This window comes from Mesoplodon densirostris, chromosome 16, assembly GCF_025265405.1.
Source record: "Mesoplodon densirostris isolate mMesDen1 chromosome 16, mMesDen1 primary haplotype, whole genome shotgun sequence".
Classification (NCBI taxonomy): domain Eukaryota; kingdom Metazoa; phylum Chordata; class Mammalia; order Artiodactyla; family Ziphiidae; genus Mesoplodon; species Mesoplodon densirostris.
Genome location: NC_082676.1, coordinates 39,476,961 through 39,621,139, shown reverse-complemented (window position 1 = coordinate 39,621,139; position 144,179 = coordinate 39,476,961).

Here is a 144,179-nt window from a genome sequence, read left to right as displayed (position 1 = left end):
GCTTCAAATGCAGTGACTGATCCTAGATTTTTTTTTTTCCCTCTCTCTGGCAGAGCCAGCCAACTAGTTTAGACGTTTCTATTAGATTAGGAGCCGGGAAATGAGAAAAACTCTGCCTCATAAAGGAATTGTTCTCAGGTCACATGCCTGCCTGGTAGGAACGCAGAGAAATAAACAGGAATGTTTTGTTTCGGGGGGAAACCAAATGAACGATCACCTTTGTGATTTGGCTGTTCTTCCTACCACCTCACACTCCCTCTGGCCCTCCCCACCCTCCCCATTCTTCCCCAGCTGTCCTGTGGAGTCTTCAAACACGGCAACCTTAGAATCATTCTGTCACAGGATCAACGAAGCACAGAATCTCAGCATCTCAGAACGTTAAAGCCTTGATGTAGTAGAACAGCATGTACTCTGAGTTGGGCAGGACGAAGGTACAAATCCTAGTTTGCTGCTCACCAGCTGTGCGACCGCAGGAAAATCAACCAGCCTCTTGTAGCCCGGGTGTCCTTATCTGTAAAATAGGGACAAAGGCCATGATGATCAAGTCGGATAACGCCTCCATAGCATCCACCACAGCGCACATGACAGGAATTCAACAACCTTGAATCCCTTGAGATTAGATGTTCAGCACCTTGAAATCCTAGAATATTAGCAATTAAAAAAAATAGGCACTTTCTAACTCAATTTCCTATGGCATTTATTAATTTCCTCTAAACAATCTGTAGGCTGCTGTGTTCCTTTTAAAAGACAGCATTCAAATCTGGAGTGGTCTGACCAGTGCAGAATAAAGAGGGTCTAATACGACGGAAACATCAGAATAATAACCTTGGTGAGCTAGCCAAAACTCTCAAGTCGAAGCTGAGGTCCCTATTTGTTGATATTCATGCAACTGTTTCGGGAGCTTAAGTGGAGAAGTTTACCTTTATTCTGACTATATTCCATCTCATCAGATGTGACCTGTGATTCCAGTCAGTGTGGACATGCTATCGTGCCTCTCTTTCCCACCCGCTCCCCATCCAGGGGTGGAGAAGAGATTCTAGATGAATTACCTTCCAAGGCATTGATTAGCCACATTTGCTGATGATCATTAAAAATTCTTTCACATGGCTGTGACTTTTTCTCTCTGGCACTCTCCTTTGCCAAAGCTCTTCTATCTATGCTCCGGAAACTGGAAGCCTAGCAAGTAAGGCTTACCTCTCTTCTCCCCATTCCATGTAAGAGGGTTCAGCTGAGAGCAAGCCCGGGTGGTCCTCCATGCCCTGTTTTTCTTCTATGTGGCATCCAGGGGAGGGAAGGGGAGAAAAGCTACCAGCAAACTTAATGACCATCCTCTGATTGATTCTCCATTGGGACTGGCTGGTGTAGGGAGATGGACTCTGATCTAAGGACATATGTGTCTAAGAATTTAGGATAAGTCCTTTTTCCTGTGGTCCAACAGAGCTTAGCAGAGCTCTGTTTTGGGGGTCCAGGCTCCATGCTGGGCTAACGTTAGTCACTTTGCTTTGCCCTAGAGAGGACATCTCCTCCAGAAACTCATCATGATGAGTGCCTAGGGTGTTGTTCAGAATTAGAGCATTCTTAGGCTTCATACTACCCCATTAACACTGGCACAACCTCTTGATGTTTCAAGTCATTGCTGATGGTCAAAGTCTTTATCAACGGTTGAACAAGGTAGGGTGAGTTTAGGCCCTGTAGAACATAGCTAAAGAATCATACCTTGTGCCTTATAATCATGGAACTTCCAGAAACTGGCATTCATTTCCGTCCTGTATCCAGGTGGTTATCCACATCTACTTGGATATGCCTAATTACAGGAAGATCACTATTTGGTAGACATCCACTTAACATCTCACTAATCCTTAAAGTCAACTTTAAATAAAAAAGTATCTTCATTCTTATAATTAAGAGTGTTAGTCAATGCCTGAGCGCAAAGCAGTAAATTCATATTCAAACCACTCCCTCTGCTGTATTTGCCCTTGATAGATTTATTGCACTTGATAGATGCTCAATAAATATATGCTTAATAAATTTAATAGTGTTGTTTACTGCCCTGAAGGCACAGTGGGTCAGTTTCATATAAGTGGCCACTCATGTCGGGAGATTTGAAAGATGTATTATGTCAGTACAAGAAAATTTCCTTTCATTCAATTTTCTCAGCATTTAAATAAATAAATACTATCCTGCCAGGCAGTGTGGAAGATGCTGGGAAAAATATAACTAAGAAATGTCCTTTGACCTTGAGGATTCTAAATTCTCAAGTAAGGAGAAAGGATATACACTTAGATACTTATTTTTTCAATATGACAGAGTTATACAGAGAAAAGTACCAAGTGTCATGGGAGTGGAAAGCATAGAAAAAAATCTAACACATAGACATAGAGCCAACCGAGCACACTTAGGTTCTCCTGTGATGGGGGTTGAGGATGTTGATATCAACCCAACATAATCAGGTATGATCATTCTGCTATCACTCTGTTCCTGTCTCAATCACTGGTGTAAGCAATGGCTAAAACCCTGCAGTAGTCTGATCCCCAGCTCCTCAGTTTCCCAAAGGTGTGAGTAGTTCAAGAGCAAAGGGAAACCTGAAATTCGTCATATGCCAGTCATTAGCAAACACCAAACATCTCCGGTGTTCCAAGCCTGGTAGTGGGAGGACAAAGAGATGTGACCAACAAAACCCTTGCCTCAGAGAGCACAGAGTCTGGTCCCAGACACTGACAAGGAAATAAACATACCATGCACAGAGCAACAAAACCCAAAACACGGACAAACATAGTGCCTTACAATATATTTCTTCTTACATGTAACTTTACTTATGTGAAAACTCTATGGTAGACAGTCTGATTTAGAAGGAGGAAGAAAAGTAGAAAAGGAATCTGCTGAGGAAAATTCATTTTTTGTTTTGACACTTTCTTCTTACTTAAGATTCCTGTGTGTGGTCTTGATGCCTGGAGCTGCAGCAGTCACCTTGTGAACGTGAGGAAAAGCCAGGTGACTCCAGAGATACCAGCCCAGCACCCTCACATCACTGTGCCAATGAACACACCCTGGAAGCACCTTCCCAAATTTTGTGTTATATGAAAAATGTAATGATTTTCTTGCTTAGGCTGCTGTTAGTCTGATTTTATGTTACATGTAGTCAAAAGCATTCCTAAATGATACAAAGTCTTACAAAAGTAAAAACTTGAAATTTTACATAGATAGATAGCTATATATATACATATACACGTATGTGTGTATATATATAATTAATTAATTACCTTTCATTTAAAGATTACATGATAGAAAAACATTAAGCATGTAAATACATGCATGTAAGCAAAGAACAGGCATGGCCCCTTTCCTCATTCATATGTACTGAGGATGGAAGGTATCATTACACTTGTAACTGAAAAATCTCAGCTTGCTCAGTTATTAGCTTGGTAGACTAGATCTCCAGGGGAAAGACAGTATTTCCAAGGGAGTGAAAGTATATGAAGAAATATAATTGGACATGAGATTGTCCTGAAATATCTAGGCTAGATGGCAAATAGTACCTAGAATGTGTGTATTTTGCATTACCTGTGATTGTCTCTGTCTACTCACATACAAAGATGTTTGAGTTCCCATGTCAATGGCTGCTCATGGTTAGTTCACACACCGCCTGCCCACCCACTGCACCATGCAAGCAGCAGTCCTAGCACTAGGCTCCTGGCCAATAACAGACCTTCTTTAAAGAGCACTGGGGACGCTTAAAGAGGAGTTCTGTAGACATTTTAGTGCCTGCTTAAGGCCATCTCTTTAAATACCCCAAAGATGTATAAAGAGAGTGTAGGATCTAAAAATGTTTTTTGCCTCAAGAAAAGTACTAATAGACTTCTTATCACTTAGACTCTCTAGGATATCTTATTCCCTGAAAAAATTTTAAAAAGAGCATCTTATATTCATAGCATTGCCCTCTGTGTGCCTTTGTTTCACCATGACTTGAAAGTATTATTTTTCTCCCAAGAGCTGTTTTTAAATAGTAGAGTCCTTTTATTTACTGGAGTGCAGAAAAGGGATTTAATTTTTTTCTCAAATAGAAAATGTCTTTCCATGAATCAAGCACATTCTTGCTACCTAAAACAGTTTCAGGCACAACCCCTACACAAAACATTCACAAGTTAATAACTCTTGTTGCAGGTATAATCCACCCTGGCAGGGAAAGTCCAGAGTAATCCTTTGGAAGAAGTAGCTGCTGACTTGGGAAATGCTGCAATTCTGCAGGGTCAGGCAGATCAAGGCATTAGGCCACGTGCCACAGAGTGGCAGAAGTGGAAATTCTCAGTAAATGATGTTGTGATGTGCTGGAAAACAGGTTAGCAGGAAAGAACACATGGAAAAACAGTGGGATCCAGGAGGATATCAGAAGACAGGCTTCAGGTTGCAGAAGCGGGGGCGATGTCAAGAGGAAAAGATGAGAGACTGCCCGGGCTGGATCCCAGCCCCAAAGCTCAGCCAAGGCGCCAACTCCTTGATGTGAGATTTTCCTGGGCACCTGCTAGGAGCAGCATCAGAGGCTGAAGCCCAGGACCAGACCAGAGAGATAGTGAGCTAGTTTGGATGTAAGAGATAAACAGGCAACACAAAGGATGGAGGAGGAATGTGAGCATTTCATTATAAAGCCCAAGTCTGAGAATAATTGGTAAGGCAGGGATGGGTAGACAGCAAAGAGGCCAGTTAGTGGCAGGGCCAGAATCCAAAGGTGGGTCTTCCTGAGACCTGAATCAAAGTGAGAACACGGACATACGATGGGTCTGTCGTGCAAGGTCAAAGAGACAGAAGTGGGTCACAGAAAGACAGCTTAGCTCGAGAGCATTGGCTTAGCTCCCAGGCAGGATTCCTTGGCATAAGACAGCCTATCACAGCTACTCTTCATCACACCCAACTCCTGCTTGCCTCTGTTAACCCTTTTTTTTTTTTTTTTTTTTTTTTTTTTGCGGTATGCGGGCCTCTCACCGTTGCGGCCTCCCCCGTTGCGGAGCACAGGCTCCGGACGCGCAGGCTCCGGACGCGCAGGCTCAGCGGCCATGGCTCACGGGCCCAGCCGCCCCGCGGCATACGGGATCCTCCCAGACCGGGGCACGAACCCGTATCCCCTGCATCGGCAGGCGGACTCTCAACCACTTGCGCCACCAGGGAGGCCCAAGGTTAGCAATTTTTTTTTTTTTTTTTTTTTTTTTTTCTTTTTGCGGTATGTGGGCCTCTCACTGCTGTGGCCTCTCCCGTTGCGGAGCACAGGCTCCGGATGCGCAGGCCCAGCGGCCATGGCTCACGGGCCCAGCCGCTCCGCGGCATATGGGATCCTCCCAGACCGGGGCACGAACCCGCATCCCCTGCATCGGCAGCGGACTCTCAACCACTTGCGCCACCAGGGAGGCCCTGTTAACCCTTTTCTTCTTCCTGTTTCCTCTATGTCTTCCTCTGGCAGCGCACCACCATTAGCCTTTCTACCTAAAAAACCCACCCCAGGGCTTCCCTGATGGCGCAGTGGTTGAGAGTCTGCCTGCCGATGCAGGGGACACGGGTTCGTGCCCCGGTCCGGGAAGATCCCACATGCTGCGGAGCGGCTGGGCCCGTGAGCCATGGCCGCTGAGCCTGCGCGTCCGGAGCCCGTGCTCTGCAACGGGAGAGGCCGCAACAGAGAGGCCCGCATACCGCAAAAAAAAAAAAACCAAAAAACAAAAAACAAACAAACAAAAAAACCCACCCCAGCAGTTAGTGACTTAAAACAAATCCACTTCTGTGCATTGGATGGGAGTTTGCTGATTAGGACCCCTTAACTCGGCTGTGATGTATGGGAGGTGATTCTGGCTGCAGCCAGTAGTTTACAGAAGTGGCAATGCCTCAGCTTTGGGGACCAAGACAAGATCATCTCCTAGAGCGGGGCCTTGGACTTATAAACCAAGTAAGACCACTGTCTCATTGGACATGAAGTTCTCCTTAAGAGATAGAGTGTATGTCCAATAGGTCTCAACAATGACAAGAACAAACCAGAAGGTCCTGCCCTCATCTCCATGAGTCAAGGGTTTGTGATGGGCAGCCAGTTGAGCTGAGTTTCTTCAGCTTTCCAGAAAAAAAATGTATGGTCCTTCTAGTTGACCTGTCAAGACAAAGGCCCTTGGTCCTACAAGACTGAGACTGTGTCAGATGCACATGGCAAAGACTTGGGCACAGGGCTTTCTCTAGGAAGGACTGCTTGATGCCTTTCTATGTAGCATCTAATCCACTGTCTACTGGTACCATTTTGTCTTTTAACTTCAGCTTCAATATTAAGTGTCCTGTCTTATTTTACTGTGCCTGAGACCACTTCTTGCTCTCTTTTTCAATTCTCCAGACATCCTGAAATAGGCCTTATTCCCCCAGCTCTGCTAGATTCTATCTCCCCGGCTGAATTCTGCACAGAAGGGTTTTTTTTAGATTAGTGTCCAGCTTCCTACCTCTGCCTCCTGCTGACATCTTGGAATTCTTGTCCACCCCTCCATTCATCCATGAGGCATTTAATGAGCACCTACAATGTGCTAGGCGCTGGGGACACAGATATAACCCCTAACGCTATGTTGTAGTTATTGGCAGAGACCTTTAAATATTCCTGATGTCAATGACCTGCCTTCCTTGTCCTTCTTGACAACTGGCAAAACCCATCTGCCTGTGTGTTCTCCCAACCACAGACGTGTGGCCTGTGGTTCCCGTGATACTGAGTGTGGCTCAGATTAAGCCAGGCAGGAAGAAAGGGAGAGTCATGATTGGTGCAAAGATCTGTGCTCATCTTGTCCCTTCATTCCACCCACAGCAGGGCGGGCACAGCTCTTCTTTATGTAGAAATCGTCACTGTGTTTTGTCCTCTGCGCCTGCCAGGGACACTCTTTCTCCAATATCCACAGTGCCTTCCATCCCCTCTTAAGGTCTTTACTCAAACGCCGCCCTCTCCATGCAGCCTTCCTCGATGGCACTTTAAAAATGTCAAACACCGGGCTTCCCTGGTGGCGCAGTGGTTGAGAGTCCGCCTGCCGATACAGGGGACGCGGGTTCGTGCCCCGGTCCGGGAAGATCGCACATGCCGCGGAGCGGCTGGGCCCGTGAGCCATGGCTGCTGAGCCTGTGCGTCCGGAGCCTGTGCTCCGCAATGGGAGAGGCCACAACAGTGAGAGGCCCACGTACCGCAAAAAAAAAAAAAAAACAACAAAAAACAAACGTAAGGTAGATAGCTAGTGGGAAGCAGCCGCATAGCACAGGGAGATCAGCTCGGTGCTTTGTGACTGCCTGGAGGGGTGGGATAGGGAGGGTGGGAGGGAGACACAAAAGGGAGGGGATATGGGAACATATGTATATGTATAACTGATTAAATTTGTTATAAAGCAAAAAAAAAAAAAAAAAAAAAAAGTCAAACACCTTTTCCCCGGCCACATACCCCCTTCCCCTGCCCTGCGGTATTTCTCCCCGTGACCACTATCACCATGACATTCTATATATAATACTTATTTGTTTGTCATTGTCTCTTGCATTAGAACATAACATTAGTTCCAGGAAAGCAGGGTTTCACCTGTTTTATTTGGTGCTGTCTAGAAGTGGAGCTGGCAGAGTAGGTGCTCAAAGAATGTTTATGGAATAAAGAAAGAAGAACGTCTATAATGTATTTCGCACTGGCCCAGGGACTCTCGCTCTATTATCTTATTCAATCCTCTCCCCCCCCCCCCCCGTTGTTATCCTTCATCTACGAGAATCAGAGCCATCATGTAATGTGTGTGAGATCCCTTACTTGCAAGATATGGGCCTGGGATGTGAGCCCACGCCTGCCACCAAAGTTACTATATTTCTCGGTAACATATGTGGCCTCGTTGTGAAGAGAAACAGACAGATGAGGAGACAGAGAGAAAACAACAACACGCATCTGAGCCCCGGTAAATCCAAGTAGCCTATTAAGCATTCCACGGCTGGAAAAGCATCATGACCATTTTTGGTTTTCATTTGTCCATTGAACCGTCAAGCACAGCTTCACCAAAGTGTGTTCCACGATGTACCTACATAATGAAGGCCCAGAGAGAGCCTCTGTGGATTGGGGCCATTTCTCCATAGGAATCACATGTCACCAGCACCCCCATGCCGCTGGCTTTTCGGAGCTGTAAATAGATGAAAGATGTGTAAGACACACAGTACTTGCTAGTCTGCCCGAGGGGAGGAGGAGAATGCTACCCAGCAAATCAGGCCTGTTTAAACTCCTTCTTAAGGAAACGCATGATTTATGAGCCATTTAGAACACGGCACTGAATCCCCGTGTGTTCTAAATGAGTTCGACAGAGAAACAGTTGTTGGTAGGCAAGATGTGGGACCTCTGTGCATGGCTTCTTCTTCTTGTTTCTAAGAGAGGAGGGATGGCAAAGCAATCTTAGGGCTAAAGATGGGAAAGAGAGGTTGCTTTGAGAGAAGTATGATTTAATCTTCCAGCCATGGAATTTGAATACCTTCAATTGGACAGTTTGGTTTTTTTTAAAGTTTTTATTGAAGTATGGTTGATTTACAGCGTTGTGTTGGTTTCTGGTATATAGTGAAGTGCTTCAGTTATGTATGTATGTATATATATATATATATATATATATATATATATATATACACACACACACACACACACACACACACATTCTTTCTCATATTCTTTTCCATTACAGTTTGTTACGGGATATTGAATATAGTTCCCTGTGCTCTACAGTAGGACCTTGTTGTTTATCCATTCTCTATATAACAGTTTGCAGCTGTTAATGCCAAACTCCTAATTTATCCCTCCGCCCCCCACCACCCCCTTACCCCTTTGCTAACCATACATTTCTTTTCTATGCAATTAGACTGTTTTGATGTTTGATAGTGTCACTGAGGCTTAGCACTATATACACAGAGCTCAATATAAAAAGTGCCAAGATTGTGAAGGGCTTGTTTAGTTTACAGACAAAAGCAAGCATCCTATCAACATCACCCTGACAGCACCTGCAGGCCCCATGTGCTGCTTTGAAGTCCTCTTAGTCTCTGGACCATAAGTCCCTTCCAAAGAGACCCTGCAGGACTGTCCCTTAGGTCAGCACAGGGCTGTGGTTGATTGATAGTGACTCTGCATGTCTGCTAACCAGCCAAGTGACCTATAGGACATAAACTTCTCATCTCCTGATTTTCTCAACTGTAAAATAACAGGGCTGGGCAAGTAAAATTCTCTGGACTGTTCAACTAAAGCATTCCTCGTTCTCATGACACTTGTGGTTGACATATTACGTTATTTTGACGTATCAGTAACCCTGACTGTCCTCCATCCCCACTTATTCTGAATGAGAATTTTCTGCCTTCTCTAACTGACCCAAAATGATGGCTGATTATTTGATATGTTCAAGATATGATTATTTGATATGTCTCAGGTAGCAACTGAGACAAGGGCACTTGCTAAGTGTCCGCTGGTAACTTTTCTAATTCCTCTAGGTCTCAGTGCTGCTAAGGCTCGATTATTTACAGGAAAAAAAAAAAGACAAAGTTGCTCAAGAATGGGGGATGTAACAAATAACTAGGACACACTTCACAAATAGCGCTGGGTTTCTCCAGATTTAAGTATATCAAAAGACTGAACGCTGGGCTTCCCTGGTGGCGCAGTGGTTGAGAGTCCACCTGCCGATGCAGGGGACATGGGTTCGTGCCTCAGTCCGGGAAGATCCCACATGCCGCAGAGCGGCTGGGCCTGTGAGCCATGGCCGCTGAGCCTGCGTGTCCGGAGCCTGTGCTCCACAACGGGAGAGGCCACAACAGTGAGAGGCCCGTGTACCGCAAAAAAAAAAAAAAAGACTGAACTCTAAGGAACAGTTCAAAATTGTTGAAAGGGAGCCATCTTGGGTATTGAGCCACAACTTTGGGTGAGTTTGTGGGCGGCTCTGATAGCCAACCGCACTGTCATTTCCTCTCTGTGTCCTTCTTCAGAACAATAAACTCAGCTGCAAGAGCCCACTGCTGGTACAGCTATTGCCAACGAGCTAATTGAGTTTGTTGGCCTTGAAAAGGCATCAGTGTAGTAATGAGATGAGGTAATGCTGTGTTCCTGTCCTCTGGTTTCCCTCTCTGCCATACTGAGGCTTTATTTATGAGACTGGAAACAAAAGCAAAACACAAGTCACATCGTTAGATGTGACTTGGGTGAGGCTGGAGGAGAGCATGGCTTAGCTTTCCTTTGTTTTCAAATACATCTGAGATGCAGGGGTTCAAGTTGAGCAGGGCAGCCCCGGAAGGCAGGTGAGTGTGCCCCCTCTGGGGTTCCTGAGGGTCTGATGGGCATGGCTCCAAGAAGAACACATGCCCGGGGTTGACATCTGGAAGTAGGGAGCTGCAGACTGAGAAAAGGCTGGTTACACAACCACCAGTTATAAACAGAATCAGATGGCACAAGGCAAGGTCAAATTGACCCAGCAGACAGGGAGATCAGTTTGGAACGAGGGGAGGGCGGGAGTCCCTCTGAACCAAAGTCGAAGGAAGAGGAGCATGTCTGTCTGGCTGCACCATGGAGGTGGCATGTCTGTCACAGACCAAGCAGGTGCCATGCAGGGAAGTCCATCAGGGCTGCGGAAGGAAGAGCAGAAATAAACCGAGGCAACGAGTCATCGGAAATTCACTGAGCCTCTCTGTGCCAGAGGCTGGGCTACAGGAAGCCAGGCAGAGCACCTGCCCTCAAGGAATGTACCTTCTAGTGGTGAAAAAGGATGAATGGGGCACAAAGACAGACAGACCAATGGAATAAAAAAGAGAGCCCAGAAATAAACCCTCAACAGTGGTCAAATGATTTTCTTCCTGAGTGCCAAGACCATTGAATGGAGAAACAATATTTTTTAACACATGGTGCTGGGAAAACTGGATAGCCACGAGCAAAAGAATGAGGTTGGACCCTTACCTTACTTACATCATCTACAAAAATTAACTCAAGCTGGATCAAAGACCTCAATGTAAGCGCTAAAACTGTAGAACTCTTCAATGAAAACATAGGGGAAAATGAACTGATGGGTATAAATATAAATGAAAAAGATCACTTCAGCTACACCCAAGTGGGACAAAGAAGATCGAACAGAGAACTGGGCGGAGCTGGAGAGGCTGGTCAGGGAAATTGTCTCAGGGAGGGTACGACAAAGTTGAGCTCCGAAAGATGAAAATGTGCCAGCCCTCTCACGAGCAAGGGACGTGCTCCAGGCAGGAGGAAAATAAACCACAAAGGCCTTAAGAAAGGAACGGGCTTGATGTTCTCATGGTCAGTGTATCCAGATGTAGGTAATGAGGGAGATGAACTGGGAGACAAAAGCAGGGACCAGATGATGGGGGGCCTAAGGGACCATGGTGAAGAGTTTACATTTCACTCTCAGGAAAACGGGAAACCACTGGAGGGTTAACCAGGAGAAGGACAAGATGTCAGCCCTTTTCCCTGTTGTGTGGAGTGTGGCTGATGGGAGGAGAGCATGGGAGCTGGGGGGTCCAGCAGGCGCTTGCTCAGACCAAGACTGCAGCAGTGCCGATGGTGGGAGGTGGCTGGATTCTAGACATTTTGGGGGGACTTAGAGCTGATGGGGCTGACTAATGGGTTGGCTGGAAGGCATGAGGGAAATCAAAAAGAAGAAAACTCACATCCCAAGATTCTTGGCCTGAGCAACTGTGTAGATGACTGTGGTGCCATTTAAGGAAATACAAAAGTTTGCGGTGGGGCTTGATATGTTTGAGGAGAAGTGCAGTAGTTAACATGGCTGGAGCCATGTTAAGATTGAGACTTCTCTTAAGCCTCCTTACGGAGAATTTGAGTAGGCCATTGCATTTATGAGCCTGGAATTCAAGGAAGAGGTCCAAGGTGAAAATAAATGCAAGATGTATGTGTGTTTGAACATGAGTGTGTGTGTGTGATGTATATATATGTTCATACATATACATGACTTTGAATAATATATGCATGCATTGGAATGATATAGGTATGTGCATTTGTTTATACAAACACACATGGCTTTGAATAATATATGTGTGCGTGCAAGTATATCATATATTGTATTATGTTATAATACAATCTACTGTATATAATTCAAAGTCCTGGGAGTGATTGAGATCCCCAGGGCCAATGCCAGACCTGGGAGCACTCCGGGTAGGACCCGCTGGTAGAGGGAAAGACAGCAACAGTGATAGAGAAGGAATGGTGAGTACAGGAGTGGAATAGAAGGAAGATCAACTGAATCTTGGAAGCCCGAGGAGACAGGGAAGGATTGGTGGCTTCGAGGACACCATTGCTGGGACACATAGCTCACTCTACTCTCTACCAGGGGTTCGGAAGTGGTAAGCCCGAGAGGCTTGGGCAGAGAAAGCCAGACGAGCTACCCTGTCTCCTCTGATTGGGGGTGTGTCCCAACCCCTCCCCAGCACAGGGATTTGGACCCTCTCAGCGCTCCATCCTTCAGAATCATGCAGCAAACAGCCTCTCAATGCCACTCACCCCAGGGGCAGGAGCCCCATAGCTCACCAGGCTGGTTTAGCACAGCACCTAGGCCAGGCAGCCTTCAGATGTCCACATGTTCACTGCGGGAGTCTGGGAAGGGGCAAGGACTGGGAAGAAAGCCCCAGAAAGAGTTCAAGAACAGGAAGTGTTGATCACTGACTCCTGCAAGATCTGGACTGGCCTCGCAAGCCAGGCCCCCCTCTCTACACCCCAGCCAATCTCCCTTCTTGTCACGAGACCAGAGATTGAAACCAGGCTCTGCTTCTCTGGAGCTGTCCAGCTTTTTGAAAAGTCACCCAATTTGTGTGAAGCCCGGTTCCTCACACCTTATGGAGGCTACTTGAAGACAACAGGAGATAATGGGATAAAGTGAGTAGCGCCCAGCAGGTACAATGCCTCTGAGAATATAGGGTGTTACTTCAGTCTGTTTTTCACAGAAATTCTTCTGATAAAATTCATAATGAAGTAGAAATATCCATTATGAGTTGTATCCTTCTTTGTCCAAATGCAGGGAACAGAGCCTCTAAATCTACCCTTGGGACATCTCTTATCTTGCCATCTGTTGTTTAACTTCTGTGCCATAATTAACCCCTTTTTGTGTCGCCTCCTCTTCAGCTACACACTTCGTGCGGTGATTACCTCGTGTAGCAACTACTTCACGTCCCCAGGAGTGCAGATATTTCCTGAGCGAATACATGATGGTGATATTTGTGGCCTGACACACAAACATCACATACACACACACACACACTGAGTTGCAAAGAATGAGATCATTAAAATATTTTTTACAACACACTGCACAGCTGTATTGTCTGAATCACTACTTGACAAAATGGGGGGAAAACTCATGGAATTGGATTCTGTGAGCTGAGCCTAAACATGTGGAGAATGAAAGTCCTGTTTGTGAAGAGAGGGGAGAGGAAAAAGTGCTTGCTTCCTAATGGAAGAGAGAAATTTCTGCGAGAGGAAAAAAAAGACAACCGAAAACAAAAGCAAGATGAATCACTTTCATTCTGAAAGGAACACAGTGAAACAATGGTGCTAAATGAGATGGAATTCCTGACAAAGATCTTCTCTGTTCTCCAAGGGCTTTTATTGTGCCGTGTGTGCTGAGAGTTATGTTTTATCTTCCCAAAAGGAGTCAGCGTACTTTATTTTCTGCGCTGTACCTCTCTCTGCCTCTCCTCCCCGCTTGCTGAGATTTAAGTCAGCTATTGTAGTGCTCTATCTCTGATCAGCCTTAAAGATCTGAAAAGCCCTGAGTTTGCAAGAATAAAAAAAGGCCTCCGGTTTGACAGTGATAGATCCCACTTGTCCCCTCGGGATGACATTCCTGCACTAGGAAGACCACAGATCCTTCCGATAACAAGCTACAGCTCCTGCTCGCCTTCGTCTTTATGCAGAGGTCAGGGCACCTGCTGGAGGAAAGGAATTGCCTGGCGAGCTCTGGCTACTTTTACCGAGCCCAGCAGGGATGCTGCATATTAGATGGGACAGGTTTAAGGTGAAAGGGATAGTAGAGATACAGCCTTTGAACTCAAGGATGCTATCATGGAAAACAAGATTTAAAACACAAAAACGATCCTTTTAACTTAGACCTAAATCCCTACTCAACTACTTTCAAGAAGTGTGCTTTGCCTCCGTAAATCTCAGTCTCCTCATCTCTAAAATGGGACCTCTGTCACAAAGTGAAGGAGGTCATGCCTGTGAGGCCCTTATCACCGTAGTAAAGGGCTGGAAAGATACCATTTGTTGTTGTTGCTACTTTTAGAGACTGTGAGATTTTTATATCCCTAGCATTTCTTGGAACGGTTAGTGATTAATACCTTTTTATCTTTAATGAATGAACAATTAGAATAAATTAGGCAAAGAGAATTGCATTACTCTTCTGATTAAAAGCTTGGTACCCAAGGGATGAAGTCCAAACTCTTTAGTGTGGCTTTCCATCTGGCCCCAAACTCCCCTGCCAGCCCCTGCCATGCCAGGGAGAGCTCTGCAGAGCCACTCCCAATTGTACATGCCAGCTGAGCTACTCACGCACCTGAACTTGCCTTGCATCTGTAAGTCTGCACACAGCATGCGTTCAGTCTTTCCCTTCAGCACCTGTGAGTGAGCTGGAGACCTTCTATACAACCTTCCATGCCCAACCCAAATGCCACTTTCCCTATGAAGGCTTCCTTTCACTGCCCCAAATGCACTGGAAGTTTCTCTCCCCTCTGGGCTCACACCGTGTTTTACAACAGTGCTTTTTATAGTGTGGTCCCTGGACCAGCAGCATCAGTATCAGCAGGGAACTTACTAGAAATGCAGATTGTTAGGCTCTGCCCCAGGCCTACTGAATCAGACACTCTTGGGGTGGGGCCCATCAACCTGTGTTTTAACAAGCCCTCCAGGCGTTTCCAATGCAAACTCAAATTATAATAGAAAACCATCACTTCATGCAAACTTCTACTCTAACATGTCTCACAGTGTATTAAAGTCACTTGCCTGAAAACAGGACTGCCCTCCTTGCCCCTTAGCCAAGTTATTTTCCTTGTCTGTGTCCTAATATTTTATTGAGTTACAGCTGATATACAATATTATACAAGTTACAGGTGTACAATATAGTGATTCACAATTTTTAAATGTTAAACTCCATTTACAGTTCTTATCAAATATTGGCTATATTTCCTGTATTCTACAATATACCCTTGCAGCTTATTTTATACCTAATAGTTTGTGCCTCTTAATCCACTACCCCTCTATTGCCCCTCCCCACTTCCCTCTCCCCACTGGTAACCACTAGTTTGCTCTCTATATCTGTGAGTCTGTTTCTTTTTTGTTATATTTACTAGTTTGTTGTGTTTTTTGGATTCCACATGTAAGTGATATCATACAATGTTTATCTCTGTCTGACTTATTTCACTTAGCAGAATGTCCTCCAAATCCACCCATGTTGTTGCAAATGGCAGAATTTCATTCTTTTTCATGGTTGAGCAATATTCCATTGTGTGTGTGTGTGTGCATGCACCACATTTTCTTTATCCATTTATCTGTTGATGGACACTTAGGTTGCTTCCATGTCTTAGCAACTATAGATAATGCTGCTATGAACATTGGGGTTCATGTATCTTTTCAAATTAGTGTTTTTGTTTTTTTTTCAGATATATATCCAGGAGTGGAATTGCTGCATCATATGGTAGTTCTAGTTTTAGGTTTTTGAGAAATCTACATTGTGTCCTAATTTTCCTCATCTATAGAAATGGGCATAATCATATTACCTTGCAGGAATGCTTAAGAATTAGAAATAATACATATAAAATATGAGATACAGCGTCCCAAACATGAATCCCCTCCTGACCCCTTCACCCCTGACTCCCAACTGTTTATTCATGTTGCCTAGCCTATCGGTCATTATATAAAACTTCCCACTGCCTTGAAAAAGAGACGCAACTGACAGGTCAGTCCCCAGGTGGAGCGAGTCTGTTAGGCTTTTGGGAATTGAAGGAGATGTCCCAGCATCGGCAAGGAGAGCCCAAATCATTACGAGTGAGTTAAATATAAGTTAACAGGACATCACTTTTCAGCAAGAGGCTGAGACTGGGAGGAGAGAGAGATCTTTCATGACTCTACACAGGCAGGGATGAGTCAAGCTGAGGTCAGGTAAGGCCGAGTTAGGGGGATAGGTGGGGGGCTATGCAGTCATCTTGGCTGGGCTGCCTTGCATGGAGTTTTCTCTCTAATGGTTAGCTAGTGTGCAGAAGGTCCCAGAAATTGCACTGTTTGCCCATAAGCCTGGTTCTGAAACCGTGGAAGCACCTGGATGATGGAATCACTCTGCAGTCCTGCACCAGGGTAAAGGCACATTGCAGCTTTGCTGGCAGGAAGTGTCGCTTGTGCTGGTTTGGTTACACGTGTGATAAATGCCAGGGGGCCAGGCAGGGCCTGCAGTGATCTGGGAAGACTTCCCAGAAGTGAACCATGGGGATAAACGAGATGAAAGAGATGTGGGATCCAGGTGGGCAGAGAGGGCTCAGTCAATGTCCCAGGGAGGGGAGCAGCCTGGGCAACCTCTATTATGTTCCCTTATAGCGATGTTTGCATCTTTCATAGTGCTTTTCACAATTCGTAATTAGTATTTGCTTAATCTTGGCTTCCTTCTCATTCTATACATTCTAGTAGAGCAGGAACCGTGTCTAATTTTCTCATCATTTTATCTAGAGCTGGGTCTGGCATGCGGTAGGTTCTCAACATACATTTTCAGTATTCACCCTGATGAACTCCGTTGAAGTAAACAAATGAACTGCCGTATTTCAAGTGTGATGAAGGACCAGGCTGGTTGACACAGAGGGTCTGTGCTGGTGAAGCAGCAGAAGGTGATCAGGTAAGGTGGGGTCTGATTCTAGAAGGCTTTGACATTTTTTGCCAGAAACGTTGGACTCTACTCCATAGTCAATAGAGAATTGTGAGCTCCTGGAAAACAAGAACTATTTCTCACCAATTTAGCACATTTGTTGGGTACCCAGACCGTGCCAGACATCACACAAAACTAAATCAGAGAGTGTCTCGGTGTTAAAGGAGATAAGAGTCTGGGCGGCAACAGGCATTTGTGGTGTACGTAAGCAAAGATGGCATAAGGCAGGAATGATGAGTGCCACACGGGAGAAGCAGGCAGACGGTGCAAAAGGAGCTCAAAGGGGAGACTTTGACGTTCCACTGGGGAAAACAGAAAACCTTTCAAGGAGCACAACGTGTTTGAGCTGGACACGGAAGGAGCAGCATTCAAACTTGGAGAGCTGAGTGTTTAGGGAAGAGACAGTGGCTGTGGAGTTGGGGATGTAGGGAGAAAGCAGGTGGTTGGGCTTGTTGACTCATCTTTGCCTCCCCCCATGATGTCAAGCATGATGCATTGCACACTGCTGGCATTTCATGAGCATGATGTCTGTTGGTTTATCACTGTACATCCTTGAGCAGGGGAGTGACAGGGGAAACTGCAAATAGTTGATATGCAACTTCATCAGAACTGTAACTGATTTTTCACCAACCCCCAATACCACTCAACTTATAGTGGGTGCTATAGGTTGGTCCATCAAGTGGCAAAAGAGAGGATGGTTTATGTGTGTGGGATATGAGTCATTTCATACCGCCAGAGGATTCATACAGGAACTATAAAGGCAGGCCAAGACAGCCATGCATGAGTTTACACCATATCAAGGATATCATCCTAAAAGCAGCAGGGAGCTTTTGGAGAGTTTTAAGCCAGGGGCATAGGATCAGACCTGAATTTTAAGAAGATCACGTGCCTGGCTTATGAAGCATGGGCTGTAGTATCGGGTACTCTTCCTCCCTGCTGCCATAGTAACTACACTTTTTCTCTCTCTGCATATCTGTCTTTCCCTCTCACCAGAGAAGAGCAAGTTCCTTGAGGTCATGGAGTGGATCTTGTCCACCCTTGTGTCCAAGTGGTTGTCAAATAGAAAGCACTCCTTATTAAATTAGCAAGATTGTAGGGAAGGAGAACCATCGAGCAACAATTTGAGTAATTCAGGGCAGGAGTGACAATAGCTTAAGCTAGGATGGCATTTGGAGAGGATGGAACATGGGAGACAGATGTCAGATACACGAATGGTAAAATATAGGGGACTTTGTGACAGATGGGGAAAGGGGTGACAGAGAGGGGAAGTTAGGAATGATTTAGGCAAACTAGTGGATGGCAGGTGGCCCTTTGGGACAAGAAACAGGAGAAGAATCAGGTTTAGAGAAGCACAGTGCAAGTTCTGTCTTGGACATGTGGTCTTGGGTAAACCAATGGAACTTTGAAGGAGAGAGGTCTGAAAATGGGTTGGATTTGCAGATATGGGGCTCAGAGACAAACCTCAGCTAAGGAACGCAGTGACTCCCAAATCAATAGAGTGATGGATGAAAACATGGAAAGACCTGAAATCACTCACACCCTATCTAACAATTGGGGTTACCTACTCTTCTCATTTTTGCCATCTGGTCCATTACAAAGTGGTGTCTCAACGTTGTTCTAATTTCCTTCTCTTTGATTACCAGTGAGTTTGAGCCTTTATTCATCTACTCATTGCCTACCTGGGCTTCCCCTTCTGGGTATTGCCTTGGGATATCTCCAGCCCATTTTTCTATTGGTTTTCCTTGTCCTTCTGGGTTGGTTTGAAGGATTTCTTTGTATATTCTAGAAATTATTCCCTTGACTGTTGTAGGCATTGGAAATATCTTCCCCCCATCTGCCATCTATTAAATTTTTATTTGAGATTCCTAGCTCCTGCAAGGGGAAGGGATACTTTAAAAGAGCCCCAGAAATACAGAAAAAGAAGCATATTTTGAGTAAGATAATGAGTTGGATACTGGACAGGTTGATTGAAGAGGGGGGGATTTTGATAGGCAGAGCTGGAAGGAAGAGGGAGATGTGCCCCGAGGCATGCTCCAGGGGGCTCCCTGTCAGAAAAGCCCAGGTGTGGGGTTGGGTGGGGTGAGGATCAGTAGGGAGTGGGACTGAACACGAATAGGATGTTTATGTTGACAAAGAGATTGGGGTGTGGGTGAGAGGCGCTTGGGCTCTAACGGGCAGCTAATGCCAATCCAAGCACTTGGTCTTCATCAGTGGTGATGGATGTCCAGCAGAGACACCTGCCCAGAAACATCCTTTAGTGAGCTGAGTCTGCAAATGGCACGGAGGGGGCTTGGGACAGGGACAGACTGAAGCCAGATCATCAGTTAGGAACCTTGGCAGTAGGATAGTACGAAGGTGAGTTTTATGCGTCAGCTTGGCTGGGCTGTATAGTACCCGATTTTACAATCAAACACTAATCTAGGAGTTGTGACAGTATCTTGTTGATGTGATTAACAACTATAATTGTTTGACTTAAAGTAAAGGCGATTACCCTCGACATGGTGGGTGGGCCCCATCCAATCAGTTGAAGATCTTAAGAGTGAAACAGAGGTTTCCCGGAGAAGAAGAAGAAATTCTGTTTCAAGACTGTTAACACAGAGATACTGCCCTAGTTGTCAGCCTGCCCTACGGATTTTCAACTTGCCACCTCCCACAATTGCATGAACCAATTTCTTAAAATATAATAGAAAATAAATATCTGTGTGTGTGTGTGTATTTCCTATTGATTCTATTTCTCTGGAGAGCCCAGACTGATACTGGAAGTAGTTTATTGGCCTTTGAAACTTTATGTTCCTGTCTGTCATTAATTAAAAAACAAAAGAAAAAAAAGAGGGGGGAAGAAACATGCACTCCAATACATACGTATTTATTTGTGTATAAATTATTTACCTGTACCCAAGTACTAATATGTTGTATCTATTGCAAAACATAAAATGGAAGGGTTTAAAGAATGAACTATAAAAAGACCTGGCAATCCAAGATGTAGATTTTCTTCTTGCATCTGGGAAGGCATCAGTCTTGGGAATCAGCTCACCGAGGTAAGAGATGAGAAAGATTCAAGTACAACGTACTAAGGACTGAATTAAGAAACTCTAAGATGAGGAGCTAAGCCAGTTAATAACTTTGTACTCAGCATTCATGTATCTGTACTTAAGCGAAAAGATTTCCCCCCAATATACCCTTTCAATGAGTTTTTCCAGTTCTCCTAGAAATTGTTAGGGTACATACACAATCAGAATTCTGGACATCCCCAAAATAACCAGACTCTTAGACTTTTTAAGCCAACTGTCAGTTTACATCAAGATTATCCTCACCCACCTCAAGGAAGTTGGCTCTGGTTTGAAGTAATTCCTGGCCTTTGAAGAGTGACTTAGGGTCTCAACATAGCCCCACAACAAGGATGGGAGGCGGGAAAAATTAGAACGATGTTTCCCTTTCTTGTCGATGGGTATTGTTAATCATGAAAAAGAAATCGCCAAATTCTTAGAAACTGAAAGAAGCATGGTGGTGGCCAGGGGCAGTGGAGGAGGGGAATAGAGAGTTGTTCAGTGGGTATAGTTTCAGTTTTGTAAGATGGCGAAGTTCGAGAGAGCCGTTACACGACGAGGCACGTGTAATTAACACTTCTGTACTATACACTTAAAGAATGGTTACAAAAATTTTTTTTAATAGTTAAGATGGTAAGTTTTCTGTTATATGCTTTTTACCACAATAAAAAATATAAGCAAACTGGGGTTTGGTGAGGTTAAGTAACTTGATAGAGGTCACAGCATCCATCAGTGGATAGGTTCAGGTTAGGATCAATGTCTTTGGGGGGCCAGCCCAGCGTCCTTCCCGTTGTATAGACCACGCAATATATACATAGGAGCTTTCCACCCCTTTCTGCCTGTGGCCATATCAATTTGGAAGAGTCAAGACTGCCTTTGAGGTAACAGATACTTAAGTAGATTCCAAATATTTCTTTTTTTAATCCTTTGTGTACAACATTGACTTTTCTAATCAATCATTAAAATAAATCTCAAGGATTCGCTGGATTATTTGGGAAATGCAGCAGGGAGCACTTCAGTTTATCAGTAAGTAAACAGGTATAAATCGCAAGTTAGAAGCGGGGCAGGGTGCGGGGTGGGGGGCGGGGAGTCCCAACACCTGGCCGCCATCCAGGTCTGTGATTTAACTTTCAAATGACAAACCAATGACACGTGGGAATTAAACAACTGGGGAGGCTTCGACATCACTCCATCAGAGCAGAAGGCAAAAGGCAAACCCACCAGTGCAAAGAAGGCTTACTCTTGCTTGGTACGCCGGGCACACAGGTGAGAGCTACAGATTGAAAAGCTCCAGGTGGCCTCAACATGAGGCCAGGGTTCAGAGGACGCTGCTTCCGAGCTGTTCTGCTTGCCAGCCTCAGCTGGGTCAGCAAGCCCTGACCATCCTTTCAAATAGGTCTCTTATTTGGTCCCTTTAAAAATTGTTATTATTTCAGGGCTTCCCTGGTGGCGCAGTGGTTGGGAGTCCGCCTGCCGATGCAGGGGACACGGGTTCGTGCTCCGGTCCGGGAAGATCCCACGTGCCGTGGAGCGGCTGGGCCCGTGAGACATGTCTGCTGAGCCTCCGCGTCCGGAGCCTGTGCTCCGCAACGAGAGAGGCCACAGCACTGAGAGGCCTGTGTACCGCAAAAAAAAAAAAAAAAAAAAAGGTTATTATTTCAATGAACTTCTCCCAGGATCAGATAAGAAAAGATTTACTAAGCACATATGACCAACAGAGTAAGATAAAACCTTAAAATACTCATTGTGTTAGGCTGCTAGGGCTGCCATAACCAAATACCATAGACAGGGTGGTTTAAACAATAGACATTTATTTGCTCACAGTTCCGGAGGCTGGAAGGCCAAGATCAAGGTGCCAGCAGGTTTGGTTTCTCTGGGGGCCTCTCCCCTTGGCTTGCAGACGCCCATCTTCCCACTCTGTCCTCACCTGGCCTTTCCTCTGTGCCTGCACACAGGGAGTCAGCTCTGGTATCTCTTATTCTTTTTATCAGGACACCAGTCCTGGTGGATTAGGGCTCCACCCTTATGACTTCATTGAACCCTAATAACCCCTTGAAAGGCCTTATCTCCAAATAGTCACATTGCATTGGGGTTAGGGCTTCAATATCTGATTTTGGGGGGAGGACATAATTCAGTTCCCAGCCCTCATTTTTGTGCCTTTCTTTTCTACCCTTAGTTGCATATGCCTTACAGTAGTCAATCAAAGTCATCTACGTTGCCTTGAGGCAAATTAGATTGCTTTAACGAAAATGTAAATAGAATCCAAGATCAAAGCTATAATTTTATAAAACAAAACTTTTTTGTGATGGAAAGGAGAGAGTGAGGGTGTGTGTGTGTGTGTGTGTGTGTGTGTGTGTGTGTGTGTTCGTAAAGGGGATTGTTGAGAGCAGAAGACCCTCCTAAGAATAAAAAGTGGGAAATTACTTTCCAGGCTTCCAAGTACAGTTCTCTAGAATTGGCTATGTGACATGATTTGCCAAAATGAGGGAGTATATTATGAAAGAGGAAAGTCTGGGATCCAAAATCAGGGAATCTAACATGAAAGAGGTAAATGCTTTCTCTGGAGTTGTGGTTGGGGGAGACCTCAGAAGGTATCTGTGCCACAGGCCCAGAGCACAGCTGATCAAAGTGGGAGCAGTTCCGCAGGGCTGAGTCTAGGGTAAGACTCACACATAGATGCTTGCGCTGGGAAATATTTCATTAAAATACTTTGGCAGGGAAATTCCCTGGTGGCCCGGTGGTTAGGACTCCGCACTTCCACTGCAGGGGGCCCCAAGTTCAATCCCTAAGACCCTGCAAGTCTCGCAGAGTGGCCAAAAAAAAAAAGAAAGTGTGTTCATGTGCCAGGTTAGGTTGCCTGGGTTCAAACGCTGGCTAGCCAAACAAATCTTAAAGTATTTTAAAAAATACTTTGGCAGGAGACCAAAGAGGCCTGCAGCTATACCTGAAAAAGATACTTTGGTTCCAAAATGTGAGAAGAAAACTAGAAAGGCAAACATTAATGTGCCTAATTAAATGTTTACAAAACTTAAAATGACAAACTAATCAACTGCAACCCACTCAATCTTTAATGACATGCCTATGTACATGTGTGTGTTTATTGTGGGATATGGGTACATTTTTAGATATTGTAGGATGGAGCCTCCAAAAATAAGTTTGTGCACAGGCTACAAAGATCTGAAAACAGTGTGGCCTATTAAAGTAACAATCTCCATGTCCCCTGGGTTAATGACAAGTTGGAATTACATCCCGAGGTCTACATCTTCTGGATGTGGGGCTGGTAGCTGCCCCCATCATCTGTGCTTTGCACACTGAGAACAGCCTGGTGAGCCGGAAGATTCTGGACTCCATCTTCATCCTGTAGTCCATCTACTCAACATTGTCTGGCAAACATTCTTGATCAGAGTCCACCCAGGCCCAGATCAGTCCAGCCAGCAAGAGCAGTAGAGCTACAACCCCAAGAGAACTTGGAGGAGCTCTGAACCCCAAGAAAGGGGTGTTGTCTCCAACCACTCCTGGGGATGCTGGGCTGAGAAGGGGCCAGTCAATTCAGAACACTTGCCTACAGTTGTCACCTCCAAGGAAAAGTACAAAGAGGCTTTTTGTTCTATTTGGTGACCCATAGTCCTTAATGTTTCAATAACAAGAGGAGATAGGATGTAGGCATAAAAATCAATAGCGATAGCCCCCCAATATTTTGGAAGAATAAAATTATAGTTAGAGAGTCATGGGTAGGACACTCAAAACCTTCATGGTCACCAGAAGATTCAAACCATCTGATGTAGCGTTTCTTGTCTCCGTTCCGGCCAGCTTTGGGTTTGATTGACTGGAATATGCAATGGCTTGATGGAGGCACTAAACTCTTTGTATAGAAAACGGATCGTGGTATAAACACAGTGCTTCTTAAGAGCCCTGTAGGAAGCTTTGGTTGCTCGTCTACCAGCCGCTCCCCTGCAATACACACACACACAAGCATGCACGTTCTCCCCTGGGAGCAATGACACACTGGGACCCAAGGCAGTCAGATCACCGACCAGAATTTATCTAAAATGACACCTCTTTGTCCTTGAAAGCGTTTTGTTGCTGACGTTCAGAATCCTGCCTGAAATAAAACCTCAAGACTTTTGTCTGAAACTTCACAGTTTGGGGCTTTAAGAAGAGAAGACAAGGAATTTCAAAGTATTGTAATTCTGCTTTGGGAAGAAATAGTTCCTGGCCTTTCTCCTCAGATGTCCACATGCCACACAGATTCACCTATTGACTTGTTCGTCCGTTCCACCAGCATTTACTGGATGCCAGTGCTGGGGATGCAAAGATGAACAAGGCAGAGTCCCCACCTCTGGCTCAAAGTCAGGTAAACAGACACTAGAAAGTGCTGAGTGACCTGGAAGCTGAGGGCAAAGAGGGAGGAGCTGGCTCTTGTGTGAGGAATAGGATTCTTCTAGGTTTGGGGAGAGAACAGAGCATTAAGCCAGGGAAAGCAGGATGTGCACAGAGGCACTGAGCCTTGGGGAAGGAGGGTACAGTGCGAGGCCTGAGTGCCCAGGTCTGCAGAGGGGAAGTCGGGGAGCAGGGCTGGAGGTGTAAGGGGGGTTCAGATCAGAAAGGCTCCCCCGTGGCATCCAGGCCGTGTCTCATAGGTGGTGGCACAGCAATGGAAGTCATCGAACAGTAACTAAGGCAGTCGGGGATCTATCCAGATCTACACCTAGATTCTATACATTACCTCTGCTTATGATAGGAGGACCAGGTCATGGAAATAACTCAGGGGCTGTTATGAGAGCCCAGGCATAATAGGATGAGGTTCTGGACTGAGGCAATACCAGGAAGGTAGAGAAAACGAATTCAATTCTAGAGATTTCAGAGGTAGACACTACAAGACTTGAGGACTGATTAGGGATGCAGGGATGGTGGAAGAAGCTTGAGTCCACAGTAAGACCATGGAGACAAGCAGGAGAGCACCAGAGATGCTGAGTGACTCACCCAGCATCCCACAGCTATCACATTAAACCATACAAAATTGCTGATATCGACCTATACACAATGTCAATTTCACATGGTTCAACCTAATCATAAAAGTCAGACGAATCTAACTAGATGACATCCTGGAAATAGCAAAACTATGGAGACAGTAAGAAGATCAGTGGTTGCAGGGGTGGAGCACAGGATTTTTAGGGCAGTGAAACTATTCTGTATGATACTATAATGACTGATACATGTCACTGTACATTTGTCCAAACCCATAGAATGTACAACACCAAGAGTGAATCCTAATGTAAGCATGATAATACATCAACGTAGGTTCATCAGTTACAACAAATGTACCATTGTGGTGTGGGATGTCATTAGGGAAGCTGCACATGTGTGTGGACAGAGGGTACAGGGAAACTTCTGTACTTTCTGCCCAGTTTTGCTGTGAAACTAAAACCGCCCTAAAATTAGTCTATTCATTTAAAAAAAGTAGGACCAAGACTTGAATCCAGCTCTACTAAATCCAAATCTTTTCCTTTCTGCAATGTTGCCTGAGAATGAAGTTTCCAGAGCACTTCCAAACTCAGGAAGCCAATCGGCCAGCTTTTTAAAATAATCACCCAGGACTTTAGCCCTTAAGGGGTGCATCTTGGAAAGAACAATCTATTCAAGGTGGGGAAGTTTGCTGAGGGAAAGGAAAAAAAGTGAAAAGTCAAACTCAGCTTGTAGACTTTGCAAAGTCGTGAATGTAAATTACAGGTTTACTGGGCCTTCCTCATGCCTGCACCCGAACGTTCCCCGCTGCTTCCCTGAGACCCACGGAGCTACAATTCCCTCCCAGACTTTGGCTCCAATCTCACCTTCCCTTTCCTAGAGTCATTCCCGCTTCATGAACCCACCATCCCAATCCATCACCTCACACACAACATTCAGGGTGTAAACTTTACAGAAGACACAACCAAACCCATAATCATAAAAGGAGGAGAGAATGGTACGCACAAAGACAGAACGACAGGAGCCCAAAACAGGGATGGGAGAGAGAGCCCTGAGCCAGGGGCAGCACCTGCTTCCTTTCCTCCTCCTCTCCCGCCTCCTGGAAGTAATAACCATGGGCACACTCGGCCTCTGTCCGGCACGTGACTCCCTGTGGTCTCCCACCCATGCTGGGATTCTGTCTCCAAAGCTCCCTCCCCCTGAGCCTCCCACCAGGGGTAGGGTACACCCCCGCATACAGCAGTTCCACCTGTGGCCTTGTCTCCCATCCCCCATCCCACCCCTTGAACCTGCAGACCACACCCAACATGGCTGGCTGTGTCCCCAGCCTGAGCATCCCGCTCTGTGATGCAGATGGCCTATGAGGCTGGGTGGCTTTTGTGTCTCTTCTTTCCCTCTGGTAATTGCAGGCCAGGCAAGGCCTGAGCAGGAGTCCTTAAGTGGACTGACAGGCTTAGGACGACCAGCTGCAACCACAGTGTCTGCCGGTGAGCAGAAGGCAGAAGGAAGGGAGCCCACACATGTGGCCGAGTCTCTCGACCTCTGTGTGAGAGAGGAATGCTCAGCCTGGACCTGGACCCGGGCCACCGCCACCATCCTGCCTGCCCCGGAGGCCCCGAGTGCACAGGCCGGGGCTTTGCACTGCTCAGCAGGTGCACACAGGTGTGATGGTGGTGCCTAGACTTTGGCCTTGACCGAAGGATGTAATGACTCAGCTCAGTGAAGGCAGTGGTCCTGGCTGCACACAAGTTTCATGTACTGTTTGCTAGTTTTAGCCTACCATCCCAGAAGGAGGGGGAACATGTCACGTGTTCAGGAGAGGTGTGAGAGGAAACACGTGTGAGGGCAGGGGGCAGGTCAGGTGTAAAGGGGCCACGCTCTCAGTCTGAGGCCCGGATGTGTCAATGCCCTGTGGGATCTGTGCCAGCCCGTGCCCTCTCTGTTCCTTGGCTTCTTCCTCTGATAATTCCTGCCCTTTCTCTCTCCTGAGGGTGGTGAGGAAGAGCCAGTGAGATAACGGGCATGGAAGTGCTTTGAAAAGCGCAATGTGCTACCCAAGTGTGAGGCAGTGGTGTTTCCGCAGTAAATCACCCCACACAGGGGCGTTGGGAGGGCTGGATGAGGTGATGGATGTGGAAGCCCCTTGTAAGTGATAAACTATGAAGTAGATGGAGAATGATTAGCAGCGAGGCATGATTATCTATGTGGTTCTGATAACAACACCATTTTGCCACCTGCTGCCCAGACATTTCTGTAACTGCGTGACTTTGCAAAGACGTGAACTTTGCCTGCTGTGGTTTGCCCAGCTGTAAGATGAGATACCTCCAGGGATGGCAAACACAGCTGGCTCTCGCGGATCCACGGGGGCAGGGTCCCAGGCTCCAGAGAGGATGTGCTAAGTGGAAGAGGGTTGGCTCAGAGGACAGACCCAGCATCTGGATTCAGCACAAGTCCTAGGGAGGCCAATTCGGCTCAAGGCAACGCTTGCTAACACGGAATTACTTCCTCCGGCCCCTTTTGCCTTTGAACGCATTGCTTCCTTTCACCCTCGCAGGTGCCCTGCGAGATCGGTTTTCTTATTGTTTCCATTTTACAGATGAAGAAACCGAGGCTTACGTCTCGAGGTCACACAGCTTTGAATGTGAAGCAAACCGGATTTCTGGGGACATCGCCATGACAGTGAAACCCACGCTTTTACAATGTCAGGCCCATTCGTGACGACGGTTAAGCGCCTGGTTGCTGAAGTGTTGCTTTCCATATGGTGTCATAAATGGGGCAGTTTTCCATCGTGCAGAGAGTGTAAGGCTAAGCCAGACCACCCCTTAAGGGACTACTGCAGAAGTGGGAAGGGTAAGCCACATTATAACCCCCATTGAGAGGGCCAAGAATGCAGAGTCCCAGGTCCTAGATGGGAGCTTCAGATTTAGCAGATCCAGGGAGGAGCGGAGGATGTGCATTTCTGAAACTTCCTCACAGGAACTGACCAGCTTTTACTGAGAACCACGGCCGCAAGGCAATGTCTAGAGCCTGTCCAAGGTTAAATGTGCAGCTCTGGTGATCATTTTAATTGATGGGACAGGCTCACCATGATAAAGCTCCCAGTGTCCCTTGAGCTTTAAAGAGGATACTGGCTGGGGCAGTCTCATGGCTTCCTCATCCTTGTCAGACCAGCCTTTGATTCTCATCCTGAAAAAAGGAGGAATGAGGGACAGCAAGAGGTGAGGGAGAGGATGAGTGGGAGAGATTGATTGATTGATCGATTTTTTTTTTTTTTTTGCGGTACGCGGGCCTCTCACTGTTGTGGCCTCTCCCGTCGCGGAGCACAGGCTCCAGATGCGCAGGCTCAGCGGCCATGGCTCACGGGCCCAGCCACTCCGTGGCATGTGGGATCTTCCCGGACCGGGGCACGAACCCGTGTCCCCTGCATTGGCAGGCGGACTCAACCACTGCGCCACCAGGGAAGCCCTGATTGATTGATTTTTAACTTTTTATTTTATATTGGAGTATAGTTGATTAACAATGTGGTGTTCGTTTCTGGAGAGATTTTTTTTTTTTTTGAGAAGAAGGCTGAGGAGAGAGAGACAAGCAGTGTGGTACAGCCATAGGTCCGTCCAGCGTATCACCATCGTATAAGATAAATGAGTTCTTTTTCAAATTATCCTGGGTTGTGTGAGCTGTCTTGGTCTGAACGATGTGGATTATCACTTGAGCGTCTTCACACAGCTTTATAAACACCAGGCCATGGGCACACAGGTCGGGAGAGGTACTATTATTTAGCATGCTCATAGGAAAAACAACTAAAATAACCCCCAAAGGCAATAAACTCACCTTCAACTGGCATTCCACACCAGCCATGGTCCAGCTCTCAGCTGCTTGTTCCCACACCAGAGGATAACTCCTGAATCCTGTCTCCCATGGCAGGGGGCTTCTCCATCTTCAAATGCCTCTCTGCCTTCTCTTCTTCTTGTTTCTCAGAGCCAGCTGTGTCTTACAGCCCCCAAAATCTTTCCCTGATCTGCCTACCTATTAGAAATGTCTCCTTCAGGCGTGTTGTCTGCCCCTCTCTTAAGCTCATAGGCAAAGAAGAACACCTGCCAGGACTGGGTCTGGAAGCCTAACCTTTCCTTCTCAACTAAGTTTAAGACACTTAAAGGCCAGGACCAATAAGAAACTTTCTCTGCAGGCATCCTCCTCCCAACCTAACTGATCATCAGAATTACCTGGGAGTTTGAAAAGCGACTGCTAGGTCCCAGCCCAGACTTGCTGCATCAGAATTTCAGAGGTAGGAGCCCAGGAATCTATTTTTTTTTAAAGTTCCCTGAGTGATTCTGCTGACTCGTCATCACAGGGAAGCACTGCCCTCTAGCATCTACTTAGCACGACGTGGAACACTTGGATGGTTCTCAGACTATTTGTTTCTTAATGATTGATGGATCAATCCAGTAGCAACGCACGTTTCCCCAGGCCAGTCACACCTGCCTGGGAGTTGGGATTGTGGTGCCACCAGCCAAGGCTCTGGAATCCTAGGAGAGTCCTCCCAACCTGTAGCCCCAGGCAGAGTACTAGGTGCACCCGGGGCTGTCCCACACGAGCTCAAGGTTGCCCATCCTCTTGGTGGCGGCAGGATGGTTGTGCCCAGATCATTCTCAGCAGGGTCCAGGTAGCAGCCTGCTCACCGTGGGGCTTCCACTGCCTCCCCTGCCCCCCAAGCCAGCTGCGTGGCTCAGCACCCAGGGCTGCTGTTGGACCAGCACACCACTCATTCTCAGAAGCCATTACAGCAGGGTCTGCTCCAGCATTCCCTGCCTTGCACGCTAAGTCAAGGGTATCTGCTCCATATGGCAATGCATAACTTACAACACAATCTTCTTGCTTATATAGCCGATTTCATACAAAGCTTCCATTTGCATATTTATTAATTTACAGAATTAATGCCATTTTCTTGTCTATTACAGGATATGTTCCTGGTCCCTGTCTTTGAATTAATCTAAGGTGGAAACATTTGTTAAGGGAGTTGGTTCAGGCCAAAGTCATCAAATGCATGGCAATTAAATGCCAGGAGGGTGTGGGGAAGAGAGGGCTAACGTTTACTGAGTGTATAACTATGCTGGGTTCCAAGAAAATTAATGGTGCAGAATGTGAGTCTCCAAAATAGCTCTGTGATGACATATTATTGCTGTTTTCTAAATAAGGACATTAAGATTCAGCGTAAGTAGCTGGCCCATTGTCACATAGTACGAGGCAGAGACTTAGATGACCACAAAAGTCAAGAAGCAGGGTTTCCATCCGCCCTGACTTCCATTAAAGGCCATTATTCTGCATAACAAACATTTTTTTTTTCACAGAGAGTACCCAACACCCCAGGTAGTTCAATGCTCACAGATATTTTTGCCATATATCATAACACTTTAAACAGACAGGAGTACAAGATGCCTCTTGAGAACCTTGCTCCACCTGTTGTTACCAGCACTGGAGCATACCTACCCAGGAAAACAAATGTTTTGGTTAACATTCCCACCTGGTGACAGTGTAAAAGCTTCATCAGGAAGGCCAGTCACTTTCCATTTAAAAAATTCGACGTTTACTCCTTCCCGGCCCTCCAGCCACTGACCTAAACTTCCTTCCCTTCCATACCTGACTTCCTGAAGATACAGCTCTCCAGTGTCCCTGTTGCCCTCATTTCCCCATCGATTCCTCAGTCTGTGTCAATAGGGTCTTCACCCCATCAAGAACGCTGATGCCATCACCATCTCAACCATCCGTGTCCTTTCCACCTGTCTCTGGATCAGATCACTCCATGGAATCTGTTACCTTCAGCCATACCTTCCTTGAAGCTTCCTTACATCCATTTCCCCACCACAGACTCTCAGGCCTGCTCCCCCTTCTCTTGGTGCTACTTCTTACATCTCCCTTTTCAGCTCCTACTTCTTCACCCTGCAATTCCCTCACGACTCCCAAGTCTGAATCTCTACCCTCCTGCAGTCCGTTCTCCACACCACTAGCAGCAGCATTTCTGAACCACAGTTCTGATCACGTAACCATCTGGCTTGACATCTTCTCTAATCGCTCCCTTGGATGGATGCAGTCACCTCTAGATCATATGGTAGAATTCACACTCCTTGGAGGCAAAGAATGAACCTGCTTATTCAGTTACTCACGGCCCCTAGAACATAATACATGATTGATGCTCAAAAAATACTTGTAGAAAGGATGAATACCAGTCTCACCATGATGTGAAACCCATCCCATTCTAGCTTTATCTCCCACGACGCCTTTAGACCCCAAGAGTCAATCATCTTTAACATCAACACAGCATGTCCTAGATTTTATCACAACTCTCCACCTGTGTTCAGGCCATTCCCACGTGGTGGGATAATACTCTCATTTCTTCCACTTTGCATACTCCCTCCTTCACACTCCAAGCTCAGTTCTGACTTCACCTGTTTCCCTGATGCCCCTAGGACTGGTGACAATAAACTAATCCTCCATGGAACCATCCTTTTATTTTAATGAATTAATTTCTTTCTTTATTTTCAATTTTATTTAATTTATATTTTTATACAGCAGGTTCTTATTAGTCATCAATTTTATACACATCAGTGTATACATGTCAATCCCAATCACCCAGTTCATCACACCACCGTCCCCACCCCCCACCGCTTTCCCCCCTTGATGTCCATACGTTTTATCTCTGCTTCTGTGTCTCAATTTCTGCCCTGCAAGCCGGTTCATCTGTACGATTTTCTAGGATCCACATATATGCGTTAATATACGGTATTTGTTTTTCTCTTTCTGACTTACTTCACTCTGTATGACAGTCTCTAGATGCATCCATGTCTCTACAAATGACCCAATTTCATTCCTTTTTATGGCTGAGTAATATTCCATTGTATATACATACCACAACTTCTTTATCCATTCCTCTGTCGATGGGCATTTAGGTTGCTTCCATGACCTGGGTATTGTAAATAGTGCTGCAATGAACATTGGGGTGCATGTGTCTTTCTGAATTATGGTTTTCTCAGGGTATATGCCCAGTAGTGGGATTTCTGGGTCATATGGTAATTCTATTTTTAGTTTTTTAAGGAACGTCCATACTGTTCTCCACAGTGGCTGTATCAATTTACATTCCCACCAACAGTGCAAGAGGGTTCCCTTTTCTCCACACCCTCTCCAGCATTTGTTGTTTGTAGATTTTCTGATGATGCCCATTCTAACTGGTGTGAAGTGATACCTCATTGTAGGTTTGATTTGCATTTCTCTAATAATTAGTGATGTTGAACAGCTTTTCATGTGCTTCTTGGCCATCTGTATGTCTTCTTTGGAGAAATGTCTACTTAGGTCTTCTGCCATTTTTGGATTGGGTTGTTTGTTTTTTTAATATTGAGCTGCATGAGCTGTTTATATATTTTGGAGATTAATCCTTTGTCCGATTATTCATTTGCAAATATTTTCTCCCATTCTGAGGGTTGTCTTTTCATCTTGTTTATGGTTTCCTTTGCTGTGCAAAAGCTTTGAAGTTTCATTGGGTCCCATTTCTTTATTTTTGTTTTTATTTCCATTACTCTAGGAGGTGGATAAAAAAGATCTTGCTGTGATTTATGTCAAAGAGTGTTCTTCCTATGTTTTCCTCTAAGAGTTTTACAGTGTCTGGCCTTACATTTAGGTCTCGAATCCATTTTGAGTTTATTTTTGTGTATGGTGTTAGGAAGTGTTCTGATTTCATTCTTTTACATGTAGCTGTCCAGTTTTCCCAGCACCACTTATAGAAGAGACTGTCTTTTCTCCATTGTATATCCTTGGCTCCTTTGTCATAGATTAGTTGACCATATGTGCATGGGTTTATCTCTGGGCTTTCTATCTTGTTCCACTGATCTATATTTCTGTTTTTGTGCCGGTACCATACTGTCTTGATTACTGTAGCTTTGTAATATAGTCTGAAGTCAGGGAGTCTGATTCCTCCATCTCCGTTTTTTCCCTCAAGACTGCTTTGGCTATTCGGGGTCTTTTGTGTCTCCATACAAATTTTAAGATTTTTTGTTTTAGTTCTGTAAAAAATGCCGTTGGTAATTTGATAGGAATTGCATTGAATCTGTAGATTGCTTTGGGTAGTATAGTCATTTTCACAATATTGATTCTTCCAATCCAAGAACATCGTATATCTCTCCATCTGTTGGTATCATCTTTAATTTCTTTCATCAATGTCTTATAGTTTTCTGCATACAGGTCTTTTGTCTCCCTAGGTAGGTTTATTCCTTGGTATTTTATTCTTTTTGTTGCAATGGTAAATGGGAGTGTTTCCTTAATTTCTCTTTCAGATTTATCATCATTAGTGTATGGGAATGCAAGAGATTTCTGTGCATTAATTTTGTATCCTGCTACTTTACCAAATTCATTGATTAGCTCTAGTAGTTTTCTGGTAGCATCTTTAGGATTGTCTATGTATAGTATCATGTCATCTGTGAACAGTGACAGCTTCACTTCTTTTCCGATTTGGATTCCTTTTATTTCTTTTTCTTCTCTGATTTCCATGGCTAGGACTTCCAAAGCTATGTTGAATAATAGTGGTGAGAGTGGACATCCTTGTCTTGTTCCTGATCTTAGAGGAAATGCTTTCAGTTTTTCACCATTGAGAATGATGTTTGCTGTGGGTTTGTCATATATGGCCTTTATTATGTTGAAGTAGGTTCCCTTTATTCCCATTTTCTGGAGAGTTTTTATCATAAATGGGTGTTGAATTTTGTCAAAAGCATTTTCTGCATCTATTGAGATGATTATATGGTTTTTGTTCTTCAATTTGTTAATATGCTGTATCACATTGATTGATTTGTGTATATTGAAGAATCCTTGCATCCCTGGGATAAACTCCACTTGATCATGGTGTATGATCATTTTAATGTGTTGTTGGATTCTGTTTGCTAGTATTTTGTTGAGGATTTTTGCATGTATATTCATCAGTGCTATTGGTCTGTAATTTTCTTTTTTTGTAGTATCGTTGTCTGCCTTTGATATCAGGGTGATGGTGGCCTCATAGAATGAGTTTGGGAATTTTCCTTCCTCTGCAATTTTTTGGAAGAGTTTGAGAAGGATGGGTATTATTTCTTCTCTAAATGTTTGATAGAATTCGCCTGTGAAGCCATCTGGTCCTGGGCTTTTGTTTGTTGGAAGATATTTTATCACAGTTTCAATTTCAGTGCTTGTGATTGGTCTGTTCATATTTTCTATTTCTTCCTGGTTCAGTCTTGGCAGATTATACCTTTCTACGAATTTGTCCATTTCTTCCAGATTGTCCATTTTTTTGGCATAGGGTTGCTTATAGTAGTCTCTTAGGATGCTTTGTATTTCTGTGGTGTCTGTTATAACGTCTCCTTTTACATTTCTAATTTTATTGATTTGAGCCCTCTCCCTCTTTCTTGATGAGTCTGGCTAGTGGTTTATCAATTGTGTTTATCTTCTCAAAGAACCAGCTTTTAGTCTTATTGATCTTTGCTACTGTTTTCTTTGTTTGTATTTCATTTATTTCTTCTCTGATCTTTATGATCTCTTTCCTGCTGCTAACTTTGGGTTATGTTTGTTCATCTTTCTCTAGTTCCTTTAGGTATAATGTTAGATTGTTTATTTGAGATTTTTCTTTTTTCTTGAGGTAGGCTTGTATAGCTATAAACTTCTCTCTTAGAACTGCTTTTGCTGCATCCCACAGGTTTTGGATCGTCGTGTTTTCATTGTCATTTGTCTCTAGGTATTTTTTGATTTCCTCTTTGATTTCTTCTGTGATCTCTTGGTTATTTAGTAAAGTATTGTTTAGCTTCCATGTGTTTGTGTTTTTTACGTTTTTTCCCTGTAATTGATTTCTAATCTCATAGTGTTGTGTCAGAAAAGATGCTTGATATGATTTCAATTTTCTTGAATTTACTGAGGTTTGATTTGTGATCCAAGATGTGATCTATTCTGGAGAATGTTCCCTGCACACTTGAGAAGAAAGTGTAATCTGCTGTTTTTGGATGGAATGTCCTATAAATATCAATTAAATCTATCCGGTCTATTGTGTCATTTAATGCTTGTCTTCCCTTATTAATTTTCTGTTTGGATGATCTGTCCATTGGTGTAAGTGAGGAGTTAAAGTCCCCCACTCTTATTGTATTGCTGTCGATTTTCTCTTTTATAGCTGTTAGCAGTTGCCTTATGTATTGAGTGCTCCAATGTTGGGTGCATATATATTTATAATTGTTATATCTTCTTCTTGGATTGCTCCCTTGATCATTATGTAGTGTCCTTCCTTGTCTCTTGTAACATTCTTTATTTTAAAGTCTATTTTATGTGATATGAGTATTGCTACTCCAGCTTTCTTTTGATTTCCATTTGCATGGAATATCTTTTTCCATCCCCTCAGTTTCAGTCTGGATGTGTCCCTAGGTCTGAAGTGGGTCTTTTGTAGACAGCATAAATATGGGTCTTGTTTTTGTATCCATTCAGCAAGCCTGTGTCTTTTGGTTGGAGCATTTAATCCATTCACATTTAGGGTAATTATCGATATGTATGTTCCTATTACCATTTTCTTAATTGTTTTGGGTTTGCTTTTGTAGGTTCTTTTCTTCTCTTGTGTTTCCCACTTAGAGAAGTTCCTTTCGCATTTGTTGTAGAGCTGGTTTGGTGGTGCTGAATTCTCTTAGCTTTTGCTTGTCTGTAAAGCTTTTGATCTCTCCATCGAATCTGAATGAGATCCTTGCTGGGTAGAGTAATTTTGGTTGTAGGTTTTTTTCCCTTTCATCACTTTAAGTGTATCATGCCACTCACTTCTGGCTTGTAGAGTTTCTGCTGAGAAATCAGCTGTTAAACTTATGGGAGTTCCCTTGTATGTTATTCATCTTTTTTCCCTTGCTGCTTTCAATAATTTTTCTTTGTCTTTAATTTTTGCCAATTTGATTACTAAGTGTCTCAGCATGTTTCTCCTTGGGTTTATCCTGTATGGGACTCTCTGTGCTTCCTGGACTTGGGTGGCTATTTCCTTTCCCATGTTAGGGAAGTTTTTTACTATAATCTCTTCAAATATTTTCTCAGGTCCTTTCTCTCTCTCTTCACCTTCTGGGACCCCTATAATGTGAATGTTGTTGCATTTAATGTTGTCCCAGAGGTCTCTTAGGCTGTCTTCATTTCTTTTCATTCTTTTTTCTTTAGTCTGTTCAGCAGCAGTGAATTCTACCATTCTGTCTTCTAGGCCACTTATCCGTTCTTCTGCCTCAGTTATTCTGCTATTGTTTCCTTCTAGTGTATTTTTCATTTCAGTTATTGTATTGTTCATCTCTATTTATTTGTTCTTTAATTCTTCTAGATCTTTGTTAAACATCTCTTGCATCTTCTCGATCTTTGCCTCCATTCTTTTTCCGAGGTCCTGGATCATCTTCACTATCATTATTCTGAATTCTTTTTCTGGAAGGTTGACTATCTCCACTTCATTTAACTGTTTTTCTGGGGTTTTATCTTGTTCCTTCATCTGGTACATAGCCCTCTGCCTTTTCATCTTGTCTATCTTTCTGTGAATGTGGATTTTGTTCTGCAGGCTGCAGAATTGTAGTTCTTCTTGCTTATGCACCCATCCTTTTGTTTGCTTCCAAGATAGGGAGACAGAACAAAAAATATGACGGAGCTAAGAATCAGAACTCAAAGTCCTTGACCAACCCATGAACCATGACTTAAGTCATCCTCAGGAGACAGAGGCAATTTCAGGCTATAAACACTTTATTTCTACTTGGAACTTATGTTCTTAAACACCAGCATAGCCATCAGATAAATTGGATCTGACGGTTTCTGTGTTACATGGTGCTTTTGCCCAAATTGAACAAGGATCCAAGGCTCAGTGGCTAACTTGGTCTCTTTCCTGTAAGATTCCAATTCTGGGTCTCAAGACCTCTCATGCTGAGGATGATCTGAGGTGAAGAAAATGAAGGTAAATGTTTCTGGGCTGGGAATGCTTCTGCACTGGTTCTGGAATAGCTGGCCTGAGCACCCACGCCTACCAGGCTGTTTTTGCCTTTGATTCCCACTTTCGTTGGTGCCTATCTTTCTAATAAGGGATGGGGGGAAGGATAAAGGGTGGATTTGCTTCCATCCAAGTTGAGGAACACTTTCAAATTAGGGCCCTCAGAGCCAACTATGAAGCAAAGAAGAGAGAATCCCCAAAATGTAAAATTTTAACTGAGAAAAAGCCTTCAGAAGCCAAGCTTTACCCTCTTCTCTGATACCCATCCTCCCATGCATTTCTCCCTTCATTCAGCAAATAATTACCAAGTATCGGTTAGTTGACTCTGACTCTGTACTCTGCCATTGACCCAGGCCAGCAAGAATGATGAAGTCTTGAGCTCCCCCTAGAGGCCAATAGTAATTGGGAGGAAGGGAAAAGGGTGAGATTGCAGGTCAATATAAATGACAATTTCTAGATGATTCCCTGAGAGAAGGAACAGTGAGACACACAAGCACACGGAGAAGTGGAGGGAGCACTCCCAGCAGCATCAGCCCAAGAGCCTGTTCACAATTCATTCCATAGGCAGAAGAGTGTTGTAAAGATAATTGAACAAAGCAGGCGATTAGAAGGCAGACTGGAAGAAGAAACTGCGCTCTTCTGAGTATCTGCTTTCTGCTGCCGTGTGCAGTAGGCTTTTCATCCATAAATCACAATTCAAATCCTTGCTGCTTTGAATCCCCACGATAAACCTGAAGGCCGGGTATTATTTTCCTCATTTGGCAGATGAGAAAATCGGAGTTTCCAAGTTTACATTAAAAATAGGTGTGATCTAGAATTTGGACCCCAATTTTTTTTTCTTTTTTTCTTTTTTTTTTTTTTTTTTTGCAGTACGTGGGCCTCTCACTGTTGTGGCCTCTCCTGTTGCGGAGCACAGGCTCCGGACATGGAGGCTCAGCGGCCATGGCTCACGGGCCCAGCTGCTCCCTGGCATGTGGAATCTTCCCGGACCGGAACACGAACCCATGTCCCCTGCGTCGGCAGGCGGACTCTCAACCACTGCGCCACCAGGGAAGCCCTGGACCCTAAGTTTTTACATGCCTCGCTGCCTTCGAGGCAAGAGAAGTCTGGGCTGTAGCCACTGCTTGGGATCGTGCTGTGTCTGTTTTATAAGCTAAAATAGACGACCTTGTTGCCTTAATAGCCATCCTGGCAACTGTGTGTCAAGGGCTTTATAGGTATTAGCTCAGTCTTCACAATAAAGCTGGAAAGTGGTAACAATAATAATCAAAGCTATAAATTATTATCATCATTATCCACTTTCAGAAATGTTGACTTACCCAAAATCATAGCTAGGAAGTAGCAAAGATGGATTTGAATGTAAGAGATGGCCTGGAGCAGGGGTCAGCCAATGTTTTCTTTAAAGAGCTTTGAATTGTAGTGGCAAAGCAGCCACAGACAATACGTAAACAATAGGCATGGTTGTGTCCCAATAAAACTTTATAGAAACAGGCAGAGGGCCAGATTGGCCCACTGGCCGTGGTTGACCAACCCGTCCTAGACTCTTCTTTGTTTGATTAGGAGATGGCCTAGAGGATGGTGGATCCAGAAGGGCCTCACAAGTAGTGGACTCGGACATTCCAGGCACAGACCCTGGATGTGTGAAAGTGCAAATGTGGTTGAAAATGGTGAACGTTGGGTAGAGGTGGCCTAGCCTGGACAGGTGGACTGCATGGCTGAATGGGGGCCAGAACTGCAAGGCAAAGGGGCCAGATGGTGGGAGCAGCATAAGTCACACTAAGGAGTGACAACTGTCTAGGGATCAACAGATTTTAAACAGGGGAGTGGCCTGGTTATCCAAGAAAAGGCCCACTGTGGGCTGATGTGAGTCTAAGGAATCCTGAGACTGAGGCTGGGTGCAAACTGAGAGTCATAATAACCGTGCAGAGAAAACAGGGCTATCAAATGTCCATCAAAGGATGAATGGATAGCGACTTCCCTGGCGGTCCAGTGGTTAAGCCTCCACTCTTCCAATGCAGGGGGCACGGGTTGGATCTCTGTTCGGGGAACTAAGATCCCGCAGGCCTCTGTGGGGCGTGGCCAAAAAAAAATGGATGAATGGATAAAGAAAATGTGGCATATACATACAATGAATATTATTCAGCCTTAAAAGGGAAGGAAATCCTGTCACATGCTACAACATGGGTGAAGCTTGAGGACATGATGCTGAGTGAAATAAACCAGTCACACCAAAAAAAGACAAATACTGAATAATTTCACTTAGGTGAGTCACCTAGAGTGGTCAGTTCATAGACACAGAAAGTCACATGGTGGGTGCCAGGGCCTGGGGGGAGGGGTGAATGAGGGTTTGTTGTTTACTGGGTATAGGGTTTCAGTTTTGCAAGATGAAAAAAATTCAGATCTGTGGTGCGACAATGTGAATATACTTAACACTACCAACTGTAAATTTTAAAATGGTTGAGATGGTGGGTTCTATGTTATGTGGTTTTTTTTTTTAACCATATTTGAAAATAAAAGAGCTAATGGATTTGTAAACTCAGGCAGCAGCACAGGAGAAGATGAGGGAGGGCAGACGTGAGAGAGGCTGGAGAGGCAGCATCGTGAGGCTCCCATCGCCGTGAATGTCGTCCCGATGCTCTGACCTGGGCCTTCCGCCGTGGGCTGGACTCCTCTCACCCGACTTCACTCGGCGTGGTGTCTCCTGCCATATTCTGGGCCACCCTGTTCATTCATCATGCCTCCTGAAAAGTCTCTTAATTACATTATGTTCACAATCCATAAAACATAATTAAAATATGTAAATCCATTATATTCTTTAATGAGCACATTGAGACCTCAAATTTTTAAATTAGATATAAAATTGATGTGGACCTACTACGATTGATTACTCATGGTAATAAATCATCCTCAATTTGGATTGAGAAGGTTTCCCTCCTCCCCTTAGATGCTTTTGTTTTTTTTTTTCCTTTTAGCATCTCCTGTGACCATTTGAAGTGATGCACACGCAGTCTTTTAAGGATGGCAAGGCCTGGCTTGCTGTAACTTGACAACACGGGTAGCAAAAGCAATAACTAATGTTTGGACTGGTGCCCTGGAGCTTGCAGAGGATTTGCACAAAACACTTTCTCACTTATACTTCAGCAATATTTTTGTTTTCATTTCAATATAAGTACACTGATGTTTCATTCTTCGGGAAAACATCAGAGGCATCCCTAGGCCTTGTCTCTCTCTCTGCTTGTCTTCTGTTCATCCCCAAGCCACATCTCATACTCCCACTCAAGCAAGTCAATTACTATTTGCCAGACACACCGTGTTGCTATATGCCTCCACGGTTCTGCACAAGTTAGTCTCTCTCTGCAGCGACTGTCCTTTTCTCATCTGTCTGTGGAATTTGGACAAATTTTCAAGCCCAACTCAGGGATCTCCTTTCCCAATCCACCCTGACAATGTCCATGGCTTTGTGTTAAGGTCTATAACAAAGCTCTACTTTCTAAGAACGACTTCCATGGGTACCATTTTTATATGTGCTATGGTTTTTTTCACTGGACCCTCATAATTGCCATGCAAGACAGTCATTAAAGGTATCACCATCCTTTTATAGGCCACATGCTTGTAAAGCTCACGAAGGTTAATTGATCTGTCCAAAGGCTTGCAGTCTGTAGGCGGGACCTCTGCCAGGACCCAGGCATGTAAATGCCCAGGACTTGCTCTGTCTGATTATAGAAGCTCTTTCCTTCTTGCGAATCTTTCTCGCAAAGGGCCTCTCTCTCACTACCCCGCACATCTGCTATCAATGTGCTACAGAAGCTTTAAGTACTTTCTTCCCCCTCTAATCCAGTTCCTTCCCAGCCATAGCCTAAGGGTTTACTTCTATTGTCATAAGCTTAAAGTTGGTTTCACAGTTTAAGCTAGAAGTTAAGCACCCAGGCTTTAGAAACACACAAAGCCTGAGCTGGAATCCCCATCTTCCCACTTACTAAATGTGTGACTTTGGTCAATTTGTTGAACTTCTCAATCTTGGTATCTTTATCTCTACTATGGATAAACGACAGTAACTACCTCAAAGGTTGTGAGGATTCTGTAAAATAACGCATGTAAAATGCCTGCCTCTTAGGCAGGGACCACTAATTGTTAACTTTGGTTATTATTACCAGTACTGTTATCATTATTATCCTAACCTAAGAAATCCCCTCTCTATCTGTGGATTGGGGCTTTGCTCCAGAATATTCTTTTAAACATTTTCTGTGACCATAGGCAGCAGAAACAGCCAAGAAGGCTACCCACAGGGAGGTTTCCCTCTAAATATTAGAGATGTATTTTACTAAAATACATCAGGAAGGGGCCCAAAGGATTAATTTGAAGTCCAATTCCTTCTTTTCCAGGGTTCGAACTCAGGATCCCAAGAGGACAAAATGATTCACTCATCATTCATTTTCTTTTGATAAACATCTATTAATTGCCTGAACATCTATTAATTGGGTACCAGTCTAAGTACCCAGATAAGCCAATAAAAGCATATTTGATCCAACATATCTGAAGTAGAGGAGTAATAGATCACCATCTTGATCATCAGTGTATCTACAGTGCCTACCATGGGGTGTGGCACACAGAACTCAACAAAAATGTATTGAATAGTGGTACAATTACCATTCCTACTGTATCTAATTTCTCATAGCAACATTATCTCTTTGGAACAAATTCCAATTCAAGTTACCAAAATTACACCACCCTCTTTTAGTAATATGGTTCTAAATCGTTAATGTTTATAAAAATCACCTGGAGGACTTGTTAACACACAGATGGCTGGGCCCCATCCCCAGAGTTTCTGATTCAGGACCCAGAAATTAGCATTTCTTACATATTCCCCGTGATGTTGATGCTGCTAGATGGGGAACTATATGTAAACAACCACTGCTCTCAAGGACGGCAGAGTGTAGATAGAAAGAGCTTGGATCCCTGAATCACTGCATAGAAGACACCCACCAAACACCCACCCTGGACCAGGAGTGAGTGAAAATCCAACTTAATAGTGTTAAAACTCTGCAATTCAGGGCTTATCTGTTAGAGAAGCTAGAATTACTGAACACAGGATAAAAGATAGTTGTTTCTGTGAAGAACAGGTAGGTACAATAAACTTGGGCCTCTGATTATCATTCCTTGGCTTAAAATACAAGACTCTGTAGACCCTAGCCTTCTCCCCTGAAGTCTTCCATCAGCTCCCCCTGCCATATTCTCTAAATTCTAGGTCCACCAGGTTGTAGGAGGTACATGGAGGAAAGAGGCCAAGAGTGAGGTCACCCCCAACTAACTGAAAGATAGCATTCTGAAAGTTTAGGTATAAAATTGATATAAAGTGAACCCAATAACTTGTTCATTTGTTAAGCAATATTTGCTGAGTGCTAATGCAGACAGATGCTGTTCCAGGAAGTGTAGATACAGTGATGAACAAGCTAGCTGAAGGCTTAGAGCAAAGACACACAGGGTCATCTGCAGGGTACTGTCTTCCAGATGGAAGCAAGACACAACCATGATCTAAATGAATGGGTTGACAATCTCAAGAAACTTGGATTCTATTTTCAACCATAAGGGTCAGTCATTTGTCAGCATGACAAAGATTCAGGGAGGCATCTTTTGGCCTTGGTGACATCCCTATCCAGGAGAGAGAGAACACTAGTGCCCCATAGACTCTGCTTATTAGGGAGAAGTGTACCTCAGGCTGTCTTAGCTGAGAAGCCACCTTCTGTGCTCTGTGTGCTGATGTAAGCACCCAATCCTTACTATTAGTTAGATTTCTCAATGGAAAGATACACAGGCTTTCTGGTTATATATCAGTCTATCAGAAGTTGGACTAATGTGAGTCTCTCTGAAGATCTAAGCCTATCACAGTACACTGATAAAAAGCAAGTTCCTAGGCTTGCTCAGCCTAAAGGGCTATTTCATGGACCATGACTGTACGTGAAACCTCATGACAAATAATCTGCCACACTCCCCTGCTGACATCCCACCTTTACCACATTCCTTCTTTGGAATATTGACCCAAAATGGTTGTGATTTCATGCTTCTCAGATATTATGTGTGCTCACCTCTCTGTCTGCAACTGCCTCTCTGCCTTATCTACTTAGCAAACTCCTACATTTCCCTCAAAATCCAGTTCAAATATCTCTGGGATGACTTTTCTTGTTGAGCAGCTTTTCTGAATTATCATTTTACTTTGGACATACCTTTGTTTTTGATCACCTATTAAATGCCTCTTGAATATAGTCCCTGAAGTTGTTATTATGTGTTTAACTCTGATAGAAACGGCTTAGTGATAGATATTGTTATCCATATATTACAAATGATGGATTAAATCTTCAGAAAATTTAAGCCCAAGGTTACACAGTTAGTGAGTTTCCCAGGCTAGAATTCTAGTCAAGCTATGTCACTTGCAAAGGTCATCATTACAGTTATAGTGGACCATTATTTATTTACTTGTCTGGTCTCCTCCGTTAAACTGTGAGCTTTCATAGGAACCATGACTTGGATCCACTCCTGCACATACCTGTCACTGCCTGCACTGGACATGCTGTGTGTGCATGTTGAATGAATAAATGAATGAATGAGTGGGTGGCTTTTTCACCTGGCAAGGTTATGGCCATGTAAAACAGATTTTCTACATATATTTTATGTCACTGTCTTTACCTTTCTGACTTGTTTAATGGTATGATCTGTTCTTCCTCTCTGGAGATTCCATATAAAAGATTCCACTGAGATATTCATGGACAGATGCTCGTCCTGGTCCCTTGGGGGAATTCTTCAACCATGCAATGCTAATTGTATGTACATTAAATGGCCCAAACACTGAGCTTACCTCTCTTGTTCATACTGCAGTTCGAATCCAAGTTGTGCTTGTTTAAGAGACAGAAGGAGACAGCCTCTAATCTACACAGGATTTCTTTTCAGCTTCTGTCTCTCTAATGGCAGATGGTTCACAGGCCCATCCCGTGACTGTTATGATACTTACTGCGTAAGAAGAGTCTAGAGGGGGAGGAGAGAGAGATGAAAATGGGATCAAAGGCGATTACCATGTGTTTATACTCCAAATCCCACTTACAGGAGGAGTTGCAGCTCAAAGATGGAGGGTATGGATGGGGTGGGGAGAAAGCCAGAGACATACAAGATAAAATCTGGAAAATTAGGCAGATAGAGTAAACTGACAGAAGAGATGTTTATTTCAGGCAGGTACAGACCTTGTTTCTTCTAACCTGCTATTTCAATATCAAGGCTTCTCTAAGACAATCTCCATTTCTTACATGAAAGTTTTAGTTAAATAAATTTATTCTTAATATTTTTACAGCAAATATGACAATGTCCTTGCTATGTAATTATCTTCTACAGATCAGATAAAAAAAACTTTAAAAAAAACACTTAGATTCTCCCATCAAACAAAAAATACAAATAAATTCCTAATATGATTTTAAAACAATGTACAGCCATGCCAGAAATGAGGGGGAAAAATGTACCACAAAGTAGGAGGCCATTTTTTTGCAAACTGGCAAAATCAGCAGAGACAAAAATGATGATCCAAATTTTAGTAAACATTTAATGCCATCTGCATCCTCATATACACTGATGAGGATATTGATTGGTTCCAACTTTTCAGAAATATCTGTAAAGAATATTAAGGTTACACATAAACATTATTACTAAATTCTGGTTCTGAAAATTCTATCTTAAAGAAAACATTCGAGATGGGAGAGGGAGGGAAAGTTTATATAAATATATATTTATCACAGTATAATAACAGTATCAATGAGGTAAAATGAGGAGAAAAGTAAATGCCTAAATCCACAAGTCTGCTTTGGCTCTGGTACAGTCCTACAACCAAACAGTCTGTCTTTTACTCATTACCTTTGTTTACCTCTAGAGGTAAAATAAATAGCCATGTATATTTTCTTCTAGTTTTTTTATCTTCTCATTTTTTCCATCTAACCCTTTATTCTTTTACTTTTCTTTTCTTTTTTTTTTTTTTTTGGCGGTACGCGGGCCTCTCACTGTTGTGGCCTCTCCCATTGCGGAGCACAGGCTCCGGTCGCACACGCTCAGCGGCCATGGCTCACGGGCCCAGCCACTCCGCGGCACGTGGGATCCTCCCGGACCGGGACACGAACCCGTGTCCCCTGCATTGGCAGGCGGACTCTCAACCACTGCGCCACCAGGGAAGCCCTAACCCTTTATTCTTTATGGAATTTTTTTCAATATGGGTCATGAAAAGTCAAAGGATGTGGGTCTGAGTTCTGTCTTTACCACTGCTGTGTTACCTTGGGCAAGTAATTTAAGCCCTCTGGGTCTTAGTTAACTGACCATAAAAAGCACAATGATCACACTTGTCTTACAGACTGGTTGTGACTTGGAGGTGAGTTTGTGCATCTAGAAGTAAAGAAGATTATTTCAATTGGCAACTGGACTCAGGGGTGGGGATCTGAGAGGTAATCACCCAGAAGTCAGAGAATAAACATGAATCTCTGGGGAAATCTTTCTGGAAAGGCAACTCTGAATCAAGTTTTAAAAATAAGATAAGGGAGACTCCTACTTTCAGCCATGAGAGAAAAAGAGAGATCAGGGTTCTGATCCAGCTGAGGAAGGCAGATAAAATGCATGAGCCCAGAGTTTTCAGAAACTGAACAATATACAGCACAGGACAGTGATTCCCACAAGAAGAGAAACAAATGAAGTGAGCCCTAAGAATACCCCAACTCACTGCCTGGAGACGTCCACTGGTTATAAGTATATGGAGGGGAGCAAAGACAAGCCTGGTGGCCTCGTGGAATTGAGGAGGCCGAGTGTGGAGTCTGGGCTGGAGGGCTGGAGACTAGGATTTGCATGGAAGTTTCCTGGAGAGGAGAAAACAAAGAGAGAGAGCCAGAGATCAGCAGGGGGCTGTTCTTGTGTCTTTGGCTGAACACTGCTCTGTTCACGTGTGTAAGAAAACGAACCAGGCTGGGAAAGAACCTCTGGAAGCAGTCAGAATAACTCCCAGGACTCACAAGGGCTGGGTGTCATGCATATTCTCACCCCACCGCACGGAGTGAAAAGATCTAACATATGGAGCAGAGTGTAGTCCCCAGGATGGTTACCTCCCTCGTGGGGTGCTAGCCTGAAGGTACGTGACCCCCCAGAATTCATATGCTGAAATCTGATCCCCGATGTGATGGTATTTGGAGGTGGGGCCTTTGGGAGGTGATTAGGGATCAGTCTCTTATAAAAGAGAGACCCCAAAGAACTCCCTTGCCCCTTCCACCATGTGAGAAGACAGCCATCTGTGAACCAGGAAGCAGGTCCTCACCAGACACTGAATCTACAGGCACCTTGATCTTGGACTTCCCAGCCTTCGAACGGTGAGAAATAAATGTTTGTTGTTTAAGCCAACCAGTACATAGTATTTTTAAAAAAATTATTCCCAGGGCTTCCCTGGTGGCGCAGTGGTTGAGAGTCCGCCTGCCGATGCAGGGGACACAGGTTCGTGCCCCGGTCTGGGAGGATTCCACATGCCGTGGAGTGACTGGGCCCATGAGCCATGGCCACTGAGCCTGCGCGTCCGGAGCCTGTGCTCCGCAATGGGAGAGGCCACAACAGTGAGAGGCCCGCGTACCGCAAAAAAAAAAAAAAAAAAATTATTCCCAAAGTGTTCACTCAAAAGCTTTTTTTTTTTTTAAACATCGTTATTGGAGTATAATTGCTTTATAATGGTGTGTTAGTTTCTGCTTTACAACAAAGTGAATCAGCTATATATACACATATACCCCCATATCTCCTCCCTCTTGCGTCTCCCTCCCACACTCCTATCCCACCCCTTTAGGTAGACACAAAGCACCGAGCTGATTTCCCTGTGCTATGTGGCTGCTTCCCACTAGCTATTTTACATATGGTAGTGTATATATGTCTGTGCCACTCTCTCACTTCATCCCAGCTTACCCTTTCCCCTCCCTGTGTCCTCAAGTCCATTCTTTATGTCTGTGTTTTTATTCCTGTCCTGCCCCTAGGTTCTTCAGAACCTTTTCTTTTTAGATTCCATATATATGTGTTAGCATACAGTATTTGTTTTTCTCTTTCTGAATTACTTCACTCTGTATGACAGACTCTAGGTCAATCCACCTCACTACAAATTACTCAATTTTGTTTCTTTTTATGGCTGAGTAATATTCCATTGTATATATGTGCCACATCTTCTTTATCCATTCATCTGTGGATGGACACTTAGGTTGCTTCCATGTCCTGGCTATTGTAAATTATTGTGGTACATGACACTTTTTGAATTATGGTTTTCTCAGGGTATATTTCCAGTAGTGGGATTGCTGGGTTGTATGGTAGTTCTATTTTTAGTTTTTAAGGAACCTCCATACTGTTCTCCATAGTGGCTGTATCAATTTACATTCCCACCAACAGTGCAAGAGGGTTCCCTTTTCTCCACACCCTCTCCAGCATTTATTGTTTGTAGATTTTTTTTGATGATGGCTATTCTGACCTGTGTGAGGTGATACATCATTGTAGTTTTGATTTGTATTTCTCTAATTGTTGGTGATGTTGAGCATCCTTTCATGTGTTGGTTGGCAGTCTGTATATCTTCTTTGCAGAAATGTCTCTTTAGGTCTTCTGCCCATTTTTGCATTGGGTTGTTTGTTTTTTGATATTGAGCTGCATGAGCTGTTTGTAAATTTTGGAGATTAATCCTTTGTCAGTTGCTTCATTTGCAAATATTTTCTCCCATTCTGAGGGTTGTCTTTTCATCTTGTTTATGTTCTCCTTTGCTGTGCAAAAGCTTTTAAGTTCCATTAGGTCCCATTTCTTTATTTTTGTTTTTATTTCCATTTCTCTAGGAGGTGGGTCAAAAAGGATCTTGCTGTGATTGATGTCATAGAGTGTTCTGAGTGTGTTTTCCTCTAAGAGTTTGATAGTGTCTGGCCTTACATTTAGGTCTTTAATCCATTTTGAGTTTATTTTTGTGTATGGTGTTACGGAGTGCTCTAATTTCATTCTTTTACATGTAGCTGTCCAGTTTTCCCAGCACCACTTATTGAAGAGGCTGTCTTTTCTCCATTGTATGTTCTTGCTGACTTTATCAGAAATAAGGTGACCATATGTGCATGGGTTTATCTCTGGGCTTTCTATACTGTTCCATTGATCTGTATTTCTGTTTTTGTACCAGTACCATACTGCCTTGATTACTGTAGCTTTGTAGTATAGTCTGAAGTCAGGGAGCCTGATTCCTCCAGCTCGGTTTTTCTTTCTCAAGATTGCTTTGACTATTTGGGGTCTTTTGTGTTTCCATACAAAATGTGAAATGTTTTGTTCTAGTTCTGTGAAAAATGCCATTGGTAGTTTGATAGGGATTACATTGAATCTGTAGATTGCCTTGGGTAGTAGAGTCATTTTCACAATGTTGATTCTTCCAATCCAAGATCATGGTATATCTCTCTATCTGTTTGTAACATCTTTAGTTTCTTTCATCAGTGTCTTATAGTTTTCTGCATACAGGTCTTTTGTCTCCTTAGTTAGGTTTATTCCTAGGTATTTTATTCTTTTTGTTGCAATGGTAAATGGGAGTGTTTCCCTAATTTCTCTTTCAGATTTATCATCATTAGTGTATAAGAATGCAAGAGATTTCTGTGCATTAATTTTGTATCCTGCTACTTTACCAAATTCATTGATTAGCTCTAGCAGTTTTCTGGTAGCATCCTTAGGATTCTCTATGTATAGTATCATGTCATCTGCAAACAGTGACAGTTTTACTTCTTCTTTTCCAATGTGGATTCCTTTTATTTCTTTTTCTTCTCTGATTGCTGTGGCTAAAACTTCCAAAACTATGCTGAATAATAGTGGTGAGAGTGGGCAACCTTGTCTTGTTCCTGATCTTAGTGGAAATGGTTTCAGTTTTTCACCATTGAGGAAGACGTTGGCTGTGGGTATGTCATAAATAGCCTTTATTATATTGAGGTAAGTTCTCTCTATGCCTACTTTCTGCAGGGTTTTTATCATAAATTAGTGTTGAACTTTGTCAGAAGCTTTTTCTTCATCTATTGAGATGATCACATGGTTTTTCTCCTTCAATTTGTTAATATGGTGTATCACATTGACTGATTTGCATATGTTGAAGAATCCTTGCAATCCTGGGATAAACTCCACTTGATCATGGTGTATGATCTTTTTAATGTGTTGTTGGATTCTGTTCACTAGTATTTTGTTGAGGATTTTTGCATCTATGTTCAACAGTGATATTAGCCTATAATTTTCTTTTTTGGGGACATCTTTGTCTGGTTTTGGTATCAGGGTGAGGGTGGCCTCGTAGGATGAGTTTGGGAGTGTTCCTCCCTCTGCTATACTTTGGAAGAGTTTTAGAAGGATAGGTGTTAGTTCTTCTCTAAATGTTTGATAGAATTCGCCTGTGAAGCCATCTGGCCCTGGGCTTTTGTTTGTTGGAAGATTTTTAATCACATTTTCAATTTCAGTGCTTGTGGTTGATCTGTTTATATTTTCTCTTACTTCCTGGTTCAGTCTCAGAAGGTTGTGCTTTTCTAAGAATTTGTCCATTTCTTCCAGGTTGTCCATTTTATTGGCATAGAGTTACTTGTAGTAATCTCTCATGATCCTTTGTATTTCTGTAGTGTCAGCTGTTGCTTCTCCTTTTTCAGTTCTAATTCTATTGATCTGAGTCTTCTCCTTTTTCTTGATTAGTCTGGCTAATGGTTTATTAATTTTGTTTATCTTCTCAAAGAAACAGCTTTTAGCTTTATTGATCTTTGCTATCGTTTCCTTCATTTCTTTTTCATTTATTTCTGATCTGATTTTTATGATTTCTTTCCTTCTGCTAACTTTGGGGTGTTTTTGTTCTTCTTTCTCTAATTGCTTTAGGTGCAAGGTTAGGTTGTTTATTCGAGATGTTTCCTGTTTCTTAAGGTGGGATTGTATTGCTATAAACTTCCCCCTCAGAACTGCTTTTGCTGCGTCCCTTAGGTTTTGGGTCGTTGTGTCTCCATTGTCATTTGTTTCTAGGTATTTTTTAATTTCCTCTTTGATTTCTTCAGAGATCACTTCGTTATTAAGTAGTGTATTGTTTAGCCTCCATGTGTTTGTATTTTTTACAGACTTTTTCCTGTAATTGATAACTAGTCTCATAGCGTTGTGGTCGGAAAAGATACTTGATATGATTTCAAATTTCTTAAATTTACCAAGGCTTGATTTGTGACCCAAGATGTGATCTATCCTGGAGAATGTTCCATGAGCACTTGAGAAGAAGTGTATTCTGTTGTTTTTGGATGGAATGTCCTTTAAATATCAATTAAGTTGACCTTGTTTAATGTATCATTTAAAGCTTGTGTTTCCTTATTTATTTTTATTTTGGATGATCTGTCCATTGGTGAAAGTGGGGTGTTAACGTCCCCTGCTGTTATTGTGTTACTGTTGATTTACCCTTTTATGGCTGTTATTTGCCTTATGTACTGAGGTGCTCCTATGTTGGGTGCATAAATATTTACAATTGTTATATCTTCTTCTTGGATTGATCCCTTGATCATTATGTAGTGTCCTTCTTTGTCTCTTGTAACAGTCTTTATTTTAAAGTCTATTTTGTCTGATATGAGAATTGCTACTCCAACTTTCTTTTGATTTCCATTTGCATGGCATATCTTTTTCCACCCCCTCACTTTCAGTCTGTATGTGTCCCTAGGTCTGAAGTTGGTCTCTTGTAGACAGCATATATATGGGTCTTGTTTTTGTATTCATTCAGCAACCCTGTGTCTTTTGGTTGGAGCATTTAATCCATTCACATTTAAGGTAATTATCAATATGTATGTTCCTATTACCATTTTCTTAATTGTTTTGGGTTTGTTATTGTAGGTCTTTTCCTTCTCTTGTGTTTCCTGCCTAGAAAAGTTCTTTTAGCATTTACTGTAAAGCTGGTTTGGTGGTGCTGAACTCTCTCAGCTTTTGCTTGTGTGAAAATGTTTTAGTTTCTCAGTCAAATCTAAATGAGATCCTTGTTGGGTAGAGTAAACTTGGTTATAGATTTTTCCCTTTCATCACTTTAAATATGTCCTGCCACTCCCTTCTGGCTTGCAGAGTTTCTGCTGAAAGATCTGCTGTTAACCTTATGGGGATTCCCTTGTATGTTATTTGTTGCTTTTTCCTTGCAGCTTTTAATATTTTTTCTTTGTATTTAATTTTTGACAGTTTGATTAATATGTGTCTTGGCATGTTTCTCCTTGGATTTATCCTGTATGGGACTCTGCACTTCCTGGACTTGATTGACTATTTCCTTTCCCATATTTGGGAAGTTTTCAACTATAATCTCCTGAAATATTTTCTCAGTCCCTTTCTTTTTCTCTTCTTCTTCTGGGACACCTATAATTTGAATGTTGGTGCATTTAATGTTGTCCCAGAGGTCTCTGAGACTGTCCTCAATTCTCTTCATTCTTTCTTCTCTATTCTGCTCTGCAGTAGTTATTTCCACTATTTTATCTTCCGGTCACTTATCCATTCCTCTGCCTCAGTTATTCTGCTATTGATTCCTTCTAGAGAATTTTTAATTTCATTTATTGTGTTGTTCATCATTGTTTGTTTGCTCTTTAGTTCTTCTAGGTCCTTAAACGTTTCTTTGATTTTCTCCATTCTATTTCCAAGATTTTGGATCACCTTTGCTATCATTACTCTGAATTCTTTTTCAGGTAGACTGCCTACTTCCTCTTCATGGTTTGGTCTGGTGGGTTTTTGCCTTGCTCCTTCACTTGCTGTGTATTTCTCTGTCTTCTCATTTTGCTTAACTTACTGTGTTTGGGTTCCCCTTTATGCAGGCTGTAGGTTCGTAGCTCCCATTGTTTTTGGTGTCTGCACCCAGTGGGTAAGTTTGTTTCAGTGGGTTGTGTAGGCTTCCTGGTGAAGGGGAGTGGTGTGTGTGTTCTGGTGGAAGAGGCTGGGTCTTGTCTTTCTGGTGGGCAGGACTGTGCCCAGTGGTGTGTTTGGGGTGTCTGTGACCTTATGATTTTAGGCAGTCTCTCTGCTAATGGGTGGTGTTGTGTTCCTGTCTTGCTAGTTGTTTGGCATAGGGTGTCCAGCACTGTAGCTTGCTGGTCATTGAGTGGAGCTGGATCTTAGCATTGAGATGGTGATCTCTGGGAGAGCTTTTGCCATTTGATATTATGTGGAGCCAGGAAGTCTCTGGTGGACCAGTGTCCTGAACTTGGCTCTCCCACCTCCCCACCTCAGAGGCTCAGTTCTGACACCCGACTGGTGCACCAAGACCCTGTGAGCCACACCGTTGAGTTTAAAAAGGCTCTTTTCACTTATCCATAGTATTTTTGTTATAGCAGCTGAAAAAACTGAGACATGAAGACAAAGTCTCCTGGACTTTCTTCACCTGGAACACCAAGACTGTATCTTTGCATGTCTACGTTCCTTCTGAGACATGTTGTAGTTCAAATAGGCCATCCTTCCCATAAATGCAAGAACCTAAAACTAGGTTCAGCTCAAAAGCTTCATCCTGGGCACAGATACAAAAAGACCACTGCCAGCATGCATGCAGTGAGTGGACTGAAAACCGTTGACATGAATATATCTTCCCACCAAAGCCTGTGCTCCTGCTCCTTTATCTTAAGCAAGTTCACCCATCAGCATTCCTCCTGGTACTCATTATTGTTAGCTAAATACCTGAAAAATAAAAAACTCTATCCTTTCTGTGCTTGACACCAAACTATACAATGGGAACCTTGCTTAATGAGTTTGGATTTATTTAAAAATCTGCATTTATAACCGTCTGGATCTCTGGGGAATATAACTTTGCTTCTAGATTAAAATATGATCTGACAGCAAAGTCACATTCCAAACTACAGATAACCCAGCCAAATATTGAAAAACTCATTAAGAGCAAGGCTATTGGGGTAGATTTGCTACTCATTTATTCAGAGACTTTGAGAAAGTTATTAAATATCTTGAAGCCTTGATTTACTCCTCTGTAAAATGAAGCCAGTAATGTTCTCGTGAAGATTAAATGAGGTGTTTTAGACAAACGCATTTTCCTTGAATACGGTAAGGGGCTCAAAACACCATTAAATGCACCCTTATGCCAGTCAGGCTGTTCGTTACCTTTGGGCTCCAATATATCATTGACAATCTTTCTGTGACTTGTTAGCCTTCTGAGTCATCATTTCTTGGATGACATGACCCATTTATGTGACATAATTGAGCAGAAGGAATTAGTTCAAATATAAACCGTCTTCATCATGATTAGATCATACAGCTCAAAATATGTGAATTCAGTCAAGAAAAGTTGCCATGTCTTCCCCCCACTGGGAACTCAGAAGGGTTCCATGGAGCAATTCTAAAGAAATGTTAGCTCTGCCCTCCTACAGTGGACGGTCAATGCCTGCTCCTTCTCTACTTTTCCACATAGATATTTTCCCCTAATGGATCACCTCAAAAAAAAATACCTTTCAATTCTCTTAGTCATCCAAAGTCAAGGAAATCTTAATTGTGCACGTGGGCTCAACATAACAGTGAAAGTCATCTTATTCTAGGTGACCTAGACCCTATCTTCTCTATTTAATTCCCCAAATAAACTGAAACTAACAACCAAAAATATAGAAAAATCAAAAGTCATGACAAGTGTATTTTCTGCAAGAAATATGTATTATTTTTATAATAAGAAAATTATCATAATTGTCAGCCTGGATGAGGAATCTCATCTCTGCCATAGCAAAACACAGAACTAGCTTTCTTCTCACAGCTGCACATTTTGTTCTGAAACATGAACCAGTAGAAAAACATCACATTTTCCATCCCTGGCCTACTCAAATTTTAGTCCAGTCCAATGAATTCTGCAATCCAATCTGGTTATAAAAATCCGAGGGCTTCCCTGGTGGTGCAGTGGTTGAGAGTCTGCCTGCCAATGCAGGGGACACGGATTCGAGCCCTGGTCCAGGAAGATCCCACATGCCCGCAGAGCAACTAGGCCTGTGAGCCACAACTACTGAGCCTGCACGTCTGGAGCCTGTGCTCTGCAACAAGAGAGGCCGCGATAGTGAGAGGCCCGCGCACCGCGCTGAAGAGTGGCCCCCACTTGCCGCAACTAAAGAAAGCCCTCGCACAGAAACCAAGACCCTACACAGCCAAAAATAAATAAATAAATAAATAAATAAATTAATTAATTAAAAAAAAGAATCTGAGACTCTCTCAAAAGGACATTCGGTCAAACTCAAGTTCTTTTCATTATCTCAGCCACTTTTCCCCTTCAAATCCTCTCTGAATCTCCCTTACAGAGCCTGACTAACCCTAAAGACCCCTAGGGTCTCATTCTCCTCCACACTGCTGCTTAGAGTCTGGGGTGCTGGGTGGAGAAGAGAAACACAGCACACCTAGTTCCTAGGCAATCAGAACACTCTCCTCTGAACTTGGCTCTCTCCTAGTCACCTCTCATAGCTCCCAGAGAGGCAGACAACTGGATAATTTTGCCCCTAAATGGAGGCAGACTCACACCCCACACTAAGATCCAGGGCACTTTCGAATTTGGCATTTGGGTGTTTAGCAATACTTTTTCAAAATCTTACTGTCTCCACTACCATTCCTTCAATATTCCATGACTGAGAAAGACAGGAAAGAATCTTGTATCTTCATTAGATCCATATTTTCATTTTTTTATGCCCTTTAACCTTTTGGTTTCCAGGGAACTTCTCATTCGAAAAGCTCTGTGGGTCTAACTTCATATAGCCAAGTGTAACTGCCTGTTCATTCTCTATCTCTTAGATATTTTCACTGAAGATATCTCGCCAAGGTCTCCAAAGGCTAAGGAAACCATTTTCAAGGGATCTGTCATTGAAGGAGTTCATTAGAGGACTGTAGACACATCCATCCAGGTGCAAACAGGGAAGTAATTCTTTAGCTATCTTATCCTCCGATAACACGTTACGTGTACATCCCATCCACCCACCTAGAGGTCATCCTTTTTCATTGATATAGTAATGAAAAATCACTTCCTAAATCACTATGACACTTCCCTAAATTAAAATTGATCTAAGCATCCCAAACTTATTATCAATTGCTATTAATTTCATAGAAGTTGTGATAAAAAATCAACACAGACTACTACAGACTTCACACCTTCGCATAAACTGGAATCCCAGCAAGAGACAACAGAATAGGATTTCTCCTTCTCAAATTTAGTTTAAATCTTATATGTAGTAAGCACACAGAATATTCAGGCAAATGCATTCTCTACAAATTTACCCCATAGGCAAACAAAGCACACATGTAGGGCGCCAGCAAAGGAACCCCAGACACTAAGAACAGTTCATCCTTGAAGAATTTTATTCAAAGCACCTACTCAAATTATTTAGAATTAAAAAGTCTGGTAGCATCAAGTGTAAACATGGATATAGAACAAGAAGAACTGCTATACACTGCTCCTGGGCATATAAATTGGTGCAACCACTTTGGAGAACAATTTGGTAACAGTGAGAAAATGTGAGGATGCACATACTCTGTAATCCAGTGATTTCTCTCTTGGAATTTACCCTACAGAGTCTCTTGCTCAGGGACACATGTACACAAGAAGGAATGCTCATAGCAACACTGCTGATAATAGCAAGTTGAAAACAAACTCCATCAATCCAAAAGAGATGAATCAGTTATGATACAGTCACATAACCACACAGAAGTAGTCAAGTGGCTTTAGAGGTCATCCAGGTAAGTTGTTGTCAAACCTGCTTCTGTATAAAAAAAAAATCACCTGGAGAGCTTTAAAAATACAGATTCTGAACCAGATTTTGGGGGGGAAAGGGTAGAGCCTGGTACACCCATTCTACATGAAGTAATATTAAGGAAACAATGATCTAGGTTATTCACAGATCATTGAAACTGTGGTCTGGAGGGGTAGATTGACTTGTCTAAGTTGGTAAAAAGCATGAGTGAGGAACAGAATCAGGTTCTCAGACCTCTCAAGAGGTCTCCTGGTCCAGACCTCTCTCCAGTCCATCACATAACCTTCCTACAGGTCAAAAGAAGGTCATGTAGTTCAACTAAGCCATTACTCCATCAAGAATGTTAAATTGCATATGTTGACCTTGACCTAAGAGAACCTATCAGAGCCTTGTCAGTCCTTTCAGATCTGTTGATTCTGCTAAATACTCTGAGCTTGTGTTTCTTCTCTCTTAATTAGAAAGTTTGAATTTAATGGAATCTTGAGATAGACATAGAGAGAGAGAGAGATAGGAAATAGAGATAGTAATGTTTTCTCCCAGACCCACAGGAAAAGAACACACATGGGAGTCAGAACACTTATGTTAAAGACCCAGCTTGGGGCCTCCCTGGTGGCGCAAGTGGTTGAGAGTCCGCCTGCCGATGCAGGGGATGCGGGTTCGTGCCCCGGTCTGGGAGGATCCCATATGCCGCGGAGCGGCTGGGCCCGTGAGCCATGGCTGCTGAGCCTGCGCGTCCGGAGCCTGTGCTCCGCAACGGGAGAGGCCACAACAGTGAGAGGCCCGCATACCGCAAAAAAAAAAAAAAAAAAAAAAAAAAAAAAAAAAAAAAAAAAAGACCCAGCTTTTCCTTGGAAAGTCAATTAATCTTTAAGCCCCTTTTGCTCAGCCATCACATGGGTAAAATGATACTGTCCCAGTGTACCTCCTTTCATATGGCTTATGTTTTAGGTCTGGCCTCAGCCTTTAGCAGGATTATGGGTTTGTTGGCTTGGTCTGCTGCTCAGTTCAGTAGAGTATTGTTCCACTGTCAGTGCTGCAGTGGGTGCAGTGGGGTGTAGGAAGTACTGGGGGTGAACCCATCAGTGCAGTGAAATGGGTATTCCAGCAGGAAGAGCAGACAGAAATGTAGTGGTCCCAGTCATCAGTGGAAGTGAGAGAGCGCATTTCCCTAATAGTGAGATGTGGAGCTTTTCATCCATTCTTCTGTGGCTTTATTTGTTCATTCATTCCAGAAACATTTATTGTGTCCATCCTTGTTATTCTATTCCCCAGGATACAGCTGTGAATAAGAGAGACAAGACCTTCCAAAATTTATAGTGTAAAAGGGAGAATAGACAAGTGTATAAACAGTTACCATAAACTGAGGTGGAAAGAACAGGCAGCTGTGGGCAAAAAGAATAAGAGTGTCTCTACAGACTTCAGGAGAGAGGAAGAGCCGCCTAGGGGAACTGACATGTACACTGAGACCTGGGAAGTGAGTCCTGAATCAGGTAAAAACACAAAGCATGTCCAAAGCCTCAGAAGCAGGAGGGACCATCCAACAACTGAAACTGAGTATAGCTGAGCATGGAGTAGGGATAAAGGAGCAGTTGGCAAGCTGTGAGACCAGAAAGTGGCAGGGGTCAGATGTAGTGGTTTATATGATCATATGTCCTAGAAAGGAAATTGGCTGCTACATAGAGAACAGTGGAAGCTCTGTCTATACTCTTCCCAATGACATTCCTCTTCTATTAGAGGTAATGCCATACTGATGGGGCGTTTCTTGTGCCCATGCTTTCCTCATAGTGTGTGTGAGTGTGTGTGTGTGTGTGTGTGTGTGTGTGTGTGAGTACATGTATAATTTTGTATATATATATATAATTATATAGTAATTATATATTATAATATATAACATTAATAAAATACTATAAGTATTAATGATTATTTTATATATATGTAATATTACATATTATGATTATGTTTATTACATAATATTACATGATTGTATAATAATTTCATAGTATATGTATTATTATTTCACCTTTTCACTTCCTATAAATTGTGGCATACTTAAAAATTCTTCTGCAACTTGCTTTTTCACTTATTATGTGTTGAGTGTCATTCCTGTCAATAAATAATTCATGCTTTTTCCCCCATGTTTTCTGAAATTTTTTCAGCATTTATTACCCTTTGTTAGGAGGAAAAACAATAGACAACTGTTAGCAAAAGTCATCAGAAATGTTTAACTTGTAGGGTACTTGAAGTATGATTGTATTTACCTGCTCTTTTTCACAATGTCTCTTGTTAACTTTTCAGGCTCTTAGTTCCCCAACCAGGAATCGAACACATGCCCCCTGCAGTGGAAGTGAGGAGTTCTAACCACTGGACCACCAGGGAATTCCCCCTTTCATTAAGTTTTATCTATCTTTTCTCACTTAGTCATGAGCTGATGATGACAAGCTGAGAACCAGTACTACATTGTGCTTCTTGCACTTTTTGAATTTCCAACAGTTTTCGCTTCATTAAATTTTTGTTATGCTTTACTTCAGACATTCTGCTTAAATTTAAGATAACATAATCTGCTTTAAATTTAATATCTGATTTAATTTTAACATTGCTAGCCCTGATTGCTTTTCAGTCTCCTTTATGTAATTGACCAAACATTGTCATTTTAGCTTTCTCACCCCATTTTATTTGATCATTTCTCTTAAAAGTAGCAAATACATGAAGGAAAAAAATCCAATCTGAGACTTATCACCTTTTTAAAATGAGAGTGTAAGTTGTTTACACTTTTTGGATATAAGTTTTGTTCTTGCTATGAGGTCTATAATCATATTTTAAACTACAGATTTTGTATTCTTTAATTATGTTTATTTTTGTCTTTGGACAAGTTAACTATTTTATTCACTAATTCAAGAGATATTTATTGAGCATTTACTCTACACATGACTATTTGACTTAAAATGCCACTAAGATGTACAAAATAAACAAATCATTTAAATTCTACCAGCAATTGTGTCACAACTCTTCATATTTTTGCAATTTATATTTACATAATCATAATCACATCAAACAAATCAAAACCATTTTTTATTGTGGTAAAAAACATAAAATTTTCCACCTTAACCATTTTTGAAGTGCACAGTACAGTATTGTTAATTATATGCACATTGTAGTGTAACAGAGCTCTAGGATTTTTTTCCTCTTGCAAAACTGAAATTCTATGCCAATTAAACAATTCTTCTTTTCCCCTCCCTTTGGTCCCTGGCAGCAACCATTTTATTTTCTGTTTCTAAGAGTTGGGCTACTTTAGACCCCTCATATAAGTGGAAGATGCAGTCTTTGTCTTTTTGTGACTGGATTATTTCACTGAGTATATTGTCCTCAAGGTTCATCCATGTTGTCAGATATTGTAGAATTTCCTTCTTTTTTAAAGTTGAACAGTATTTCATTATATGCATACATCACATTTTCTTTATCCATTCAACCATTGATAAACAGGCTGATTCCACTTTTTGGCTACTTTGAATAATGCTGCAATGAACATGTGTGTGCAAATATCTTTTTGAGATCCTGTGTTCAATTATTTTGGATTTATATCCAAAAGTGGGATTGCCAGATCATACAGTAGTTCTGTTTTTAATCTTTTGAGGAACCTCTGTTCTATTTCCATAGCAGCTTTACCATTTTACCTCCCCACCAACCATGAATAAGCGTTCCATTTTTTTTCACCTCCTTGCCAACATTTATTATTTGGTTTTTTGATTGTTTCTTTGGTAAGTGGCCTTTGTGACACATGTGAGGTGATATCTCATTGTGGTTTTGATTTGTATTTCCCTGATGATTAGTGATGTTGAGCATCTTTTTGTGTGATTGTTGGTCATTTGTATATCTTCTTTAGAGAAATATTTATTCTGTCATCTGTCCATTTTTAAATCAGATTATTTGTTTTTTGTTGTTGAATTGTAAAAATTATTTATACACTGTGTATATTAACCCCTTGTCAAGTGTCTGGTTTGCAAATATTTTCTCCCATTCTGTGGGTTGCCTTTTCACTTGGTTGATGGTTTGCTTCACTCCACAGAAGTTTTAAAATCTGATGTAGTTCCATTTGTTTATTTTTGCTTTTGTCATGTGTGCCTTTGTCATATCCAAGGAATCATTACCAAATCCAACATCCTGAAGTTTTTCCCTTGTTTTCTTCTAAGGGTTTTGTAGTTTCAGGTTTTACATTTAGGTCTTTGATCTGTTTTGAGTTGATTTTTGTATATGGTGTAAGAGAAGGGTCCATTCACTCTTTTGCATGTGGGTATGGAGTTTTTCCAACATCATTTGTTAAAGATACTATCCTTTCCCCATTGTGTAGCCCTGTCACCCTTGTTGAAGATCACTTGACCGTACGTGCAAAGATTTGTTTCTGGGCTCTCTATTTTGTCTCATTGGTCTATATGTCTGTCATTATTCTGGTGTCATATTGTTTTGTTTGCTGTAGTTTTATAGTATGTTTGAAGACAGGAGGCCCTCAGCACTTTTTTTTGTTATCAAGATCATTTTGGTCATTTTTGTTGATTTTTCTATTGTCTTTTTATTCTCTATTTCATTCATTTCTGTTTTAATCTTTGTTACTTCCTTCCTTTTGTAACTTTATTTTATTCTAAAGTTCTGAAAAGGTGGCAGCATGAGGGGCAGCTGCGGAAACATTTTCCACTGTCCCATCCTTCTGGGTTAGTCAAGGTCCATTCTCTATTGACATCCATATTGTCCTATGATCCCAAGTCACCTAATGGCCATTGTGAGTTATACATTTTGCTGAAGATCAAGGATGCCCTGGGGTATAAGTTATCTTATCTCTACGTTACTTCAACTCTCTAGTATTTCTAGGGCTTATTATATTTTTGGTCTTCATATCTCAGTAGCCACTTAAAATATAAAACCGTTTTGACAATAAAATACTTTAAAATGAACCCACAGTCATTACTGCTATATTCACTGTTGCTTTGCCCTTTTGCCCACTTTTGAGATTCATCCTGTAAAAATCCTGGTTCTGAAAGCAACATCTAGAAAACTCGATTATACCCAAACAAAAGAAGTCATCATTTTTAAGGCTGCTAAAATATACTTGGCATTTCCAAACGAACATCCTTTATCTCAATAAGTGACAATTACTCCAAGTTCTTATTTTAATTCTAAAGCTACCATAGGGCTGAGCCTGGAAACAAGCTTGCAACATTGAGGTCTCTATGAAATATTTCCTCCTTAGTTTCAATAGCCTATTTTCTGAGACAGAGATTGAGTGACAGCTTAAAAGAGTACAGATTATAAGCCCATTTAAGAGTGCTGCATTTTTGGAATTTGTCACAAATGGAAGGAAAAGCCAGGGTGACGCAGGCAAGGCTCAAGTGCCAACATGTGTCTTTCTGTTTATTCATTATTCAAGGGTCAGACCCTCAACCAGGGCCAGAGAGAAATGACAAAAATAAATACATATCAGTGCAAAAATCTGCAATTTAAAATAATGAAAAGCAAGATTCCTATTCATTTTTATGGCACAAACCTGACATCATTTCACTCCAATTTTCTATAATGGAACCAGCTGGGCTCTGGGAGAGAACTAGTAATAGGTTTTAATGGATGAAATCTGCCATTGAAACTGGCCATTTTCTAACTCGATCTCAGTGCCTGGCACCCAGCCCATCATACAGCATCATGCTTTCCACAGTGCTGCACCAGCTTGTGAGATAAGAGGGATGAGTGCACAGGAGGACCGCTGAGCTTGGAGGAGCCTCACCCATCTCCATCCAGGAGAGTTCTGAGCCCCCGTTCAGGGTTCCATAGCCCCAACTGGACAGACCACTGGTGAAGATCCAGGGTCATGTCCTCTTCAATAAAAACTATTGCAGTGGAAATCAGACTACACAGAGAGCAGAGAGGGCCAGGATGGGTGAGGGTAGTGCCCTGTTCATTTCACTAGTGAGCCCCTGCATCGATTTCCAATTCTATTTGGTTACAATAGACACAACTGGATTTTACTGGGTCTGGATTAACAGTCAGAGAAGGTTTCTCTCTCTCTCCCTCTCTCTCTCTCTCTCTCTCTCTCTCTCTCTCTTCCCCTCTCATTCCATTAAACATTCCACCTCTCCTCCTATTCAGCTCTCAAACGGCTGTTAACATATGAAAATAGCATGCAAAGAATGGAATGGGCTGACTGCCATGGAGATAAAAATGGGATGTTCGTTCTAATTTATTTCATGGCATCACGCCTTCTCGCTGTCTCTGTTTTCTTTGCTAGGCAGCTTGATTGCCTCTTCCAGAATACGACTGGCCTGGCCCTCAGCCTTGTGTCTGAGCCACGGTGGTGCTTAAACAGGTAGCCAGCCTTTGGAGGTTAGACACAAATCTGAACGGTCACCCTGCTCTGGTTTATCTGGGCACAGGATATTAGATTTTTTTTTTTTTTTAACTTGTAGCGTATTTTCAGCTAAATGATCGCTAAATGTTCATTTTGGTGAAATGCTGCAGGATCTCAAAATGAATGATGTTTTCAAATAATGTATACTCACTTTGCCCAAAACATGTTTTACAACTTCTGTTCCAACTGCCTCATGCCAATGCTCCTGCAGGACGAGGACAAGATTTAAAAGCAAATTTAAAATGCTTTTTAGAGGACAAGGCATGACCCAAATAGAAAATGAAGATGCATTCAGGACAGCCACTACCTCAGCACCCACATCTCTTTACTTTCTTTACTTTCCTTGATTTCACGACCGTGTGACTTTCTCTGAGTGCCTCTCTCCAACAGCTGTGGCCACAGCTCTCATCACCAGGTTTTGTTACCACACAGAACAACAACAACAGAAATGCAAATGGAAATTTGGTTGCGTAAATGTTATCTTGACCAAGAGCTTGGAAACTCTAAATTCTAAGCCGCGGTGAACGGCCTCTGATTTGAGGCTGGCACAGAACACCGTTGCGATTCTTTCTTTCCACTCCTGCTTATGAAGCTACTGACTCTGCAGCTTCCTTGTCCAATTCAAAGTGCTATGTGATGTCACTGACCTCCCCGGAGCTTCTCTCCCCTCCACTGCCCATCATTCACGCTACAGTCTAACTGCATCCCACTGTGGACATTCTCTGATCTTTCAGGCCTCCCTGCAGTTAACAAACCCTGGTGATTTTCTGCCCCTTCTTGTTCCTACAAGGCATTTATCACTGCCCCAAGTAAAGCTGCTTTCTCTGTTCTCACGACAGGTTTATATTTCCAACTATCAGCTGCCCACATTCCTACCTAGTGAGCATCTCAAAGGCCAGTTCTCCACTGTGGAGAATATAGTCTGACATGTAGAAGGTGTTTAAAAAGCATGTTACATGAACTGACAAATCAAATGGAAAGTAAAAGAGCCTTAAAACCCCCTGAACAAATAGCGTTTTCTTTTTCCTCTAGATGTTCTGAAATACAGGAGTTGGAGCTTGGTTTCCCACTTTGCACTGATTGCTGTTCTTCATTTTATATCTTTCCAGTACCGTCAACCCTACTGTGTATACTAAAGGAAGCTAACAATGGTATGAATAATAATAAAAAAGATACTTCAAAGATAGTTTGTCTTGATATTCCTAATAATGTGTTTTTAAAGCAGTCTTTCTTTCCAACTAAACTTAGAGGGAAATGTAATAGAAAGCACTCTGAACTTTAAGAGATGAAATTTCTTTCTTGCTTTGCTAAAAACTTGCTTTATGATTGTGGTCAAGTCTTTTGTTCTCTTTCAGCCTTAGTTTCTTAATCTCTCAAGTGGGTTGATGGGTCCAAAATGAGTAGGATCAGATGGTCTCTGAAGTCCTTTTCAGGTCCATGGTATATTGTTCCCAAAGATAGCCACTAGCCACTTCCATCCACATGCATCACATACTCCTCCCAGTAAAAGAGTGAATGTGTTCTCCTCCCCTTGAATCAGAGGTGCAAAAACTCTTTTTAAGATCTCTGAAAGATGCATGGTAGTACCAGTAGACCTTCACAGATAGACAATAGGGAGTCTAAGAATCTTACTGTCCCACATCAGCCTGATAAAGAAGAGAGAAGCATGAATGTGGCTTTGGGAACCACAATAAGATTCATAGAAAACCCACGAAGCTTTAAAATAATTTTACTAGCAAAACACCCCCAGCTTGGACTAAAATAAAAAGTGTGAAATGACAAGAGTCCTCTGGGTGCCCAACTTGACACGGCAACAGGAAGTAGGATGAGAAGACAACTCAGCTCTAAGCATGAGCCCTTTCTTATGCAAAAAGAATGATCATGAGGGCAGAGCCTAGAGCAGAGGAGAGCTGTGAATTAGGGAATCATCTCAGAGTGCAGAACTGGCCCCTAATCAAGGAACATTTCACACCCTGTAGTTGGGGGAACTGACTACATGTGCCTAATTTTTTGAACAAGTTGTGTATTGTGGTTATTCTGTTCTTATCTCATCATTTATGTTGGGTGTATTTGTGTGGGGTGAGGGACTGATAACTTGGCATGTTTTTCGTGCTGTTATTGTTACTCTTTTTGGTTTTCAAAGTCTCCAGATCAAGAGGAACCTAATCTGAGGAGCTTCATCCACATCTAAGCACATTCAGACATGGTTTTAAATTCTGGCTTTTGGATTTGCACCTGAGGCACTCTTTGGATGAGACTGAAGGTCTTTGGGGGGTTGGGGTGATGACATTTGCACATAGGAGGGACATAAATTGTTATGGCTGTAGGGCAGACAGTGGTAGGTTATCTCCACAGATGACCTTAAATAACTCCTCTTATGTCCCAATCCTGTATGCATATGCAACTCTTCCCATTGAGAGGTAAACCCTGTCTTTCCTCCTCTTGAATCTTGGCTGGACTTTAACTTACTTTGACCAACAGAATACAGTAGAAGTAACACTGTGCCAGTTCTGAGTCTAAACTTTAAGAGTTTTAGTAGCTTTGCCTTTCACTCTCTTAAACCACCATGTAAGATCATGGCTATTTTGATGGAAAGAGAGGACCCACCAAACACCAGCCTTTCCAGCTATGCTACATGAGCTCCCAAGCATGTGAATAAAATCACTGTGGACATTCTAGCCCCAGTCAATTTCCTAACAGAATGCAACTCCATAAGTGACTTCAGCCAACAGTGCCTGGAGCAGATGAAATGTCCAGCTGACCCACTAAATTGTGAGACATAATAAAGCATTATTGTCTTAGGCCATTGAACTTTGGGCTTGCTTGTTACACGGCAATAAATAACCAATATATGTTCTAATAATGGATTATCTATAATTAAAGTCATGTTGTGTGCTCAGATTCACAACTCCTGGTTTAGGTAAGCTGTCTAGAAGAAGAAAGGAGAGAGGTTACCTGCTTGGTTGACTGTATTTTATTTTTTATACTTAGTTATCTCTGTCTTATTCTGTATTTACATTCTGCCAGGACATCTGAATTGAAGTGGGAACACTTAGCCAATTACCTGCTACTTATTCTGTGTGGAGCAAAATACTAATTTACAGAGTCTTACATCTGGGGTTAGTCAAGATGCAGTGAAAATTTCATGTTTGGAGAGCAAGCTACTGGTATTTGGGGACAGATGAAATAAATGATTGACCAGATGTTTCCTGTTTTCATTCCAGATACTTGGCAGGAAATAGAGAGTACCTTAATTTTCTTGCTTGTGAAGGGCATCTGGCAAATAAAGCACATTTCTTCATTGGGGTGTTTGGTAGATCCGCTGATCCATTAATGTGAAATAGCAGGAAACCTCATAATGAATTACTTTTGACACAATGCCATATTTATTATGAAGTAGGCCCCATTTGAATTTGAATTCCATAAAAAAAGGTTTGGTTACAGAATTTTTCTAAAATATTCATGATACCATGCTTTCACCTCTAAGCAAAATCCTGAATTCAAGTGACAATGAAGAAGAGGTAGTAATTGCACCGAATGAGATTCAAAGCATATAGAATATGATATATATCGATGACCAAAAGATGATTTTACATATATATATATATATATATATATATGGTTTTTTTATTATCTGGAGCCCTTTCCCCCATCCAGAAGTGTGACTAGCCTCACTCAACCTTTAGCACATCCAAACTCTTGACAAAGTTTGTAATTGAGCTCTTGCTGTTGAGACATATTTGAGAAATAGCTTGCTTCTGGGTTTCCATGGAGACTACTTCCCAACTTGTGGCTGAAGGTAACCTCTGTCGACCATGGCTGGGGGTAGTTATCAAACTGTCACTGGTAATTTTCCCCCTCATTTACTAGAAACAACATTCCAGAAAGAAAATAATGGGATGACATGGTGAGAACATACTCTCACTTTGAGACTGCAATTTTGGGAGGACTTCTACTGTTGGCTGCAAGCTCCTGGTCCCAGGGGAGTGTGACCAATCCATAATCTGAGCAGCAGAGAGAGTAGGGAAAATAGCTCTGGACTTGTGGTCAGACCGCATAAGAGTTCTGGGCCTGTCCTGCTAGCTCTAAGATCTTGGGCCTGTGAGGACAGCAATAGAGATGATCAGATTCTTATAGAGTTCTTTCCTTCCATTCTTATGAATGCAAATAATGGTTTTTGCCCTCCTTATTGCAAAAGACTCTTGTAACACCAAAGGGGAAGGGGGAGCAGGGATAAATTAGGAGTTTGGGATTAACATATATACATTACTATATATAAAATAGAAAACCAACAAAGATCTATTATACAGCTATATAGGAACTATACTCAATATTTTGTAATATCCTATAAGAGAAACAAACCTGAAAAAATATATATATATTTAATCATTTGGATGACAGTACCCAATATTATTTTAGTTCCTGCCAATAAAGTCTCACTCCACGCATCAGAACTTAGTTGACTACTATTGTGTGTTAGATTTAAGAGCAACTTCAAAAAAATGAGAGAGTAATTCATGGTGTTTTCCAGGTCAGAATTCACAGATGCCCACATGGATTCTATTCATTGTATGAACATCTATTAAAGGAATGAACTTGCTAAAAGTTGCTTCTTTCCACATAGAGAAATTGCTGTATTATTTTAAACTGTGCAAAGGACAGACCTAATTTATATCTGTTTTCTGAAAACACAGGCACAACATATATTTTAAATGCAGCTAAAATTTGGCAACTGATTGTAATAGAAACAATCTTACAACTGAATAAGGTATTTTTTGAAAAGAGGTTTTGTGCTTTTAATGGCTTTCGATTCTTAGACTGTCTAGGCTGAATGAACAGGTGAAACTGGATGTTAGACATTTGCAGCTGATTTTTTATTCAGTAATCTCACGCCATGCCCAACTCCTTATCTATTGCTAAGGAGATGAGACTTCTTAGCGTTTTACTTAAAATTGACATGCTCAATAGCTACATGTGGCTAGTGGCTACCATAGTGAACAGTTCACATACAGAATTTTCCGTCATTGCTGTCTATTGCATAATATTACCATAGATATTTTGGAGCCTTTGAAATGCTGTTGGGAAAACACTTTGTTATTATTTGTATTTTAGAAAAACTTCTTGCACAGGAAGCTATTAATAATTTGGGGAAGAGTAAAAAAAATTAGCATGCCAATCTACACAAGATTACACAAAATTACAAGATCAGTGAGGATGGGATAAAGGCAGCAGATTTGAGACATGTAGAGTTTGGACTAAACTAAGCTTTATCACTATGTTGATGAGTTATGACTAAACTGATCAGGGCTATCAATCAAGATGGTCATTGAATAAATAAATGTATGTGTGTAAAAGGCTTGGCTAGTTTTATTCATATATGGAAAGTGGAGTAGAGGTTTGTTGCATATAATAAGATGGCAAGAGTCAACTAAACAGGTTCCATGTTCCCGTGTAGACCATGAAGTTGACAGCCTGAAATTTTCATTTTCAAGCAACATCTTTGACCTTTCTGAAACCATAGGTATATTTAGCTTCACATCAAAGAACTGAATCGTCTTTATAAGTCTTTGAGAGATTGAGAGGCACATTTGGAAAATGAAGTTCTCTTGAAATTCTTGCAGGGAAGTATATGATCGAACATTTCCAATGTTCTGATCTTTCAGCAGTGTCTTTGCCAGTCATGGGAATGACTCTGACATCTTCCTACTGTGCCTTCTGATTGAACAGATCAACTGCAGCCCATTTGATGAGTGGCCCAATTAGCCGAGGGGACAGTGGAGGTTTCTGTCAGTTGCACCAATTATTGACAGATGGAAGCTAAGTCATTTGATTGAAAACTACAGTCAGAAGAAGGGAGGCATGGTTAAGAGCCTAAATAACTAAAATTGGAGAAAGAGTATATTTAGAATTTTGCTTTCTGGCAAAATTGAAAGGTGGGACATTAAGTTTTCTAAGGAATCACCCCTGACTCCTTTCTTCTCAGAGTTCTTCTCTTGAATCTTTCTTCCTGTTGGCTGAAAAAAAAAAAAGCACAACCTAAAAGCTGAGAATTGTGTTTTATTCGGCAGACTTCCTGAAGACTTAAGCCAGGGAGACAGCCTCTCAGACAGCTCTAAGAGATTGCCCGAAGAGGTCAGGGAGAGCCAGGATGTATGGGAGTTTTTGCAGAAGACCCAGGTAGTCAGAACATCAAAAGATTACTGTTGGGCTTCCCTGGTGGCGCAGTGGTTGGGAGTCTGCCTGCCGATGCAGGGGACACAGGTTCGTGCCCTGGTCTGGGAAGATCCCACATGCTGTGGAGCGGCTGGGCCCGTGAGCCATGGCCGCTGAGCCTGCACATCCGGAGCCTGTGCTCTGCAACGGGAGAGGCCAAAACAGTGAGAGGTCCACGTACCGCAAAAAAAAAAAAAAAAAAGATTACTGTTAGTTAAAGAAAAACAGACATCTCAAGTTAATGAATTGAGTGCTTTTCTATGTATGGGAAGATGCAAGAGTCTGGGCTTATTGAAATTAATCCTTTGATATGCACCTTAACTATCTAGGGCCAGTATCCTGTTTTTCTCCATCTTGTATCCCCTCCAGGTGCATCATTGGGGGTGGCTGCAGGGGCTGATGTCCTACTGGCCACAACCTCCTTTGTGTAGCAGGTGATGTTCTTGGTCCACATTCCCATATGCCCCCGGTATCAATCTACCCTACTACTACTACTACTAATGATCATGCTATCATTTATTGAGCACATATTATGTACCAGCCCCATGTTAAATTATTCTGCAGGCTATCTCTCTGCATTATGTCGACTGTAAGTGGTTGAGTGAGGTCTCAAACAGAGTTCTGTCTGATTCCAAAACTATGTTTTTAACAGTCCATGCTGGCGCTTCTCTGGAGAATGCTGAGGGGCTCCTTGTGTCCTTCATTAAGGAAATACCAGCACAGCCTGGCACTTGGCTGTCATTTCGATCGCCATAGGAATGGTTCTTTTTTTTCCCTTTAATGAGTCCTACAAGAAAGCAGAAAAATCGCCCTGCAGTGGTGCAGAGAAGAGATGGTAATTTGGCTGCTATGACTATGAGAGGCCTTTTTCTTTTCCTTCCTGCAGGATTAAGTGGATTCAGTGTGAAAAGACCAATCTGGGAAAGTGGTAAAAAAATCAGCTAAAATATGTGGATCCAGAATGAGGCATTGTGTCCAGTCAGGGGCACTTGAGGTCAGCAAGGAAGCTGAAAACATGCAAAGTCAATAGGACCAGGTCAGGAAGCATCTATATCTCTCAACCATCTCATCCTCAGGGGGTAAATGATCATTCAAAACAATTGCCAAAGGGGGGGAAGGTCCACTAGAGAGAGATTAAAAATAGCCTCTAAAAACATGAAAAACATGCAAAATCACATTAACAACATACCATGTTATGCCTTCCGAAGTGGCTAGAATTTTTTAGAAAAAATTTCAAGTTTGATGGAGGTATGCCAAAATGGGCATTCCTCCCATTGTCCGACATACATTTCAGATAAGTCGGTAAATATGAGCAATCTGTTAAGAAATCAATTTAGCAATGTTTGCAAAGGTTAAAGGTGATTCTCCTTCACCCTTAACTCTACCTCAAAAAACATCCTAAACACTAGATTCAGATACATAGAGAGAAAGCCACATGAACATCAGGAGAGAACTGGAGAAGTAAATTCTGGACTGTTCATAAAATTGATTTTTTTTTGCACTCAATAAAAACTGATTCCCCCAGTATAAAAATATGCATTCATAGAGACCACAAATGAATACAAGAAAATACCATTTGTGGATGGTTCTAGATGTTTGGGATTATATTTATTCTTCTTTTCTTTTCCATGATTCCCAAGTTTTGGCAAAAAGTTAGTATGTGCTAGAGAAGGAGTTTGATATAGTGAAAAGAGCACAGAGCTTTGGAGTGGGACTCCCTGGGTTCAAATACCAGATCCAGACTTATTAACCATGTGACTTTAGGCAATTTGCTTAACCTCTTTGTGCCTTAGTTTTCTCATCTGTAAAATGGGGTGACGATCATGCCTATCTCATGATGGCTAAATGAGTTAATGTATTTAAACAGTACTTTGACCACTGTCTGGCACACAGTAGGACTGTATAGCCTTAGCTAGTATTGTTATTGTTATTGATATTGTGACTGAGGAAGAGAGATCTGAGTTTCAATCAAAGCCGGGTTATATATTAACATTCAGCAAGCTATCAATCCTTACTGAACCTCAACTTTTTTCATTTATAAAATGAGTATAACAGTGTCAAACTTGTGGGTGTTTTATGAAGACTGATGATTATGTATAATATGTACATAGTCTTCATATATCATATCATGTAATATAATATGTAATTGTGTCATTTGCAAAGATTATTAGATATACAACCTATATGTAATATACATATACATATTATATATTATATATATATAACATACGTACAAAGTATAAGCAAAGTATATACATTATACACATACATAGTATGAGCTAAATAAATGATATCTGTTATTAAATTTAAAGACAAGTATGTTGTAAACCTGAGAAACACATATGTGAAGAGCATTTGGGCGGGTCCTTATTTTGTTGTAATATCTTATTTGTGTTCTGGAGTATTTGCTAATGAAAAGACCTCCGAAGGTAATTTTGTGCTAAGGGTATTTGTTTAGTACACTGTGTGAGATAGAGAAACACAACCGGTTCAATATCCTATTAAATATTCCCAAATGTCCAGCATACAGGTCACACGTGGAATAATCACAAAAGTCATAAGTTAGTCCTTTGAGGCAGCAGTGGTCAGCCCGGAAATGAGTCCTTTGAAGGTGTGGTGTGACAGTAGACACCGAAGGGACTCATTCCTCCCAGGACATTGACAGTTTAAAGAGGGGTGTTTCAGAGTTATAGACAGAGGTGCTGAGGAGGGTGTATCCATGGGGAATGGAAGGTGTGTGCGTGTGTGTGTACGTGTGTGTTTTGGGGGGAACCTTTCCTGATACCCTGTCCCTCCAAGCCATATAGGCTGTGCTCTGGTCTTCCAGACCCTTACTTGATGTCTCACACGAAGGTGGCTGCCCCTGGAGAAAACAGCTCACAGAAAAGACCCCAGGAGCCTCAGCTCACTTGTGACATCACAGGTGAACTGCCAGGAGCTTTCAGGGTGGTGGGCTCAGTGACCAGCCCTGTCCCTCTGTCTTGAATGGTGGTGAATGCATTAGCATCAGGTCTCGGTGTCCTGTATGTTCATTTCTAAGACACTGGCCCAGATTAGGTACAAATTGTCCCCCTAAATAAGAGAGCTCTGTACTTAGATGAAAATTATTGATTTCCAGTCTCATACCCCAATGACTTTATCATTAGGTTACATTAGGTAGTTTGCTTCAATTTTGACTTTTGGATTTGGGCCTGAGATTCCATTGTCAGGCCATACCATTAAGTGCTGTTTAATTAGTTAAAAAAAAAATAGGATTGCTATAAACCAGGGCATTTACTCAGGATTCAGGGATTGCCTTGCGTCTCCTGTCCTCTACCATGCTCCAGCTCTTATCAAGACTGTGTTAAGAAACTTACCATCTGATTCTGACTGGTGAATCAGGAAAATCATTATCACTCAATGATAACTGCTTGCCTCCAGTGTGGAAGAACTACCTATGCTCCTCTGGAGAATTAACACTGTATTACCCTCTGCAAAGACGTCCTATATCAACCTCTGCCTTAAAAATGCCATCACCCCCCAAAATCTGTCACATATCGTAGACAAAGCATGAATTTCCTTAAGATGCAGTGAGCCTTTACAAATCAATAAGAACAAAAATCAGTAAACAATCTCAGTTGGCAAGAGCAGAAACCTATCTGTTCTGATAACTGCCACACCCCCAGTGCACAGGGACCAGGCCCAGCACGTAACAGATGCTCAAATAAATCTCAAGAACAAATGAGTAGACAACATGAATAAAACAAAGTGCATATATATATGCTTAACCTCACTAATAAAGAAATGCAAATTAAAATAAAATACAACTTATATATATTGACAAAAATGAAAAAAGCTGATAACACCCTATGTTGGTGGAGGTTTGAATTAAACAGGCATTCTCAAACACGGCCTCTGAGGGGGTAAATGTGATACAATTCTTAAGGGGAAATTGTGTGATATCCACAGAAAGTTTCAACTACTTTGACTTTTCAACCCTTTGACTCTTGACACCTGTCTGATTTCAGTCTGCAAACAAACCATCCTCACACAATAATAGGTGTGTAAGTATGGTCATTTCATGAATATTTGTAAGAGTGAAATATAGGAGAATAGCCACGCTAGTAAATATTTTTATAATTAGAGACAATGTTTGCTGAGCACTCATCTGGTGCTTATCTCTTTAGTACATGTTTCACAGGCAATATTCCACTTAATCCATTCAATCAACTTAGGACATTGATTTTATTAATATCTTTAGTCTCAACTGAAGACACATCTACCTCTCCAGACCTCAGAGGGAGGCAGCATAATAGATTTCTGTAGTGAACTCAGTTTAGGAAGTGGACTCCAGGTTTGGGAGATTTGAAAGCAACAGGTGAATTGACAGATGTGGAAGTTCTTAGCATAAGTGCTAGTATAATACACATGCTCGGAAGTCCCTGGGTACTTGTTCCCGATATGCGTTCATGTTGATTAGTGCCATGAGTTCGTCACCATAAAGTGGGAGTGAAAACAACTAGTATCTAAAGACTGGAGTCAGTCTTTTTTAGAGAGGAGGGTAGATCTGTTTCAGAAAATACCTTTATGAGCCACTCATTATAGAATGCAAGACCCTGGCAGAGGTCTGAAGGAGGCTGTGCTCCAAGAGAAACAAACTGTTCTGCAACAGAATGAATAGAAATTAGGAGAAGAACAGAGAAGGAAGAGAGAAGAGAAAGAGGGTCTGGCTTAATGGAGGTCCCATGGATTTAGACAACAAGGATGTGGAATATCCTATTTAAATAGATTGCATTTGAATACCCAATAAAATTGGCCTTTTTTTGTAAGTGGGGAGGGTTTGAAGGAAGTCAAGGAGAGGGGATGATTTCCCCTGTCTGTCTGATGGGAAGCAACATCACAAAGTTTCACTGCAAGCGTAAGCGCCAAAGCTTAGAGCCAGGGTGACCAGGGAATGTACATCCACCCAGAATCTTCAGAATCTGTCTTGGAAGGGACAATGGGCTATCCACAATTTATGGAATGGGGTTGCAAACCCATCTTAAAATCTAGAGTCTAAGGGGAAGGATAATTCTGGCTGACATCTGAGTTACAACAACATCCCTTTGAGACTGAACTTCAGAGAAGGTAAGTGAATTGCTTATGCTCACATGGCTGGATAATGTTAAAAGTGGGTCTCGAATTTGTTCTTCTGATTCACCCCTTGTTGGAAGTAAGGAACTTCTCCTGGCCTTGCAATGAAACGGGCTCTGAAACCAACTAGTGTCAGCATCGGTCAAGCTCACTATCAGAGATGACCATTTGCAAACTTCAACTTGAAGTTTTCACATATTCCAAGAGAGAAAAACATCATTATCACAATTAATAGGCAATGGTCAGTGCTATTTTATGTGTAGTTGGGGTAATAGTTTCAGAACTCTAAAGGGAACAGAAAGGGCTATTTTGTGAGAGAAATATCCCCTTCACTTTTCAGTAAGTGAAGTGTCTGTGAAAGTGGTCACTTGGAAACCTCTAAAATGAGCTTTTGTCTTGACTAAAAATCCAATAAACTTGCTCCATCTTGTGCCCTTTTAATGAATCATTTCTAACTCTCAGGCACCGTATGTTCTTTTTAAGGCATCAAGAAATAAGAACTGACGTGGAGAGCCTCTGGAAAGCAGCCCAGAGCAAGGCAGATATTTTTAGTTGTTGTCTTAATGTCACTCCCACTTTCCTGCTTCCACTACTGTGCCTGGGTTTCTTTTTCCTGACCTGCAGTTCACACTCAGGATTATTCCTTCAAGAACCTATCCCTGCCTGGACATCTATATCTTGGTCCCATTCTCTCAGCTGTGTTTGCAGGTTCTTAGGATTTGGCTGCCTTGCCTGACCTTGCCTCCAGGGTCATCAGCTGAACTTCCCTCCCACTTACTGATTTTTGGAAGTAAATGTTTTAAATTTCTGGTTTTTCTCTGACTTTCAGCCCTATATCATACCAATCCCCCAAACAACTATAATATCGAGCATTAATTGACCATTAATATACCATCGAAAGCACAAAATTCAACTGCCTGAACCATCCCAAGCTGGTGAGTTTGGGTAGATGTAATTATTCCACAGAGCTGTGGCCTGGAGTGAGGAAGTTGTTCCCAAGGGATTAACAACAGTACAGATACACCCTGATTTCACAGAAAAGGTAGAAAAAAAGGAAGGGAGAGGAAGAAGAAGGAGAAATCTAGGGTGAATCTGATCCAATTTCTTATACAGCTGTTTGATTAACACTAGGGATATGAAACACTAAATATCAGTTAAAGTTAAAACTGGGAAAGTGGGAAACCAGGAGAAGTGTAAATAGAAGGAGAACGCAAGCAGCAGGAATAAGAATCGAACAGTTTGGAGGCAGAGTAAGAAGGTCTGTTAGGAACAAGCCCCTGCAAGGTGAGCTCACTTTTTAAATAACTGGCTGGTAAAATATCTCAAGACCATAGGATGGGGGCAGCTGGAACTCTATCTTTTTCTTCTGCAACCTCACAATTGATGCAATCTAACAACTTTGCAAGCTGTTTTCCTGTGGGCTGCCGACAAATTGAAATGGACTCTGAGATTGTACTGTGGCTCCAGTCAGTGAAATGATTTTTCACCTGTGGATGGAAAAGGTCATAGAACATCTCATTCTCTGGCTTTCAGACTGAAGATCACCTTTCCAGGTTGAGCATTATGGGATGGCCTCTCTTTCCACTTCTCTCCCAGCCCACTTAACTCAGAGCCCTTCCTTCATGGCTGCATCTCACTTCCTTCAGCTGTTGCTTTGAAATAAGTATGACCTCCTGCACTAGGGCTTGACTATTTCACTCTTCTGTGATGGTTAACTTTGTGTCAGCTTGGCTAGGCTAGGCTGCCCAGTTGTTTGTTCCAACACTGGTCTAGAAGTTGCTGCGAAGGGTTTTTGTAGATATGATTAACTTTTACAACCAGTTGACTTTGAGTAAAAGGAGATTACCCTCTATAATGTCGGTGGTCCACATTCAATCAGTTTAAGGCCCTAAGAGCAAAAACTGAGGTTTCCCAGAGAAGAAGGAACTCTACCTCAAGACTGCAATTTGATGTACTAATTGCAGTGGGTGGTTTCCTTTGAGGTCCACTTTAGGTTCAGTCCACCATGAGGGAAATTTCTGTTCTACCATAGACACTGTTAAAAGGCGGTTAGTTCTTTCTCCCTGGGGGATTGGGCAGAGCTCATGGATTTAGGGGAAAGGCCACAGGATAGAAGATTTATAAGATTTCTGAGATTCCTTTCCAGCTGCTCAGCATCCAACAGAGATTCTGTCTAACTATCTATCATCTATCTATCTATCTAGCATCTATCTAGCATCTATCTATCTACTTATGTTGAATTAAAATGAAAGTAAATTATGAGACATCACATTATCTGGCCCTCCAGAATGGAAAATGGTCACCACTTTTAGAAATGATTAAATACATCTTAAAGAATGAGCGTTTGGGTTCAGATTCATGTTAGAGAATACCTTTTTGGTTACCTGATAATCATGTGAGAAAACATATTTTTTACTTTGGATTTCAATTGATTCAATTATTTCATTTGCTTTTGTTTCCACTTATTTTAGAATTCCCAGATTTTGTTTGCTTTTGTTTTTTACATAATCTACTTTTTGTTCAATTTGGTGGTAAGCAAATTGACCTATTTAAATGCAGTTTTGTATATTTAATGATCAGTTCAGTTCAAATCCGTGCTTTAAAAAAAATTGAAATTTTGCAATTAAGTAGTGAGATAATTGTTTGTATGTTTTTTAAATTTATATTTTGTCAGGCCCTTTGATATATAATTTCCTTTGATTAAAGTTTAACAAATGTACCCTCATTTAAAGAATACTTAAATATTAATCACTTATTTATTCATTTATCTACTATTAAAAAGCATATTTTTGGGCTTCCCTGGTGGCGCAGTGGTTGAGAGTCCGCCTGCCGATGCAGGGGACACGGGTTCATGCCCCGTGTGGGAAGATCCCACATGCCGTAGAGTGGCTGGGCCCGTGAGCCATGGCTGCTGAGCCTGCGTGTCTGGAGCCTGTGCTCCACAACGGGAGAGGCCACAACAGTGAGAGGCCGGCGAACCGCAAAAAAAAAAAAGCATATTTTTATTCACGAGGTTCACTTCCTTCCTTCGTCCAGAGTTCCCAAGGTTTTATCATAACCCATGCCACACTGATCATGTAGAAACGCCCCAATCTGCTATTGCTGGAGGGATACTTTAATGCTGATGAGCAGAAATGTCAGGGCATTTATATTTTTGCCCAAGACTGATCCACTTATAGCTTGGACTACTAGGAGGGTATTATTCTTTCTGCAAAAAGGGGTTTGAAATGTATATTCCTTATTTTCATAGACAAGGAAAAAATGCAGACTCTGTCCAAGATATAGATCTGGTGATGAGGTTAAAGAGACACCTGAAAAATCACACAGCTATTTTTGCCAAGATATGAAATTCTGCCAGCATGTTCCAGAGCACATTGGAGAAGAGAAAGCTTCCACAGGATCTAAGAATGATGGGTTCATGGATGCTGATTGCACGATTAAGATACCCTCATGGACAAATAGATAATTAAATACTGTGCATGGACCAAAGATGAGTGTGATGTGAATCATGGATTAGGATTCATCCATTCTGGGCACCCAAGCTCTCTTTGATACAAAACAAAGCAAAGACTTCGGTGGTTCCAGACTTCAAGTGAAGACTAAAGAATTGCTAGGACCTTCTGAGATGCATCAGACAGGTTCTGGAGCTGATGTACAGTGTTGGGGAGTAGACCACTGGACACGTGAGATCCCCCAGAACCAGAGAGCTCTGAACAAGAATTAGACCTTTAGCCATGCCGGTTAAGTCTCACTGTTAGTTCTCACAGAGGATCAATTGAAGCTCTGTGGTTCTTTCTTTGTGGTTCATTCTTTGTGGTTCTTTGCATACACATATGGAGAGAAAAGCATATGCAGTTCATCCTACCAAGTAGGTGTTTAGTAATTCTGGAAACATTTTCTTGCCATCAATTTCTTACAGACCTGAATTAAGATCTGAAAGATCTTCACTTTTTGCTCCTTGTCTAAAAATGCACAGGGGAAGCCCTACCTGATAATTATAGCTTTGGTGTTTGGCACCCAGAAGTGGCAACATTTAGTCATTTTTATTATGAGGGAAGATATCCAAAATTTGATCAAATATAACATAAGTCAGAATTCCATTGAGAAAACAGAAGCCACTCTAGGTATTCCAAGTAGGAAGGCCTTTTACAGAGTGCGTGAAAAGCTTACATAATCATTGGAAGCACTGCAATAGTGATTGTTAGGGAAGCTCTGAGAAGGAGGTAATGAACAAAAGCTCATCTGAAATCCACAGCAGATCTCAGGAATCTCAGTGGGTTCCAACATCACCAGTGTCAGCTGCCGATGATATCAAGACAGGTGAATTCCCAGAGTTTGCCCAAAAGGTATTACAAATTTCATATTGGCCATCTGCCCATGTGGCTACGTGCAATGCTATCAATGATAATGATGATGATGGTGGTGGTGGTGGCTTCTCCTTCTTTTTTGTCTTTGAAATGTACTTGCTTGCCCTTTCTTTGGGAGGATCTAACCTGGAACCACATAAAGATAGAGATTCTGAGACATCTATCTCCAGGCCTCTCTCCTGCAATGCAGAGAAGGCTGTAAAAAGGCAGTTGTGGTGATGCTGAGTTAAAAGCAAATAATCCAGGACAATGAAGAAACAAAAGAAAACTACAGAGAAGGCAGGAAGCATTACAAGACTGGTTTGTAACATGGTGGCAGATGGAATTATCCGTCAGCAAAGATCCTTTTCCTCCAGCTCTGTGGAAGAAGTTCACTTTCCCACCCCATCCATATGGGCTTGGGCTTATGTCTTGCTTTGGTCAAAAGAATATGAGCAGAAATGACAGGGGACATTTCCAAGAAGAGGCTTTAAGAGGCACTGCCCATTTCTTCCAGGCTTCTTGAGATTCTACATTCATGAGAAGACCATGTTCCAGAAATGAGAAGATACATGGCACGCAGCCCAGCCCAACAGAGCTGCAGACAACCTGCAGACTTCCGGCAGATATTCACACTTTAAGCCATGAAATCTGGGAGTTGTTTGGTGTCTTGGCGAAACATAACGGGTCTCTGAGCCTGTCGTTTAATTACACATTTTCTATACTGATGGTTGCATGAAATAGTGGAGTGAGCACAGACTTTGGAGTCCTCCTTCATCATTAATGGTGATGATCGCAGTCTCCATCTATTCCATTCAGTCTCCATCACTCTTAATATCCACCACCAATATTCCTTATATAGACAGTATGAGAAGAGGAGAGGAAATTAAACATTCATAATTAGTAGAAAATATTTGAATAACAAAGCAAAGAAGAAACTATGCATGTTTTTTTTTCATTTATTTATTTGTTTTTATTTTCGGCTGTGTTGGGTCTTCGTTGCTGCGCGTGGGCTTTCTCTAGTTGCGGCAAGTGAGGGCTACTCTTCGTTGTGGTGCACAGGCTTCTCATTGTGGTGGCTTCTCTTGTTATAGAGCACGGGCTCTAGGCACATGGGCTTCAGTAGTTGTGGTGCACAGGCTTAGTTGCTCCACGGGATGTGGGATCTTCCCGGACCAGGGCTTGAACCCGTGTCCCCTGAATTGGCAGGCAGATTCTTAACCACTGCACCACCAGGGAAGCCCTATGCATGTATTTTAAAGTCCTCTTTTGTTTGTTTCCTTGTTTGCAACTGCAATGAGGACACAATTGGTTTTCAGAACTTCCTTCTTGCTCTATTCAATCTATGATCCCTTTGCCCTCAGCCTGCGTCTCAGTTATGGTTTTTCTCTGATGAAGTGACACACTTTCCCTCTTGAAATGTGGTCCTGCCTGTATTTACTCAGTCACTCCTTAAGGTATACCATTTGGAATGGAATTACTAGGAGCCTCCCCATAAAGATAAATATTCCCAGATTTCCAATAGATACTTCTCTGATCTATACTTCTTGGAATCCATTCCCACACATATTTCTTGAGTCTCTACCAATACTAATGAACACAATATTATTTTTGTATGTAAACTCTCCTCCCAGGTCAGACCTTATACATATCTCTCTGGGATATGCTAGGATTTTATCCAGTTGAGTCTGGAGACAGTGAAGGGTGGTGGGGGTACTTCATGAGGGTCTTATTGAGGATGGTTCTTTGCAAAGTAACTGCCTCAGATGAAGTCACTGCAGGATCCTTAAGGGACAGGAGACTAGCCTCCTCATGAATGGAAGGGATGCTTCTGCTTTTAAGAGGTCTTAGTAGAATTGGGTGGGGACGAGGGGCAGGGGAAGCTTCTCCTCTTCATTAGAATCTCCGATACTCAGAGTCTCAGTGTTCCCCAAGCATATTATCGAGGACTGAAGAAGCAGAGGGCATGAAAGACCATTTCTAGTTCTGCAATACACGATTACCTTTCAAGGAAAGAAGATACCGCCACTCCACTGTCCCTTGGGTCAGGAACCCACAGCTCCTGTCACAGCTGTCTGAAGCACCACCAACAGGTGTTGCTCTGCAAAATCACGTGTCTGCCCAAACCCTTGGTTCCACCTGTCATTGTGAAAATATCTTCCACTTATCTCCCTCTTTCTAAATCTTACATGTGAGCCTCTCAGAACAGAATGTAAACCAGAATCCTGTTGGCAAGGGATTGGAGGAAGCAGGTTCCCATGCTTTCAGCACCAAGGAGAGCATATAAGGAGTTGGAAATGGTACCCAACAGACAACTGTCCCGCCCATCAGGTTATGTATCCCTCCTACTTATTTATCCTTCTCAGTACTTTCCACGCAAGGGTGGAATTTTCCCTAAGCTCCTTTGTCACTACTCTAACCTCAATGCCTGGCCAGTGACTAACTCATAGAGGGACTTAGTAAGCACCAGGCATGAGAGGATTATTACCTGGTCCATGATTATGAAAGCCAAGTTCTTGCACTCTACCTCACTCTTTACTAGAGGAGAGGAATATTTCCATTTCTGTAACCCATCAGATCAGGGAAGACAGAAACTGCTTTTAATACTCCTTTCCTGCTGGAAGAATTAACTCAATCATGTGGCCCAGCCAATTCATATGAAATTCAACTCCTGGGTCTATCAAATGGCATTTACTTCACTGGGGGGAGGAGAAACCTTTACAAAGTAGGTATACAGGAAAGCCAATCTTATCTGCTGCTATAATTTTCCCCAGTTTTTAAAGGCCTCATTAAAGAAATGGAGGCCATGATTCCACCGGGATTTATACACTCATCAGGGAAATGCCAGGGAAGGAGATAACAGAGACCATGGACTATTAGCTGAGTTATCTCTGAAACCACACTGTGTTTAGCTACAAGCACTGCACATCATGGCCTAATTGGGAACACTGGTTAACCCAGAGTCAGACCGATGTTTTATCTCCTGGTCACACTTCTAAATTATTCCTCAAACGAATACGTGGTAGAAGCCAAGAAACCCAGCCCTGACATTACATGTGTGGGCCCAAAAGAAACCAGGCAATAGGTCTAAAAGATGATCAGACAGCAGCATTTGTAGACATTTACTCATTCATTTATTTAAGACATGTGTTTATTCATTTAACAGGCACTCTAAAGAAGGTGCTTGTAAGAGATGTGGTCCTGGAGGTCTAATAAGTTAAACTCAGAAGAAAAAAGGAACAAATTACTTAGTCTCTGAATCTCAGTGTCCTCTTCTGAAAGGTGAGAGTAATAATATTTCATACCTAACAGTGCTATTGGGAGCAGTAAGAGATAAATGACATGGGCTCGCCGTAAAGAATAAGTGATATAGACAGACAGATGCATAGATAGGTATGTGACATATATACGTATATATATATGTATGTATTTATATGCACATACAGCTATGTATAAGTGTGTGGGTGTAAGCTCTGCATGCATCCCAGGTAACAGAGTTGAGCAGGCTGCCAGAAAGTACAAGCTGAGGCAGACATGCAAACTGCCAGAATTTTTGATGTGTTCCCCAACTCTTACAAGATCCAAGGCACGTCATAACATTTGCCACCTTGGAAGCATTTTGAAGCATGCGCTGAATACAGGAAAATGCAGATCAGATCGGTGGGAAAGGCATTCCAGGTACGGCAGGGGGCAAATGCACACTGTGTTGACGGGCAGCAAGCCCTGTCTGTTTGGCTCAAGCAAAAAGCACTGCAGCAGAGGGGACTGGAGGCGGCCAGGCGGGGATCAGGAAGACAGTAAACGCAAGGCTGGTGGCAAGCAGGCAACCTCGGTTTCCAACCACCCGGAAGGTGAATAAAACCCAGAAAGTTTAGGGCACCAGTTTGAAGACACCAGCTGGTAGGTAGAGGCAGTGAGCCTGAAGGTCCTGATCTACACCACGGAGCCTCTGGGGACAGTGTTGAACAAATATTTAGAAACAGTGCTTTCTGATTACTGCTGTTAATTGAGTATCAAGGAGTCAATATAATGAAGATACTCAAGTTGCAGTATTTCTGTCACCAGCACCTCTTCTTGGGATGGTACTGGTGCTGCTGGGAGCTGACCTTGACACCGATAGGTAGACAGAGCAAGGCACAAGCCTGGCTAGTGACATGAACCCATGAAAATGGTGACGCTTCCTGTTGTGTTCCAGGAAATGTTTCTAGTGGAGAAGAGGTGGCATCCTAGCAGAAGGGAACAGAGAGCTGGGGGTGGAAAATGCCCGGGGCAATGGTTCCTTGGAGTTGTGCAGAGGAAACCCTCCTCTGTAAGAAAGGAACCAAAGCTGAAATCAGACTGAAGCAGGCCTACTGAAGCCCAAGGGGAGGAAGTGGACTAGCTCCTTCAAGCAGGAGGTCAAACACAGGAACCAGCCTGGAAAGGGTTTCTGAAGACCTTCGTGCCAGCTGTCAGAAAGGGCTGGGATTTCCAGAGACAACTGCTGAATGGAATACTGCAATGGCAATTGTATGTTTCAGCCTGAGCTCATCCTCTAGGCCCATCTAGACCCCACCTGCCTGGTCTCTTGCTCATTACTTGGCACAAAGCGGGTGGATCAGAAATACCCTTGGAATGAGCTGGGAGAGGACAAACAGAGCAATGTTTAGTTTCGATTTTCAGACGGTGGTTCCCAAGGAAAGTAGTCTTGCCTGGGAACCAGGAGAGCTGAGTGCCAGGGTGCAGAACTCAGCCCCAGGAACCAGCAAATGTGGAATCCAATCCAAAACCCTGTCTCAGAACCAGATTTCCAAGGATGTGCCAACCTGTCAGACTAAGACATAAACGTGGGCCTACTCTGGACTTCTGCTTTGGCCATCCGCCCTTGCCATGGTAGACGGCACCCTAATTCTAACCTCTAAATAAATGTTGAACAAATATTGAAAAGGGATGCAAAACTTATAAAATTATTTTATAAAATATAATAAAGATAAAAATAATAAGCTTGTCCTGAGTGTCGTGTCTCTCTGTCTGTCTCTGGCTCCCTGTTCTCTATGATCTCAGGCCAGCTGTGTGTCTCCAAGCCTTAGCCTCCCGGCCAGCAAAAAGGTCACAATAAGATCACTTTGCCAGGGTTGTTTGATGAGTGAACAGTAGGTGCTCACCTAACTCTGCCAGTAGGTGTTTTCTCTTGAGGAGCTCACTTCTGTCTGAAATTCAGTGTTCTTACATGCAAAATGAGGAGTTTGGATAGGAGAACCCCTAAGGAATAAAGTGGAGCTTTCTGTTTTCGGCTGCGGTGTGTTTCCAGACCAACACCAGGTGGGGAAGCAAGCGTTGCCCCTGGCAGTGCCGGGCAGCAGGGAGGACCAGTTTGCCTCCAGGTCCTCTAGAGTCCTTTGAGGTTAAAACCAGACTCCAGCCCCTTTGATGGCCAAGCTACCTGCAACTGCTTCTCGGAACTTTCAAAAGTAAACTAAATTAAAAGGCAGATGAGGCATTTTTTTCTAGGCACTTTGTTTCAAAAGGATTGCTGATAGGGCTTCTTTCTCCTTTGAGCATGTCAACAGCTAGCTTGGAATTACTCTTGTTACTTTAAGGAAGAAGTCTTCCCTTCCCATACTGACACTTTTTATATAATAATGGATTGAATACAATAAAGTGCTCTTTTATATCCATTCATTTATTGATTTATACATTCACTTTTTTGAGATGAATGTTATAAGCTATAGTAATAATATATTAATATGTTTCATTAATATTGATCACTTTTATACTTGGAGTAAGTCCTTCATGGTTTATATTTATTATTTTGATGTATTGTTAAATTGAGATGTTTTAAATCACATAGTTCTATATTCATAAGTGAGATTATTCTGTAATATTCTTGGTTATGTTAGTCAGGTATTGGGAACAGGAATATTTGTGTTAAGGGAGAAATTATATGGCCTACTGTCTTTTGGGAGCGGGGAGCATTTAAGGTCAGCTACCTGTTTTTTAAAGTTTTGGGAAAATGAGCAGTGATTTTACTAAAGTTTTCTACTAGTAGCTCTGGGGAAGCTGTTGTTGTTTTCCCTATTCATTGGGTATTAGTCACCATCAAAACTGGAATAAGATAGCACGTTCAATTGGGTAAGTAAAGAGTGTTTCAGAAAGGCTTTATCTACAGAGGTGTGAGTAGATTGCAGGGAGTGAGAGGAGGAAGTGATCAGTGGAGCCCAGCAGGACCAGTCCAGTGCGGAGAGGGCTGTGGGGCAGAAGCTGTGCCCTCTGGCAATGGGACCCCGACAATCCCAAGTGACCCTGCAGGGAGAGAGCTGGTTAATACACAGTTACCGACCACACTCCCCTCCTGCCTCCTGACCCATAGTTGGTGCCTCCTACTGGCCCAGCCCCACTGTAAAGAGGTCAGAGGCATCCCCCATAGGCCACATCCCATCAGGGTCGGTGTTACCCAGCCCTCTAATTTTCACCCGTGTAATTGGCAGGAAGGGGTAGCTCCTTGTGGTTTAAACTGGCATTTTTCTGATTTCTAACCACCGATAACCTTGAGCTCTCATCTTGTGCTCAAAACTTTGGTTAGTTCACTTCTGTCAAGGTCCTTTTCTCAGCCTCTCTACACTGTTCTTTTGGGGTTGCATTTTTATCACTGATAGGCAGAAATTCCCTGTATGAGAAGGTCAGTGTGTCCGTCAGGGGTGCGGTCTCCTAATGCTTTCCAAACCACACATCCCTGATGGGCCAGCCCTACGCAGAATTCTCCATCAAGGGGGGAGATTGATTCTCCTCCCGACTCTGTCTTCCACTCTTTCACCTGCACCTAAAGGAGCAGCACTTGTGCCCAAGAGCCTTAATGAAACACCTCTTACTGCTGCTGTCCTCACCCTGTGGCTGAACAACAGGATTGCAAACAAATACCGCTGGGAAAGGGGGAGGTATTCTATCACCTAAAGTGAACCATAGCTCAGCCAATCAAAATGCCCTTCAGTGATATCAACCTTTCAGATTTAGCACCTAAGACAATTCCTCATTAGTGGCTGTAGCATTTGCATGCCTCCATCAACATGAGTGATTTTCACTATTTTTTTAATCACAAATTTCCCACCCATGACGACTTTCTTGGACTCTGCATTCTGTGATTTCAAAATAAGCATCTAGTGAAGAAAGAGTTTGATGCTCAAATAAGATGGAGAAATCTGGGTTAAGTACATATTTTTGAATGAAGAATTTCTCATCATGTGCATTATGGATTTCAAAAAGGCGTAGGGAGGGCTTCCCTGGTGTTGCAGTGGTTGAGTCTGCCTGCCGATGCAGGGGACACGGGTTCGTGCCCCGGTCCGGGAGGATCCCACATGCCGTAGAGCGGCTGGGCCCGTGAGCCATGGCCACTGAGCCTGCACGTCTGGAGCCTGTGCTCCGCAACGGGAGAGGCCACAACAGTGAGAGGCCCGTGTACCGCAAAAAGAAAAAAAAAAAAATGGTGTAGGGAGTGTCAGTTAGGAACATAACCGAGGCAGCATTACTGTGGTAAATGAGCACTGTTCTAGGACGCAAAAGCTCGCCCATCTCTTTAGCATCTTAGATGTGACAGCTAATCATTCCTTATGGTGACCAAAGGGGAAAGGGTCAGGGGAGGGATAAACTGGGAGATTGGGATGGACATATACACACTACTATATATAAAATAGTTAATCAACAACTACCTACTATACAGCACAGGGAACTCTACTCAATACTCTTCAATAACCTAAATGGGAAAAGACTTTGAAAAAGGATATATGTATTTGTATAACTGAATCACTTTGCTGTACACCTGAAACTAACACAACATTGTGAATCAACTATACTCCAATATAAAATAAAAATTTAAAAAAATCATTCCAGAAGTCTCAGCTTCTGAATCTGTACTATGGAGACAACTATACAGTTTGCACATCAAGACAGGGAGATTAACAAGATGTTTGAATTTCTGTCTAAGCCTAGGATTTATTCATCTCTCAACCTTTTCTACCCTGATCCTCCAACCTCTCCACCCAGCCCTTGTGGGAAATACTTCATAGGAAGAGCCAAGATACCTCCACAGCTGGACCAGTGACACTGGCAACAAAATCTTTGTTGATTTAGTTGTGCTTCTGTGAACCTCAAATGGGATGCTGTTGGAAGCCCAGTAGTAATTGTGCATCTGGCCTCCCCACCTCCTGCTCCAACAGGCTGTCACTGGCAAAGAGACATGTTCCATTGGCAAAGACCGTGTTTTCAATCACAGCTTATCTGAGCAACGTCTGAAGTCCAAAACTATTATTTACAGCTCAGTGAGGAGAGAGCAGAGAATCAGGCGCTGTGGAGGAAACGCATGCTATAAAAACCACTCACAGTGAGTGACACGGTTTGAGATGTGGAAGGAGAGAAGGGGGGTTTCTTAGGATATTTTAATGCCTCAAATGTCTCCTCTGGAAGACTTCTCTAACGAATGCAGCTTGCCCTGATCTCCCCTTTCCCTGAACAACAGCCTTAGTCAGGTTCTCCAAAGAACTCCAGAGAAACAGAATCAATGGGAGATATATATACAGAACCCTGACTATCTCTAAATATAGACATACATAGAAAACCCTGACTATCTACATATAGATATGGATATATATTAGAATCCTGACTAATACAGTTGGTATAAATATATATACAATATATTTATAGTATATGGTGTGTATATATATATATATATATATTATATATATGGATATGGATTTATTTGGTTCATGTGATTATAGAGGCTGAAAAGTCTCACGATCTGCCATCTGCAAGCTGGAGACTCAGGAAAGCACATAATGTAATTCAGTCCAAGTCCAAAGGCCTGAGAACCAGGGAAACCAAGGGTGTAAATCCCAGTCCAAGGGCAGGAAAAGATGAGGAGAGGGTCCAGCTCAACAGTGAGACAGGGCAATAAAGGGGGTGAGGGCTTCCCTGGTGGCGCAGTGGTTGAGAGTCCGCCTGCGGATGCAGGGGACACGGGTTCGTGCCCCGGTCCGGGAAGATCCCACATGCCGCGGAGCGGCTGGGCCCGTGAGCCATGGCCACTGAGCCTGCACGTCCGGAGCCTGTGCTCCGCAGTGGGAGAGGCCACAGCAGAGAGAGGCCCGCGTACCGCAAAAAAAAAAAAAAAAAAAAAAAAAAAGGGGGTGAGTTTGTTGTTCCTCTGTCTTCTGTACCATTCTCACCCTCAACGGATTGCATGAGGCCCTCTGACATTGCGGAGGGCCGTCTACTTTTTCACGTCCACCAGTACAAATGCTGATTTCATCCAGAAACACCCTTACAGATACCCAGAAATGGTGTTTCCCCTGGGCACCCCGTGGCCAGTGAAGTTGACATAAATTAACCATCACACTAATTCACCACATTAAGGGGACCGACTCCTCCTGGTTTCCCTGGGACTTTTCCCATTTTCATACTGAAAATCCAGTGCTCTGGGAAACTCCTCAGTACCTGGCAAACCGAGACAGTTGGCACACTACCCACACTGCCTGAATTAAGCATTTTGCCACTTGATTATATTTGGTTTAAAAATTCAGCCGCATTAACAACAAACACTTATTGGGAGTCTCGTGATTCCACTGTGCTCCGCTTTGAGGACACACCGCCCTTATCTGATTTTCTTTTCTGTTTTGTTATCCGTCACATTTTACAAAGTGTTTTTCCATACCTCACATGCAGATCCTGTACATACACTTGTCCAAGATAAGGAATCAGAGCTCCTTGGAGAAATGGTTGATTCCCAGACTAAGGCAGGGAAAACAAAACAAGGTGAACCCAGAACAACTTGTGATGCCAGAAACACTTTCTAAGTATCTTAAAAAGTATTGCACAGGAGCAGGTCAAAAGAGCACAGAAGACAATGTGAAGGGCCCCTAATGACCAAACCTGGGACAATTCCAGACATAAAATGAATAAAAACAATCTATTCTAACCGTTGGAATAAAGCAAGTGTCCATGACTCCATGCTAACATAAATAAATGAATGAATGAATGAATCCAATCAAACAAATAAATAAATGGAAATAAATTCTTATAACAAAATTCCAATCAATGAATAATTCTGGCTGAGTCAAGCTCTTCTGCGGCAGTCCCATTTATCTTACTTTTCTTCCTTCCTCCTTCCCTTTCTTTCTTTCTTTTCTTTCTTTTTATTGTATATCCCTCTAAAGATACTGGAGTTCAATAGTCGCTTAATTCATGTTCTTGATTTGCTGATACAAAAAATGTAGAGTAGTGGATTTTTTTAGTATCAGAGAGAAAAATGGCCTTGCTCCTTTCTGGGAACAATTGTAGAAGAATATTCTAGAAAAGGACTATCCAGAAGTACTGCAGTAGAGTAAATATGTTCTTGGTGAATTCCAGAAAAAAAATAATAACCACAAATGTGCAAAGCACTGCTGTGTGCCAGAGGTTCTCCTGTGCTCTGCCAGATGCAGAACCCTCCTCGGCTTGGGCCCACAGTCCTCCATGGTTGGGGTCAGAGTAAGGGAGGCATGGCTGCCCATCAGCCACATTGTATCGTGAAACCTGGCACCCGCAGAACAATTGCTGTGGCTCAGGTCCCATAAGATCCCATATCTGATGGTCCTCTGGATTCTGACTACACCCGTCATCTCTCTAGCGGGTCCACTCCTATTTCTGGGTCCAGGCTAAGGGTCCAGCTCACGTAGGACCTCGTATTCCCCACTTCAACAGCATCCTCCCAGGAAGCCATGTGCAAAATGCTTCCTTTTGCCTTTAACCAAACAAGATAAGCAAATGACTAACAATTCACACTTGTGTATCAGCAATAATAAATATAGAGGTGAACATCAGAGGCCCCGTGAACTCAGTCTCCATATAGGTTCATCTGGGACTGACCCTCAACAAATTGAAACCCTTGGGATATTCTTAGCTTTGCTAAGGAAAAAAAAAATCTGTTTTCTCTTCTTTTCTTTCATTGGTCATCTTCTCTCTCTTTGTATTTCTCCTCTCTAAACTTACTCTTTGTTTTTGTTCTTTGTTTTTCCACCAAACACATTACCCCAGCATCCTTTTAAAACTACAATTTCTGCCCCATCAGCAACTACAGAGGCTGTGGCAGGTATCTGGGTCTTGTCTCTGGTGCCACAAGAGGAGATAAAAGCAGAGTGCTTGGCAGAGAACTTTGAGTGAGAGACTGAATGGATAAATATATTCAAAATCAAAATCCTTTCAGACGTGTGGCTCAATTTCCCATATGTAGTTGAAGTCACACCATTCAGTACCAAGGGTGGATGACAGCTGATATCCAGGCCACACACACCCCCCGCATCACAAGTGCTAAACACTGTTCTAAGGAATGGATCATCTCATTGTATAGCTCCTAGGTGCTAGGTACTCTTCGAACAACCGCTTCACAAAAAGGAAAAGTGAAGGATGCAGATGTAAAGTTCCCTGCCCAGTACCATGAGCAAGTGGTAGAGACAGATTCAAAATCACATTATCCATGTGAGCCAGAGCCCAAGCATGTAAGTACCACTCAACACGGGGAATTAAGTTGGAGGCTATTACCTTAAGGCTTTGCTCTTTTTCTGCATACAACACCCTCCTTAATTAAACCCATGGTAGGCCTCCTTCATCTTTCAAGGAAAAAGAAATCATCCTCCTCCACCCTGCAGAGGGAAAAGGGTAATGCCCTGTGTCCAATTTTCTTTTCATTGCAACTTTAATTATGGAAACACAAATGTTCAGTGATACCAAAATGAAAACAGAGAAAGTTAATTTTGTCATCCTTATCTAATAAAATTCTTAATGGGTTTCTCACCCATTATCATAAATACTTTTATTGTTTCTAAATTTTTTGTCTCAACTTCACAGTAGTATATCTTGCTTCAAAAAAAATGAAACATTTAAAAAGAGACATGTTCCTTCAGTGTTTAGATCTCTTAAGTGTCATTTGCTTTGGGGGATTTAGTTCTGTTTCCTCAGTTTAGGTCAGGGATAAGTGTTCTCAAAGTGGATTTTGCATTTTTAGTGCCATTTTTATGTGGTGAAGATTTGATGGACTATTTGCCATGAACTGTGTGATCTTGGACCAGCCTTTTGACTTATGTGGGCTCCATTTCCTCATCATTAAATTATATCCTAGATTCTTTCCTCTGCCTTACTCCCCCTTCATCTAATGAAAATACTTATGGCTAATTTAATTGAAGTGTTAGTAGTATTTTTGTTTTCAAATCTCAAAGAGTTGTTGTTCTAGATAAACTTACACTATATGTTGTGGTAGGACTGTGGGAGAGAGGGTGGAGACTTGTGTGTAGAAAACTGTACAGTGAGTCCCCTACATACAAACCAAGTTGTGAACTTTCAAAGATGCAAACGTGTGTGCACATGTCCAATCACATAAGTTAGTTCACGTGTCTGGCATACAGTGTCACATGCGTGCATCCTCTACAAGTGGTTGTGTTTTTGTGTACTTTACTGTATAGTACTATATAGAGTACAGTAGTACAGTATCTTTATTTCTTGCCTGTTCACTTGATGCCAGCCCCTGTATGCTAGCTGTTGTACTGTACTACTGTAATTTTCAAAGTACTGTACTGTAAGATTAAAAATGTTTTCTTTATTTTTTGTGTTTATTTGTTTTAATGTATTATTTGTGTTGAAAAACGTATCACAGTATTGTACTATATAGCCGATTGTGTTAGCTGGGTACCTAGGCTAACTTTGTTGGACTTATGAACAAATTGGAATTAAGAACACGCTCTCAGAATGGAACTCATTCGTATGTAGGGGACTTACTGTCTCTTTTATAGAACAGTGGCTCTCAAAGTGGAGCAGTAGTATCAGCATCACTGGGAACTTGAAAGAATGTAAATTCTTAGACCGCATTCATCCCCTACTGGATCAGAAATCCTGACAACTACTTCATACCATTATATATATATACACACCCACAGGCACACACACATGTGAGGGTCCCTACCTCACACCATTTAAAATGGATACACACACACACATATACTATTAAAAACATATGCAAAAAAGCAAGACTTCAAGACTTTTAGGAGAAAATACATGAGACTACATGGATCATCTCAGAGTGAAAAATAATTTTTCAAGACAAGACACAAAGGCACAAATAGTAAAATAAAAAATTGCCAAACTTGACAATAAATGTAAATTCAGGTCCCTCCTCATCTAAACACAATATAAATGGGAGGGAGATGCAAGAGGGAGGAGATATGGGGATATATGTATATGTATATGTATAGCTGATTCACTTTGTCATAAAGCAGAAACTAACACACCATTGTAAAGCAATTATACTCCAATAAAGATGTTAAAAAAATAATAAAATAAAGTAAAATTGGTGTACCACAAAAAATTAAAATAAATAAACATAATATAAATAGAATGTAAAGAAAAAACACAAACTATGAGATGTTATTTTCTATACATATAACTCTAAAAAAAGAATTAGTATTCAGAGTGAATACAGATTAAAAATTGAAAGAGGAAAAAAGAAATTCAATAGAAAAAAAGGTAAAAAAAATAGAAACAGGCATTTCACAGAAGACAAAACATGAATAGTCCATGAAGCCATGAAATGATTCTAAATGATAATCAGAGAAATGTTATACTGTGAAAACATTTGAAATCAGGCAATACCAACTATTGGCAAGGATGTGTGGTGTCAGGAATTTTAAAGCACTGCTTGTGGGCATTTAAATGGCCACAGTTATTCTGGAAAACACTTGGCTTGACCTTATTTGGCAGACTGCTAGGTGTCCTCCAAAATTCATTCTCCCTTTCCCAAGTATTGAATTACTTCTGAGAAGTGGCTAAGGAACCTGGGGTCATCCCTGCCCTTTTGCAGGCAGGTGTGGCACAGATATTGACAATGAATGTGAACAGAAGTACTTGGGTCATTTTCAGGCTTTTAAGAAATGGCTCACCTTTTTTCACATTCCCTTTCCCTCTGCATTGCCAAAGTCAAATGAAGAGGAACAGCACTCCCACAAGTTGGAAGAGACCCGGGTCCCTGCAAGAATGCACTTAAGCTGTTATGTGAGTAAGAAAATAAAGTTCTTTAGGATTTGAGCAAATATGTACTTTTGTTTCTATTTGTTATGCTAGCCTACACTAACATAACTAACATATATAGAGAAGAATAAGAACGTATGTATTCTAAGACACTGTACTTCCACACATAGGTATTTATCTGAGAAACTCTTTCCTGCATGCCCAGAAGTCATGTATAGTCACATTCATCATAGCAAAAAATAGACTATAAACTATTCAAATATTCATTAACAGTTGAATGGGTACATAAATTGTAGAGTAATAATACAACTTAATATTTTAGTGCAGAAATAATAAACCACAGCTACACACATCAACATGGATGAATATCAGAAACATAACAATGAGCAAGAAAGAGTAAATCACAGAAGAATATATACAATATGACACCATTTATAAAAAGTTCAAAACCAGACAAATCAAGAAATGCATTGTCGTAGTCTGTTTGGGCTGCTATAACAAAATACCACAGACTGGGTGGCTTATAAACAATAGAAATTTGTTGCTCACAGTTCTGGAGGCTGGGAAGTCCATGATCAAGGTGCCAACATGGTTGTGTTCTAGTGAGAGCCCTTTTCCTGGTTCATAGCCCAAACTTTCTAACTATCCTCTCGTGGTAGAAGGGTCAAAGGATCTCTCTGGAGCCTCTTATATAAGGGCACTAATCCCTTTAGGAGGGCCCCACCGTCATGATGTAAGCACCTCCCAAAGGCCCCACCTCTAATACCATCATCTTTAGGAGTTAGGATATCAACATATAAATTTTCAGGGGAACACAAACATTCAGACCATAGCATGCATTATTAAGGATACATATTTATATGTTAAAAAAATAAAGATAAGTTTGAATACTTAGACACAAAACCTGAAACTGTAAAATTCCTAGACAATAACATAGGGGCAAATCCTCAAGACATTGTTCTAGTCAATGATTTCTTGCATATGACACCAAAAGCACAGGCAACAAAAACAAAAATGGACAAATGGGATTGCATCAAACTAAAAAGTTTCTGCACAGCTAAGGAAATAAAAAACAGAGTGAAAAGGAAACCTACAAAATGGAAAAAAAATTATTTGTAAACCATATCTCTCATAAGCACTTAATATGCAAAGCATATAGAGAACTTTTACAACTCAGTAGCAAAAATACCCCCAAATAACTCAATTTTAAAAATGGGCAAAGGACTTAAATAAAATTTTCTCCAAAGAAGATATACAAATGGCCAACAGGTGTATGAAAAGATGTCGCCAACCATCAGAGAAACACAAATCAAAACCACAATGAGATATTACCTCACACCTGTTAGGACGGCTATTATCAAAAAACAACCAAAAATAAGTGTTAGTGAAAATGTGGATAAATTGGAACTTTTGTGCACTGGTGGTGGGAATGTAAAACAGTATGGAAGTTCCTCAAAAAATTAAAAATAGAAATACCATACTATGATCCACCAATCCCACTTTGGGGTAATTATCCAAAGAGGTATTTGTATTCCTAACTTCATTGCAGCATTATGCACAATAGCCAAGATGTAGAAGCAAACTAAATGTCTGTCAACAGATGAATGGATAAAGAAAATGTGCCATATATACAGTGGTACATTAGTCAGCCTTTAAAAAGATGAAAATTCTATCACATGTGAGAACATGGATAAAGCTTGAGGACATTAAGTTAAAAAAGCCCGTCACAGAAGGACAAATACTGCATGAGGTATACAAAGTAGTCAAGCCCATAGAAACAGAAAGCAGAAATGTGGTTGCCAGGGGCGGATGTTGTGGTGATGGGGAGCCATTGCTTAATGTGTATAAAGTTTCAATTATGCAAGATGAAAAAGTTCTAGAGATCTGACTACATGTGCTTACAGTTAACACTACTGTACACTTAAAATTTTGTTATGAGGGTAGATCTCATGCTACATGGGTTTTTTTTCTTTTACCACATTTTTTTAAAGATAAGCAAGAGAATTATTAATGCAGATTTCAGTATAGCAGTTACTTCTGAGGAGTGGGGTAGGACCTGTGATCAGGCAGGGCATAGAGATCTCGGTTGTGACACAGCGTAAGCTGGGAAGTAGCACATGGAGGTTCCATTTATTTTTATTGTTTGAACTCCACACATGTTACAGCCAATCTTTTGTATATGTGACCTATTTCACATAAAACAAATTTAAGACTTAAATGACATATGATATATAAAGAATTTATATACATGCATAGGGCTTCCCTCGTGGCGCAGTGGTTAAGAATCAGCTTGCCAATGCAGGGGACAGGGGTTCAAGCCCTGGTCCGGGAAGATCCCACATGCCGCAGAGCAACTAAGCCCGTGCACCACAACTACCGAGCCTGTGCTCTTAGCCCACGAACCACAACTATTGAGCCTGCGTGCTACAATTACTGAAGCTGGAGTGCCTAGAGCCCATGCTCCACAACAAGAGAAGCCACCGCAATGAGAAGCACGCACACTGCAAAGAAGATTAGCCCCCACTTGCTGCAACTAGAGAAAGCCTGCGCACAGCAATGATGACCCAATGCAGCCAAAAATAAATAAATAAATAAATAAATAAGAATTTATCGCAGTATCTAGAATAAATTAAGCTATATAGTAGGAGTTCAACAACCATTTGCTAATAATTTTTATTTGTTTGTCTTTTATATATATTATATATAGTTTATACACAGTTTATAATATATTATATATAACATAATATAATAATATATACAATACATATAATAATATATTATTATATATAATACATTGTACACAATATAATATAATATTATATTATACTATATTATATAATGCAATAATTTATGATAATATACCAATATATTATAAACTATATGTAAGTATATATTATATGCATATATTTAAATATGCCTATATATCATATAATATATATAAAGTAGGTCATACTGTATAGAAGTTTGTATTTTGCCTTTTTTACTAAACAGTCAACAGTGAGTGAAAAAGAATATTAAATATTCTTCCAAAACATATTTAATGGCCACAAGGTATCCACATTTATAGATGTCTTATAGTGCACTCAATCATTCTCCTCTTTTTGGACGTGTACTTCACCGAAACCATTGCAATGCACTGATATTATGTGATAACCATGTCTCCCCCCGCTTAGACCATGAAGGCCTTGATGGGAGGGCCCCTGGATCCCAGGCCCCAGGGCACAGCAAGAACCAAGTAATCTGCGGGCTGTGGGCACAGACAGCTTCCTTCTTCTCCCCTGCACCTGCCTGACACAAGCCTGAGATTTTCATTTCTTTGAAGGATTCTAATATGGAGTCTTTCCCACATTGGTGCTGGGTTGTTCCCCCTGACAGCTGGACCACAATGGAAAGAATTCTAAAGTATTTTGAGACCCACAATAGAAAAAGAACAGTAACTGCCTGTTCTGGCAGCTTACATGCAGAATCAAAAGACCCAGTTGTGCAGGTTTCTTGGAACAAATAACGTTTGCCTTCAGTAACTGTCTAACACTCAATACCTTCGTGCGAAGGTTATTATTACTCTTGTGTATTTATCTAAGACTCAGAACTTGTAGGAATCTTTTCACATCTACAAATTAATAGCGGGATGATATCATGGGTTTTGTCTACCTTTTAAAAATAACTTAAGCTTAAAGTAAATCTCACATTTGGGAAGAAATTCTGGTCTGCTTCCCAGAGAGCTAGATAATAAACTCTTACTTACGGGGTGCATGATTTACCCACTTGGTGGATTTTCTAAAGTGTGTCTTTAAGGCTGCCTGTTGAAGGGACTATTTGGGCTTAATTGATCAATTATGATAAAAATTATAGAATGTTCTAGCTGGGAAGAACCCTTGTTTGACACGAGGGGATGAGAGCCTGGGTCATACAGCTAGCTTGTGGCAGTGAGTAGATTGGGATAGAAATGTAACTTCCTGCTCAGGATGTCTGTTAACAACCTTGATGCCTAGACTGTGTGTTTGGTCATGATCAAGGAGCCACCACAGTAACCCCAGGTCTTAGAGGCAGGCCACTGTCTTTTCTGGATTCCCTAATTGCAAAGGACACATAATTATTAGTCACCTGAAGAAAGAAAGGGGATGCAATGATGAGAACACTGCAGCCATTCTCTCTGGACTCCCCCTCTCTCTGTTGTGCCTTGTTGTCCCCACTGGTGGCCCTGCTGAGGCCCCTCCCATTGATACCGAGAAGGACCCTGTGGGGCTCCTGGGCACAAAAGCCTTTCTGTGTCCCCCATTTCTTGATTACAGGAAATAGGCTTCATGCAGCCTCCATGACCTTCCCTGAGTTCCAAGGAGCAGATTCAAACATTTGATAACTAGGGAAGTGGGGGGACATGGAGACAAGGGAAGAGGAGTCAAGCAACAATAGTGCAGCCTTGGGGCAGGGTCCTGGCTCCCCCTCAAGGGATACACATAACAATGTCTTTGAGCTGTTTTACGGATACAGGAACCTCCACCAGGTGGGAGAAATTAACAATATGCTGCCCACAAGCATGTACATCCCAGACCGGTTGGAACCAGAAGGTTGATGATGCCAACTCCCACATACCTCACCACCAACCAATCAGAAGAATGTCCACAAGCTGATCACACTTTCTTTGAACCATTCCTATAAAGCTTCTCACTACCCCCTCCAGGTTGGGACAAACAATTTTGAGGGCATTAGCCCACTGTGGCCCCCTTTGCCTGGCAAAGCAATAAAGCTATTCTTTTGTACTTCACCCAAAACTCTGTCTCTGAAAATTAATTCAGTGTCAGGGTACAGAGGCTGGATTTGGCTTCACAATGGCCACTGCTGTGGGCACCACATTGAGGCTGCCCTGGAGGACCTGATGGGCACAGTCCCAAGGCAGGCTGTATCCTGAGACCAGGGAAGGGCTCTTGCTGAAGCCCATAGCCCTGTAGTGTCTTTACTTGGCTCCCTCCTGATCTTGTTTGTGGGTTTGCCTCTAAGGGAAGTTATATGGGTAGCATTGTGCCCCCTCCACCAAGATATGCTGGTATCCTAACTCCCAGTACCTTGAAATGAACTTTATTTGGAAGTAAGCTCTTTATGGAAGTAATCAAGTTTAAATGAGGTCATTATGGTGGACTATAATCCAATATGACTGGTATCCTTATAGAAATGGGAAATGTGGACACAGAGAAAGACACAGAGAGCGAGAGATGATGTGAAGACACAGAGAAGATGTCATCTATAAGCCAGGGAACATCTGAGGCTACCAGAAGCTGGGAGAGAGTCCTGGACCAGATTCTCCCTCACAGCCCTCAGAAGGAATCAACCCTGCTGACACCTTGATTTCAGACTTCCAGCCTCCAGAACTCTAAGGCCATAAATACCTGTTGTTTGAGCCACCCAGTCTGTGGCACTTTGTTATGGCAGCCCCAGGAAACTGATGCAAGGGGCATCCTTCTAACCCATGATCTCTCACTGTCAAGCCCTCTCTACTAACGATCTTTTTTTACTTTTATTTTTCACTTCAGATTCTTTACAGAAAGAATCTATTTGGTCTAGTTCTTTTTCTCATACTAGCTGAGTCTACAGATTGGTTACTCTTAAATTAGAGCCCCACACCCAGTTCAATTCTCTGTGATTTAAAACAGACTGTGTCCCTTCAGCTGAGGGCAGGTTTCAGGCAATACCTATGACTCTGGAAGAGGGTGGGGTCTTTAAGCACTAGACTGACACACTTGTACTATTGTAAGGAAAACCACATGTCAATGTATAGTGTCAATAATTTGCAAAGCCATACTAGAGGACAGAGAATATCCAAGTCAAAATAGTAAAATATTTGAAGAAAAAAATATATTTCTACAGAGGGAAGCTATTGAGAATAGTCTAGTAACAAGAGCAATGAGCAAAACATGACTATACATTCTCAGCTGTGTTTAAAGAAAAGAGACACTGAAACACTCCCATCACATAAGAAAGGAAGCCGAGAACAAATCGTCCACAAGTTGTGAATAGGATTCTTCAAAGCTACCTCCCAGTTACTTAGGTTCTGATTTTATACTTGCCAAGCAACCTTCTGCTTAGTAAACCAACCTATCAGTCTTCTGGGAAGAGGATGCCCTAGAAAATGGATATGGAAATTCTGGTCTTTACCTTACCAGGGAATAGATTGTCATTCAGGCTTACACATCAGGCTCTTGTGAGTTTAATCCACATGAATCAGTTCCCCCAAAGACTCACGCATCTCCCCGTGACTGGAAACAATGAGGCAGCAGAGCCAAAGCTAAGAACTAGACCCTGAACAGCAGTAACCCCAATAAACACTACTGTAGGTCAGACCCCTCTGATTCTTTTCTGGCCCCTCTGGCCCCTATCTTTTATTGCCACAAGGAATCTAAAGAATATTAGAATGGGAAGCAGTCCAGTGTTAGAGAAAGAGAACTAATCTTGGACTCAGGTAGAGTCCAAGCTTAAGTTCTGTCTTACCACTTACTTAACATGTTAATTCTGATCAAGTTGCTTAACCTCTGTGGCTTCCATTTTCTCAACTTTAAAATGGGAATATTAAAATCTATGTCACAAGGTTGGGGAAAAGAAGGTCTCATGCCCAGAGCAGAGCACAGAATGCATATGTAACAGATGACCTCATCCTGCCCCAGCTTGTAGATGGTCCCGGGATGGGATGAATTACTGCTCACTCTGTTTAGTTATCTCCTCTTACCAGTAGCTGATGGTTGTTCAGGGAATGAAAATTAATTTTTACATTAGCTCAAGAAAAACATAATTAGGAAGTCAAATCTGTTGCCGTAGCAGCCACAACAGTAAAAAAAAAAATAGGAATATGTATCATAGATAATGGTGTATTTAGCAGCCTGGAGTGTCCATGCATCCCGTCCCTCACACAGATGGCTGACTCAATTGATAGCGATTTCATGGCACAAAGCAAAGAGCACTGGACTTGGAATTTAAAAATTTTGGTCCTGCTTCTATCATCTTGAGTATATCACCTCTTTCTTTCTGCTTCCCTTTCCTCCTCTTAATATGGCAGTACTCCCAAGTCAGCCTGAAGATGTGATTCTCCTATGAGTCAGGGAAGCTTGGAATGATGGAGGGGGCTGGGAAGATGGATAGTCTCAGGGTCTATTTACAGAAGAGAACAGAGGATGTGGCAGCCATGGAGGCACCCAGCTCAGATCTCCCTTCAAGAGAACATGCCTTGAGGACTGCAGTCGCAGTCAGTCCCCAGCGACTGCACCTTCACGGTCTTACACCAGTCCTCTGTGGATTCTTCACAGCATTCGCATGGAAGCCACATTTCTCTCCCAGCCACTCCCATCCAGTGATGGGGCACAGCAAGTGTCCTAGCCACAGGTCGTGTCCACCCTTTCTGTGCTCCTCTAACTGGCTGTCTTTGCTTGGAGAGTGTGGTAGCCAGTCTGCAAGGCAGCCCCAGTGATCCCCCATTGAACACAGGGGATTCTGCCCTGTGTAGACCCCTCCCACAAGGGGCTGACCTATATAACCAGTAGGAGTCCACGGGATGGATACTGTGTTTCTTCTAAAGCTAGATTATAAAAGACATCATAGCTTCTATCTTGTATTCTCTTAGATCCTTCACTCCGGAGGAAGTAGCTCTTTGAAGATGTATGTGTGGCAAGAAAATGGAGGATAAAATGTTTTGTTTTGTTTCTCTTCTTATCAGCCTAGAAAGTAGGCGTTGATCAGATGCAAAGCCCATTAGCAGCAGATGCTGCCCCAAGCCCCACCACTGCCTGGTTCTCTAAGTGTTCAGCTCAAACCAACCCCCTTTTTTGTCGCATCAGTTCTAGATTATTCCAGATGCTGAGAAGGAACCTGAGCCTCCTTGGGTACGTCCTGGATTAGATGTAATTGCCAGATAAGTCACCTATTCAGAGAGTCTTCATCCATACAAGACAAACCTTGGTTCCTTAATGGAAATTGTGTGTGGACACGAAGATGTGCAAAATGGTCTCCTGTGGTTTGGAGCCAGCTCCTTCTCCCTTTGTTAAGAATACTTTATTATGTAGAGTGAAGGTACATATGGTCATGGGCTGTGGTGCTGGGAGAGCTGCAAGCTCAGACACAAGAGTGAGGATGGGAGGAGAGGAAGATGGTGGAAGAGTAAGACGTGGAGATCACCTTCCTCCCCACAGATACATCAGAAATTCATCTACACGTGGAACAACTCCTACAGAACACCTTCTGAACGCTGACAGAAGACCTCAGACCTCCCAAAAGGCAAGAAACTCCCCACATACCTGGGTAGGGCAAAAGAAAAAAGAATAAACAGAGACAAAAGGATAGGGACGGGACCTACACCAGTGGGAGGGAGCCGTGAAGGAGGAAAGGTTTCCACACACTAGGAAGCCCCTTCGCGGGCGGAGACTGCGGGTGGCGGAGGGGGAAAGCTTTGGAGTAGCGGAGGAGAGCGGAGCAACAGGGGTGCGGAGGGCAAAGTGGAGAGATTCCCGCACAGAGGATCGGTGCCCTCAGGCGCTCACCAGCCCGAGAGGCTTGTCTGCTCGGCCGCCAGGGCGGGCGGGGCTGGGAGCTGAGGCTCAGGTATTGGCTTTCAGTCGGAGCGCAGGGAGAGGACTGGGGCTGGCGGCAGGAAGAGAGCCTGAAGGGGTTAGTGCACCACGGCTAGCCCGGAGGGAGTCCGGGGAAAATGTCTGGAGCTGCCTAAGAGGCAAGAGACTTTTTCCTCCCTCTTTGTTCCCTGGTGCGCGAGGAGAGGGCATTAAGAGTGCTGCTTAAAGGAGCTCCAGAGACGGGCGCGAGCCGCGGCTAAAGGCGCAGACCCCAGAGACGGGCGTGGGACGCTGGGGCTGCTGCTGCCGCCGCCACAAGGCCTGTGTGCGAGCGCAGGTCACTGTCCACCCTCCCTTCCGGGGAGCCTGTGCAGCCCGCCACTGCCAGGGTCCCGGGATCCAGGGACGGCTTCCCCGGGAAAGCGCACGGAGCGCCTCGGGCTGGTGCAACGTCACGCCGGCCTCTGCCGCCGCAGGCTCGCCCCGCACTGCGTGCCCCTCCCTCCCCTTGGCCTGAGTGAGCCAGAGTCCCCGAATCAGCGGCTCCTTTAACCCCGTCCTGTCTGAGTGAAGAATGGACGCCCTCCAGCGACCTACGCGCAGAGGCGGGGCCAGGTCCAAGGCTGAGACCCGGGAGCTGTGTGAGCAGAGAAGAGACAGGGAAATCTCTCTGTGCAGCCTCGGAGGCAGCGGATTAAAGCTCCACGGTCCGCTTGATGTGCCCTGCGTCTGTGGAGTGCATGAATGGACAGCAAATCATGCCAAGTTGAGGAGGTGGACTTTGAGGACAAGATTTAAGATTTTTCCCCCTTTTCCTCTCTTTACAACAAATTATCCCAAATTAAGGAGGTGGACTTTGAGAGCAAGATTTCAGACTTTTTACCCTTTTCCTCTTTTTACAACGAACTATCCCAAATTGAGGCGGTGGACTTTGAGAGCAAGATTTTCAATTTTTTTCCCCCTGTTCTCTTTTTGTGAATGTGTATGTGTATGCTACTGTGTGAGATTTTCTCTGTATAGCGTTGCTTCCACCATATGTCCCAGGGTTCTATCTGTCTGATTTTTTTTTTCTTTTCAATAATTACTTATTTATTTTAATAACGCTACTATATTTTATACTTTATTCTATTTTACTTTATCTTCTCTCTTTCTTCTTTTCCTACCTTCCCTTCCTCCCTCCCTCTCTCCACCCCTCCTTTCTTTCTTTCTCTCTTTCTTTCCTTCCTCCCTCCCTCCTTTCTTTCTTCCTTTCACTCTTTCTTTTTCTTTCCTTCCTCCCTCCCTCCCTCCTTTCTTTCTTTCTTTCCGTCCTTCCTCCCTCCCTCCCTCCTTTCTTCCTTCCTTCCTTCCTTTCCTTTTTCCTTTCTTTCTCTCCCTCTTTCTTTCTTCTACTAATTCTTTCTTTCTACTTTTTCTCCCTTTTATTCTGAGCCGGGTAGATGAAAGGCTCTTGGTGCTGCAGCCAGGAGTCAGTGCTGTGCCTCTGAAGTGGGAGAGCCAACTTCAGGACACGAGTCCACAAGAGACCTCCCAGTTCCACATAATATCAAGCGGCGAAAATCTCCCAGAGATCTCCATCTCAACACCAGCACCCAGCTTCACTCAACGATCAGCAAGCTACAGTGCTGGTCACCCTATGCCAAGCAAGTAGCAAGACAGGAACACAACGCCACCCATTAGCAGAGAGGCTGCCTAAAAACATAATAAGGCCATAGGCACCACAAAACACACCACCAGACGTGGACCTGTCCACCAGAAAGACAAGATCGAACCTCAATGACCAGAACACAGGAACTAGTCCCCCCCACCAGGAAGCATACACACCCTACTGAAACAACCTTAACCACTGGGGACAGACACCAAAAACAATGGGAACTATGAATCTGCAGCCTGCAAAAAGGAGACCCCAATCACAGTAAGATAAGCAAAATGAGAAGACAGAAAAACACACAGCAGGTGAAGGAGCAAGATAAAAACCTACCAGACCTAACAAATGAAGAGGTAATAGGCAGTCTACCTGAAAAAGAATTCAGAATAATGATAGTAAAGACGATCCAAGATTCTATTTCCAAGATCCAAAATCTTGGAAATAGAATAGACAAAATGCAAGAAACAGTTAACAAGGACCGAGAAGAAGTAACGATGAATCAAGCAATGATTAAAAACACAATAAATGAAATGAAAAATACTCTAGATGGGATCAATAGCAGAATAACTGAGGCAGAAGAACGGATAAGTGAGGTGGAAGATAAAATAGTGGAAATAACTGCTGCAGAGCAAAATAAAGAAAAAAGAATGAAAAGAACAGAGGACAGTCTCAGAGACCTCTGGGACAACATTAAACACACCAACATTCGAATTATAGGGGTTCCAGAAGAAGAAGAGAAAAAGAAAGGGACTGAGAAAATATTTGAAGATATTATAGTTGAAAACTTCCCTAATATGGGAAAGGAAATAGTTAATCAAGTCCAGGAGGCACAGAGAGTCCCATACAGAATAAATCCAAGGAGAAATACGCCAAGACACATATTAATCAAACTGTCAAAAATTAAACACAAAGAAATCATATTAAAAGCAGCAAGGCAAAAACAACAAATAACACACAAGGGAATCCCCATCAGGTTAACAGCTGATCTCTCAGCAGAAACTCTACAAGCCAGAAGGGAGTGGCAGGACATATTTAAAGTGATGAAGGAGAAAAACCTGCAACCAAGATTACTCTACCCAGCAAGGATCTCATTCAGATTTAATGGAGAAATTAAAACGTTTACAGACAAGCAAAAGCTGAGAGAGTTCAGCACCACCAAACCAGCTTTACAACAAATGCTAAAGGAACTTTTCTAGGCAAGAAACACAACAGAAGGAAAATACCTACAATAACGAACCCAAAACAATTAAGGAAATGGTAATAGGAACATACATATCGATAATTACCTTAAATGTAAATGGACTAAATGCTCCCACCAAAAACACAGACTGGCTGAATGGATACAAAAACAAGACCCATATATATGCTGTCTACAAGAGACCCACTTCAGACCTAGAGACACATACAGACTGAAAGTGAGGGGATGGAAAAAGATATGCCATGCAAATGGAAACCAAAAGAAAGCTGGAGTAGCAAGTCTCATATCAGGCAAAATAGACTTTAAAATAAAGACTATTAGAAGAGACAAAGAAGGACACTACATAATGATAAAGGGATCGATCCAAGAAGAAGATATAACAATTGTAAATATTTATGCACCCAACATAGGAGCACCTCAATACATAAGGCAAATACTAACAGCCATAAAAGGGGAAATCGACAGTAACACACTCATAGTAGGGGACTTCAACACCCCACTTTCACCAATGGACAGATCATCCAAAATGAAAATAAATAAGGAAACACAAGCTTTACATGATACATTCAACAAGATGGACTTAATTGATATTTATAGGACATTCCATCCAAAAACAACAGAATACACATTTTTCTCAAGTGCTCATGGATCATTCTCAAGGATAGATCATATCTTGGGTCACAAATCAAGCCTTGGTAAATTTAAGAAAATTGAAATTGTATCAAGTATCTTTTCCGACCACAATGCTATGAGACTAGATGTCAATTACAGGAAAAGAGCTGTAAAACATACAAACACATGGAGGCTAAACAATACACTACTTAATAACGAAGTGATCACTGAAGAAATCAAAGAGGAAATTAAAAAATACCTAGAAACAAATGACAATGGAGACACGACGACCCAAAACCTAAGGGACGCAGCAAAAGCAGTTCTAAGGGGGAAGTTTATAGCAATACAATCCCACCTTAAGGAACAGGAAACATCTCGAGTAAGCAACCTGACACTGCACCTAAAGCAATTAGACAAAGAAGAACAAAAATCCCCCAAAGTTAGCAGAAGGAAAGAAATCATAAAGATCAGATCAGAAATAAATGAAAAAGAAATGAAGGAAACGATAGCAAAGATCAATAAAACTAAAAGCTGGTTCTTTGAGAAGATAAACAAAATTGATAAACCATTAGCCAGACTCATCAAGAAAAAAAGGGAGAAGACTCAAATCAATAGAATTAGAAATGAAAAAGGAGAAGTAACAACTGACACTGCAGAAATACAAAAGATCATGAGAGATTACTACAAGCAACTCTATGCCAATAAAATGGACAACCTGGAAGAAATGGACAAGTTCTTAGAAATGCACAACCTGCCAAGACTGAATCAGGAAGAAATAGAAAATATGAATAGACCAATCACAAGCACTGAAATTGAAACTGTGATAAAAAATCTTCCAACAAACAAAAGCCCAGGACCAGATGGCTTCACAGGCGAATTCTATCAAACATTTAGAGAAGAGCTAACACCTATCCTTCTCAAACTCTTCCAAAATATAGCAGAGGGAGGAACACTCCCAAACTCATTCTACGAGGCCACCATCACCTTGATACCAAAACCAGACAAGGATGTCACAAAGAAAGAAAACTACAGGCCAATATCACTGATGAACATAGATGCAAAAATCCTCAACAAAATACTAGCAAACAGAATCCAACAGCACATTAAAAGGATCATACACCATGATCAAGTGGGGTTTATTCCAGGAACGCAAGGATTCTTCAATATACGCAAATCAATCAACGTGATACACCATATTAACAAATTGAAGGAGAAAAACCATATGATCATCTCAATAGATGCAGAGAAAGCTTTCAACAAAATTCAACACCCATTTATAATAAAAACCCTGCAGAAAGTAGGCATAGAGGGAACTTTCCTCAACATAATAAAGGCCATATATGACAAACCGACAGCCAACATTGTCCTTAATGGTGAAAAACTGAAACCATTTCCACTAAGATCAGGAACAAGACAAGGCTGCCCACTCTCACCACTCTTATTCAACTCAGTTTTGGAAGTTTTAGCCACAGCAATCAGGGAAGAAAAGGAAATAAAAGGAATCCAAATCAGAAAAGAAGAGGTAAAGCTGTCCCTGTTTGCAGATGACATGATACTATACATAGAGAATCCTAAAGATGCTACCAGAAAACTACTAGAGTTAATCAATGAATTTGGTAAAGTAGCAGGATACAAAATTAATGCACAGAAATCTCTGGCATTCCTGTACACTAATGATGAAAATCTGAAAGTGAAATCAAGAAAACACTCCCATTTACCATTGCAAGAAAAAGAATAAAATATCTAGGAATAAAGCTACCTAAGAAGACAAAAGACCTGTATGCAGAAAATTGTAAGACACTGATGAAAGAAATTAAAGATGATACAATTAGATGGAGAGATATACCATGTTCCTGGATTGGAAGAATCAATATTGTGAAAATGACTCTACTACCCAAAGCAATCTACAGATTCAATGCAATCCCTATCAAACTACCACTGGCATTTTTCACAGAACTAGAACAAAAAATTTCAAAATTTGTTTAGAAAAACAAAAGACCCCGAATAGCCAAAGCAATCTTGAGAACGAAAAATGGAGCTGAAGGAATCAGGCTCCCTGACTTCAGACTATACTACAAAGTTACAGTAATCAAGACAGTGTGGTACTTGCTGAAAAACAAAAAGATAGATCAATGGAACAGGATAGAGCGCCCAGAGATAAACCCACGCACATATGGTCAACTTATCTTTGATAAAGGAGGCAGGAATGTACAGTGGAGAAAGGACAGCTTCTTCAACAAGTGGTGCTGGGAAAACTGGACAGGGACATTTAAAAGTATGAGATTAGATCATTCTCTAACACCATACACAAAAATAAGCTCAAAATGGATTAAAGACCTAAATGTAAGGCCAGAAACTATCAAACTCTTAGAGGAAAACATAGACAGAACACTCTATGACATAAATCACAGCAAGATCCTTTTGGACCCACCTCCTAGAGAAATGGAAATAAAAACAAAGATAAACAAATGGGACCTAATGAAACTTCAACGCTTTTGCACAGCAAAGGAAACCATAAACAATACCAAAAGACAACCCTCCGAATGGGAGAAAATATTTGCAAATGAAGCAACTGACAAAGGATTAATCTCCAAAATTTATAAGCAGCTCATGCAGCTCAATAGCAAAAAAACATACAACCCAATCCAAAAATGGGCAGAAGACCTAAATAGGCATTTCTCCACAGAAGATATACAGACTGCCAACAAACACATGAAAGAATGCTCAACATCATTAATCATTAGAGAAATGCAAATCAAAACTACAATGAGATATCATCTCACACCAGTCAAAATGGCCATCATCAAAAAATCTAGAAACAATAAATGCTGGAGAGGGTGTGGAGAAAAGGGAACACTCTTGCACTGCTGGTGGGAATGTGAATTGGTACAGCCTCTATGGAGAACAGTATGGAGGTTCCTTAAAAAACTACAAATAGAACTACCATATGACCCAGCAATCCCACTACTAGGCATATACCCGGAGAAAACCATAATTCAAAAAGAGACATGTACCAAAATGTTCATTGCAGCTCTATTCACAATAGCCCGGAGATGGAAACAACCTAAGTGTCCATCATCGGATGAATGGATAAAGAAGATGTGGCACATATATACAATGGAATATTACTCAGCCATAAAAAGAAACGAAACTGAGCTATTTGTAATGAGTTGGATAGACCTAGAGTCTGTCATACAGAGTGAAGTAAGTCAGAAAGAGAAAGACAAATACCGTATGCTAACACATATATATGGAATTTAAGGGAAAAAATGTCATGAAGAACCTAGGGGTAAAACAGGAATAAAGACACAGACCTACTTGAGAATGGACTTGAGGATATGGGGAGGGGGAAGGTAAGCTGTGACAAAGCGAAAGAGAGGTATGGACATATATACACTACCAAACGTAAAGTAGATAGATAGTGGGAAGCAGCCGCCTAGCACAGGGAGATCAGCTCGTTGCTTTGTGACCGCCTGGTGGGGTGGGATAGGGAGGGTGGGAGGGAGGGAAACGCAAGAGGGAAGGGATGTGGGAACAGATGTATATGTATGACTGATTCACTTTGTTATAAAGCAGAAACTAAAAAAAAAAAAAGTGTGAGGATGACCACTGCCCTCCACCCAGGACCAAGCCTCCAGCAGCTCCTGTTTGGGCGGCCATATTCATCTGCCAATAGCTTTCCAGCCCTCCACTCCAGTCCTCCTCCACCACCTTCTCCCCACAGTAGCGGAGTGATCACTTAAAAATGCAGCCCCATTTGTATCTCTCCACTCCTTCAAACCCCGGTGCGGATCAAGTCCCAGGGGCCCTCTACATGTGGTCAGCATCCACGTTTGTTCACTGGGCACACATCTCTCTGTAGAGTCCTCATCCACGCTTTCCTCTCTGCCTGGAAAATTAGCCCCACGAATTTTCTTACTAGTCCCTCCTCACTCACCGGGTCACAGCTGAGTGTCACTGCTCCAGAGAAGCCTTCCACGACACTCTGATCATAAACCTCATAGCCTGACTCACATTTATGACTAAATCAGCACTTGTGAAATGATTTGATTCATGTGTATTACCCCTCCAAGACGGGTACAGAGTAGATGCTCAGAAATGAACAAATGACTGAAAGTATAGCTGGATGGGTAGATGAATAGCTGTGTCACTGTTTGGGTGGTCCCCACCCTAACTCTGCTTCTTTAAGACAAGCTTTTACTCTGGCTTATACTTGACATCAAATGAATGGGAGATACAGAAATCACGATACTATCCAAGGAACTGCCCCAGGATCCTTCTTACTCTCTTGTCAATTCTTTTCTACTCCTCTCCTTTTACCCACTGTGTCCCCATCACTGGCTTCCTCTCATTGGCAGATAGTCTCCTGCCCACTTTGATTGATGTCCCTGTGCTGTTGCTCTTTCCTTTCATCCTCAGTGATGCGGAAGGAATTGGACCTCCTCCCTCTGCCAAGACCCTTATCTGAGATATTGACTATCTGGGACCGAACTCCCAGCTCCTGGTCATTTGGCCAACCCCCGAGAGCACCTTCCCAGACTCCAGTGCCCACCTCTGAGCACACACGGCACAGACTCACAACACCCCTGGTTGCCTGCAGGTCCAGCTTGAAGTGTGTGAAATCATGGACAGCATCTGAAATTTTCACAGAGGCATCCTTGCCTAGCATATAATAGGCACTTGGTACTTATTTATTGAATGAATGAATGAATGTCTCCAGGTGAAGGTGGGGCAGGGAAGAAAAATAGTTATTTTCACCAGGGAGTCAAGGACAAGCAGAGTCTGTGTCCCCAAGTGCTTTCAACATCTAGAGGGCTGAAGATAATTAAATGGAAACCATCTATCCAACTGTTCACCATGACAACTGCCCTTGATTGATGAGCCCTGAGGAATAGCCTAGAAAGATTTCAATCTATCTAAGAGGATCACTACCAACCAGGGATTTTTCTGAGCTGATTTTTCTAAGATCTGCAGATAATGTTGTCACTAAGTTTGACAGAATGACAATTTTCAATTCATCCCACTAGCACCTCACAGTTTTATCTGGCAGGCTGCATGCTGGCTAAATGGCATTTTAGTGTTAACGCAACGGCATTGCAACCCTGTGTATCTCTTTCCTCTCATTCCGTTTAAGGACATTTCTTTAAGGGAACAAAGAATAAGAAAGCATCTGATCCTCCCATGATAATATCGTGGTGGAGAGTGGCTTAATGGCACAGTGTTATGAAAAATCCAGTAATGTATTTAAAGAATGGGCATCTTATTACTTGTTGAATACCATCCACGATAGCATATTTTATTAGGTTGGTTTACTGACAATGCTGGGTCACAAGATGGATAAAGATGCTCTAGCTCTGAGCACAGCCCGACCACTTATCCCAACCACCATTCCAACTGGTCCATGTTTCACTAGTTGGGAATTACTGTTCTTGTTCACCTTTCTCAAGTTCAGGGTTCAAAACTGAAAGTCTCTCTTGGGTGCAGCTCAAAGAACTCAACCATGGTGGGCTTCTGGAATGTGTCTGACTGTTAGGCGGACACTTGTAACTGAACTTCCTGGATTGTTTGTACTTTCTCTCCTATAGTCCTAGAACATTCAGTGCAAATTGAGGGGTCCCAGGGTCTTAAAAACCCCACCAGTGAGGGTACCCATGCTCTGGATGCTGTGGAAGGATGCCTCCCTCCCAGGAGGAGAATGCAAACCTCAGGGTGAACCAGACTTTACACTGGGACCAGGCGTGAGAACTGTGTATATTCCTGAGGCACTCCATAACCATTTTCCCATCCAGAGCCCTGTAACGTTACCCTACATCATGACACATCTACCTTGACATACCCTTCCCCAGCCCCAAGCGCCATCCCAGGGCCCTCACTCTTCCAGAGCTAGGATTTCCCAGATTGTTCAGACCACTTGGATAAACTAAAACTCCTATGGCTGCTGTTAATCTCAAGAATAATCTCACTGCAATAGTTAATATGCCAGAAGGATATCAAGTCCAAACTCCAAACTGCATATTAAGGTAAACTCTTCTCGGCCCCTCTGCACTTGCTTCTGGATGAAAAAGTGGGAGAGGTTGGAACAGGGTGGCAGCGGGTGAATTCTTCCCCGTTTCCCATCAAGTGCTGCCGTCCTTCCTCTGCCATCCACAGGCTGCCTCTGGCTCCTGCTCGGGACACCAGGAGAGACGGGGCAGGACTGGTCAGAGCCCCTGAGCTGCCTATTGGTCTCCTCTGCCCAGAAGCAGACATTTACTGGCACCCCTTGCTCAAGCATCATTCTGCGGGTCCCTCGGAGCTCTCCTCCGGCAACCCACCTGATTCTGCTCCCTGCTTAGCAGGGCAGGGCCCCCTTTAGCAGCACCACCACCCCCGCTTTATCAACCCTCCCTTCCTCCAGCTTCTCTCTGCTGAAATCGCCCTCAGGAAATTCTGCCTCCCAGGGGCTGCCACTGTTCCCAGGAAACATGTGTATTTGCCCTGAATCAGAGCAGGTGTGCCAACTCCCAGTGTGGTCACTTCCCTTCTCTCGGCCATCTGAGACACTGCCCTCCAGGACACCCACCAGGGTCCTCCTGTGTGGCCTCCTTGAAGCCCTTCTCTGTAAACACCCGGCCCTTCCCCATGGAACTGGGGGCAGGACCCACAGTCACCAACGTGTCCTGACGCCCCCAGTTCTAGCCCAAGAGATCCCCATGAGGGCGCTGGGCTAAGAGACCCAGGAACTGTTGTCAGCCACCTTTGGAATTCAAGATCATTCCCAAGTGGTCTAGAACCTCACTTGGGAATGTAAAGTGCTAGTCACCTATCGTTTCGTTCTCTGTCTTTTGGGGCTTCAGCTGAAACTGAGGTACAAACAGTCCCATTTTAATATCCTATGACACACAGAAACACAGATTAATTTACAAAAATACTTAAGAAAATATTTACAAATGTGTACTAATTTACACAAATATAAAGCAAAACCCCAAAGCACTTTACTACTAAACTACTAATGCTGAACATATACATTCCCATAATCCAGCAATTTCACTCCAGGGTATAGACCCCAAAGAAACATGCACATATTCCTGAAAAACACCAAAACAATGTTTGCACTTGTACAATTCATCATAGTCTCAAACTGGAAAGTACTTCAAAGAACAAAAACAGTAGTAGGAGAAAAAAATGTATGGTGGTTTACTTACTCATGGGAGTACCATGCAGCAGAGAAGATGGACAAACTACAGCCACACACAGAGTGGACGGAGCTGACGAGTGTAATGCTAAGCAACAAGAAGGCTAAATGTCCATCAACAGATGAATGGATAAAGAAGATGTGGTACATATATACAGTGGAATAGTACTCAGCCATAAAAAAGAATGAGATAATGCCATTTGCAACAATATGGATGGACCTAGAGATTGTCATACTAAGTGAAGTAAGTCAAACAGAGAAAGACAAATGTCATATGATATAACTTAGATATGGAATCTAAAAAATGATACAAATGAACTTATTTACAAAACAGAAACAGACTCACAGACTTAGACAACAATATATCTAATAAAAAATATATATGTAAAACTGAATCAATCACTTTGCTGTACATCCGAAACTAACACAACATTGTAAATCAACTATACTTCAATTTTTATAAAAAGGCTGGGAAGAGGACATCCTGTGCGGTTCCATGTATAAAAAGCTCAAAAACAGGCAAAACTAATATATGGTATTAGAAACCAGAGCAGAAGTAGTGGCCGAGAAAAGTTATGACAGGGTCCTCTAGATTATTACAGGGCCCTGACCAGGGCTGGTAAGATTCTGTTTTGATCTGAGAGAGTGGTGTTTGCTTTGTGAGACCACATCACACTGCACATGTGTGATGTGTGCACTTCTCCGTATGCATGTTACCAGTTAATAAACAAATTACTTAAGCGAAGGAGTCAGCTCCAGGCAGAGCACATTCCTAGGCGCCGTGAGAAAGGAATGACCACAGCCAAGCTGAGCAAGAGGGCGGCCCAGCCAGGGCCTTTGATGAGGGGGCTCTGTGCCCTGCCCCTCGGACCCTGGGTCCTGCAGAGCCCCACCCACTATGACACCCTGATTTCTCCTGCTCCATTTTTCCTATCACGGTGTCTGATCACAGTGGCCATCTTCTTCCATCTTCTTAAATGGCAATCGTTTTGGTTCTTCTCAGGGTGATAACAAGGAAGGAGCATGGCATTCTTCTTTTAAGACTATAATTTAGAGCAGTTTTAGGTTCACAGCAAAATTGAGATTTTCCAAACACCCTGTTGTTTCCACTCACGAATAGCCTCCCCCATTACCAACATCTCCCATCGGAGTGGTACATTTGTTATAATCAGTGGACCTACATTAGCACATCATAATCACCCAAAGTTCATAGTTTACATTATAGTTGTTTCTTGGAGCTGTACATTCTATGGATTGGGACAAATATGTAATAACATGTATCTACCATTATGGTGTCATATACGGTATATTCACTGCCCTAAAAATTCTCTGTGCTCTGCTTATTCATCCCTCCCTCCCCGCTAATGCCTGGCAACCACTGATCTTTTTACTGATTCCATTGTTTTGCCTCTTCTAGAGTGTCATATAGCTGGAATCATAGTATGTAGCATTTTCAGGCTGGCTTCTTTCACTTAGTAACATGAATTTAAGATTCCTCCATGTCTCTTCATGGCTTGACAGCTCCTTTCTTTTTAGCACTGAATTACATTCCACTGTCTGGATGGACCACAGTTTACTTATCCATTCCCCTACCAAAGGACATCTTGGTTGACTTCCAAGTTTTGGCAATTACGAATAAAGCCACTCTAAACATCTGTGTGCAAGTTTTTGTGTGGGGAGCATGGGATTTTAAAACAAAATATCTCAGGTGGAGGCCCAGTTTCTCCATGTGCCAGCTTGGCTTCTTGAGCAGGTTGTAGAATTTCTCCAAGCCTCAGTTTCTTTCTCTGTAAAATGGGGATAAGAAGGCATACTTCCTGAGAGATTAAAAGAGTTAAGGGCTCAGAAAGCATTCTGTACAGTCTATGATGATGTGCACATCCTAGTTCATGATTACTAGCCTTCACTTTTAGATGGGGAATTGGTCCAGGTCTCAGTCACCTGGCAAGTGGACAGAGGAGGTCTCTGGTCACCCATCAGTGTCACCTGTGCCTGCAGCGGCAGAGAGGGCTTGAAAGCCCCTGACAGCCGGTCTTTCTCATCTCTGGGCATCATCCCGGGCTCCTCCAGACTGTCTTCACTCAAGGGCTTCGCAGTCCCTCGTCTCTACCCTCCAAGAGAGGTGGAGCAGCGTGGGGAAATGGATTGCCATTGCTTGCCACTCCTGACAGGAAGAAACGCACGGCTGCTCTCTTTCCTGCAGCCCTTCCACTTTTTTCAACCGGTGATTAATAGAGATCACTCTAGGCACAGTCAAGCCCATGGAACAGTAGATAAATAACAGGCAGGGTTTAAGAAGATGCATGTTCTTTGAGTTAATAATTTCAACAGCCGGAGAAACGTTGTGGTTCTCATGGTAACAAGGACCTGCGATTTGGTCTCTAATTTGAAAGCCTCAGACTAATGTGTACAGATAGCTATCTTACAGGAACTGCTTTCTTCCTCTTAATTGGGGCATTTTTAATGAAGCAATAATATGATGCAATTTGGAGAAACAATGTCAAATAGACAAATTTGCTCTATATATGTCAATGAAATGTATCCTTGCAAACGTTCTCTAAGATGATGTGGAGGATTTATGGTACTTGCTTCAGAGCTTTAGTGAAAACCTGCGTTCCTTGCAAACAAATTTCCTGAGACTACATCTGCTGTTTGCTCCTGAATTCCCAGGCAATTTCAAGTGATGATAGGGATTTAGGAAGTTCCTTTGCTACAGTTGACTTAATGTCTGGGATGGGATTTAAGAGAGGTGGGACAGAAAATATCACCCTTATTCTAGAAATAGGGATGCAAATGTCTGTTCTTGAAAGAGCCTTGTTGATTTCCTAGATAAACTAAGCCAAACAGGACTTCCCTGCTGGCGCAGTGGTTAAGAATCTGCCTGCCAATGCAGGAGACATGGGTTCAATCCCTGGTCCAGGAAGATCCCACATGCCATGGAGCAACAAAGCCCATGTGCCACAACTACTGAGCCTGCACTCTAGAGCCCACGTGCCACAGCTACTGAGCCAGTGTGCTGCAACTACTGAAGCCTGTGCGCCTAGAGCCCATGCTCTGCAACAAGAGAAGCCACCACAATGAGAAGCCTGTGCACCGCAACAAAGCGTAGCCCCCTCTCGCCACAACTAGAGAAAGCCTGTGCACAGCAACAAAGACCCAACACAGCAAAAATAAATAAATTTATTAAAAAAAAAAAAACTAAGCCAAACAAACAAAACCCTAAGGGCTGGAAATGTCTGGAGAGCTGCCTTTTGGAGACAGTCAGTGGGCCACTCAGCCCTTTGACTCTCTTGTCAGCTGCCTCCTGCTTAATGGGTTTCTGGATTGTAAGGAAATGTGGGGTGGTTTCCTGTATTTGCACTTGTCACTTCCATCCAAACATTCACAGCATGCCAACTGCTTCCCTTCCTGCAGTGATCAAACTGCCCTTTGATCACGCAGAAAACACCTTCCGCTGTTGTCTCTTTGCTCCTCTCTTCAAGCGTTTGAAAGCATGGCAACTCCGTCACTGGGCCTGTTACCTGGCTCACAGCTGTGAGATGCTGCCTTTGATCTTGCACACATCTGCACATCACAACGGCTTCTTTCCACTGACCGAAATGTGCCCGTGTGGCTTTGGTGTCCACCGTGGTCACGGTCAACACCGGGTGAGTTCTGTGTGATAGGAAATGTTGTGAAGGGGGAGATTGCAAGCCAAGCCGTGGAAACGGCAATTCTTGTCATATGGAAATTCTTTTTCCTTGTGAATCTCTTGCATGTTACCACTGATGGCATGCTTGGAGAGCGAGGGTGCAGGGAACTCCTGGAATGCAAATTCCAGCCCCCGCCCCCTATACACACAACCTCTCTGTTAATAACTCAGCAGTGAGTCAAACCTGAACCATGAGTACAAAGCTTTACAAAAGGTGTTAAATCACGAACAAGGAACAGAACAGAATCACGTGAAGCTAAAAGCCTGGTTTGGGACACAGTTTGCTCCCTGAGTCTCTCAAGTCCTCCCCATTCTTGAAAAATCCCAGGTCCTCCCCAATTGCTGGAAAATCCCAGAAAGAAGTTAAGGCCCAGACACCTTTACCCTCCTGCCTTCTTCTTCCCCTTGTCTTTGGTTTTCACCATGCTGTCCGGAGGGGAAGCCCCACATGCATCACCAATCCCATTTCCCCACGGCCAAAACACAAGTTTAACCCCAGAGTAGGAGGGCTGCTGTCCCAAGTCTTCCCCAGCTGGTGCCCGGCTCCGTGTCTGCCTGGGGAGTGCAAACAACTTTCAAACACCCATGGAAAGTCATTTTAAATAAATAAATGAAAATCCAAATTGACAATTAAAAGACTAAATCACAACCCATGTAAAAGCTAAATCGACACGACCTGGGGTCTTCTGCTGTATTGCTTTATCCATAAGAATATATTCTTCCTATGATAAGATCATGGTGTGAATATTCAAGAGGAACTAGGCTTAAAATAGTTGGATGAGAAATGACTTTCTTTCTGGCATAGGCTTATATTCTGTACACCTATATTGGAATCCCATCCATAATTTGGGAGCTATCAAAACAACAGTCTTAAGTGTGACCATTGGGCATGCTACCGTGTATATTTCTAGTTGTAGTTGATCTTTTAAAATAATAATATGATTTAGTTACCGCCCATCACCATACAAAGAAGGAATAAATAAATACATACATACATGCACACATACATACATATATACATAACATGGCCAATTGTCACAGACCCTACAAGCAAGTGGGGTGAAGACCCCATGCCCTGCGAAGGCAGATGTTTTGTTGTCTCAGGATGCACACCTCCCCTCTCTGTTTTCCTGGCTAAAACTCCTGCACACCCTGGATTCTCCAGAATATTTGGCCTGTCAGGGTGTTCACTTATGTCAGGCTCTTGCTCTTTGACGGTTCTGTCAAATCTTTTGTAGATGTAATTGGTTATAGTTTCCATGTCCTCAGAGCTGGTAAGCTAGCAGTTTAATTTATCCTAATTCAGAACCTAATTGCCTTGCACTGTTGGCTAATTAAATGTTCAAAGAAGTGATAAATTAGGCAGGTTGATCATTACAGCACAAGTAATTAGTCCGTTGATATGAAACCAGCCAGGTTTTTAGGACAGGGCTTGGAAGGGGGGCCATGCAGAGCAGTCAGGCCCTTGTGTCTCACTGACTTGTGATAAGGAGGGTCAGCGGTAAAGTCTCGGGCCTGTCACCCTGACCACAGGTAGGGGTCTTACCTTTCAAAGCTAAGAATTTGCCAAAGTCTTGGGTTGGCCAAAGTTCAGATTAAGCCACATTGGCCACCAATGGGGCCCCGTGGACATATCAGCATCCACTGAGGTGTGGCCCAGGGCAGGACAGAGACCCCTGCCCTGGAGTATCCACACACCTGAGGCAGCTAGGGGTTGACTGAAAATTAAAAGCAGGTGTCGGGACAAAGGCTGGATCTTATGCTTGAAGGAAAACCCAACAAGCCTGGCCCAAGGCTTCAGTCTCATGTGTTTGCTGAAAACAGCATGACTAAAGTTGAATGGCAATGACAGCCAGACTGAGACAGGCTGAACTCTCCCAGGCTGGGCTGGGCAGTGGTCAAGGAGAGACAGATTTGCAGAGGCAGGTGTGACCTCTAGGATGATCCCATTGGAACACGTTGTGACGAAATATTAGTTGCCATGGGCTACATGGTCAAGGCATCCACCTGATGTCCTCCATGGTGGATGGTTTGCAGGACGGACTATCTTGACCTTAGCAAAGCCTTCATAAGGGCCTGAGGAGTAAGCAGGGAATGTTCCGACATCGGCTGGGAGTCTCCTGCAAAACTAGACTCAAACTGAAACACAAGTTCTAGCTCACACACCCAGCACATGAGGTTGGAAAGCCTGCAGCACTGCTCAGCCTGGCTCCTAAGTGCTGAGTTCCCACCTCTGTCCAACCTTGCATCTCCACACAGAGTATCTGTTCTGCACAGCGCCCCCTGCTGTAAGCGGAGGATCCCTTTACTCCCCAACTCAATGCTTGGATGCCACAGATTGTCCTGGTGTCTGGGAGAAGTACTGTCCAACAGAAGTAAAAGGGGAGCCACAGCACATGTAATGGAAAGTTTTCTAGTAACCTCATTAACAAAAAGCTTAAAAAGGTGAAATTAGTTCTAACAATATATTTTATTGAACCCAGTATATGTAAAATACTATCATTTCAACATGTAACCAAATTTTTAAAAATTATTAATGAGATATATACATTCCTTATTTCATCTTAAGTATTCAAAATCCAGTGTGTATTTTGCATTAACAGGACCTCTCAGTTTGGACCAGCCCCATTTCTAGGACTTAATAGCCACATGTGGCTAATGGCCACCCTTTTGGACAGTGCAGGTCTGGAGTAGTGGAGGGAAGCTTACTTCACAGAGCATGTGGAAAGCACATACTCTCCCCCCTGCCCTGCCCAAAGATCCCCACATCCTAATCCCTGGAACCTGTGAATGTTATATTACCTGGCAAAGGGGAATTAAGGAAGCAGATGGAATTAAGGTTGCTAATCAGCTGACCTTGAGATGGGAAGATTATCCTGAATTATCCAAGTGGGTCCACTGTAACCACAAGGGCCCTTAGATATGGAAGAGGGAGGCAGAAGAGTTAAGTGTCAGAGTGAAGACTCAGCTGGTGATTGGTGGCTTTATGATGGATGCAGGGACCACAAGACAATGAGGGTGGACAGCTTCTAGAAGCTGGAAAAGGCAGGAACACAGACTCTTCCCTCGAGCCTCCACAAGGAACACAGCACTACCACACCCCTGCCCTTGATTTTAATCCAATGAGGGCCATTCTGAACTTCTGACCTCCAGAGATACTCAGTATAAGATAATACACTCTTTGATTCACTAATTGTGTAATAATTTGTTAGAGGAACCATAGATAACCAACAGGGGCAAGACAGAAAATACCTTAATCTTGGATATCAGCCGTCTCTTCCTAAGAGCTGTAGGACTCTGATCCTGCTCTCTATGTTCAGTTTTCTGATTAAGTTAGAATTGGGCTTCCTGTGGTTCTTCTTTAAGCAGAATAGTACCAAAATAATAATAATAATAAAGTAAAGTGGCAATCCCAGCTGGTATTACTCCCAACTCTCTTGCTATCTCCACCCCCAGCCATCCTCCTAGAAGACAACATGTCTCTCCTGGTCCCCTTTGTGTGTCCATCATGTCATTGTCTGGAATTTGTGTCTCAGAACACATATATTACAATTCATCTTTTCACATATAAAAATATGGAGAAACTTTTAGTTACCACAGTGTATCTTAGGAAGAACCCTGTTTTTTATTTTTTATTTTTATTTTTATTTTTTTTTCTTTTTGCGGTATGCGGGCCTCTCACTGTCGTGGCCTCCCCCGTTGCGGAGCACAGGCTCCGGACGCGCAGGCCCAGCGGCCATGGCTCACGGGCCCAGCCGCTCCGCGGCACATGGGATCCTCCCAGATCGGGGCACGAACCCGTATCCCCTGCATCGGCAGGCGGACTCTCAACCACTGCGCCACCAGGGAGGCCCAACCCTGTTTTTTAAATGGAAGGGATGTTTCAATAAGCCCACTTTGGGTAAAAGTTGGGGCCCCCAAAAGGGCAGGGATGCAGCCCAGCTCCCAGACTTCATGAAAAGAGGTAAAATTGTTCCAAGACAAGACCGGGAGAGATTTCCCTTTGCTCTTGCCTCATGGAGCCAGGAAGCTGTCAGGACCCCATGACACATAGGATAAGACCCTTCCTTATGAGCACAAATATTCAGCAAACCTACTAACCCCACAGAAGGCTTGGTGGGAGTGGGGTTGTGAATAAAACATTTAACAAAAAGCAAAACAGTTAAAGAAGATGAATTCAACATGGGCTGATGCAGTTTGAAACAGAAACCGCCCATAAGGATGCTGCCCTGGACTTCCCAGGCAGTCCAGTGGTTAAGACTCCGCGCTTCCAATGCAGGGGCCTCGGGTTCGATCCCTGGTCGGGGAACTAAGATCCCGCATGCTGCACGGCGTGACCAAAACAAACAACAAAAAAAGGATTCTGCCCTGACATGGCAGGAAGACCTCAGTTGCCAATGCTAGAATGATCCAAAATGTGTAAGCCTGTGGGTGTGTCAGCCACAGGTGGCTCTCCCTCACAGGCGGCTCAGAGATGTGCTCAGGGTGGCCCAGGTTGTCAGTGGCAGAGCTGAAGTGGTGCCAGAAGTCCCCTTCCACGCCTCTATGCAGGTCCCTTGCATTCACATCTCCCCATCTCTGGTCCTGTCTCCCCCTCCCAGGATGCCCTTTTCCTCTCTCCCAACTCTCCTTGTCACTCAGTTCCCTGTATACCTACCCAGCCTCCAGAAAACGTGTCTCTATAGAACTCCAGTCAATGCACACACCTCCTTTTAATATTCATGAGCAGATCATAGTTAGGAAAGCACCATATTGGGCTCATTAAAAAAAATAACTGCCGGGCTGGCTACAGAAGCATCACTTGGGGAGCTTACTAAATATGAAGATGCCAGGACCCCACCCCAAGATATTCTGAGCGAAGAATCTATATTTGTAATAAGCTCTTAGGCAGTTCCAAATCTGGCCAGCTTTGGGAGCCTCTTCACTCCTGGGGACTGACACACAGAGCAAGTCTTCTTGGGTTTGCTCTGGGATGAGGGGCATCCGCAGCTGCAGCCCAGCTCCTTTTTAACAAACGGAGTTCCTTTCAAACTCCCAAGCGATTCCGCGGCTGGGGTCTTTGGTCACACCCTACCAGCAGGTGGGGACTTCTTCCCCCACTCCCTCTCCAATGAGCCTCCCTTTGATTGGCACAGGAGCTTGGAGGTTCAAAGATCATGCACAGACGATCAGAGGACCTCAAAACCGAGCCATCAGGGCTTTTATCGTCACCTCTTTGGAGATCATTTTATCAGTCAGTCTGTTCTGGGCCACAGTCCCCCTTAGAAAGGTATTATTGATTTCTGGCTTCTAACACTGTGAGGAAGTGGACCATAGAGCAGCCTTCAGAGTGGGATGATCTGACTTCTAAGCCCTATAATGAGCTGGGTGTTAGAGCAGTTCCGGTAGCCCTGACCTATAGCACCTGGAGCTGCTGTGTCCCATCCTCCAGGGGGGCTCAGGGGCTACTAAAGGAAACAAGGGATGATCCCTCAGTGGTTACACAGCAACACTGGACCTGGCAAGGCTGACAAATCACACATCCTTGAGGCCACTCTCCTCTCCTTGTGGGTTCCCCAGAACTCACGAGGCACAGAGCCCCATCCTGGAATGTTCCACCGTGCCTCTGCAGGCCGGAAAAGGACTCCCTGGGATGCTGCTGGACTGACCAGGCCCATGGCCCACGCTTGAACGTGCTTCATGGCCCAGCCATCCCAAATGCCTGGAATTCCATCCCTGGGGATGTTTCCCCAGCTGAAGGTGTTGCCTCCAATAACCATCAACATTAGCTGACGGTCTGACAGTTTACCAAACATTTCACACATGTTATCACCTAGGCGTTGCTCAAAAACATGATGGGAGATAACCCCAAATCTTGCATTTTACAGATGAAGAAACTGAGTTGGCAAAGAAACAGCATGACTCGGTCATCACCCAGTGTTTGCAGGTGGCAGAAGCCAGATGTCGCTGCATAACAAATAATCCTAAACCTTAGCTGCAGAAAGCAATGACTATCAGTCTATTATTATGTCTCATGGTTCTGGGGATCGACTGGGCTCAGCTGGGTGGTTCTCGCTCAGAATCTCCCCTGGGATGGCAGTCAGACTGTAGCCAGGCTGGGTCATCTGAAGGCTGTGTCACTCATAGGTCGGGTGCCTGAGCTTGGGAAGATCTAGAGCTGGGAAAAACCAGGCTTCCTTACCTCTGTCTCCGTCTGTCTCTGTCTCATTGCTCTGCATGGTCTCTCCAGCATGGAAACTTCAGAGTAGCCCAGCCTCTCACACAAGAGCTCAGGATTTCAAAGCAAGTATCACAAGAGAACATAGCAGAAGATGCCTGACCGTGACCCTCTCTAACTCAGCCTTTTCAATCAAGTAACATCCCTCCTGCCACATTCTATTCACAGAGGCAAACACAAAGGCCTGCCCATCTTCAAGGGGAGGAGACATAAACTTCTTGATAGGAAGCATGCCTTTGAATTTGCAGACATATTTTCAAACCACCACACCAGGTCTTTTGATCCCGGATGTCAAGATGTTCTACTGGATTACTTCCTTTAGGAGTTAAAGCTTGAGAGACCTTCATGTTGATGCCTTGCTGTGCCTTCATTTACTCTAACAGCTGAGCCATTACTGAGAGAGGGCTTGTCTCTCCCTCTTCAGGGAGCTTCCGGACAGAGTTGAACAAGGAGGAAAAGCAGCTGGAAGACACTGGAGTTTTGGCGGAGGTTTAAAGAAAAACAGGGACAGAATGGCAGAAAGAGGATTGATTGGGGCACAAGAAGAAAGAGCAAATGACCTCTCCCCTTCCTCCTTCAGTTTTCCTTCTCTCTTCTCCAATATTCCCCAATGCCCAAAGCAGGAGGAGGGCAGGATTTTGTAGGTAGGCCAGACTCCACCTCACTTCACAGCTCCTGGGCAGCCACGCTCGAAGTTTTGGCTTTGTTTTTACTGGTTGAAGCCGCTGTACAGCAAAGGTTTAAACCGAAGTCACTTTTACAAATCATCAGTGAAATCGATGCAGCTGGTGGTTGCCAAGTTCACGTAGGTCTATGTGACTGAGCTCTAAACACTTTATTTCTAGTAGTAAAGTTTTCATAAACCATCTTTTCTTTTTAATTGAGCTAATAATTTCACTCCTGTCCTCTGGATTGAGTCACACCAGCTCTAACCTGACCATGTCTACCTAAGTGGTGATTGGTGCCATAGTAGGAAGAGCAAGAGAATTAGCAGGGGAGGGTCGGGTTCCTGCTCTGCTGTCTACCTGCTGTGTGTCTCTGAGCAAGCCGCTTAACCTCTCTGAACTGTTTTCATCTTACATAAAATGGGGGATATGCCTTCCTTGAGGTCAGTGTTAAATGAACATGTTAGAAAAGAGTCCCTAGCCAAGGTGCTGGCATGCAGGAAGTGATCAATAAATGCAGTTTGAATCTGTTTTTTTTTTTTTTTTTTTTTTTTTTTTTGCGGTACGCGGGCCTCTCACTGCCGTGGCCTCTCCCGTTGCGGAGCACAGGCTCCAGACGCACAGGCTCAGCGGCCATGGCTCACAGACCCAGCCGCTCCACGGCATGTGGGATCTTCCCGGACCGGGGCACGAACCCGTGTCCTCTGCATCAGCAGGTGGACTCTCAACCACTGCGCCACCAGGGAAGCCCTGAATCTGTTTTTAATTAACTTTATGCTTAACCTGACACCTCCATCTGGCAATCTTCTTTGCTCACTCCTCATGCATTTAGACTCACAGATACAGGGAACCAACTAGTAGTTACCAGTGGGGAGAGGGGAAGAGGCATGATAGGGGTAGAGAATTAAGAGGTACAAACTATTATGTATAAAATAAGCTACAGTGATATGTGGTACAACACAGGGAATATAGCCAATAGTTGATAATAACTATAAATGGAGTATAACCTTTAAAAAGCGTGCATCACGATATTGTACACCTGTAACTTATTGTACATTGGCTATACTTTAATTAACAAAAAGAATGCTTGCTTCGCCTTCTGATTATGAAAGTGATCATTCTCACTGTACGATATTAGCAATGTACTAAAAAATGCAAATCACTGCCACAGAGCAATAACCACTTCTAAATAGTCTGATATTTCCCTTTCAAGCTTTATGTATGTATGAGTAGGTATGCCTATGTATAGATGCAAATGCATGCGGGTACCGGTATGTCTGGGTATGTAGTCTGGATGAATCCTCATTTGCCATTTTATATTTTGTTTATGTCCTGCACTTTCATTGTGAACCTCTTCCTATATCACTAAATAGTTGTTAAAAACCTGATTTTTTAGTGTGTGAACATGCCTCCATTTAACCAACTGTTCTCCTATGGTTGAACTTTCTGTTTCCCTCTACTTTTCTCTACTAGTTTATTAATAATACAGAAATATGAATAGCCTTATTCATATATCTTTGTCCACCTCTCTGATTATTTTCTCAAGATGGATTCCTCTGTATTAAATCACTGTGTCAAGGACATAAACAATTTAAAAGATCATGATATGTATTTCCAGAAAGCTTTACAGAATTGGTATCAATTTATATCTCCATCAGCTATTTGGAGAACTCCAATCTCACCATACACCGCCCAGCATTATTAGCTATAATTTATTTCTTCATCCATTCAATAGGCAAAAGAACTATCTTTTGTGTCATCATAATTATTTTCTTTTTAATTAAATTTTTATTTTTAAACTATTGTGGATTCACAGGTAGCTGTAAGAAATAGTACCAAGAGACCCTACATACTCTTTCTCCACGTGCTACCCAGTGATAACATCTTACAAAATTATAGTACAATATCAGGATTGCTGTTGATATAGTCAAGATACAGAACATCTCCATCACCACAAGGATGTCTCATGTTGGCCCTTTTATAGCCACGTTTACTCCCCATCTCCATGTTCTTAACCCCTGGAAATTACTAATATGTTCTCCATTTCATTAATTTTGTCATTTCAAGAGTTTTATGCAAATGAATCATAGAGTTTGTAACCTTTTGGGGACTGAAATTTCCCACTCAACATAATTCTCTAGAGGTTTATCCAGGTTGTTACATGCACTGAGAGGTTTTCCTTTTGAGAGCTGAGTAGTATTCCATGGTATGGATGTACCACGGTTTCTGTAAATGTCCACCCATTGAAGGACATGTGGGTTGTTTCCAGTTTGGGCTCTTTAAATACAGCTGCTATGAACATTTGTGTACAGGCTTTTGTGTGAACCTAACTTTCCATTTCTCTAGGATAAATTCCCAGGAGTACAATCACTGGGTCATATGTTAGCTGCGTGTATAGTATTTTAAGAAACTGCCAAACTGTTTTCCAAAGAGGCTGTACCATGACTTTAATTTTACATCCCTTTGCTTATTCATTATCATTTTATTTGTTACATCAATATCTTTTTATTTGTTAATTGTCTGTTTATGTCCTTTTTACATATCTCCATTGAGATGATCTGTTTCGTTTAGATTTAAAAGATCTTCTTAAATAAAATAATGATAATAAACTTTTCCCTTTAATATATCTTTGTCTACTGTTGTTGTTTATGATGTGTTGGACGAATAGAAGTCCGAGATATTTATGATTTGACCCATAGATTTTTATGATTAGGAAGTTTTTCCTACATAGCAATCAATTAATTTATTGTGAACTTTTTTCTTGACACTTTAATACATCTGGAATTTCTTTGGGGGTATCCTATAACGTGAAGACTTAACATAATTTTGTTTCAAAGGAGTTACTCAAATTTTTAATATGAGCTGTTGAGTCACGCTCCCCTTGATCCTCAATTGCAATTCTTTCTTTATCATACGTGCCAGCTCCTGATTCAATGCTATCTGTTCTGTTTCATAGATCTGTCAACTCCTGACTCCAAACACATTTTCATCGTGTGGCATTATGGTACGCTCTGTATGCGCTAGCAAATCAGATCACTCCACTCTTCCTATTTTAAATTTCATAATTTTTATGAATCTCGCAACTCTTCATAATTCTTACCTTTTTTCTTTTCGATTGTTTTAAAACTTTAAATTTGAAATAATTGCAGACTCACAGGAAGTCACAAAATATAGCACATGGAGTTCCATGTAATCGTCACTCAGCTTTCCCCAACAGTGACATCTTACATAACTGTAGTACAATATCAAAACCAGAAAATTGACATCAGTACCCTACTGTTAATTAGACTACAATATTATTCAGTTTTCACCACTTTTACATGCATTCATTCCTGTGGATGTTTGTGTGTGTATGTGTTTGTGCTTGCATGCACATGAAGAGTTCTATATAATTTATAGATTTACATGTATAGATTTGTGTAAATACCACCATGATCAAAATATAGACCTGCTCCATCACCACAAAGGAGCTTCCGCCTGATGCCCCCTTTATATGTGCACCCTCCTTCCCTTTATTTTTTTTTATAAATTTATTTATTTTATTTATTTATTTTTGGCTGCGTTGGGTCTTTGTTGCTGTGCATGGGCTTTCTCTAGTTGCTGCGAGGGGGGGCTATTCGTTGTGGTGCACAGGCTTCTCACTGCAGTGGCTTCTTTTGCTGTGGAGCATGGGCTCTAGGCGCGCGGGCTTCAGTAGTTGTGGCACGTGGGCTCAGTAGTTGTGGCTCGCGGGCTTTAGAGTGCAGACTCAGTAGTTGTGGCACAGGGGCTTAGTTGCTCTGCAGCATGTGGGATCTTCCCAGACCAGGGCTCGAACCCATGTGCCTTGCATTGGCAGGCAGATTCTTAACCACTGCACCACCAGGGAAGCCCCCTCTTTCCCTTTATATTTGCATCCCTGTCCCCTGGTAACCACTAGTCTTTTCTCCACGTCTATAGTTTTGACATTTGAAGAATGTTATGTAAATAGAAGTATGCATCACATAACCTTTTAAGACTGGCTTTTTCCACTAAGCATAAAGCCCTTGAGCTCCCTCTAGGTTTCTGTGTGGCAACAATTCATTCCTTTTTTACCACTGAGTATTATTCCATTGTGCCAGAATGTGTTTACCCATTCGCCCACTGAAGGACATTGGGATTGTTTCCAGTTTGGGGCTGTTACAAATAAAGCTGCTATAAGCATTTCTGCCCAGGTTTTTGTGTGACCCTAAGTTTTCATTTCTCTGGGATAAACGCTTAAGGATGTAATTGCTGGGTCAGAGAGTAAATATAAGCTTAGTTTCATTTAAAAACTGCCAAACAATTTTCCACAGTGGCTGTGCCATTTTATAAACCACCAACAATGTATGAGAGATCCAGGGTCTCTGTATCCTCCCCAGCATTTGCTATGATTATTTTTTATTTTAGCTATTCTAAAAAGTGTACAGTGTTATCTCACTGTGGTTTAATTTACATTTTTTAATGTTGAATAATCTCTTCATTTTTACAGATAAACTTTAAAATCATGATCCAAAGTTTCCCCTTGAAAAATCCCATTAACATTTTTCTTGGATTATGCTTAAATATGCCTTAAATTGAGAATAATTTAAAATTTTAAAATATGCAGTCTTCCAATCAAGGGATATATTATCTCTATATATTATTAATTAAGATTTTTCTGAGTAAAGTTTTATATTTCCCTGAATATAGGCCTTGTACATTGCTTGTTATATTTGTTACTAGTTTTTGCTTTGCTTTATTCTGTTTTGTTTCATTTTTGCAACTTTCCTGAATAGGATTTTCTCACTATATCTTTAAGCTTATTGATAGAATGTAGTAAATATACCTATTTTTGTTTGTCTGTTATTCAGTCACTTTACTAAACTCTATTATTCACTGTAATAGCTTTATAGTTTCTCTATATACACAAATATATATAATGAAATAAAATGATCTAATGGTTAATATTTATTAAGCATTTGGAATGTGCCAGCTAGGCAGTGCACTGCACAAGCATTATTTCACTTAAATCCATTTGTCATCTTAAGAAAGGCTCATCGGCTAGATGTGCCTCTTTGCTTGAATTAATTATGCCTGGAGTTGGTGTCTGCTATTAATTGTAATTATAAGCTGTTATAGAGTTTGAATTTATACACACTGGGCAGTTAGTCAGATTGGAAGCCCTCTCTGAATAATCATACCTTAGACTGACGTGTCGCATGGGAATATGTACAGAAGGGAGACAGCAAGAAAGTTTTAGTTGAATGAAGACAAGGAGGGGGAAAGCAGGGGTTTTGTTGGGCAAACATAAAGGACAGGGTTTTACATAAATAACCTGTGACTCTCCATCCCCATCTTTGCAGACACATCAGATCAATTAGGGTGAGCTGGAAAACTCTAGTCCAAGCCTCCCCCAAGCCTCCTTCCTTAGAAGGGGACTTTCTGATTTCTTGAGTTGAACATTTCCTGAATTGAAACATGAGTTTGTTTATTTACAGTCTTTCTCATTTAAAAATTTAAGTATGCACAAGTGCACATTTAGACGCTCACTTTTTTTTTAAACATCTTTATTGGAGTATAATTGCATTACAATGGTGTGTTAGTTTCTCTTGTATGACAAAGTGAATCATCTGTATGTATACATATATCCCCATATCTCCTCGATTTCCACTTTGACTCAAAAACTTACTACAGTTTTTGCTTTAATTTCCAAGTAAGTGGGTATTTTAAGCATTTATAATCATTATTATTATTATTTGCTTTGTGATCAGAAATATGAACCCTACAATTTCTGCTTTTCAAAATTTATTAGTTTTCCTCAAGGCCTGGTATATGGCCAATTCTCTCATAGATGCTTAGGAAGGAGGTGGATTCTCTGTAGATTGAAAAGGTTTATAGAAACATAGAGATGTGGTAGAAGCAGATAGATGGATATAGATACCAAGTAATCCAGTTGTAATTATTTTACTATTTAAAGTTTAATCATTAAAGCACAGAGGTGCTTAAGGAATTATGTTTTCTCTCACACTAATTGTTTTCTGGTCATTTCCCCCCCATTTCTAATGGCTGTCTTCTTTTATACATTTTGATGCTGTTGAATTTTACACTTATTACCAAAATTAAATGCCCCTTTTTATTATTTACTGTACAGTAAGTCCCCTACGTACAAACGAGTTCCCTCCCAAGAGTGCATTCCTAAGTCCAATTTGTTTGTAAGTCCAACAAAGTTAGCCTAGGTACTCAACTAACACAATTGGCTGTATAGTACTGTACTGTACTGTTATAGGTTTATAATACTTTTCACATAAATGATACATAAACAACAAACAAAAAATAAAGAAAACATTTTTAATCTTACAGTAGTGTACCTTGAAAAGTACAGTAGTACAGTACAAAAGCTGGCACACAGGGGCTGGCATCGAGTGAACAGGTAAGAAGAATTACGGATTGGAGGAGGGAGAGGAGATGGGAGATGGTAGATCTGAAAGATCGTCAGCAACAGGAGACAGAGGGCAAGCTGCAATTTCACTCATGCCTGATGTTGATGACACAGGTTCTAGTTCCTTGCTGGATTCAGTTCTATCTACACTCTTGAAAAAAACGATCCAGTGATGACCGGGTAGTAGCTCTTTTTTTCTCATCATTGATGACATGGTAGCACTGGATTCCATTCTGAATGGCTGCTGCCACCTTCGTGTATGGTTCTAGGTTCAGGTCCTGTGCCTTATAAACAAACAGTGCCTCCTCAAATAAAGAAAATGCCCTTGCTATTTCCTGCGTTGTGAATCTCATCCATTCTTCAGTTACTTCTTCTTCCTTTTGTATCTCTTTGTCCTTTCTCTGGGCCTCCAATTCCATCAGGTCTTCAACGCACATTTGCATCTTTGAGAGTTCTCAACTTGGGACTTCCCTGGTGGCTCAGTGGTTAAGAATCCACCTGCCAATGCAGGGGACACGGGTTCAAGCCCTGGTCTGCAAAGATCCCACATGCCACAGAGAGACTAAGCCCGTGCACCATAACTACTGAGCTGGCGCTCTACTGCCCGCGAGCCACAACTACTGAAGCCAGAGAGCCTACAGCCTGTGTTCCTCAACAAGAGAAGCCACTGCATTGAGAAGCCTGCACACCACAATGAAGAGTAGCCCCCGCTCGCTGCAACTAGAGAAAGCCCGCGTGCAGCAATGAATACCCAACGAAGCCAAAAAAAAAAAAAAAAAAGAAAAAGAAAGAAAGAAAGTTCTCAACGTGAAGGTTCATATGTAGGGAACTTATTGTATTTTGCCTTGACTGCTACTGTTTCAAGTGTCTTTTACCTTGAGTTCTGCTATTTCAATGTACTTTCCTCACTCTTGCTTTTCTTTTGTTTGCATCTGCCCCATCATGCCCAATATGTCTTTGCCCACCCTTTAGAAGGTGGGATAGAAAAGCAGTGTGGTGATAAAAATTGGTCTTGCCATCCACAGGTGTCAGAAAGCCCCATTCTAGTACATTCCCTTAGCTTCCAGCAGCTCTATACCTATCGGCAAAGATATGACCAACATATCCTTCAATATTTTATGGAAAATAAAAAAGGATATTCACACAGTTTTAAGAATCCACTGTAGTAGAGACAGTCTTTCTTTAGTTTGTATGGGTGTCATTAGTCCCTTGCTTCTGGTTAATAAATGCCAACTGGGTGTCCAAAAGGAAAGAAAGTCATGCTAGATAAAGATGGGCTGCCCAGTCCTGGTTTATTTCTCAAGCCTTCTCACCTTGTGAATGAGGTTATTCAGACCCTTGACTTGGCTGAATGCTGTGTTGGATCTTGAAGGAGAAATCAAGGCAATACTTGCAATACTGGACTTGAAGTCATTTTCTGCCAGGCACTTAGAGTCAAGCCAATCAAAGCTAAACAAGTAGTGCGGTGGCAGACATTTATACATGAGAAGGGGAATTATTTAGAATTTCTAGAAATGTAACTATGGCAACAAATTAAGAAAGTTAGTTACAATTTGTCATTCCTTAAAGTCATGCATATTACATTATCCTAATAATTTACGTAGTAATTACTTAATAAGCCCAAAGGAGAGGAATATGCAATCATGTGAACCTCAGGCTGTGATGTATTTGTGGTTTGAGAGTGGATGGCCTTGCTTTTTCATTCAAACTTACTACCTTCTGTGCACTGTGGATTCAGCAAATGGATGACCTCTGCTGTCAGGAATGTCAGGATGGCAAAAGCAAAAATTATCTCTACAAAGACAGTCAGAGAAGCTCAGCACCACGTCCTCAGTTCATGCATGTCCATAGAGCAATGCACCAGATAATAAGTGGAATGTTTTGGTTTAACAGTCATCTTTTAGAGTATCGTTGGTTCCAGTCTTTAATGGAATTTTATTGGGCACTAGGTGACTGCAGATTCGTCCACTTTCTTATCAGTTGTTTGGGGTGTGGGTGGCCAGGTTCTTTGTCACAAGTAACCACTGGAAAGGGCAAATCTAGAGTCAAGTTGTTGATTCCCTGGAGAATGAGGTTCCTGTCAAACCCAAAGTTGATCAGGACCCAGGATAGTTGAGGGCACTTGACATCAGGTCTCTGCCAAATGAATCATTCATTCAAGCAATTTGGAGAAACTCGCTTTTCCAAATTTTCTCCTAAATTCAGCTCATGATCTTGTCCTTCTGGCCCTTGTGAAAAGGGTGTTTCTCTTGGTCATTCTAGGCTTGTTGATAGAAACAAGCACAAAACAAAAGGAAAACAGTTACTCCCCAGCCTGTTCTATTCAGAGAATGGTTGGAACATCCATTGTGCCAACGATTGTTCCTGAAAATTCTTCCTCTACCATTTCCTCCCTGTTCTCACATTCACTCTCAGCTCCCAGTGTCTTATTTTCCACTTCAATTCAACTCTGTTTGTTGAGCATCTACCATGCACTGGGCACTGTGAGATGCTAGGAAATCACAGTAACTCAGGTTTGTCTCATCTTCTGCCCTCTTAGAGTTTACCGTCTGTAAGATGTTATTCCCGTCTGCTTCCTAAGACTTAATTCTTTTACCACTTCCACTGCCGGAACCACCACTGCCCTCCCAGGTACAACTGTTCCCAGTGACATGAAGGCCTTTCTTTCATCCTCAGGAAAAGTACTGCAGCCATGAGCCCAATCCCATGACTGGTTCTAGTTCCTGTTTATCTCTGTTCCCTGGGGCACCAGCAAGGGAGTCACCTGGAGTTTTGTTAAACTGTTAATCCTTGGACTCACCCCAGACCTACTGGTCAGAGTTGCTGGGATGGTAATAAACTAACCGGCTGATTCTTAAGTACACTATACTAGGTTGCTAAAAGCCCTTGGATCTTGTCACCGGCCAGGGCAAAGACTCCTGCAGACCAGGAGTTTGTTACTGCTGCACAGACTAGCTTGTGCTGACTAACACACTATACTTGGCAGTATGTGGTGATGGCCATAGGCTTATACAGCATCCCCTTCTCCCTTTCTACCTGCTTCCTGCTCAGTGACTCACCCATCTCTCGCTCCTTGAGGCCAGATCACCCTTCTTTCCCCTCCTCCAGACAAATCTCACCCTGCTTGGCAGATTAAGGTTTAGGCCCCCTCTTCTCCTTCTCCCATGTTTTTGTTTGTCTATTTGGCTACAGTCATATTTCTTAAGATTGCTTTCAGAGGGCAGGGAACTCTTTATACAAACAGACTTGCATTTGCAGCCAGCACCTTGGTAAAATAAACAACTGTAAGCATTTCTGGAGGAGGATAAATTAAATCTCATTTAAAAAGGCACAGAGGGTAGTTTGTTATTTGAAATGATCACATGTTAAATCTTTTGTGAAATAACGTTTTCCTGCTCATCTAGACCACTCATCTCTTGTTTTTGTAAAAATTCTGTTTATATACACGTATGCACACTCACACACTTATGTGTGTGTTTGTGTGTGTGTGTGTTTGTGTGTGTGTGTGCGCTTGTGTGTGTATCTGGTTCAGTTTAATGTGGGGTGTCTGTAAAGTGCTATGGGTGATTAGCTTCTATTTAAAGGTTTTTTTTCCTTCTACTGATGATGGCAAGAGGGCAAGGAAAATGATTAACAGGTTAGAAGCAGACTGTGAGGAAAGACTAAAGGAATTATGGATATTTGCCTGGAGCCAGAAGGCTGATATGTAGTTAATTACAGTCTTCAAGTTAATGAAGCAATATTTTATGGGTGATAGTGAGCAACTGTGTTTTTTTTAATTCCAAGAACAAGAAGACCTCATGCTGCTACCAGACAGACTGGGTTTTCAGTAAGGATTTTGAATGTAGAAGTTTGGGGATGGAACAGATCAGCACCTGGAAAGATCGGGGCACTATGGTCTGGAGTTTTAATAGTAAATAAGCACCTTCATGTGAGGCACCATAATACTCAGCTGTAGTCCCAGCCTGGTAGCCCAAAGCAAACACTAAGTATATTATAATCTCTGTGCTTTTTCCCCACTGTCTTATTAGTCAAATTTCCTCCTTCTTCCCATCTATTTGTTTAAACCTTCTTAGCTTTCAATTCCCTAGCTTATTATAAAGTTCTCCCTCTCCACCCCAGAGCTTTTTCTCTCACCTCTTGGCTTTCACCACCTATTGTCTTCTTAGATTGCCTTAGTCAGGATGCGCTAATCTTGGCAGCAGTAACAAACAAACCTCCACATCTCAGGGGCTTAAAAGATAAAGGTTCTATTTTTATCTCACCCAAAGATTGCTGAGGATTGTCAATGTTCCAGTGCAGTCCTCTTTAAGCCATGACTCAGGAATTCTGTCCCTTTCCTTTGTGTGGCCCCACTATCTCAGGACTTTTAAGAGAAATGTGGCAGGAAAGAGTCTGATGGATAGTCACATGCTCTCCTCCAAGCTGACTGCCAACCCCAAGCTCCTCCTACACAGAAATTCTGCAGCCTCTAGTGCCCTCCTCCATGTTCCTCGGTCGCACCTCTAGTCTTAGTCCTCATTACCCCTGATCTGCTGTTTCTCAATATCTTCCTTACCGCCTTCTTAACCCTCAGTCTCTCCCAGCAATCAGAGTTGCTGCAGGTTGACCTTCCTTAGCATATGGTCGTGATCATATCACTGTTCCCCTTGGGCTGTTTGGGCTTTCCATGCCTCACTCTTTTCTCTCCTGGGATAAAAGTTCGCTCAGAAACTCCTCAGTCCTTAGAGTGCATTGCATTTCACCATCCGTGGCATGCCCATGTAGCTCAGGATATCTGCAGGCTCCCATTGAATCACCTGTTTCATGTATGCAGCCTGGAATCTTGGACACATGAGCCACCTACGTGCCTGTGCGTGGAAATGGTACCATTCTCCAACGCGCAGAGCAAATGCTGCCTCAGCCACGAAGGGGGTCTCTGATGCACCAGGAGTCTGCTTTACCTCTGATCTCCCACGACGCAGCGTTTAGCCCTCTGTTATGGTATTTCCCATATTTTGGCTTATGGCACAGCTTATTTGGAGTCTCCTTGCTAGACTGGAATATTCTTGAAGCTCCAGGAAAACTTAGGCCATTACTGAGCCCTTATTCTGCACCAGGCACCTTCCCCTTGTCATCTGTTTAATCCTCACCCTGACCAGGTAGGTGTCATTATGCTCCTTTCACAGCTGAGCAAGACAAGATTAAGACTCCAAATGGCTCACCCTTTACATGATCTCAATAAATATCTGAGGAATTAATTAAATTGTGGTTCTTTCCAAAGATGTTGGACTGTTCATGCAGATATGCCTTCTCAAAGTTTCCCCAGGAACTCAAAGAAAAAAATGTTTATTGTTAGGTTTTTAACTGACATTCATTAACAATGCTATATTATATACCCATTGAAATGCCATCCTGAACCCTGTTCTCAAATACATCCCTATGCTGTTGAAGTGGAAAAGCTCTTAAAGACAGGTCAACACAGTAATAGTGAAATGCTAGCAGAGAAGCAGTTGACTCAGGGTTGGTTAGAAAATACATACTGACCTCCTCCAAAAGAAGGAAGAGAAAAGTCAAGTGCAAATGCTTGCTCTTCTTTAGAAGAAGAGACCTATTCTGAGCTGGGGTGTGCTTGTGCTGGGATGAGGACACCATGAGGATTCACCACCCTCTGGATCTTAAGGAAACAGCTGCCTTAGGGAAACGGGAAAATAGCTTTCACTTAACTCCACCACAAACATTACTGGCTTCCTTTGCAGAGAGTAAGAAGAGGAGGTGCTGCTGAGGGATGAGGGTGATGGACCCAGATGGACTCAGTCTGGATGGCATGCCAATGTGCCTTTTCACTCTGCCCTTGAGAAACCCTGCACAATTTTCATTCATGCTGACAGTACCAAATGGTTGCCTTGAGTCACCGCTGGAAAAAGAAATACACTCGAAATATAAATCCATTTTGGCAACACTTTTAATTTTTTCTGAGAGTATCCAATTTGGAGATCTGAATAATTTAATGATACATGAGATCATTTTTCATTCATTTAATAAATATGAATTGATAATATAGAAACTGGCCATTGGGGATGTTGCAGTGAATATATAAAATCAGATGTGACTCAACACCTATATTGAGGTAGAAGGAGGTTTCTCTCTTGGGAAGAGGATCTGGGTTAAGGTCTGGCTGTCAGCTTGAGGGGACATGTAGTGTCCTTGGGGTTCTACACACTACTCTTTTCTGCAAATCATTAAAATTCAATTTCAAATTTTGTATCTTTAACAATATCGTGAGGTGCTGGTGAAGATGTCAATGGGCATTTATCCTGAGTAGCTTCCACACTCTTTGAGCCACTTCCTGCACCCTATCCACCATCAGTTTTGGCAGTTGTAAACCCAGATGGTGTCTGCTTTCCTGTATTAGACCTGTTGACCTCTCCAACTGACGTTAGGATGGGATCAAAGTATCAGTCCCTGAATAGATGGAATCATTATTTAAAGTAACCAGGGATAAGAAAGCCTAGGGCAAAAGAGACCCATGTTTAAGAGAGACAAAATGGAGAAAATTAAATCTGCTTTCAAGCTCAAGGTCTGGGTTGAGGCAGGACATAAGTGATGAAATGGAGGAAGTCAGGAGGTAAGATGCTGGGCGCCTGAAGCACAGATAAGCTGGTAATGACTCCAAGAGGGCCAGAGAAAATTTCTGAGAACAAGGATGGAGGGCCAGAAATTTTAAGCCAGAATGCATAGATGGATGGTTTCAGGTGACATCTTGGGGTAAGGATGGACAAATGTATGTTTGGGTGTGACCTAGAGTCACAAGAGGAGGTGATGGCTAGAGAAAGAACATCAGATTGTTTCAAAGGGAATGAACTCTGGCATCACCTTGGAACTGAAAAGCTTTTCAAATCATTCCAATGGAATCATGCTCCATTCGGGGGAAAAAAAAATCAGTATTTAGTATTGCTTCCGAGAATTTGTATTTCTTCACATAACAAATCCTTTGAAGTTGCACTGAAGTTACACTTGAATGTACTGTATTTGCATCCCATTTATTAAGTCACATGGGTTGTTCCTCCTAATCTCTACATCACAGCACAAATCCTTTTCACGCTCCACTTCCTGTGCACTGCAACCTCCTATTTGCTAGATCATGTTCTTCATTTCCATTATGATTACAAATGACTGGAAATAAATACACAAGCTTCAACCAGCCCCGTGTAATAACCTGCCTACCACCACAATGTGGGTTGCTGATGCCTTTTTGTTTATTCTTTTTCTCTACATAAGATGGTTACAAGTGAAAGATTTTTGCAAGGATAGAAGCTCTTTAGAAGATCAAGAGTGGATTAAGATATGGAATATGACTTTAGACCTCTTGATGGTGACCTGGTTTGTTATTTACCTCAGCTTATTTCTCTCAAACTATCTGGGATTTTTTTCCTCCCAATTTTATTGTACCTGAAGTTTTTTTTTAAACTTTTTATTAAAGTACAACAATTAGAAGAATGGATTTTTTCAAAATTTGCTACAGCAATATATTTGGTCCCAAATACTGTTTCAGAATTTTGCCGTTCCGCCTCTGGAAATGGAGTCTGTCTCTCCTCACCTTGAAACTGGATGAGGCTTTGCGGCTGCTTTGACAGGCAAAATGCATGGTGAGTGACACCACTCATCAAAGACTAAGGGATAAAAGGCAATATGGCTTCCATCTGACTCTATGCTCACCCTGGGAGTGTTGAGGAAGCCCAGCCACATAGCAGGGGGCCCCACGTGGGTGTTCCAGCTGATCGCCCCCCAGCTAAGGTTTCACCTGACAGCTACCATCAATTTCAAGTCATGGGAGTGAGCAAGCCTTCAGGTGATCTCAGAACCCAGACTTCCAGCTTCCCCAGCTGACACCAAATGGGGCAAAGATGAATTGTCCCTGCCAAGCCCTGCCCAAATTGTAGATTCATGAAAAAAAAATAATGTTATTGTTGCTTTAAGCCTACCAAGTGTTGGAGTGATTTGTTACACAGTGCTGGATAATTGGAACAAACATACGCAGAGAAGAAAGACACATGTTATCAGTATACAGATCGATGAATTTTCACAATCTGAACACAGCAATGTAACCACACCCAGATCCAGAAATATCTTCTCAGAAGCCCTCTTCACTCCTTCTTCTGGTCACTGACTTCCAAGGATAACCATTCTCCTAACAGCCTGGATTAATTTTGCCTGATTTAGTATTGGTCAAAGTTTTATCATGGCTTTTGTGACCCCATTAGAAGAAAAGACCCAGAACATAAAGCGAGATCCCAAGAACAAGGAACCCCAGCTACAGGGAGGGTTTCCAGTTAAAAGAGGGCTGCTGGGTATTATAGATTGAATTGTATCCCCTCAAAATCCATATGTTGAAGCCTAACTGCCAGTGTGACTGTACTTGGAGATAGGGCTTCAGAGGAGGTAGCTAAGATTAAATCAGGTCATAAGAGTGGCACCCTAATGCAACAGTTCTGGTATCCTTGTAAGAAGAGGAAGAGATACCAGGAGCACATACACATAGGGAAAAGGCCATGTAAGGCCATCAATAAGGCAGGAAGAGAGACCCCACCCGAAACCAAACCTCCCGGCACCTTGATCTTAGACTTCTGGCCTTCAGAACTGTGAGAAAATAGATGTCTACTGCTTGAGCCAACTAGTCTGTGGTATTCTGTTGTGGCAGCCTGAGCAGATGAATACACTGAACAATCAATGGAGCTGAACTTCACTACAAGGAAAATCTTGAATGAAAACAGAAAAATTGAGTCAGAAGTCTCCTCAAATCTGGTAGATGTAGATGAAGGCTATGATATAGAGTCAGTGGTCAGTGGGCATGTTTAGATTACCTGCCCAGACCATGCCACTTCAGGGCTAATTGATGATTCACAACCATTGATGATGGAGAAGGACTAAGTGTTCTTGGCAACAAGTGTTGACCACCCTCCCCTGACCACAGTTGACTGGAAGAGGGGTGGGCAGCTGATCCAAGTTGAGCCAGTTGAATTTGCTCTCTCTCTCTTTAGCACAGAACCTATAAGCAAACTAAACAGCAGTAGACACCTCCACAGTCATATAATCTCAGAAGTAGTAGCTGACTTGACTGAATCATATGCGTGATGATAAATAAGCCTAAAAACATAAGCCAAAGAGAGAAGGGGAATGAGGTAGATACAGAAAGAGAAGCCCATATCATAGCCTGAAATGGGGAGGGGGGAGAGAAAGGAGAGGCACAGAGACAAAGTCTGTGGATACTTCCTGCAAGGAGGACTATGAGAGTCCCCTCTCTACCTCTAATACATTTCTTTGTACTTGGGTCATTTTAAGTCATGCCAGAGGTGGGTAGTCAGGCACAGACTTTGACAGAAGCAATTCCACACTGCTTCGGACCTAAAACTGTCAGTACACCTGCTGCCATGTTGAGGGCTGGTTCTGGACATGGGAAGGGTTGATGCTGAAAAGTTAAGTATGCTGCTTTCCTCCAGGGATGGTCTGATGTAGATGCGGACCAGCATAAAGGACAAGACCTCCACAAGTTCTTTAACACCCCAGGAGTAGCCAGTGGCTCTCCGCATTTTATGTATATCATTTAGCTTCGTGGAAATGCTTTGATATTATACTGACTATTCTGTTCTTTCGTTATTTGTTCATGGGTCTCTTTGCCCAGGTGACTGAGAATCTCCACAGAACAAGCAGTGTGCCCCTGCCCAACTCCATAGTCCATTGGGTTCAAGCCCAGGGTCAGTGCACAGAAAGTATTCAATGTCTGTAGAATAAATGCATAATTGAGTGAAAGTGGTATGACTTCCCATCCTATTCTGTTACTAACTTACCTCTGTCGCCTTAGGCAAGTTAATTAATCTCTCTGGGTAGTGGTTTTTTTCTGATAAAGAAAGTAATGAAATTGGGCTATCAAGTCTTTTAAGTCCCTTCAAGCTGGAAGTCTCGATACATTCTATTTATATTCTGGCAAAGCTACAAACTACTTATAGAAGAGAATCCAAAACCCTAGCGGCCATCATCTCAAAGTAGCATCTAAATGAGTCTGTGATCAGTCCATCTGTTTATCTTGGAGCTCAGTCACGCTCCTGTTTCAGAGCACTGATCTTGATCCTCTTCCCCTCTGAGGCTGCCCCGGGTCCCGTCCCAGCCTTGTGTTATGTAGCAGGCTGATGTTTGATCTTTGGTTCACATTTGTTCCTGCTCTTATCACTCTTGGGAGACTGTGTGACCCTCTTCTAATGCTGTCAAAGGTCTTTAATGCCTACCTTTCAGCATATGTGTGTCATCTTGTAGACGCTGCTGAATGTTCACTTAGCATTGCTCAGGGACATGCGGCCCTGGTGAAAGACAAATGCGCAGTGAACCAAAATTTCTCTCTCTTAACTGGTGTCAAAGCAGAACTTTCAAATTACCTGCCCTTTTGGTTAAGGGATTCCTGAAGATAATTTCTTCACTTCCCTGGCCCCAGAACCAAGGACTGGATACAGTGGGAAGAGCACTGAACAAAGAGCAAGGGAACCTAGTCTAATCCAAGTTCTGCCACTTAAGTCAATATTAATACACTCAATATCATTTATTCTAGATCCTTCATTTAGATTTTCTTATCTTACTTTACGGAGGCTGTGTCTAAACGGTGCCTAAACTTGCCTAAAAGTGCCTAAACTGGGTAGACTCATGCAGTTTCATGGTTTTCTATCAGAAGCTCTGAGTGGGTATATGTGATGAGACCCCATGCCTTCCACCCAGTGATTGTTTATGTCTAAACACCAATCTCTGGAACAGTTTTTCCAATTACCTATCCTACAGGCTCTTGAATGGCATGGGAAGGGGTGGGAAGGGGTGGGAAAGGGTTCTAACTGGTGGTTAGTGCTTAGAGGCCAAGATATAAAACATCATGCAATTTGTGAAACAGTCTTGTCCCAAGAAAAAATGTCCCCCCAGTTCTAATAGTACCCCCATTGATTCAAGAGCTAGGGCAAGAACTAAAGAGGGCACTTAGCCTGATTTTAATCAAGTGCTCAAGGAAGAAGGATTCAAGGAAGCCTGTACCCCACCAGCACACCTTATCAGGAAAGGACAAGGCAGAGTCTGGGGCTGAGACATTGTGTCCATAGCAGAGAGCCTGTGTCCATGGCATCCCTTGAAGTATCCTGGGTAAGAAGTCCAGGGTCTGAATGTTGGCTATCTCCATATCTCTTTCCATCAGAGAAGAAACTATTGTTTGAGCCACCATTGGGAAGCCCAATGATAATTCTCATACTGTTTACCAAAAGTTGATTGTGCTTTAGTAAAGGCAATTTTTAGAAGGAGAGGTCAAAGCTTTCATCAGATTTTCAAAGTGATCCCCCCAATATCAAGAACTACTACATTGCCTATCAATGAAAACAAAGTAGTCAGTTCATTAACTTTTCATGGGATCTTGCTTGCTCACACTCTCACCCAAACCTTTATTTTTTCCTTTATTTTGCTTTGAAGAATGCCATAATCCTAATGCAGTGTCTCTCCACCCCCTGATGCTTTGAAATATCTGGTTTCTGCTTTTCTTTGTTTATGTACCTCCCTCCTACTCCCAGGAGCATCTATTTGCCCAGCGATGTGGGCTGTGCTTGTCAATAATGGCACTTAGAGTTCAGAGTAATGATCTCAGCATGCCTTTTCCATCTGTTATTTCCATACACCTGACATCTTCATAGTAGCTTTTCAGGGAATAACAAGACCCTCCTTACAAACCATCCTTCTCTCTCTAAACACTTAATGTCGAAATTGTCTGGGCTGCTCTTTATGGAGTTCCTGAACCATCATGACTGAAGCTATCATTCTGACTCTTTGTAATAATCACAGCTCAATTTTCCAGCCGAGACTGGTCTCTAGCGGGACTTTGGGCAAGACCGTATATTCACAGACCTCCCTGTCATTTCCTCCCTTAGATTCCGGCTCTGGTTGGAGCAGTTGATTCCCCTCGTTAGCAATGTCACTTCCACCATCTCACATAGTACATCATCCTCACATGAGCTCAGGGCTGCCCTTCCAAGAGCATCCCCAGCTTCTCAAGAGTGGGAGGAGCTGGACGGTGGTGGCATGGGGTTGCTAGGTTTCTGTTCAGTTGAAACTTGAGCCAACACAGCCTTGACACCTGCAGGCACCCACCCAGCAATGCAAACCCAGAGAAGGAGAGGACCACAAGACAGAGCAGCTATGAACAGAGGGAATTCGCCTGGATTGTAGGCTTGGAGTCTGGAGAGTTGACAGTGTAGGGCTGGAATCTGGCGTCAACAACACAATCAATAACTGTGCTAATCTAACGTTTATTAAGCCCATTCTGTATGTCAGATACTGTGTTAGGTACTTTATGTGAATTAAGCCATTTAGTCCCCATCACAATTTTATAAAGTAGCTACTATAATTTCCCCCATTTTACAGTAAACTGGGGCAGAGAGCTGGATTCAGGTATGATTCAGCTGGGATGGGTATCCAAGGGGCACTGATCAAGTGAGTGGGGGCTGGCAAAGGAGTTTTAAGACACTGACGATACTAAAAGTTGTAAAGACTTGGGACTCAAGCTTTGAAGCCAGATGCCCAGCAGCGACTGGGGGGTAAAAAGATTTAAATCTCTGGAATGAATGGAGACAAAAGAGCCAGGTAGTGCTCTGGGCTCCAAGCAAACAGATTTGAGCCAAGACTAGTACCCGAGAGGGAACGGATGAGACTCAGGTCCAGCCAGAGGGCCTGGAGCAGCATGGTGGGAGTGGGGGGACTGCAGCTCTGGGAGCCTGTGGGTGGCTGGTCCCAAGCCCAGCAGAGACACGCATGGATTTGGGAGCCCTAGGAGCCTGAGATCCAACCAAAGGCCTCAGAGCCATTCTGCCTGTTTAGGAACCTGTGGCCTTTGGGACGCTGAGCACCCACAGGGCAGGATGTCCCTACCTGGGACCCAGCACTGACAAGAGCTATGGCATGAGCCAATCACTGCCTCTGACTTTGATGCTGCAAATCAATGAGAACTGCTTCAGGAGGGTGGTGGTCCGAGGGCCACGGGTCTCTGGAGCTCTGGCTGCCCTGCCAGCTCTGTCCAGGTGCTTTGCAGAAGCCGGTTTCTCCTACAAACCCATTGATTACGGTCCCAGGCCTTACCTTCAGCTGCTTGACAACTAATTCCCTTAGGTGCCTGAAGGTCTAAGATGAGTCCTATTCCAGGGGATGGTGCTTCTTAACGAGGGGCCCTTGGATACTGAGAATCCTTTAAGGGCTGAAAGAATGGCTCTTTAGTGAGGAAATTTCAGCCAGGGAGCAGGGTGCCATGATGTGGAAATGTCCCAGAGGATCACCGCTGGGTCGGGCACAAGACTGCTTTCCTGGGGGAGACCTGAGCTGAGTTTTCTGAAAGTGTCCAAGTGCCCACTTAAGGCCTTGCTGACACATGGTTGGAAGTGAGACCAACCACAGGAAAGTGGACAGTAGCATCACAAGGCAGACGTAGTCCTTCACAACCTGGGAGGAAATCAAGCTATAGTCCACTGCCCATGGGTGCTCTAAAATTCTAGAGCCTTGTGACTTCCCTGGGTGTGTTGTTTATGCCTCCTCTGAGGCTCACAGTGATTGGTTGCAAAACCATCCAATCAGGAGGAGCCTGTGGCTTGTTCTCAGGGCCAGCAAGGAGGGCAGGCTGGAGGAGCTGAATTCCCCTCTGCATCCATGCTTGGGAAACAGGGAGCATCAAGAGGTGACCATACAGGTACCAGGGCTCCCCCTTAATATTTGGAGCCCCCCTAGTACTTCAAGGTCACATCATGATGGCAAAGAACAGCCCTGCTGGCACAGCCTCAGGCATCATTCTTTTTTTTTCTTTTTTTCTTTTTTTTGCGGTACGCGGGCCTCTCATTGTCGTGGCCTGTCCCGTTGCGGAGCACAGGCTCCAGATGCGCAGGCTCAGCGGCCATGGCTCACGGTCCCAGCTGCTCTGCGGCATGTGGGATCTTCCCGGACCGGGGCACGAACTCGCATCCCCTGCATCGGCAGGCGGACTCTCAACCAATGCGCCATCAGGGAAGCCCTCAGGCATCATTCTTATTACTCTGGTGCTATTTGGAAGTGTGGGAACAGACAATGCAACATCTTCAGCCTGAATCAGATCAGAGGAGGAAATGTTCACCTAGATTCTACAGATAAAGCTTGTGGTGGTTTTAAAATATGTTTGCAAAGTCTTTGATGTGCCTCTAACTTCTCTCTCCTGAACACAGGCTGTGTACGTCTAACACATAAAATGCAGCAGAGCTGATACCATGTGGCCTCCCAGGCTAGATTCAAAAAGCCAATACAGTTTCCACCTGACTCTCTTTCTCTCAGGACATTTATTGCTGAAACCAAGCCACCATGTTTTGAGGAAGCCTTTATCTAGAGGCCATGTATGTAGGTGCTCAGCCCACAGCCCAGGGAAGGTCCCAGATGACATCACCATCAGCCATCAGCAGGTGAGTGAGCAAGCTTTCTGGGGATCCCAACCCTCAACCTTCCAGCCACCAGAGGAAGACACCAAGTGGAACAGAAATGAGCTATCCCTGCCAAGCCTTTGCATACATAGTAGATTCATGAGCAAAACACGTTGTGGTTGTTTTAGCCACTAAAGGTTGTGATGGTTGGTTACAGTAGACAACTGGAAAAAAAGTCCTATCCCTGTGCTGTACCTACGTCACCATAGAAACGCCACCCTGTAATAAAGAATGATATTAGCAAGTGAAGCAGAATATAGTGGCAGGAGATGCCTTGATGTGCCTCTCCAAGGGTCTCATCCTGCGTTCTGATCTCCTTCCAGAGGACTTTGGAATCTTATAATCTATGACATGAGTTACCAAGTTCTAAATAATTGCATTATCTTAAAACTATTTGTGATCTCCCTTAATGAATAGCATCTACATGTCCAAATAAAATGAGCAACTAAGTTACACAAATTTTATCAAGTAGGGAAAGGGGTCATTTTTTTTCTAGGTCCTAATTATAAGGTGCTGGAAAATGCAAAGGCAAATAAACAAGCAAACTTCCTGGAAATCGAGACTATCTCCAGATCATCTTCTCTTTAAGTGAGGAAAAATCAGGGGATAAGTGTTAGTATACTCTACGAAAAAGACTTTAGCTTAGCTGTAGAGAAGGTGAGATGCATTTCTAGGAAAGAAGAAAAGGAGAGACAGAAGGACCAGCCAGGGCAACCTTTTAAATCCCCTGCTTCTTAACAATTGGAATTAACCCTCTTCTGAGTGTAAGGCTTCCCAGAGATAGAATAAGAGGGGAAGGCAGGCTGCCAGTTTATAGGCAGGAAAGAAGGAAGGGAAACCCAAACAGGGGTCTTAGGTATTCAAAAGCCTTCAGAGGGTTCCTGAGAGAAGGTCGTAAGAAGGAGAAGCCTTTTTGGAGCCGTTCAAATCCCTCCCTTTGTGGGCTCACCCTAAAGCCTAAAAGAAGTAGGCAACCCACCACACACACACAACATAAACATTCAGAGCATGTAATTCTCAGTTTTGCCTCCCTGCCCATTAGTGATTCTTCTGTGATACCCTTCCCCTCCTCCAAACCCTGAAAGTGTTCCCCTTCACCTTTTGGAGTAATTAGCACGTTGCTTGCAAGCTTGTGTTGACCAGACTGGGGGTTCCTCCAAAGTGGAGGGGATGTGCTATTTGTCTCATGTCTCGTGCTGTTCACGTGGATTGCAGCACTGAGGAGACAGGTGTGATGGTTCATTTTATGCATCGGCTTGGCTGGGTCTCAGGATGCCCCGACATTTGGTCAAGAATTATTCAGGGTATGTCTGTGAGGGTGTTTCTGGAAGAGATTAACACTTGAGTCAGAGGATTTTGAGTAAAGCAGATGGCCCTGCCCAGTGTGGGTGGGCCTCATCCAATCTTTGAGGGCCTAAACAGAACAAAAAGGCTGACACCCCCTACCACTGGCCTCCACAAATAAGAGGAAACTAGTTCTGCCTGACTGCCTTAAGACGTTGGTTCTTTCTGGGTCTTTCTGGGCAGATCCTGGCCTCAAGATCAGGGCAGACTGGAACTACACTATCAGCTCTCCTGGGTCTCCAGTCAACCAACTGCAGACCTTAGGACCTGTCAGCCTCCATAATTGTGTGAGCTCGTTCCTTATAATAAACCTATCTATCTATCTGTCTATCTATCTATCTATCTATCTATCTACACATCCATCCATCCATCCTATTAGTTCTGTTTCTCTGGAGAACCCTGACTAATACAACAGGAAACAAAAATTTGCTAAAAAATGAAGGAATGAATGAATGAACACAAATCAAACTTTCAATCATGTACAGATATAAGGACAGTG